Source organism: Cupressus sempervirens, chromosome 4 (genome assembly GCF_028749045.1).
Source record: "Cupressus sempervirens isolate cs-2001-9-10 chromosome 4, ASM2874904v1, whole genome shotgun sequence".
NCBI classification, from domain to species: domain Eukaryota; kingdom Viridiplantae; phylum Streptophyta; class Pinopsida; order Cupressales; family Cupressaceae; genus Cupressus; species Cupressus sempervirens.
The window spans coordinates 706,941,135-707,085,313 of NC_143121.1; the positions used below are offsets into that span (position 1 = coordinate 706,941,135).

Sequence of the window (144,179 nt, forward strand, 5' to 3'; positions counted from 1 at the left end):
TCTCAATTTTTTTCTATCACCAATCATGTGATTAGAACAACCACTATCAATTATCCATCTATCACTTTTATTCACATAAGAGATTAATGTAGTTTTCTCATCTTCATCAGAATCTTCTTTCATAGCAATATAGACTACTTCTTCATCATTACTTTCAAATTTAGTATCAATTTCTTCTTCAGCAATATAACAAGATTTCTTACCTTTGTCTTTATAGTCCTTATTCGTCTTGTTGTCTTGGTCATCTCTTGTTCCTTTGTACTTGATTTTCCTTATCTCATCCTTGTCTTCTCTATCAAGACATCTTGCAACAATATGACCAACTTTGTTGCATGAAAAACATATTATAGGAAGTTTAACTTTTTATTTTCCTTTGCCTCTTGCAAGTCTTCTAGCCATCAGTGCTTCAAGTTCATCAAGTTCATCATTAGAAGTATCACTGTCACTTTTAACATGTTTGCCTTTTCCTTTCTTGCTAAGAACTAGATGTGATTTAAAAGAAGATTCAATATTAGCAGAAGTGTAAATATCAAAGTCAAACATCTCAATAGTAGTAAGCCTACCAATTACACCTTCTAAATTTAGGCCATTACCTGGTGTACATCTTGGTTCTTGTATTGCAAAAACCCTAATAGCATAAATAGGAAGTAGGGTTCTCAATACCTTACTTATTATTGTTTCATCCTCAATCTTTTCATTGGCACCTCAAATAGCATTGGCAACCTTTTTTATTCTTGCATATTACTGAACTATATTCTCACCTTCTGTCATTCTCATTTCGTCAAACTTTCCTCTCAAGCTTTTTGATTTGGTTGTCAAGACATTATCATCTCCTTCATATATGGCCTTCAGTTTAACCCTCATCTCCTTTGTATTCTTGCATTCTTTTATGTCATCGAACTCAACATAGCTTAGGGTTGATGTAATCTCCAACATTTCTTGATTGTGTTCTTACTTTTGTTTCAATTTTTAATAAGTTAGAGAGACTGTTGTAATATTCACATATGCATTATCCAAGAACTCTAGTGTAGCATCTCCAATACCAGCTATGTGTAGCCTCATTAACATTTGTGATGCAAGAAAATTTTCTTTGTTCAACTTTGGCACCTTCTTTTTGTACATCATGATATTTAGCTTTGAGTACATTCAAACTTCTCTCTATAAGCACCAATGCTCTGATACCAATTGTTAGAATATTTAGAATAACTGGAGGGGGCTGAATTAGTTATCTAAGGTCCAAATATACCAATTGAACAAACAAACACTTAAACAACTTTAGATCTCATCATTTTGTAACTTGGTCAATGACTTCTTGTTCGACACATACAATGGCACTCAGTTGATACTAATGCTCAGTCAACACTATTTTTTCTCAACTAATTTTGTGTTTGATCGACACTAGCATCACTTGGTAAATACTTCAGAATTCTTATTCTTCTACTTTGTTTCTCAGTCAAGCCTATACATTTGATCTATCTTTGTTTAGACTTTCAAAACTTGAACATTACTGTCTTGTTTACTTGCAACATGATTTAAACAATCACTTTATCTTATCAAAGTCCAACTAATCAAATGTCCATTATAGTTTCCTTTTCATAACTCAACCTTTCCTTTAGATACTTTTGTTATGAACAACTTCTCAAATCCTCTTCATCAATCAAATAGATATGACATATCATATAACAAACTTTCTCACCAATAGGTTTGACATCAGTGACAACATAACAATTGTCTCAATTGTAGTTTCCAAAAAATTAAATATTAGTCTTAAAATATGATATACAGTCAATATTAATCTCTTTTTATTTTAACAACACTTATGTAACTTTGAGATAAATGTGAATGACAATAAGCCTACGATATAGTTTATGACAATTATTGTATGGTCATAAATGTGAAACACAATATTCTTAGGGACCAATTCTACATAATCATAAATGTAAATGACAATTATCCTACAAGGTAGTTGTTGCATAAGTAAATTTGAAAGACAATGAAACTTACTAGATAATTTTCATGTAGTCATAAATGTGAATGAGAGTAAACCTAAGCAATAGTTTTCACATAATCATAAATGTGAATGACCATAATCCCACGTGATAGTTTCCACATAATCTTACATGTGAATGACAATAATCTTGCACAAAAATTTCCACATAATCATAAATGTGAATGACAAAGATCTCACATGACAATTGCCACATAATCACAAATATGAATGACAATAAACCTATGAGAGAGTTTCCAAATAATCATAAATGTGTATGCCAATAATCCAACAAGACAATTTCCACATAGTCATAAATATAAATTATAATAACCTTGTGGACAATTCACACATAATTATAAATGTGAATATTAATGAAGTCCACTAAATAATTTATAACAACTTTTGCATAATGATAACAAGAATGATAAAACCTTATGAAAAAACTATCTCTTAATTGTTAACATTTTTTAACAAAATCATAATATGAAAACAATTTTCTCATAGACCTAAATGTGAATGAGAGAAACCTTACTACAAAATAATGAGTAAAGCCTCCTCGATAATTTATGAATAAAGCCTCCTCGATAATTTAAGACAATTTTTACATAATCATACATGAGAATGATACTTTCACATAAAATTTGGATGATCTTGATCCGAGGAGGTAGTTTCCACATGGTCATAACTATGAATGAGAGTAAGGTATAGATAATTCCACATAGTGATATATATTCCACTATCAAAGGATCATTGGCCATAATTTATATGTTACGTGAGTTTCAAATATTGTCCACAACCCTTTTGAGTGGCCAAAAGGTTCAAGCACTCAAATAGAATGGTAACAAGTATCTTAGTTTCTATAGGAAAATGCTTGGAGAGGTAGGATTAGAGAAATTAAAGAATGACTTGAAGGAATCCTATGGATTTGAAGAAATTAAAACAAGCAAGGCAAGGAAGCTCTAATGAAATTTGTTGAAGGGTTTGACAAAAGAGAGAGGTATGGATTAGTCAAGTGTTATTGTGAAATAATAGAAGATTTATACAAGAAACTGAGAGAAGAAAAATGGTACATTGTAAATAAGCAAGGAAAAAGTACTTAAAGGAATAAATGGACACACATATTGGGAATATTTTTCAGCAAAATGCTTATTCAATCAAGATTGGGACCATGAAATATATGATGGGAAACCAAAAGGGAAGGAAAAATCAAGGGAAACAAGCACATGAAAGAAAGAGCACAAGAAGGATCTACCAACTCTAGGGTTAATATGATCATATGATAATATTTAAAATATTATTGTCAAAATTAATTCTTGTCATTCTCCAAAGGAAGTAGAAGTAATGTAATAAAGACACATAAGAATCATAATAAGAGTCTTTTTGGGTGGCATCATGGAGATTGAAAGGAATATGGAACTAATATTTTTCATCATCCCAAGTAGATAACACAAAGGAACACTTATCAATAATGGCACATGTAAACCACAACATGTATAGAAGAAGTACAACTTTTGTGAATCTTTTATCATCTTGCTCCAATAGAGCAACAAGGGTTGTTTGAAGAAATCTAAACATGACATAACACAAGAAGCACATCATAGGGGAAGCACATTACAATGAGAAAACACACACACAAAAAAAAACCATCATGCAAGAGGAGATAATCAAGCATGTTTCTTGGCCCCCTTCCCCCAATCTTGGTCTATAATGTTTGGGAAGATGGGAAAATTAAAAGAGGAGAAACATCAAGTAGTGAAGATGGAATAGTAACTAGTTTCAAAAATGGAACATGTTGTGAATATAGGTCACTATATTCGTTACAAGGATGAGATAACTATTGTGAAAGTTACATATATATTTTGAGAAGCATGTTCCTAGGCTTAATCTCGATGCTTGTGACAATGATCATGAGAATGATGGTTACATTTAGTTTTGTTAGATATTGGGTTGGGATATGATCAATAGATACCATGTCCTTTTATTTTTTAGGAGGAAGAATAGAAGGAAACACACTAGGTTGAGAGATAGCAAGAGGATTGGGTGTATAAGAAATAAGAGGTGGAAAAAAAGCATATAAAGGAAGAATATGTGGTCTAAGAAGTCCACATCTAGGATCATCTTTAGGTTTACTAATTTCACATATCTTTCATATCTGGAAAGACTTATGTGATCAAAATAGATAATTAGGACATGTTTGAGATTATTGAGGTATATAATTCTAAAAGTGGCTGTGTAATTAAGTATTTACTTATTACACTATACTTAAGTTTACTTAGGTTAATGCATTATTTTATTATTTATTTGTTAGTCACCTATGAGTATGTGTACTCTTGTGAGTTGTCATGTTGACAACATAGGAGTTCGCACCTCTTTTATGCACATGGTGTCTACATCTCCACTTGAGATACACCTTGTCATGCTTATCTGCTCATCTACAATGAAGGATAAGACATGTGCTTATTTGTCATGCTTATCTTATCTCCTAGCTCTTTCTAGAACCATTCTAGATGCATCTTAGAGGCCTTTGTCTACAAGCACTCCTAGTGTGTATGGACAAAGAACATTGAATAGCAATAAATCAATTTTGGATATTGTTATTATGATCATACCTTGTTGGTCTGTTGTTGTGCTTGTGCTTGAGTTCCTTGATTTTGGGTGATTTTTCCCTAAGGAAAATTCTTATTTGGTATCATAGCTATACCAAATTCTTACTTGGTATCATAGCTATACCAAATTCTTACATAGTATTAGAGCTTGGAGAATTCCTCTTCATATAGTCATTCAAGATCATCTTGTTGCTTCAACACCTCGACCTAGATCCAAAGCATCATAGTCATTGGGAGCATCTAGAGCCAAAGTGGACCTCACCATTGCATCTAGATGTCAATTCGATGAAAATTGACTATAAATTCACTTATGCTAGGCCAAAGTCAATTTTGAGGCTGATTTTTTTTGCAAACCAACACCTGAAGGCCCCATTTGCAAGTTAGGTATGATCATTATTTAGATCTACAATTTTATTTTCAAATCGAATTTATTTTTCTTTGCATTTTTTGTCTACTCTTTCATGGAAATTTTAAGAATTTTTTCTTCCCTTCAGGCCTACAAAGAAACTTTTTTTTGCATAGGCATTGAACAGTGACACCCTGACCCTACACAAAATATTTCCTACTGTCATCTGCAAAATATTCCAATTCAATGGCAGCATTTTACAAATTTTAGCATATTCCAACTACGAACTGCACATATACTGGCACCAGAATATTCCACATACGACCATGTCAACAACCACAATGGTCTTGCCCATATCGATGGTCTGTTTTTTATTGAATACTCATGTGGCTTTCATTTTAAACAATTTTGAAAATTAACATGGGGTCAATGTGGGATAATTCTTATCCCCCTTGGCACTGATTTTTTTAAACTTCCCACTGCCTTATAATCCTGACACTGTAGATTAGTCACTCTGGCAATGTTAAAGTTTTTGTCCACCATTGTTTTGAACTTTTGGGCCCCACCAAATGTCCACGTGTTGGCCTCTATAGTTGCAACCCCTATACACATGGACCAATCTGCATTTAACAACTTGACTGCATTATGTAAGCCGCAAAGCTGACTCAGCACCCAATCAAAAAGTCAAATTAGTGTCCACACAAGCAGCTACGTTAGCATTTTTGTACCATCCTTACAGTACCTTGCTGACATCATTAGTACATCTTGGCTACGTCATCTAGGGAGGCTGAATTTTTGCTGGTGTCAGCATCTTACTATCTTAAATTTGACGATTGTTTGACTATCAATTTTAACCTCACATTTTGCTACCCAGACCCCTCCCCATATTCAATTTTGATTTGATAGTCTGGCTTTGGGAGGTCATATCTCAGTCATCCAAACTCCAAATCAGGTGCAATTTTTTTGATTTTGGGTATAATTTCCTAAACTCTTCAGTGATGCTATTATTTTCTAGATTTGGTGTACATAATTATAAAAAATTATATCTTTGGCGACTGAACCTTTCTGATCCTACATTTTGCAACTCGAAATGCTCCGTACAGGCTCATTTGTACTCAAAAACAAGTTCCATTTTTTTTTAAAGTGCTTAATTTTTCATCTACTTTCTAGATCTACAATCAGATTATAGGGTTGTGTGGATAGCAATGTCACTTTCAGACTTAGGGCCTTTTCTACATCATATTGCTTTGATTACTTTTCAAAATTGTTGTACATCTAAGCTATAGTGCTTAGTGCTAGATTTAGGCCTCATAGGCAGTTGTAACTAGCAAAATTAGAAGTCCACCTTGTACATTTTGACAAGTGGTCTACCTATAAAGCACCAAATCATACACTAGGGGGGGTGGTTGATTTCTTTTATTGCATTTTGGGGGGTACATTGATTAGTACATCATGGAAGAGGAAGATTTAATTACCTTGACACCAAAAAACTATCAACAGTGGAGTCAATTGATTCTCACTTGTCTTAGTCAGCATAATGCATTGTCATATGCGAGAGGACTTACATACAATGAGGACACAAGTTCCATCATTTTTCGTACCCTCTTTCTCTATATGGATATGGAGGTTATGGATTCACTTGATGACATGATGTCAAATGATTTATATGATATTTGGATCTATCTTTGGGAGCTTTATGGAGACCCACACATTCCTCCATTCCCAAAAGATCTTTTACCTCTAGTTGCAGTTTCATCCTTTCCAAATGAGATCACACCTCCTAATGCTCCTGTTGCTTCTATTGATCTAGTTCTAGCCATAGATGCTTTGGATTCAGTGCATCAAGAAACACTATTTCTTCCTACTTTAGCTTCATGAGATGACTTCCTTCCAAACATTTTAGTTTTGTTTGTGGAGTCTCACCTTGAAGATGTGGGAGACATCATCAATGGTATTTATCTTCTCTTTTTTGAGGTGAATACTTCATCCATTTCCATAGTGATAGATTCGTGTACTTTAGCACAACAAGGTACACCTTGTCTTCTAGTTCCAACATTGGATGACTTCTTGACATATGTTGGAAGTTTGTTCGTGAGTCCCACATAACAGATTTGGGAGACATTCTTGATGATAAACATATTCTCTTTGATGAAGAAGATCATTCTCCAGTTGTTGTGAGGGCTCACTCTAACCCTCATGTCCATTCTCTACATGATTGGTCTTCACAAGTTGATGTGATTGTGGATCCTTATGTACAATAGTTGCAGGAGGTCTCTTTATTATTTGAGGAGATAGATGATTCTTTGGGACATGTTCTACATGCATCCTTGCTAGATCTATACTGCTTCTCGATAGTATTGGAAGGGGCAACCATTAGTATCAACATAGGGATAGTTGAGCAATTTTTAGAGATTCCTTTTATCATTGAGATTCTTTCTACACACAGGGAAAGAATCTCACATGTACCTCTGCCATTGTTTCTTCCAAAGGGGAGAAACATTATTTAGCAGTCATGGATCAACTTCTACATTGGAGTATTTCTCACTGATAGGCACACTACATTTAGGGTGGGGGGGGGGGGAGGGGAGGGGGGACTACCTTGTCTCCTTCTTCTTCTCTTTTATGGAGGGAATTTTTCCTCTTAAGGGGTTTTGTCCTTCTACTTCTCTTTTGCATATACTTGATGTATGTTGTAATGGGGGGGTCTTGATTACTCCATCCATCCATACATCTTTTCATCTCTCTTTTTGGGGGAGGTTTTTTCCCATGAGGGTTTTCCTCTTTCTCCACTTTATGAGAGATTGCATTGCTTTTGTACATGGGTACCTAACATGGCCTTGTAACTGGGACCCATTATGCATTTCATCCTAGTTTTTTTGTGAGCTTAAGTGCATTCCCCTAAGTTGCACTTAAGGGGGGGTGTTGGCATAATTAAGCATTTACTTATTACACTTTACTTAATTTTACTTAGGTTAATGCATTATTTTATTATTTATTTGTTAGTCACCTAGGAGTATGCGTACTCTTGTGAGTTGTCATGTTGACAACACAAGAGTTCACACCTCTTTTATGCACCTGGTGTCTACAACATCTCCACTTGAGATACACCTTGTCATGCTTATCCTCTCATCTACAATGAAGGATAAGACATGTGCTTAGTTTTCATGCTTATCTTATCTCCTGGCTCTTTCTAGAACCATTCTAGATGCATCTTATGACCTTTATATATAAGCACTCCTAGTGTGTATGGAAAAAGAACATTGAATAGAAATAAATCAATTTTAGATATTGTTATTCTGATCATACCTTGTTGATCTATTGTTGTGCTTGTGCTTGAGTTCCTTGATATTGGGTAATTTTGCCATAAGGAAAATTCTTATTTGGTATCATAGCCATACCAAATTCTTACTTGGTATCATAGCTATACCAAATTCTTACAAAAAGAAATTAAGGTCAATAGAGTCTCTAGGTACAAAATGTTGATAAATACTATGGTTAACACGTTTGACCTCTCGATCATGAGAAAAGTTAAATTATTTATAAATGGAAGAACTATGGATTTCATGGAGGTAACACAAGGAAGATAAATTTTGACTTTAAATTGCTGATTGGAAGTAGGAATGATAGTGAAAGTAGTTTCCAAAAGTTTACCACTAACTTCCATGGGAGATTTAATGAAACCATGGGAAGGATGAACTAAACCATTACAAGTTTGGATCAAAACATTAGATGTACATCGTAGAAATATTTTTGTAATTTTTTACTAAAAATATGTTCTTATGTTATCACTTTGATCATGCAAGAGGGATTGACAAGAGTACCATGTGAAGGAATGACATTAACCCTAGCGAAAACATAAAGAGGACCATCAAGAGCCTTAATTTTTTCAATAGATTCAAGGTAATAGAAGTTTGAGAGGGAACTTTAGGTTTAAGATGCTTGAATTGAATAACAATATGGATGGATTTATCAACTTATCATTATAATTAATGTTTATAGGAGATGAAGCTTTCATAGTATTTGAAAAGTATAATGGAAAAAGACTAGTATATATTTTCAAATTTTGATTAGGAGGTAAAAGTGATTTTTTTTCATGATTGATATTAGCATCGACATATATAGGATTAGAATTAATAAGGCCTTTAACCACATTTTTTAAAGAAAGGCATTTTTTCATATCATGACTAGTTTGATGATGAAATTGATAGAAAACTTTAGGACCAAGAAATATAGATGGTAGTTTATATGAGTCAATAGGTTTAGTAGGGAAAATTTTAACCACTTTTGCATTCATTAAATTCAATATCACATATTATTATTTTAAATGTACAAATAAAGGAGAAAAATGAGAGCTCAAAGTGTAAACAAATTGGTAACAAAGTGTAGAACTACTATCAAGTTGAAATGGAGGTAAAATAAATAGTTGTCTCTCAAATGAGTCTTTTTCAAGTCAACTAGAGTTAAATTTGGAGATCTCTTAAAAGCACTTACATGCACAAGAAAAAGAGATATTTATCATATGTTTCTAAAATAGGACTATTTTAGCTTTGAAGGGAATGCTCATTGTAGCAAGTTAGACATTTTAGAATCTTCAAGTTAGAAATTAGATAGGGATAGATTAGGCTTTGGGTTCCATGAAGTAGGGCTTACCTAAAAAAAGAGCTAGGGTTGCTGAGATTTTATAGGAATATTTAAAGCTTAAGGTCCCATGAATTTTATAAAGCATTCCAAACTTTTTTTTAAAAGTTTAAATCTTTTGGATGGAATCGTCTATTTTTATGGAAACTAGAGAAAAATGATGTACACATGGCAAAAAAATCCTAATCTAGTAGGGAAATTTATGGCCCCACCTCTTTTTTACCTACTTTAATTCAAAAAACTAAAAAGTAGAAACTCCTATTTTTTAGCAAAAATTTTTAAAAAGAAATTTAGTTAAAAAAATTGTTTCTAAAAGATAGAGCTCAAACCCCCTCCATAGGACCCTTAAAGGTAGCTTAAGAGTTGGAAAAACTTTGAAATTTATTGATGGTCATTTTAGACTTGATTTGTTTGCCCTTTCATGTCAAATATAGCTAGAATAACATCTCTTTGAGTAATTTTTCTCCATATGTTTAATGTTTGATATTTGTGTGTCCTTATTTAACTTCCTAGATCTAGAAGAATCATGTTTTCCTCTAGTTGATTTAAGCATTTGAAAAGTAGTTAGTATTGATGTCATATTTCATTTCATAGTAAATTTCCTTTGAACATATCTTCAATAATGTGTGGGATTGTTGATTCACATATTACTGAGGGATTTTTCACTTACTGATTTGTGTTGATATGATGGAATGCAATGAATACTAAATGTGTGTCATCCTCTTTCATTCCTTCTTTATTTTCTCTCTCTCTTTCTCATCACTTAATTTAGTTATAATTTTCTAACTTTTGTAAATAGGAAAAAATAGCTATGTAATCCTTTCATCTACCCAACACCATCGTGACTTGACTACAAAGACCATGCACTTATTCATCTCTTGAGATTGATTTCTTTTTGAGAGTGGTGGTATGTTCTTTTGTGGCCCACCTATCTACTGATGACCGTATCAAAAAACTTAGTCAACAATATCTTTTGATTGTGCCTTAGTGAAAATATCTAAAATCTAAATTTTCTTTTTATCCTCAAGATGTTTATGTGCTTAAGAAATTGTCTATTGTTGTATGATCCTAAATATGTTAACACTGAAATTTTGATTGCCCATTAATCTTAAACTAGGGAATCTTGTGTTGCTCAATTTTATTCTTAAAGCTGACATCATTGGCTATAAGTACCTTGTCGGATAATCCTTAACTTTCAATAAGAACTTTTTAAAAAGTCCTAAATGATATTTTTCTCTGATGTTGGGTAAATATGAGAAGTAAAGGATAAGAATTTAAAAATATATAGAGATACATAATATAAAATGAATATCTCACTTTTTATATAGGAAGACTAAGCTATGTCATATGCATTTATTGATGGTAACATAGCACAAATATTGCTTCCCAAGCCTTCTTTTTTTCACATTACCAAAAACATTGATCTATTTTGTTGTAGTAGAAACAATACTTTTACTTTGTTCTTCACACATTGTATTAAAAACTACCCCCAATTCTTATGTACATGCTCATTAGAGAAGAGAATAAACAACAGTATAAGTTGCATTTAATCCAAAGTTTCTACATCTAACATATGAAAATCCCAAGGGTACATTTTTATTCAAATATGTCATTTTAAAATTTGAAATAGAGGGAGACAAAATGAGAGCAACCAAAGAAACTAAGTGGGAAGTGGGAATGAGTAGACGGTGAAAGAAGGAAGAAGTCAATAAAGGATTAATTCAATCAGAAAAAAAGCCCACAAACTTAGTGACTATCAAATATTGTAGGAATATTTAAAAATCATTGTCTATGCATGCCCATAACTGTAAATCTTCACAATAGGGCAATTTTTAAAATAAATATATTCTCATCTTCAACTAATGTCTATCTTTTCTTGAAATCATGGCAAACCTTTATTGAATTTTAGAAAGTTCTTTAAATTATCATTCATATATCTTACTTGATTTGAGAATAAACTATTTCTAAAAGATAGGCTATTAATATTTCTAGAGACTGAACTTATGTAAAAATGTCTTTTCAAAATTAATTTCTTAAAATGAATTTTTATTAAGAGAATAGTTTATAAATTTATCTGTGTATGATTATATCAAAAAAATTTAATTATCAATATTTTAGAACATAATCTATGTTCTAGAATAAAAGAATACTAAGATAAAAATGAGTCAAATGTTGATAATTAAAATAGTTTGACACAATAAAAGTCTGATAAATTTATATACAATTATTAGAAGAACTAAATGTCAAAGATAAATAAATGGACAACTCACACCCATGCCCAACAAGAACTCTCTAAATCTATATTGATTGCTTTGGTGAAAGAAAATCCAAATAGACTTATATTTATTTTGAAATACATTCACATCAACATAAGATTCTAAAATATCTACAAAATAAAAATAAATTATCCCATCAAATTATAATTTGCAACTAGAAAAATACAGTTTGATTTTATATACAAAGCAAGAGTCCTTTTATTAATTCAAAATAGTTGCATCATATTTAAATATAACATACATATTACCATTAATTCAAAAAAGTTACACCATATTTATTAGATACAGAAGTCTTATCTTCTACACAAGACACAAAACAAACTTTCATGAGACTTGAGAACAACACTACTTAGAGATTCAAATTTTGAATCAAACTTTGAGACTCGACAAAAGTAGATATCTACCAATAAGATTTATTTTAATATTACTTCACACATTGTTGGTATGTGAATGATCACATGACTATTCATTTCTCTTGACTCTTCATATTCAAATTCAAAGACCTCTCTATAAATAACCATGTACAATCTATTACTAAACCATTGTGTGTGTGTGTGTTATGATTCATCTTTTATATTTCATTTATCTATTTATTTTAATTTGTACACATAAAGCTTATTTAACTAATACTCCACACTAGAACTTGTACATTAAGTGATGACCTATTTCTTGCTCCTTCCCCAAACACAGTCAAAACCTTTATAATCAAGGACATACTTCTCTATAGTTCCTTGTTTTTTAAGAGAACCCACCACTTCCTTATAAAAATTAAAGACAATGGTTAGTTATTTCCATTTTTTTGCCCCAAACAATGTTCCCCCATGTAGGTTAAAGAACTAAAATTTATGAGGAAAACTATATGCAAAATACATATTCCAAATATGTTCATAGCCATAGTCTCTTGAGATGGTTAGTATTTCACCCCAATGTTCTTCAATGACCCTTTCTATATACTCGAGGTCACAATATCCAACAACATCTAGCAAGATATGTAGGTGGACTATAAGCAACATTTATTGGGGGCATTTCACAATGGAATATACTTTGTTAAAGAAATTTGGTGCAGGAGCACCCACATAAAGTATTTAGGTCAAGTTTTATGCACATGCCGACTGGAGAAATTTATTTCAATTTTGTCATTAGGATAAGATCTTTTCTTGGAATTTTTTCAAATCATTGTGGGGTCATTCTTCCCCATTCTATATCAATCTAGAGTATTATATAGACTATTTTTCCTATTTTGTAATAATCTAGAATTTTTTGTAGACCATCTTAGCAAGTATAAAATAGAGTTTTAGGTTTAGGTTTAGGTGTAGGGCAAGTCTTTGGAATATGAAATTACGGGAGAAGAAATCTGCACAAAAGCAAATGTATTTACTATTCATTTGAGAATTAACTAAGAAGAAATTTCAATATATATTTCTTGCTGGTGCTGGTTCCTTTTTTATATTACTTTCATTGAATTTATCTCTGCATTATTTTTGGTATCAAAGTTTGGGGAAACCTCCTGAGGCAATTAGATTTTATGTCTGGACTGGAGTCAGAAGCCGAAACATCAAACATGGTCACCAATGCTGAACTGGCAAAGAAGATGCAAGAATAGGAGAAAATCAATAAGTGGTTATTAGATGAATTTGAGAAGATGAAGGGCTGGATGGAAAAGAAAGCAAAGGTTTCCCCAGAGCAAGAGGAAGAAGGGGAAGAAGAGGATACCCCTGAGCAAGAGGTGTTTAACTTACTTGCAGACCAAAGATACTTTATAGAAGCCCTTGAAAGAGTTGGTAAGAAGGATGCCAAAGGTGACCTACCCATCTTCTCAGGAAAGATGGATGTTGATGCTATTGTGGATTAGATAGAAGCTTTGAACAACCATTTTGAATGTGAAAATATAACAAATAAGGATAAGGTAAAAATTGCTAAGTCAAAGTTGAAGGGACCAACCCTCACTTGGTGGAATTTCATTCAAGGAGAAAGGGTCAAAGAAGGTAAGAACATGATAACTTCATTGGAAAGGATGTGTGCCAAGGTGAGAGAAACATACTTACTTGAGGATTATGAAATCCAACTTCATCAAAGGAGACAAAGTTTAAGACAAAAGAAGCTAGATGTCACTACCTATACTGAAGAATTCTAAAAACTAAGTCTGAGGGCAAAGCAGAGTGAATGTGAAAGTGTAAAAGTTGCTAGATATCTCAATGGATTGAGGTTGAATATTCAAGAACTTAATTTTTTATGTCCAGATACAGTACAGAAATGTTATCAACTAGCATTGAAGGTGGAAGCCAAATTGAAAAGAAGGCAAGAACAAAATAGCAGAGGAAGAGGACAAAATCAAAGGGGAAGAGGAAATTTACAAGGAAGAGGACAAAACCAAGAAGATCATAAGGAGATAAAGCAAGAAACTAGTCAAAGCGAAGGAAATTTTAGAGGTAACTTCAGAGGTAAAAGAGGCAATTCAAGAGGTGGATTTGGTGGCTGAAGGGCGAGTCCAATTGTTTGTTTTAATTGCAATAAAGAGGGACATTATGCATCTAGGTGTCCACATAGAGCTAGTTCAAGTTCACAAGGTGAAAGAAGAACACATTTGGTACAAGATGATGAATACCAAGAGAAGGAGATGGATGACTCGGATAGTGTACCTGAAAGAGGAGAAAGTTTCATGATGAGAAGAACACTTTTGAAAGTGCCTACTACCATGGAACCACCACAAAGGAAAACTATCTTTAGGACTGCTTGCAAATCTAGAGGTAAGGTATGTAAAGTCATTATTGATTTAGGATTTACTGAGAATTTAGTTTCTCTTGAGATGGTTGAGAAGTTAAAACTTAGGAGAATACCTCATCCTTTTCCTTATAAGGTTTCATGGCTAACAAAGGGTCAACAAACTCTCATAAATGAGCAAGCATGGGTTGATTTTTAGATTGGAATAATTTTGTGTGATATACTTGACATGGATGCATGCCACCTATTATTTGGTAGGCCCTGGCAGTATGATTTGCAGGCACAACATGATGGAAAACTCAATATATACACCATCAAGAAGGATGGAAAGGTGATTAGATTGATTCCATTTGTCGATCATGAGGAAGTGGAAGAAAATAAAGAGAGGGAAGCCAAAATTATGATGGTTAATAAAAAGGAATTGTTACAAGACATGAAGGATGAACCTAATCCTTGTCTTCTTTTGATGCCTAACCCACAACCACAAGAACCCATTGGAATGACAGAAAGGAGGCTGAAACAAAGAAGGAAATTCCTAACTAAGTGAAAGAACTTTTGGATAATTATGAAGGTTTGATTTCAGAAGGTATGCCCAAATCTTTACCACCTATATGAGACATTAGTCATTGTATTGATTTCATTCCTGGAGCTACTTTACCCAATAAGGATGCATACAAAATGAAGAGATTTCTAGACAAGTAAAGGAGTTACTCAATTCTGGCTTAATTATGAAAAGCTTAAGCCCATGTGTTGTACCTACTATTTTGACACCCAAGAAGGAAGGAACCTGGAGGTTGTGAATTTATTCGAGAGCCATTAATAAGATTACAATCAGATATAGGTTTCCAATGCCAAGAAGTGAAGATTTTCTTGATTGTTTGGGAGGTGAAAAGTATTTCTCCAAGATTGACTTAAAAAGTGGGTACCATCAAATAAGGATAAGAGTTGGAGATGAGTGGAAGACAACATTCAAAACCATTGATGGATTATATGAATGGAAGGTAATGCCATTTGGACTCTCTAATGCTCCTAGTACCTTCATGAGACTTATGAATGAAATGCTTAAAGACTTCAATGGAAAGTTCGTCATAGTATATTTAGATGACATATTAATTTTCAGCAAGACAAAGGAAGAACACCTAGAGCACATTGACATGGTTTTGAGAAGACTTCATGAGGAGATATTTGTAATAAATTTGGAAAAGTGTTTGTTTATGCAAGAGAAGCTGACATGTCTAGGTTTTCTGATCTCCCAAGGTAGCTTGAAGATGGATAAAGAAAAGGCAAGTTCTATACTATCTTGGCCACCCCCGAGAACAATTGGAGATGTTAGAAGCTTTCATGGTCTTGCTAAATTTTATAGAAAATTCATAAGAAATTTTAGTCATATATGTGCTCCTATATTAGAAACTATTAAAGGAGGAAGGAAATGTAAGTTTGCATGGAGTCAATCAGCAAATGAAGCTTTTGAATTACTTAAGAAAAAGGTTAGTGAGTAGCCAATTCTTTCTTTACCTAATTTTAACAAAGTTTTCCAAGTAGAATGTGATGCTAGCAAGGTTGCTATTGTTGGAGTTGATGAAATCCAACTTTGAAGATGCCCAAGATCACCTACAGGCAAAAACCTATCAAAGGGAAGCCAAGGAGAGAAGAGTGTGGAGCTAGGGAAAACCCCTAAATGGACATGAGAGAGAGAATATGCAAACATAAGAAAATATGTATTTACAATAAGAATTCCATGTGAAATACAATGAGGGGGCTTGAATATAAAGAGCTCAAGGAATCTCCTAGAACAAGCTAGAAGACACTAGGAGATAAGTGTGACAACTAAGCACACATCCACATGAGATGGAAAGTCCTCGAACAAAGTGAGAGGATAAGTATTACTTAGGAGAGAACAAACTCCCGTATTGTCAACAACTTATAACAAACTCCTAGACTACAATTAATAAATAAAATGCATTAACCTAAGTAAGCTTAAGTAAATAGAATAAATAATTAATTATTTACTCTAACACCCCCCCTAATGTGCAACTTAGGGGAATTCCTTAAGCTCCTAAAACTAAGATAAAATGCAGAATGGATCCTGGCAATGAGGCCATGTTAGGTACCCATGTACGATGCAAAGAGAAAAAAACATGAAGTAAAGGAAGGAAGGCCTCAACCAATCCCCCCAAGGACAACTTCCATTGAAAAAGAGTCAAGAGACCCACTCAAAACCATAAGTACAACCAGCGCCCCCTCCCCCCCCCCCCCAATGAGAGATACTAAAGCCTCCCCATAATAAAGGAGCCCCTAAAGGAGGGATCAAACCAATGCAACTCCAATGTGGAAGAAACAAGGGTACATAACAAGGGAATCCCTAAATGAGAGGCAAAACTAGAAAGCCTAGTTGATGCCCAGAGGAGAATGTATGAGGAACTGGAAAGGGAATCCCAAAGGCAGGTGTGATGACATTGTCATGAATTTCCACTGTAGTATCTACAATAAGTGCACCTGGAGTCTCAATGAATGAAGCTGGGGAATTAGGAAGAGTAGAAGAAGAATCCTGTGGAAGAGAAAAGCCCTCAACTGGATATGGTGTGGAAGTCAAAATAGGGATCTCAAGAACAATACAAAGGTTCAAGTATCCTGACTGCACCACATGATGCTCCTGCGAAAGAGAAGTAGTGTGCTCCAATAATGGAGATGGTGGACCAAAGTGCGAGAAGGTGTAGAGACAAGTGGAAGGATCAACTACCCCTGTAGCAATAAGACCTCTTGTTACATGATCCCAAATGAAGACTGGATCAACAATGAACTCCACTATCTTCCCTAATCCACTGCGTGTAATATGAGAAATTGAGAGAAGGTTGGAAAATAAAGATGGAACATATAATACATCATTGAATATACCATCTTGGATGTGAACTGAACCTTTCTTGTAGACTGGTAGTGTAGTGTTATTCCCCATGAGAATGTGAGGAATAGGAGAAGCCTCAAGAGTAGAGAAGACACCTTGAGAAGATGTCATATGGCGAGAAGCACCTGAATCCAGTATCCAAGGAACTTGTGAAGGAGATGTAATGGTAGCTTGTAATGCATGAACCTTTCCAAGATCCAATGTAGATGGCGAATATGTGGAAGAAGACTGAAAGGCAGACCCCTATGAGGTAGAAGAGGATGGAGAAGAGGCAATGTTCTTCTAAAGAAGAGCTTGCAAATCCATAATTTGTTTCTCATAGCCATCAAATCTCTTCTAAAAACAATGTTCCTCATCATGAGATCCTTTCCCACAATAGGAATAGGTAGGAGTCTCAGTCTTCTTTTTCTCCTTCTTCTTAGAAGATGATGAACCAATAGAAGAGGGATCTGATATTTTCTTCAACTTCTGCTCATGTGTAAGCAATGCCTATGACTGTGAACCTGAAAGTGAATCCATCTGATTGATCTTGGATTTTTCATGAGTTAACCAATCAAAAAATGTCTCAAAAGAAGGCATCCTACGTCTATCACCCAAGGCATCCACCGCTGGCAGGCCACTCTAGCTTTGCCCACAGCAGCGGTGCTTCCATCAATCTCCACCTCCACCAGCATTTTTAATTGGCGTGCCACCTCAGCTAGGGTACAGCTCCTCTGCCACTCTGATACCATGTTGGAGTTGATGAAATCCAACTCTGAAGACACCCAAGATCACCTGCATGCAAAAACCTGTCAAGGGGAAGCCAAGGAGAGAAGAGTGTGGAGCTAGGGAAAAACCCTAAACAGACATGAGAGAGAGAGAGAATATGCAAACATAAGAAAATATGTATTTACAATGAGAATTCCATGTGAAATGTAATGAGGGAGCTCAAATATAAAGAGCTTGAGGAATCTCCTAGAACAAGCTAGAAGACGCTAGGAGATAAGTGTGACAACTAAGCATACATCCACATGAGGTGGAAAGTCCTCAAACAAAGTGAGAGGATAAGTATGACTTAGGAGAGAACAAACTCTCGTATTGTCAACAACTTATAACAAACTCCTAGACTAAAACTAATAAATAGAATGCATTAACCTAAGTAAGCTTAAGTAAATAGAATAATTAATTAATTATTTACTCTAACAGCTATAGGAGCAGTTCTTAGTCAAGAAGGAAAACCAGTGGCCTTCTCAAGTGAAAAACTCAACGAAGCTAGGCAAAAATATTCTTCCTATGACCTAGAAATGTATGCATTTGTTCAAGCTCTCAAAAGGTGGAGACACTACTTGTTCCAAAGGTGTTTGTTATGTATACTGATAACCAAGCACTTAGTTTTCTGAATAGCCAAGACAAATTAAGTCATAGGCACATGAAATGGATGGAGTATTTACAGGCATATACCTTCACCATCAAGCATAAGAAGGGCATATCAAACAAGGTTGTTGATGCTCTTAGTAGAAGGAATCTGACTGTCTCCCAGATACAGCTAGAAAGTGTGGGAATTGAAGCACTCAAGGACATGTATGTAGCAGATCCAGATTTTGGCGACATCTACAAGGAATGTATGGAGTTTGGTGAAAGGTACCATTCTAATTTTCCTAATTTTTTGATACAAGATAGACTTATTTTCAAAGGAGGAAAACTATGTGTACCCAGGTGCTCTATGAGAATAAACATTATCAAAGAGAAGCATAGTGGAACAATGGGTGGACATTTTGGTATGGATAAGACCTTAGAATTGGTTAGAAGGTACTACTATTGGCCTAAACTTCAGACTGATGTTAGAAACTTTGTGTAAACATGTATGATTTATTAAACGGCCAAAGGAAGGACTACAAATACATGGCTTTATCAACCTTTGCCAATACCATCTAGACCCTCGAAAAGCATAACGATGGATTTTGTAATGGGGCTGCCATGAACACAAAAGGGGCATGATAGTGTATTTGTTATAGTAGATAGGTTCAATAAAATGGCTCACTTCTTACCATGTAAGTCGACCAATGATGCTTCTCGTATAACAGATCTCTTTTTCAAGGAAGTCATAAGGGTTCACGGGCTACCTCTCAACATAGTTTCAAACAGGGATGTGAAGTTTATAGGACACTTTTGGAGAAATTTATGGAGGAAACTTGGAACCAATTTATCATTCTCATCAGCCTACCACCCTCAAACTGATGGCCAAATAGAGGTAGTTAATAGAACTTTGGGAAATTTGTTAAGAACACTCATAAGACAACATGCAGCAAAATGGGATGTAATCCTTCCCCAAGCTGAATTTGCATATAATGACTCCATCAATAGAAGTACAAGAAAGTCACCATTTTAAGTGGTATATGAAATTCATCCTAGAGGGATTTTTGAGTTAAGAGATATGAGTTCATAGCAACAAGTTGGTGCCCAAGGAGAAGAATTTGTTATTGCCATAAAAGAAATCCATGATGAAGTCAAAGCACAACTCCAACAAACCTCTAACAAGTATAAGAAGCATGCAGATAAAAAATGGAGACACTTAGAATTTGAAGTGGGAGATTTAATATGGGAAAATCTCAAGAAGGAGAGGCTACCAAAAGGTAAATCTACCAAACTTATGTTGAGAAAACTAAGTCCTTGTCAAATATTAAAGAAGTTTGGACCAAATGCTTATGAGATTCAATTGCCACTTGAGGTTGGCATTTCTCCCATCTTCAACATAGTAGACCTCACACCATTTAAAGCACCCATTGAAGAAATTGATACAGGATAGATTGTTGATACAGAAGACATTCAACATCTACCATTTAAGCAAACACCACAACTAGAAAGGATACTTGACACCAAAGTCAATAAGCAGAGAAGAGGAAAGGAGTCCAAGCAATATTTGGTAAAACTCAAAAGTTATTTGGATGTAGATGTTTTGTGGATGACCGAACAAGATATCAAGAAGCAAGGTACCACTCTGTAAGAGCTCATCTCAAGTGAGCTTGAGATCAAATTTCTTGTGAAGTATGGTGCAGGAGCACCCACATAAAGTATTTAGGTCAACTTTTATGCACATGCCGACTTAAGAAATTTATTCTGATTTTGTCATTAGGATAAGATTTTTTTTTGGAATTTGTTCAGATCATTGTGGGGTCATTCTTCCCCATTCTATATCAATCTAGAGTATTCTATAGACTGTCTTTCCTATTTTGTAATCATCTAGAATTTTTTGTAGACCGTCTTAGCAAGTATAAATAGAGTTTTAGGTTTAGGTTTAGGTTTAGGTGTAGGTAAAGTCTTTGGAATATGAAATTATGGGAGAATTAATTAAGAAGAAATTTCAATATATATTTCTTGCTAGTGTTGGTTCCTTTTTTATATTGCTTCCATTGAATTTATCTCTGCATCAAAATTTCTTCTATTAGGGTGCTTGCAATAGCTTTAACGTGGAGGCATACACTATGCTCAAATTTTGAAAACATACTATTTTTTATGATGCTTTACACTTGGGTCCTTTCTGGAAACACAATCCTTAAGGACTAATTGCCACATTTTCTCTTTTGATCCCTTATGGATACACAATCCTTACTTGGACATATCACTCTTTTCCAAATCATTTTTTGGATACATAATCTTTTAGGATAGATCCTCAATGGATTGACTATGATTCTATAATGTTTTGATTTAGGACATTAGGTTTTAAAACCATACTCTACATATTTTTCTTATTCTTCTATCTGATGCCCTTTCTATCAAAGTTTTTTAATTCCCTCTTTACACATTTCAATGGTAAGAGTTGTGTCCTTTTATAATATAATAGTTATATTAATTATTAAATTAACAATAATATATATTATATCAATATATAGATTATATTATATAAGTTTAATTATACATCACATATATTATATCTATAATAATATCGATAATATTATCATTCTTAATAGTATTAACGATATAAATATTATTCATTTACTTTATTACTTAAATACAATATAGTATAAAAATTACATATATTTAGTTATTTATCATTTATATTTATTATCATATGTATTATGAGACTTATATAGGATAGTATATATTAATTGTCTATAATTAATTATAATTATATTTGTATTTATATTTAATATTCTAATTTAATATTTAGTTTTGTTATTGATATTACTTAGTAATATTTCTTATAATATTTATTAAGGTCTTGTTAGAATGGGGACATGACACATTCCACACAAAACATGCTAGAACTTTTTATTATAGATAGCCCCTTTCAATTAATTAAATATAAAAGTTACTATTGAAAAAAAATTAATTGTGTATCATCTTTGACATTACACAAAATCTCATATCATTGCTAGTTAGTGTATGCCAAGCTCACTTAGGTGATGAAGAAAATTTCCTCTATCTATTGAACATTCTAGAGTTTTCCAAGTTCAGATGATAGTGTCTACTAAGTTCACTCGGGCAACAAAGGAAAGATCAAAGAAGTTGAGTGTTAATCTCACTTGGTTAATGAAGGAAAAGTTGGATGGAACTAGTGTTAATTGAGCTCACTTGGTTACCAAAGGAACTTTTTGAATATACAGTGTTAATTGATTTCACTTGGTTAACATAGGAAAATCATTTATGAGTCAATGTCTACCAAGCAGGGTCGGCTAATGAAGGATTTTATTGTTTTATCATATTGAGTTCAATTGATTTGTTTGTTGGTTCTAGCTGACTAAGGAGATGAATATTAAGTATTCTAAGTTGTATTCAAGACAACTTGACAATGTGTAAGATATAAATATAAGATCAAGTTGATCATTGAATGTGTACAAGTAATAGAAGATTTGAAGATGCTTAGAGGAAGAGAATTTGAAGGATAAGCAGAATATCCTTGTGGAGCTACAAAGATACATTCAATTAGGAAGGATCATGTATTAAAGCCAGAATTGAGATCTATAATAAACAATTCACTTGCATAAAAAATTAGGTCATCTCATTGTTACTTTCTAATCATTGTAGCAGTGATATAATTCTCTTAACAAAGTTGGCTTAACAACTGTTTGTAAATCCTCTAACAAGGTGGTGTTTCTAGACTGAAGTGTCTAAAGACCTCTAACAAGTCCACTCCTAACATGATGATTAAATCCTCTAACAAGGTCACACCTAATAGTGTGTTTTGTAACCTTAATCAGGTTTGGCTCCTAATAGGGCTCACTTCAGAAGAGTGATTGGTGGTTTTTCTCAAATTGGGTTTCCACATTAAGTCTTGGTGTCACTTGTGTGCATGCTATTTATTTTATGTGTATACAACTAAGTTAAATTTAAGGTTAATCGTAGTTAATCACAATTAAGGATAAGCAGAATATCCTTGTGGAGCTGCAAAGATACATTCAATTAGGAAGGATCAAGTATTAAAGCCACAATTGAGATCTATAATCAACAATTCACTTGCATAAAAAATTAGGTCATCTCATTGTTACTTTCTAATCATTGTAGTAGTTATATAATTCTCTTAACAGAGTTGGCTTAACAACTATTTGTAAATCCTCTAACAAGGTGGCATTTCTAGACTGAGGTGTCTAAAGACCTCTAACAAGTCCATTCCTAACATGGTGATTAAATCCTCTAACAAGGTCACACCTAATAGTGTGTTTTGTAACCTTAATAAAGTTTGGCTCCTAACAGGGCTCACTTCAGAAGAGTGATTGGTGGTTTTTCCCAAGTTGGGTTTCCACATTAAACCTTGGTGTCACTGGTGTGCATGCTATTTCTTTTATATGTATACAACTAAGTTAAATTTAAGGTTAATCATAGTTAATCACAATTAAGATCAGTATATTCAGTTATTGCCAAGTTATAGTTGATTCTTAGTGCTTGTTGAGTTGCAGTATTTGCTAGTGTTAACTGAGTGTCTGTGTGTTTGCCAAGTAACAACATAATACAATTTAATCATAGTTTATATTTTGATTTGTATTGACATCTAAGGGATCTAGGATTTATTTTTGTAAAAACTAATTGACCCCTCCCCTCTTAGTTACTCCTCTTATATTTCTAACAATTGTTATCTGATCTTTTGGTGCTTGTAGAGAAGGTTTCAAGGACCTAAGCTAAAGATTAGGATGTCTTACAGAAGAGAGATTCTCAAGTTGAACAAAGACAACTTTGCAACATGGAAAGAACTTATGAGGTTACACTTAGAAACTATCAGTGATTCAAATTGTAAATTTCTTAATAATCAATACAAGGCTCCTACTAGATCATTGACAGTTGAAGAGATTGCTAAAAGAAAAATCATAACATCATGGTGATTGACATTGTATCAGCTCTTAATTATGTTGAATTTGATGAGGTCAAAAGTTCCACTACTGCTTATGAAATGTGGACCAAACTGAAAGACATATATGGAGGTGATGACAATGTAAGGAGAGACAAATCATAAATTCTTAGAAGCCAGTTTGATCAAATGAAGATGAGAGAGGATGAAAACATTGAAAAATATGTTGAGTTAATTAAAGCAAGTGTGAGTGCAATCGAAGCATCTAGAGGAGACATTGGTGACAAAACAATTGTAACCAAGGTAATCAAAACTATTCTTCCTATCTATGAAATTAGAGTGTTTGTTACTCAAGAAATGAGATGTGATCCAAATAATAAGATAAATATAGATTCTCTAGTGGGAAGATTGATAGCTTTTGAGTTGGATAACTATGTCCCTAGTTCCAAAGGCATTGAGTCTGCATTTGAAGCCAAGCTTTCACTCAAGAAAATAAGTGGAAAACTAAAAGCCAAACAATTAGAAAGTGAAGAAGAGGAAGAAAGTTCAAACAATGATCTTGAAGTTGTTGAAGCCCTACTTGCAAGGAAATATTCCAAGGCAAAGGAAAATACAAAGGTAAGATTCCTCTAATATGTTTTTCATGTGAAGAAGTTGGTCACATCACTGCAAAATGATCCAACAAAGAAGGAAAAGATGAAAAGAAAAGTAGTCAATTCAAAGGCAAGAAGGAATTAAAGAGCTACAAGCACTAAAAGAACAAAGGTAAGAAGTCTTTTTTTATGGCTAAAGATTTTGATAGTAGTGATAATGATGAAATGGTCTATATAGCTGTAAAAGATGAATGAGATGATGAGTTGGATAAAATGGAACTTATTTCTCATGTTAGTAAGAATGATACATGGATTATTGATAGCATTTTCTCTCATCATATGATTAGTGACAAATCAAAGTTTGAACATATGTAGCACTATGATGGTGGAAGTGTTAGCTTTGGAAATAATGAACCTTGTTGAATAATAGGAAAAGGTTGTATTTCACTAACAAATGAACTGAAATGTGACAATGCCTACTAGGTGGAAGGACTAAAGAATAATCCACTAAGTGTGGCACACTTGAATAACATTGGATTCAAGGTAGAATTCATGAATGGGAAGGCCAAGCTGCTAGATGGAAAAGAAAATCTAGTTGGGTATAGTAATCAAACTAAAGGTAATCTATTCTACCTAGATCTCAGTGAAAGTTCATGTTTTATTATTCAAGTAGAAGAAAGTTGGTTATGGCATAAAAGGTTATGTCATGTGAACTTTGACAATTTGGTCAAGATAAGAAAATTTAGAAGAGTGAGAGGTATTCTTAGTTTGACGAAACTTGACATGGGTCTATGCAAAAATTGTCAAATTGGAAAGATGGGAAATACTAGTTTCAAAAGCAAGAACTATCATTTAGAAGAAGTCTTGGAGTTGGTTCATATAGACGTTTGTGGAGCTATTGGAATAGAGATCTATAGTGGAGATAAGTATTTTATTTTATTTGTTGATGACTATTCTAGAATGATGACTGTAATGTATCTATAAGAAAAATCTGAAGCTTTTCAAAGGTTTAAATTGTATCTGGCTAGAATTGAGAAAGAAACTCGAAAGAAGCTGAAGTGTTTGAGATCAAATAGAGGAGGTGAATTCATCTCTAATGAATTAAATGAATTCTATATTGAGAGAGGAATCAAAAGACAAGTATCAACCCCTAGTACACCTCAACAGAATAGTATAGCTGAAAGAAGGAATAGATCTATTATCAACTGTGCAAGAATCTTGATGATAGAAAAGAGTTTTGCAATCAAATATTGGAAGGAATCAATCAGTACTACAATACATACCTTGAATAGAGTATAGTTGAAGAAATACTTAAATCAAACTCTTTATGAAATATGGTATGGCTAAACGCCCATTGTAAGTTACTTGAAAATATTTGGTAGTAAATGTTATATCCTGAAGGAATCTAGGAAAGGTAAATTTGATGTCAAAGGTGTTGAAGGCATATTCCTAGGATACTCTTGTAGAAGTAAAGCATACAATTGTTTGAATCTAACTACTCATAAAATTATAGAAAGTGCACATGTGAGAATTGATGAGTTTGCAGAAAAGAGTGAAGAATAAAGCAACAAAGAACCTAAGGATTACAAAAGATTTGTGAATCATGAACCTAATACATTGTCAAATCTAATTGGAAGACATGAAGCTTCATCTTCTCAGTACCCAAAATCTCTAGAAGTACTCGAGTTGCAACTAGTGCAACCCAATTCATAGTCTAAAGGACCCAAATCATAGTCAAAAGCTACCAAGTTGCAGTTAGTGCAACTCCAGTCATCAAAAGGACCTGAGTCATAAATAGTGGGACCCAAACATGAAGATCATGCTGAGCTATGTGAAACAAGTTCCAAATCCAACATACTTGTATTAGCAAGATATTTCAAAAGGCACATTGGAGACAAGTTTGATGGTATAATGACAACAAATAAATCGAAAGGTACATGTTTGCTTGCTAAATTTGAACCTAGAAATGTTAAAGATGCTTTGGATAATGAAAGTTGGATTGAAGCAATGAATGAAGAAATATAACAGATAAAAAGGAATAAAACTTGGACTCTCATTCCTAGAGCCAAGGATAAGAATGTGATTGGCACAAAGTGGGTTTTTAGAAATAAGCTAAATGAAGATGGAAAAGTTTCAAGAAACAAAGCAAGGTTTTTTTGAAAGATTATTCTCAAGAAGAAAGTATTGACTATGGTGAAACTTTTTCTCCTATTGTAAGATTAGAAGGTGTTAGGACTTTACTAGCATATGCAACACATAAAGGTTTCAAAGTTTATCAAATGGACGTGAAATCTGCATTCTTGAAAGGAATTCTTGAAGAAGAAGTTCACATAAAACAACCAGAAGGTTTTGTAGATCCTTAAAAAAAGGATATGGTTTGTAAATTGCACAAAGCATTATATGGTCTCAAGCAAGCTCCCAGAGCTTGGTATCTTTGAAAGACTTCATAAATACTTGATAAAGATTGGTTTTCAAAGAAAAAATGATAACAACCACCTATATATCAAAGGACTAGACAAAAAGATTGTATTGGTAGAAATCTTTGTGGATGATAAGTTGTTTACTAGAAATGATGACTTGTGCAAAACATTTCAGAAGAGATGAGTGCAGAATTTGAGATGTCCATGTTTGGAGATATAAAATTCTTTGTTGGATTGCAGATTCAATAGAAGAAAGATGGTATCTACATTACTCAGTCTAAATATATCAAGGAGATACTAAAGAAATTTGGAATGGAAGATTCAAAGCCAGTTGGAACACCTATGTCTACTAGACATAAGCTCTCCAAAAATGATTATTCCAAGGAGGTAGATCAAACCACATATAGATCAATGATTGGAAAATTACAATATGTTGTACATACTAGGCTTGACATTGCTCTTGTAGTTCGTTTGGTGGCAAGATTCTCAACAAATCCTAAAGAAAATCATATGATGGCAATCAAGAGAATCATGAGGTCTCTAAAGGGTACTGAAGATTATGGCTTATGGTACTAGAAAGGATGAAACTTAGAGTTGCAAGCCTTTACTAATGTTGTTTGGGCATGAAGCATTGATGAAAAAAAGAGCATCGGTGGTGGGGCATTCTTTCTTGCTAAAAGATTAGTGTCTTAGACAAGAAAAAAGTAGAATTGCATTTCTTAGTCCATAGAAGAGGCAAAATATGTGGCAGCAACAATTAATTGTTCCAATGTTGTTTGGTTCAAGCAACTATTGGCAAGTATGAAGATAGAAATCAAGAATCCACTGGTTATATTCTATGATAATACTAGTGCAATTAATATAACAAAGAATCCAATGATGCATACCAAAACCAAGCAAATTGCTAAAAAATATCACTTTTTGAGAGAATTGGTAAAAGATAAAGAGGTCAAATTGGAATATTAGAATACTAAAGAACAAATTACAAACATATTCACTAAGCCATTACCTAAGGATGCATTTTTGTATCTAAGAGGTAAGTTAGGGGTCATTCCCCTATATGAAGTTCACTAAATGAAGTTTAGTGATGCATAAACTAGAGCATGTTGAAGATTATTCAATTGATGCAGCATTGAAAAGGGCCCATTCCATATGAATCAGTACATAAGGAAAGTTTGATGTCATATAATAGAAAATTTTATATAGAGGGAGAGTATACATTTCATAGAAATTTTTGTTTAAAAATGTTTGAGAAAGAAGATGAACTTGGTCTAATATCAAAAAGAGAGAGTTTGATATTAGAAGAAGATCTTGAAGATAGAGTTTTGCTAACAGAGGATGAAATTGAAGGCAAAGGGAGTTCTCATGGATGAGAATCAAAATGAAACTAAGAATATGTTCCTTACTTAATTCTTTCTCTAAAAAATTCATTGTATTATGACATGTTGTGTTGCCATCAATATCAAAGAGGGAGATTATTGAAAATAATTGGTTAACTGTGTACTATCTTTGGTGTTACACAAAATATCATATCATTGTTAGTTAGTGTATGTCAAGCTCACTCAGATGATGAAGACAGTTTCCTATGTTTTTCAAGCATTCTAGAGTATGCCAAGTTTAGAAGACAATATCTATTGAGTTCACTCAGGTGACAAAGGAAAGATTGCAAAAGTTGAGTGTTAATTGAGCTCACTCAGTTAATGAAGGAAAAGTTGGACGGAACCAGTGTTAACTGAGATCACTCAGTTACCAAAGGAACTTTTCAAAAATACAATGTTAATCGAGCTCACTTGGTTAACATAGGAAAATCATTTCTAAGTTAGTGTTTACCGAGTAGGGTCGATTAATGAAGGATTTTCTTATTTTGTCACATTGAGTTCAATTGATTTTTTTGTTGGTTCTTGTTGACTAAGGAGATGAATATTAAGTACTCTATGTTGTATTCAAATTGACTTGAAAATGTGTAAGATATAAACATAAGGTCAAGTTGAGGATTGAATGTGTGCAAGTAATAGAAGATTTGAAGATGCTTAGAGGAAGTGAATTTGAAGGATAAGAAGAACATCCTTGTGGAGTTACAAAGATACATTCAATCAGGAATGATCAAGTATTAAAGCCAGAATTGTGATCTGTAATCAGCAATTCAATTGCATCAGAAATCAAGTCATCTTGCTATTACTTTCTAACCATTGTAGCAGTGGTCTAAATCTCTTAACAAAGTTGACTTAACAACTATTTGTAAATCCTCTAACAAGGTGGCATTTCTAGATTGAAGTGTCTAAAGACCTCTAACAAGACCAATCCTAATAGGGTGATTAAATTCTTTAATAGGGTCACACCTAACAGTGTGTTTTGTAACCTTTAACAGGGTTGGCTCCTAATAGGGCTCACTTCAGAAGAGTGAAAATAATAACTAATTGCAATTGGTGGTTTGTACCAAATTGGGTTTCCACGTTAAATCTTGGTGTCACTTGTGTTCATGCTATTTCTTTTATGTGTATGCAATAAGTTAAATTTAAGGTTAATCATATCTTATCACATTAAGATCAGTATATTCAATTATTGCCAAGTTACTCTTGATTCTCAATGCTTGTCGAGTTGTAGTATTTGTTAGTGTTAATCGAGTGCCTGAGTGTTTTCCAAGTAATAATAGAATACAGTTTAATCAAAGTTTATGTTTTGATTTGTATTGAAATCTAAGGGATTTGAGCTTTATTTTTTCGATAATTGATTCACCCCTCCCTCTTAGTTACTCCTCTTTTATTTCCAACAATTACATATTCGCAAAAAAAGGGGTCAGGGAATACAAGATGACCCTGTGTAAGTTCAAACGGCCTAGAGTTAGAAACTTAGCTACTCATCAAAAAAATATAAAGCCCAGAGGTTGAAGTCCAAATAGAAGAGCACAACTCAAAAATAAATAACATAAAAATCCCTCAAGTTGTGAGGGAAGTGCCCCCAAAGTGGGGAGGATCTCTGCTACTAGAACCCTGTACATCAATGAAGTTATGGGGTGGCTCAGGGGGAGCCCACCCATCTTTAGTAATAGTAGCATTAGGAGCATCTTTATCATCCTCTAGCCAAGGAGGGGAAGTGGCTAAATCTAGCCAAGGAAAAGACCACTTAAGGACTCAACCAGAGGAAGGCCACCTAGAGTAAGGAGAAACTCGAGGAGTCAGTAGCGGAACACCCTAGAGGCTATAATATCAGGGTGTGTGAGCAGTGAGGATAGCTTATTTGACCCCACCAATAGCCACACAATGACATAGAGTCCCAGTAAGTGGTGTTAGGCAACACCTCAGCCACCGTGCAAGGAGCATTTCCCCTATAAGCAAGAATCTCCTAGAGGTGGGCCACCTCCAATGCCACCTTGTCAATTTGTACTTGAATCTTCATCATTACATTGTTAAAACTAGGCTCTAGTGTACATAGAGACATTTATATCAAGAGAATTCTAAGAGAATAAAACAACATTTCAATCTTTCTAGAGAGTGAACAAAATTTCCATACGAAAAACATGCCAAATTTGGCAATACTTAAAAAGGGAGTCTGGGTGTATCTCCAAGAACAACCATGTACCAAGAGAAAGCCTCTGGGAAAAATGGTTTGAAAAAATCATGAATCTAGTGCTAGTAATGTTGAGCAGGCCTACAAAACCAAAAAATATGCAACAAGCTTTCTGGCTACCGACAAAAAGGACATTTAGGATCAACAACATCTAAATGCCAAAGCCGAGGGCCTAAAGGCAACCCTTTAAAAAGGATGCACCGAGTAAAGTGAGTAATCTTTGGCTTAGTTGTAGATGTCCATATAGTAGCAAACCTATGACTCTAGGTCTTTTGAGAGGACTGCAAATTCCAACACTGGTTGAGGACATTGACTCAACAGATGAGGGACCAATCACCTATAACCCAACTTGGGTTTGTAGTTGGTCTCCCAATGCTTCCACCATAGTCGAGATGACTAAATACCAAGCTTGTGCAACATATGAGGAGGCATCACTGAAACCAAAAGATCAAATGTTTGACGATCTAGACAGATGAGCTTGAACTGCACCTACATGTCCTCCCATGAGAGAAGGCTCATAGTGACTCTAGAATAAAAAATATTTGGATGTCTTGATGGCACATTTGAAAAAATGTAGAGCATTAGCTCCATGAACCTTGGCCAAAGGCACACCTTGAATGGAAAACAAGGGTGACCACCATAGGTTGTGTTGGTTCATTGAGAGATCATCTATGAACCCATCACCAACCCAAACAACTTCATATGATTTCCAAATGATTTTAGCAACATAAGTACCTTGAATTTACATAGGTTCAAAGGTGATAAGAAGGGTTGGAAAGCCTGTCTCCTTCTAGGAAGGCCAATTAAGTAAATAGCTTGAAGAAATGCAATGTCTCGAAAGAATTTTCCAAGCCTCATTGCTAGTGAGGGCCCATATGAGCCACATATCATAAAGGGAAGTGCCTTGCTTTTGGGTAGAAAGCAACCCAAGGCCACTAGAGTCTTTGGGAAGACAAAAAAACTTCCACTCCACTCTATGGAAGACATGTTGAGAGCATCCAAGGCCTAGAGAAAACCCCTCAATAGTCACTCAAGCTTGAGGTATGAAGCTTTAGAAAGCACCCAACAAGAAGAGTAGTAAACATGTGTGGAGGCAACACTTTAGAACAAATCTAAAACTTGTTGGCTAAAGATAGGGGCTTGATGATCTAGTACTCCATTTTTTTTGTAATCTAGGCCAAAAAAACATTCCAAAGATTCATATAAGAAGCTTTAAATGCAAAGGGGATGCCAAGAAAGTGAAATATTTCATCATTTTGCACCCATTTCCATTGGTAGCGGTCAAGCTATGGCGGGCCAGGTAGAAAAGATTTCCTCTAGCAAAGGGTTTTGTGCCATTGAATATCAGAGATAAAGGCAAGACAAAAGGTGTCCAAGTAGAGTAAGGCATTGGCAACATTTTCCTCATCCTCAATAAGCATGAGGAAGGAGTCATCTGCAAAGTGGCCATTGACTAGATGGGATGCTAAATTGAGGAGAAAGATTCCAACACTAGGCCCACAAAAATGGCATTGGCAAGCAGGTAGCCAACCCCTTCACAGCTAGAACATAAAGATATGGTGCAAGAGGGAACTCTTGGTGAATAGACCCGAAAAGTTCAAAGGCATCAAATTGTTGCCCATTAGTAGTAATACATGCAGAGGCATCCCCAAAAAGCATCTATACAGATAGAAGGAAAACAAGACCAAACCCCAGAGCTAGCAACATGGCCAAAATCAAGGGCTGCTAAATCCAATCACAAGCTTTAGCAAAATCAATCTTGAGAAACAAAGTCTGCTATTTGAATTGGAGTGCCCATTTCATACCTTCCCAGATAAAAATGATATTATCCAAGATATACTTGGATTTGATAAAGCCAATTTGTTTAGGGTGCACAATTTGAGGCAAGAGATGCCAAATCTCAAGGGAAAAAGCCTTAGTAAATGATCTTGTAAGAGACATTCAAAAGCGTGATCGGCCTCCAATTGCAAATGTCCTTAGTTTCATCAGCTTTAGGTATAAATTTGATGTTACCCTTATTAATTAGGCTCCCTAAGGTTTGAGAATTGAAGGCTTCCAGAGAAACTTTGTAGATATCATAGTCAATGTCATCCCAAAAGGCTTTATAAAATTCACAAGGGAAGCCATCACAACTAGAGGCTTTATCATTTTCCATGAAAAATACAACCTCTTTAAGATTAGCAAGTGTAAGCTTTTGCTCATAAAAGGCATATTATTCTAGGGCAAGCTTGTTGAGGGTGGCAATGATGCAAGCTTGCAAAGCCTGATCCCGTGCCACATAGGTATCCTGCGCAGTGAGCACTTTCTCATAGTGACGTACAAAAGCCTGGAGAACATCAAGAAGATCACACAAAATTTGACAACCTTTCTTGATAGATTTGATTCCCACAACTGGGTGACAAGCCCTGAGAGCTTGAAAAAACTCTTTGGAAGATTGGTTTCCAACCTCCAATCAGTGGAGGTGATCTTTGACCTGAGCTCCCTGAGTGACATAGCTTTCTGTAACTTTCTTCTAGTGATGAAGGTTGGCTAGTCTGCTATGCAATTCTACATCAAATAGATTCATGACGAGGACTTCAAAGTTTGTATGGAGATATTTAGTAGTGACTTCATAAGATCTTCTACGGTACTTGGCTGATTTTCTTCCATAAATGTGAAGAAATCTTGTAGTATGAATGATGGCATCATTCCACCATTAAATCCACCCAATTTGGGAGTAGGTTCATGGCTCAAGGTTCCAGATGCAAAGGATACGAGTGAAAATAGGCACATGAGACGATAGAGAGGTATTAAGATAAAATTATGTTTTACATGTATGGGGTTGAGCTATGTGCTAGATAATAGAAAAGAGAATGGGAAAGTGGTCAGACAAGGTCACATCCACCAAGGGAGTGACAGGTAGGTCATACTCTTGAGAGAAAGAAGAAAAGGATTGAGTTGTAAGCATAGCACGGTCAAGTCTCTTGCAGACCTTGTCAGTACCAGCTCAAAAATTAGACCAAGTGTGCTAAACTCCATTAGACCAACGACAATGAATTTTGGGATTAAAAAGGCCCAGTTTATTGCGCATGTAAAACCATGCTTCTCTTTCACCAACTAACCATCAAAAAGACATAATCCCATCTTTATCAATAGCCAAATCAAGCATATTGAAGTCCCCACAAAGCACCCTGGTGGTAGGTGGAAAATGATCTGCCATCCAATGCCACAAGTGTCAATGATCCAAAACATCATTGGGAGCATAAACATTAGCAATACAAAAAGAATGATTTTGAAAAGACAACAAAATCCACACAATTCTTTGCATGAGATCAGAGTCGTGTGAGATAACAAAAGAAAGTAAATGAGGTGAGAGAAGAGTAACAACACCACCTCTACTAGCCTCATGTTGGAAATAAATGGCACTATCTGGCCATATAATGTAGTAGGCTAAATTGAGAAGAAAGCCAACAACTTTGACTTCTTCAAGGCAAAGAACATCAAGAGTACCAAGCCTACACTTGGTATCACAAACATAATATTTTCTAAGGAATTTTGTTAGGCCCCACACATTCCATGAGAGAAAATTCATCATAAACTAGCTTGCATACCATCCTCATTCCCAAAGAGAGGAAATATTGTTATGTAGGAATGCAAAAGCATCAAATGTGAGATCTCCAAGGGAGATGGTCCTCCTTTTCTCCCCATTATTAGAGAGTGCTTCTCAGCCTTTTGGGTTTCAAGAGTGGCAAAGAGATTGGGTAGAGATCATGGAGGCTTCTTGTGGCGCTTGAACCCAAGTGGGTCGAGGCTCTGTATGCATAGTATTTGCCATCCCTAGAGAGCCAAGGTTTGAAGGAGGCGAGTGCATGCGAAAAGGAACCAAAGAAGTGGGTGATGCCAGACTTGAGCAAGGTTATCCAATATCTTGGGATGAGGACCCTGCCTTAGTAGCAACATTACCTTTGCCCTTTTTCATAATAGTGGTCCATTCTTTTTTTTAGTGGTCAACATTGCCTTAGTTTTCGAGGTCAGCTGATGATTACTCTCCAATAAGGGACAATCCCCAATCTTGTGATCGACAAACTGGCACCAACAATAGGTATTTAGAAGATTGAGGTAAAACACCTTCTGGGTAAAGATGGTACCACCAATCTGAATGTCCATAGTTTCGTTGAGGTTCTTGGAAAGGTCAACCTCAACACAAAACCTACATTGCGACCGAGCATTATAAAAAATTTCAAGCTCAAGGAAAATCACCTTGCTGATAGTTTGTGCAATAGGTTGTAAGAATGACCAACACAGGATGGGAAGCCCAAGAAACTCTACCCAAACCAGGACCTTAAGCTTTCAATCATTAAAGACCTCAAAGTCTTGAGACTATCACTGAAATTCTAACAAGGACAACATAAACAGACCAAGAACCACAAGTGAACACATGTTTATCCTGGCTAAGGTTACAAAAATGAAAAAGGAAAGATCCCTTAGTGAGGCTTTGAACACCTTTAAGGCAAAAATTGTTAGTTTGTGGTGACTGATAAGAAACTATTAGTTTGTGGTGACTGATCGGAGAAAGCAAGATATATCATATAAGATAGCTTAGGGTTAGGTATCAAGATAATGTGATGTATAATGAGATAGGTTGTTCTTGCGACGATATTGAGCTGTAAGGGTTTGTATTATAATCACTAGATAATAAGAAAGGTTGGATGACTATGTAGGTCGACGTAGCCCAGGTTTTGGGTGAACCACGTTAAATCTATGTGTTATCTATGTTCTTATGGTTTTCTTCTTTTGTTTATGCATTTAACTATTTATTCTTATATTGTTATGGATCTATCAATTCTTATCAGAAACCCTGTGGTGTCCAAACCTTGGAAACCCACTCTTTAAGCATGCTTTCTGATGGAGTGTGTCCAACAAAATAACATATTAAGGTTTGTTTCTCTAGCCATGTACATGCATTGTAGGGGTAACTTTAATGGTAAATATTCGCCAATTGGCAAATCTCACTCATTGACGACCCCAAATTTGGTGAAAAAAATTGCACTTTTGAGGTGATTGTATCACCCACACTTAATAAAAATTAGGTCCCATGATTTAATCAATCGTCAATAATGATTGATAATTATTTTAATTTTAGTGATGACTTCCTAAATAAAATTTAATATTTTCACATGATACATTGCATATTTTCACCTATAATTTCCAAGGCTTGCCTTTATTGACAATCATATTTTCCATTGTGTGGTATAAATTTAAATTAGGTGAGAGTTTGAGTACATATATGTGTGTGTGTGTGTGTGTGTGTGTGTGTGTGTGTGTGTGTGTGTGTGTGTGTGTGTGTGTGACATATCTCTCTATTTTGGATAGTTTCCTTGGAACTTTATATCCTTTCTCACTTTGTCCCGAAATAGATATTATTGTATGCATGTGTCTTTATTTTGGGAACTTTCTCTAAAACATGGTGTCTTCCAAACATTTTTCCTGAAATAGGTTTTGGGAAATTGATTAAGGACTGTCCAATGGTTATATAAATATGGTTTCTATATGTTATATGATATAATATTAAATTAGGCTTATTTAACCTTCAAGTTTGATAATTAATTATGCTTCATATAATAATAGAATACTAGTTTCTAGGTATGTGTATTTATGAACCTATGACTTATTAGCTTAGGTTTTTTTCAATAATGAAAGATTCACCAATATTTTATAGAAAATAATTCACCAATATTTTCTCCTTCTTCATTTGAGTTATCAAGCATACATACATCCATGATCGATGATTTGGTGATTGTAGATCTATTGTATTTGTGAAGATACCCTACATTCTACATTCTACATACACATACAAGGATGCATACATCTTTGTAGATATAAAAGACCTGGATCCATTCATGATGGTTTGTCAAGCAAGGTGGATACTAACATTAATCATGTTTTATAAACTTTTCTTATTTTATTTTGAAGTTAATTCCTAAATAAGGACCAAGGCAAACCCCTTCCCATCGATAATTTCCTTTTTTCTTCTATGTAGGTATAGATTTATGAACTTTTGAATTTGGATTTTATAGATTTGGAGTTGCAATTTATGTTACAAGTTTGACATTCTTAATTTATAACTTATTATGTATAGATCAAAGTCAACCTATACCCCAAGTCAACATATACCCAAAAGTTTGACATGGTCCTTGGACTCTTCGATTTTTATAGTTTGTAGCTTCAACCTCCTAGGTTCCAAATCCATATCTATTGCAGGTTTCAGTATAGTTTGACAATCATTTTTTGAGATTTGAACTTGCATACTCTACTAGCCCTTAAGGTGAGTACATTTCCCACATTTTCATTTCATAGCACTTACTTTGGTATACTAGATTAGATCTCTTTCTATTTATCATTGTATGTGTGTTTACTTTACTTTTATATCATCATTCACCTTATCACACTCAAAGAAGAAAAAGGGACCTTAGAAATAAAATCCCTAAAAAGTACTTAGATCTTGTATTGATGCTCTTACATCCATTTGGGTTGTGTTAATGATCTAGTTTAAGTCTTTCAAGGGGGCATACACTTTTCTCACAACATTTTGCACGTGCACACTATTTTTAATGCTACTTTATGCTTGGATCCCTTATGTGCACATAATCCTTAAGGACTGATCCCCATATTTTGTCTTTCGATCCCTTATGGAAACACAATCCTTCAAGACATATCACTCTTTTCTGGATCACTTTTTGGATACAAAATCCTTAAGGACAAATCCTCGATGGATTGACTAGCATGGCACACAAAACTTGCTAGAAAATAAAATAGACAATCTTATTGGGGCTAAGTAATCACACCCCTTCTCTCCCTTATTTATCTCCCTCTCTCTATTTAACTTAGAGATGTCTCTGATGAAGATTTTAAGTCATTTGTGGGATTGACATTTTCTTGTTTCCTTTACTTTGATAAGATCATCTTATGCATTTGATCTATTGTACTATGAGCACAATTTTTTTATACTCCTACTAAAGTGAGGGCTAAATGTATCATCCTAAAAAGTTAGCACACATTAATTTGGAAGCTTAAGGACTTATTGGACCTCATTTTAGCGATCTCCTAGAATATGGATGCATTTATGTTTGATTTCCTCACATTTCCTTTCAATTTCTCTCTAAAGAACTTATATACCTAAGATAATTGAGGTTCCCTCTTTAATTATACCCTGTCAGGTATAGGTCCCACATGTGCAACTTATAGTCAAGGATTTAATTTTGTGGAATTTTATGGCCTTTTTTGCAATATTTCATTTTTCCCCCACTTAGTGTGGTTGACTTTCAATTTTGTAGCCCAAAATACCTATAAAAGGAGGCCTTGTCCCTTCACTTTCACATTCATCTCATTTGTGAACATCCAAGCAACCCATAATTCTACAAGCTATCTCAAGAGAGAACAATCAAGTCCAAGGTGCATTCAAGAGCTTTCTGGTAATTTCTAGCAAACAAGCAAGGATTTTGCTCCAAGATTTAAAGGCTACCATTCATTCAAGATCTCCAAGTCCATCCATCCAATCAAGGAAAATATTCTATTTATTGAGTGAATTCCATTTTCCATGATAGCTTAGCAGAGGAATTCATAATTGGGAAACAAGACTTGCACATTCTTATTTTTTCTCTTTCCCCATCCAAGTTATCAAGCATATATATATCCATGATCTATAATTTGGTAGATTGTAGATCTATTGCATTTGTGAAGACATCCTACATTATACATACAAATATACATACAATGATGCATACATCTTTGTAGATATAGTGGACCTGGATCCATCCATGATGGTTTGCCAAACAAGGTGGATATTAACATTAATCATGTTTTACATACTTTACTTATTTCACTTCAAGGTTAATTCCTAAATGGGGGCTTGACCAATGCAAGACCTCAATGATTTTTCCTTATTCTCGTGTATAGGTGCACTTTTGAACTTTTGATTTTGGATTTTATAGATTTGGAGTTGTAGTTTCTGTCACAAATCCAACATTCTCAATTTTTAACCTATTAGGTATAGGTACACCCAAAAATTTGACATGTTCCTAGGACTCTCATATTTTTACAATTTGCAACTTCAAACTCCTAGATTCCAAATCTATATATGTTTTAGGTTTTAGTATAGTCTAATAGCCTTTTTAAAATATGAACTTGCATTCACTATTAGTCCTTAAGATGAGTACATTTCCGTCTATAATTTCATAGCACTTGCTTTAATAAACTAGATTAGATCTCTTTCTATCTATCATTGTATGTGTTTACTTCACTTGCATATCATTCATTCATTCACATCATCACACTCCAAAAAAAAATAAAGAACCTATCCCTTACAAGAATTAGACTTGTATTGACAATCTTACATCCATTTGAGTTATACTAATCTGGTATTAGTCTTCGAAAGGGTCACATATACTCTACAACATCAAATTGAGAGAGAAATTTCTGTGTAAATGAAAGTTTTTATTAAAATATAGCATGAACTACTATTGGCTGCAAAGACATTTCCACATGCACCTAGGTAGTGATACCTATCATTCTTCTTGTTTTCTTACACGTAAATTATAATTTTGTGAATACATGCGTCCCTCTCTACGTTCCTGCAGCCACGTCTTTGTCATGGGGCAAGCTTTTTAAAATTTCGATGAACTTTCCTAGATCTGCACTCCTTTACTCGTTCTCCTCTCCCATAATGTCCCTGATGTCTAGATATTCGAGTTTCATATAATTATGCTAGACGACTTCCCACTTCTGGTTTGGGAGGCAAAGTAAGTTTTGTGTAAGCAAATCTAAATTAGCAATTTACGTCATCATGTTACGATTTCATGGTTTCCGGAATAACTTGGAAGAATTTCGATCGTGGTATGTGTTTCTCGCCAAGTTTCTAATTTTACACATTTTCACGTTTCCCGTGTATTCAATGGTGGAAATTGAAAGATTCTGCACATTTTGATGTATTTAATGGTAAAGATGGGAAAATCTGAGGAAATTTTTACATTTTCATGTTTCCTGTTCGAGAAATGGAGAAATTCTGATAAGCGCCACTAATAGTTAGGACCTACTCGAAATTCTGCACTTGCCGGGATTTTTGTTGACTGTGCTAATTTGAGTTTATTTTACAGACTAGTTCCAAAGCCTGCCATAGTTCTCCTGTCTTGATTTCGAATTCGCGGGAAGTGAGAAGACTTTAATGCTTTGGGGCAATTATAACTTTTACTTGCAACGGCGACAATATCGCCGCTGCGATTATAAAATTCTCGGTCAAATTTGACACCTTTGGCCTATTGCTTGGTAGAGAAGGATAAATTCAATGTTCTTTTGCATCTTATATTTTGGACATAGTTTAGCATATTGGCGGGCATATTTTTTGGTTAATATTGAGGCTAGATTTTAACCAATATTTATGCTATTTCGTAGGGTAATTTTATTCATCGTTTGACTTGACCGGGAAATTTGTTCAACGTTGCGTGTAGATCCGGGTGGCTGCATATTTTGCAAATAAGCTTGTTATTTGCTCGACAAATAAGAGAGAAGAGTGAAAAACAACGCAAATATGAGTTCTTTCGGCGATTTTAATCAGAAAATAGACTATGTATTAAAGGTTGTTCTGATCGGAGATTCGGCAGTAGGCAAGTCTCAGCTACTTTCCAGATTTGCGAGAAACGAATTCAATTTGGATTCGAAAGCCACCATTGGAGTGGAGTTTCAGACGAGGACGCTCGTAATCGATCATAAAACTGTCAAGGCACAGATATGGGATACTGCTGGACAAGAGAGGTTTGTTTGTATTTTCCATTGCATTTTTTGTTTTACGTTGATTTTTTTTGCTCTTATTTATGACAAAAAACCCTAGGAAATGGACTGGATCAAATCGCATGACAAGTGCATTTTGGTTGTTCTGTATAACACGGCCAAATCTACTTATATTATATCGCTCAATTAAAACAATTGATCATGTTTTGGCGGGGTTTTCCAATTACATGAATGGTAAATGGTATCCTTTTTTATCAGGGTAAGTATACCTTCAATTTCAATGTTGCAACTTTTCCTTAGAATTCACCCAGGACTTGCACCTGCCAGCCCTGTCTGCTGAGACACACCGCATCCACAGTTATGTGTTATAAACTTAAAAAATTATCACCTTTTTTAGGAATTTGAACGTGGGGCTCTGCTATAAGCCTATAATGGCTTTATTAATATATCACTTGAGCTCATTTCAATTGATAAGATTCCAGATTGTTGTTGCATGCCTGGCATGTGATTAGTAATCTTGTAGGAATGTGGAAATTTTCAATAAAGACAGTGCTAATTGTATAGAGAATTCTTTAATTAGCGAGTCTACCGATGTTGCCAGGCTTCTGTGGAAAAAGCAGACAGAGGCCTAAAAACCAAAGAAAACCTATGCATTTAAAACATGCCTATAAATTAGAAACAGAAATTATATTTTAGAAGGGAGCTGGCAATTTATTTATAAGAAAGAAATGTGGAAAAATAAATTAGAAGCATATATAAACGAAACTGACCAGCTGAGTAAAACATCAACTTTACATAGTGTTGTAAATTTATCCAGTTATCTATCGAGTCAATCTGTTGAGTTCCATGAATGCATCTTTGCTGTTATGCAATATAAAATCTAATTTTTACATTCCAAATTGCGTACATGAGACCTCTTTTTTCTGTTGGCGCTTCCTCATCCCATTTCTTTAGTTTTATAGTGCTGCAATCGATTTGTTTTAATCCATGGACCCTTGCATTGACTTCTGGGGTTGTTATTGTATTGACTTCGATTTGTTTATGTGAACTAGTGTGTGATGCTTTTTCTATATTTTATTGTAGAGAATGCACTATTGATTAAAATAAATGGTTTAATAAGAATTGGGCACTGATATTTTTGTTGGCGGGGACTGAAAACATTATAAGGTCCTTGTTTTTCAATGGTTGAAAAGTTAAATGGCCCATATAGTGTTAAGATTCCAGTTCATAGCTGCATCCTGAACAGATTAGTTTTACGAGGGTTAGGGAAACATGGTAACTAAAATGCTGATAGTTTAAAGTCTTTTGAATAGGAGTTGTGTCTTTTCATGGTTCTGCCAATATGAATCATAGATCAAACAGAGAAACTAAATAAGCCATGTAGTTTCTCTCTCCTTTTAATTTTCCATGAATTTTCTTCCTTCTGACAGAAACATGGCAAGAAAAACATGCAATTGCTAGCTATAAAACTTGATACTATTAGAACTGTGTTTATCATGTGGCCACATATATTCTGGAGTGGGTGTGTGGAGTAGGGCGGCGAATCAAGAAATTACAAAAGTTTATATATTTGAATTGCTTGGGTATCAATGCATACCAATCCATTAAGTTTATGAATATGCTATATGAACATGTTTCAGGGAAATGACAGATAAAAGTAGAAAACTTGTCATTGCAAAAATAGTATAGAATAGGGAAAAGGATACATGCCCATGTATAGAAAGCTGGAAACAAGACTATAGACTTTCCCCTTCAAACGAAATCCCTGGATGCTTGGCGCTGGATGCATATTTAGGAATTGTAATGATATTTTCTTGGGGCTTACTCTGGTCTTCACCCACTGGGTAGTGAATATTGAAGCTGATGCATTTGCAGTTGCCCTGATTTATAGGCTCAAACTAGCCCTTGCCCAATGTCATGCCCAAAATATAAGGGCAAAAACACACAATTTTTTTTTTTTTGAACTATGATTCAATAAGATAATACAGTTGACAAGGTTTAGATGTTTAACTACAATGGAGTCAATTGTCCGAGGGGTTTAAGATTCAGATAGCCATAGGTACTGTGAAGCTAAATGCAAGATCACCATAGATAATTAACAGGGTTATGACTCAGTTTGATCATTTCGTAAAAGAGATTATTTGGGTGAACTGAAAGTCTCTTAGTAAATCCATTAATGAAATTAAATGACTAATCTATTTAACTAAAGTCATAATCCATCAATTTGTTTTAATGATACAATTTAATTACGAGTAATATACCACTAACCCTAAAGATGATCTAATTGGCTAGTCCCTCTTATTAATTTAAGAACTTGATCGACATTACAATTTAAACCATTAAACATATAAGGGAATCCGAAACTCTAGAAGATCAAATAAAATTTTACTATTCAACCAAGCTAACTACGTGTATAACTTTAATCAAAACCTAAACTAACTGATTAACTTATCATTTACAATTGAAATTGATGTCTACAATAAATTCAAATATCTATAATTTAATCTAAACTTCATTTGAAACTATCATAAATTTAAATCCACATTAATAAAGTCTATAGTAAACTCAATCTAACAATGCTCACAATAGTATAACACTAATTAATAAAACATTAAAATTATTTTAATTAAAACATTCAAATTTCAAGTAAAATTTTTTGAATTAGAACTAAAAAAAAAACCTAATAACTAAGTCACCAATCTAACAACAATTTAAAACTAATCTTATTCAACGCTTATTAATAAAATTATCTAAAATTAATAAAAGAACAATTAATAATTAAGATACTATCATTGTTAAATTAACTTATAATCAAGTTCCTAAAATACTAACACTATGTAAAAGCCACGTTTAAAATATTAACAAATCCTTTTCTAACTTAAAAATATTATTCTACTTTCTAATAACATGAAACATCTACAAATCTAACTAAAGTCTTAATGTTACTCTTATTCCAATTTTAAATATAAATTTAAATCCTATCTTAACATTTAATAAGCTATCCTAAATCTTCATATTAACTAATACTTAACAATAAATCTAAACTAACTAAATACCCCTACAATTAACCTAGACTACAACCTACTCAACATCCCTACAACTAACCTACATACCTACCTAGCCAAGTGGCCTAGCCACCACTTGGCTTCCCTTCATGATGACTTGCGCTTCCTAGGGTCTGCGCGCTGATTGAGGCCTGTCAACTCGCAATCCAATCCCACTAAAACCCAAGACTTAACTCCTCAACTGCATGCAAAGAAAATCCTCCAAGAAAGATGTGCGATGGGAAAGAAAGGTGGAGAAGGCAAAAAGTAAATTAATCTCCAAACTCCGATAAATGTTAGCAACAAAAGTCTTTGCCAATGTCAAATCTACTGACATGGTAGGCCACTTGATCTCCCCACGCAGTCCAAGCATCCACTAGAACCGTGTGCTTGACATGAATGCAAAAAGGGGAGAACAAAAGGAAGGCAACATTGCAAACTCAGACTTAAATACACACTGCGTGCTTCCCATTGGTCCTGGCACCAATTACCAAGTCAAGGTTGAGGGTACATAGGTGGATGTTTGCATAAATGAAGCTCTTTTCCACGCCAGGCAAGGGAGAATTAGATAGGAGCTTATGGGATTGGCGCCTCAAGGTGGGTGAGGGAAGACATGGTAGTTAAGATTAAAAGTAAGGTAGGTTAGAGATGCTTAGGATATCTTAGGATAATGAGTTACATAAGCTTATTAACCTATGCAATTGTCTTTGTTATTATTATTATTATATTTTTTTTTCCTAATTTAATATTTAAGAAGATTCTCAAGGATATTCTCTGTTGCACAATGAATTAAAATGGTATGCTCATACAAATTCCAAAGAGCAAAATGCTCTTGTAGGTGTACATTTTTTTTTTGTTCCCCTTCTTTTTAAGTGTAGTTTCTCTTTATTTATTTATTTTGAATAAAATGAGGCATATAACATTCTAGTGTCTAATTGGTTTTGCCATTTTCATAATTTATCAAGGAAGGTGGCAAGTTTGTTTTCTTCAATTTAGGATTATTTATTTTCTCCTAGTGCATATAACATCGAATTGGAAACTTCAACATATCAAATTTACTATTCATTACATAATAGAAAACTTGAGAATTCATAATTCTGAAGACAATCTATTAACCTATTTCTTCACATACATATGCATAATTTGAATTCACATAAAAGCAATGCAAGGGGAATTTCATAATTTTTTTTTTTCTCTATTATTCATCTTGGTTCAAGGCTCCATCGGGAAAGAACTAGTAAGAAAACCCGATGTCTTTGCCAATACATCAAAATTCAAATACATTTTACATAATATTACAATTCAAATGAAATCTCTTCTAAATCCTTCGCAATTGCTTTCTTCCAATATCTTCAATTCTTCAAGGGAAACAAGGAGAAGACAAGAGCTGACCTGGGGTAAAACATCACAACATCAAGAGCAATTCAAGCATACACCCCAACCCGGTTTTACACAATAGTTCCAAACATAGAACTTGACTAGGGGGGAGGTGGATTTTCCCAATGGGAGACGCCAATCACCATACCATAACATAACCCCTTCGGGGCTAAAACTTCAAGAACTTTCGTTCTTCTACAAGGCCCTTTCGAGGCTATTTCCACAAAGATTTTCACTCCTTTCCATATTCAAGAATTCACAATATCAAACAAGGTATGTGATGACAAGTAGGGGCCCATACACTCTACCCTCTTTCCCTCCTCTCACCATGAAAGAAGACTCTTCACCATTGAGGTCCAACTAAGGCCCTACCCCCATATATGGCCACTTCTTCCCTATCCAAGGGTGAGTAATGTCAAAACAATCCCCATGAAATCCCCTCAAAATAAATCATCAAGACAAGCATAAGAATGCACCAAGAACAAGTTAAAATCCCTCCAAATCAATCCCAACACACAAGCAAGCAAAAACAAGGAACAACACAATGTTTTATGCAAGATTCAAGCATGAACAACATGAAGAACAAATCCAAAAGAGTGAAGAACTCCTACCTTCACAAAATGTTATGGTAAAATGGTAAGTTGAGAAGAGCTTTTCCCTTTTTTCCTTCAATCTTCCAACTTTCTCTAAAACTAGAGATTGGGTAACAAACCCAAAACTACTCCAAAATGCCTCTAAGTATGATCCTTAACTCAATTAGACTTCAAGAAAACTCAAGATGGAGTTTCAGTCACCAACACATGGAGGAGACAATCAATTTTCGCAATCAACAAAAAATAGGGTTTTTGAGTGACCCTAAAAGTCAACCCAAGAGACTAAGGGGTTGGAAAGTGCTTCCCACCCACATCCTTACCCCTAGGATACTTAAATTTAATGTTTTTAGGCCTTAAAGACTTAATAGGAACAAGTAAAAGTTAGAAAAAAAATAGTAAGACCAAATGACAACCTTTAAAGAATTACAATACAAAGATAGCACAATTTAACAAGGGGTTTAGCTTCGTCTTTCCTTTGAGTTTTTTCGGCTAAATTTCCTGCACACTCATTGCACACATCAGTAGTTCAAGAAACACATGTATATATGTAAAAATACTTATCAAGAAATTCATGTAAATTAAAACATTCATTTTCTACAATTCAATTGTTCATCTCATTCTACTCATTAAAATTGGAAAAATCAAAGTGTTAGTTTTGCATTCATTCACTTCATCATCATACATGTTTATAAAGCATTAAATGACGAAAACAAATATCTGAAAGTAAAGCATCACACATCATAAATAGCATAATAATGTTCAGTGCATCAAATAATGTTCTGACATATCGAGTCATGAGTATAAAAAATAATAATATATCATCGATGCTAGGATGGGTTAGGGTGAGGCCTCACATCCTCCCCCGCTAGGCATGAACTTCCTCTTGGAGTTCATAAAAAATATATGGGTACTGAGATCGCATCTGTGCTACATCCTCCCATGAAGCCGTAACCTCATCATAGCAATCCCACTGGACTTTAACCTAGTCCAGCTCTCGACCTCGAAGTGCTAGGGTCCGTTGGGCAATAATACGGATAGGCTCCAGCGCTAACTGGCCATCCAAATCCACTTGCAAGGCATCCCAATCTATAATATGAGACTCATCATAAATGTATCCTCTAAGTACTGAAATGTAAAACACATCGTGGATGCGTGACAGTCTAGGTGGCAAGGCTAAACGGTAGGCAACTGGTCCTATCCTCTCTAGGATCTCGAACGGTCCAACGAATTGGGGTGCCAACTTAGAGCCATTTCTGAATCGAATTAGACTCTTGTGTGGTCTCACCCTCAAGAAAACTCTATCACCAACCTGATACTCTCAATCTATCCTCTTCGCATCAGTGTACTTCTTTTGCTGATCTTGTGCCTCTCTCAGGCGCTGCCTAATCAGGGTCACCTGCTGCTCCATCTCCTTAACTAACTAAGGACCAATAGATACTCGATCCTTGATTCTGTCCCAACTCAAAGGCATCTTGCAAGGTCTTCCATACAAGGCCTCATAAGGCGGCATACCTATGGAGGAATGGTGCCCATTGTTATAGGCAAACTTAACAAGGTGTAGGTATTCCTCCCACTTGACCTGATGGTCCATCACGTACATACGCAACATTTTCTCCAAAACTTGATTCACTTGCTCGGTCTGCCCGTCGGTTTGAGAATGGTACGCCGTACTGAAATTGAGCCTAGTGCCCAATGCTGCTTGCAACTCTCTTCAAAAGGATGAAGTGAACAAGGAGTCCCTATCATAGATGATCTTACGGGGAACGCCATGAAGTCTGACAATATTTCGTAAAAACACTTGATGTAGTGCCTACCCTCGTTCACATCTTTTTTGGACATATTGTTGCTATTATTATCAGACTATGGTGGACTAGTTTTATGTTGATGGATTAGTGGTATTGTTTTGAGACTATTAGACAATATGCTATGGATTCAAAGGTTATGTGATGAGATTATTTAGAGTTTACGTTTCATGCATACATGATGATCATTATATTGTTTTCAGCTATTGTTGATGATTAGTTGGATGGTTTATTATCTTATGTGCTTTATTATGGATACTTACCCTATACTTGCATGTGTATGGTGTGCGTGTTTTCATATTGTATGGCGTTTCTGATGTGGTTAAGGAAGGGAGTCGTAGTCCCCTACTTAGTTGGGATCTACACGATGCACCACTTCCTGCCATTGTCTGTTTAGCATAGCAGTATATATTGTATGTACATGTATGGTTTTTCTGCAGGTTGCAGGTACCGGGTATCGACTTCCCTGAATTGCCAGGATGAGCGTACCCTATTATACTATCTCAATGATAAGAGAAGGGAGATAAATTCTCAAGTCCAAATCCCAAACCCTTAAACCAATTGTCCTAGTGAGGTAGGACAAGTATCTGGATATTTTACCCACCGAATGTGTCGGATGACATAATTCGTGATTTTTAACCCTTTAGACTGATTTTGAGTGATTTGCTCTATGATGGGTTTTCATATTTTATCTTGGAGGTCTATGGTGAATTTTCTATTAATTAAGTTTTAATAAATAGATTTAATTAATAAATTAATTATTTAAGAAAATTAATATAAAATATCATGTTATTTGATATTTTGATTGTAAATTAATTAAATGTGAATTATTGAGGAAAAATGAATTAAATAAAAGAAAATTAGAAATTAAAATTAATAATAATTATAAAATAATAATAAAGTAATAAATAAATAATAATAATAAAAGTTTTTAAAATTAAAATAAAAGTTATAAATATTTAAATAGAAATTATATAAAAAGTAAATTGGAGTTATAAGCTTGCATGGGAATTAACACACTTTTCTATTTCTCATGTGTCAACAACACGGGGATTAGTGCATCAATTAAGAACATGGTGTTTACAACCCTATGGCTCATCTTGAAGGTTGGAAAAAGACCCATGCTTAGTTGGTGACACCTTCCAACTGTTTCTAGAAGCAGTCTAGATGTTTCCTGAAAGCTCTTTATATTCAGGCATTCTTAGAAGCGTAGACATAGCGGTTGGAGTGCAAATTGGAGCATTGGAGGACTCGAGAACTCTGAAGAAGGGAGGAGCTTGCTCTGCGGGTTTCTGAGGAAGGCGAATTAGCATCAGAATCCGGGTAGATTCTTGTGATTTTACTTACGCTATTTCCGCATCATGCATTCCCTGTCTTCTTCGTGTCTTCCATATGTTTTCTGAGGAATTTGATAATTATTGTGCATTCTCAATATGGGTAGTTAAAATTTATTTGAGAATCTTTATATGCATAAATCTGAAAAGAATACGGGGGCTAGGGTTGAATTGTAGCCAAAATTCATTTGGAAATTATTGAGAAAATTTAGAAAGTAAATATTTATAGGAAACTCATAAAATTATATATATACATTCTTTGTGAATATATATATATATATATAATTCAGATCTGCATTTTCGCATATAAATATATACTGTATAAAATTCCGCGTATATTTATATATATACACACACATATATATACTCATATATATTTATATACATACATATGTATATATATATATAATTAATTGGAAAGCCGAGCGAATTATCGCAGTAAAAACTCATTAAAACGCATTGTGATTGCGTTTGGGAAATGTTATTAAAAAACGTTTCTTTTAAAAATATACATATGCATATGAGGGCGACGGAGTATCCCAACCCCGACCACCGTACGCTGCAGGTTTGCGGACGCAGAGTACCTGCACGACCGCAGGGTACCTGCGGCTCGTAGGTTGCCCGCGTTACGACGGCGCGTTTTTTTATATAGCCCGCATTGTATTTGTATAATGTGCGGTTTGATTATACATTGTTTTATAAATTCATTTTAATGAATTTCGTTTATGTTATGTAATTCGTTTTTTTATAAATATTGTTATGATAATTATATATGTATATGTATTTATATATATATATATATATATATATGTGTATATATATATATATTATTATTAATAAATAATTGATATATTATTTGATGTTTGGAATTTAAAGAGGAATTCTTTAATACAAGATATTTTACAATGGTGAGCAATATAGATTCAATATAATCTTTAATTTGGAAAGATGAATATGGAAAGAATTTCAATTAGTATTTTTAAAAAATGATGGGGGTCTAAATGGAAATATAAGAGACATTTAGAACATCTAGAAAACTGAGTTTAACGGTAGAAACTTTTACGAAAACACTTGGGCTAGGTTAAACGTGAAGTTTCTCCACTTGATAATTGAATTGGGAACGTAAACCGAGACTTTTGCATTTAAATTCAAGTTGTAAATTTAGCAAAACCAAAACATGTGTTTGCATTATGTATTCTTTATGCTATTGTTTTGGGTTGTGGGTTGACTAGTGTTGACCAGTTATAGGACGTCTATCAGAGGCTTGGGAGTTATGTGATTGTGATGTCATGATAATGTTTTAATCTCGATCTTTATAAACCCAATCATGGTTATGTGATGGAATGCTCTATGTATTGTTTGTAATTATTGATTGTTATAGTTGAGATTCTTATGTATGAGATACTTGACTCAACCATTATTTTTGGTCATCGATCAGTTATCCTTGGTTATTTTCTAGTCGCTATGATGGTACTGTGATGTAAATTTATTCTTGATGATGTCATGATGTGACATGCTTGACTCAACCATTTTTGGAGTCTTCGATCAGTATGATTGAGATATATATATATATTTTGGTTATTGAGATCCTTTGGATACTTTGATTATCAGTGATACTTCAGTTGCCAATAGAGAGCTATTGTGTTCATGATTTTCTATGGATGTTTGCTCATGGGGAAATTGATGCTTTTATGCATATTTGATGATTTTATTATGGATTATCTTTTGTGATTTTGAGATTTATGATTCCATGAGCATTAGGGTAGGATATCTGCATGTAGTGACGGGAAGTGGCTTGCAATGGGGGCCGGGGCCCTAAGAGGCTGCCAGGGTAACTCATTGTAAGTTGGATTAATAAGTGATAACATTCACACCTAATACTAACTGAATGAACCTAAAAAGATAAGAGTTTTGTTCTCACCCATGCCTTGAGTGCTTGTACAGGCTAGGATGGGAGTAGTGAGACGCATGGTTGAGAACTTGCATTCCGTAGTATGCCTCGTCAGTATGAGAGGATACTAGTGGCCGCATGAAATCAGTATGGACCCGTGGAGTTTAGCTAACTGCCAGGGTAACTTGTACGTGATAATTGCGATGACACTTTCCCGCTTGCATAGTAGGTTCCTACATGTCATTGTGTGCCTCTGGGAATTAGATCTCAGATTTTGTGTTTGGAACCTTTGAGTTAGTATACTTTTAGGATTTCTGGACTTATAGAGATTTGTGCTATGTGAATTTGATAGCCTGTTTGGGACTTGAGATTATCTCCTCAGCACAGTGGGAGTGGACCACTTAGGTACCACGTGGTCGGGTGGTAGTGTATTTTTCACTCTTATCATTTTGAGTTTCATTGAGACATTGTGGCTGATGCGTCCTTCATGATGGTGGATATGTATCTTTTTCATTGATGATTAGCATATGTTAGATGATGTTATCTTATGCTTTTATTTGCATGTTAGATTACTTTCTACATATGATGTTGTATATATTAGGAGTGACATTCCTACTATGTAATATCGATGATCTCTTCGGTAATTTGGAATGTTACGCACGGAGGGATGGCTAGGATCCACGATGGTCTAATGATGTTATTAACGGTCGGGAGGAACCGTGCACTTAGTTTATTATGTTTAATCTTTATGATGGATGTTTATGTTTTCTATGATGATGTATCATGTATATCATGTGATTAACTCTACTTTGATGTATCATGGATTAGAATAGGAGGATGTACCTTATTCTATGTATGTATATTCTTTTGAGCTTGTCATACCCTGTGACATGTATAGTGGATGATTGAGTATTTGAAATGTAATGTATAAACATTGGACTTATCATTATTGTTTCATGTGGATGTTGTTCTAGATGGATTCATGTATGTAATTCAACGTTGAGGGATCTTAAAGAATGTAATCTGTTATGTATGTTATGTTTACTTTCAGATGGACATTACTATTGCTTCCGTTATTGTGCATAAGTTATACGTGGTGTTTACTTTCATGAAAAAAAAAAGAAGCTACTAAACTTAGTGAAATTCTAGGTTAATTCTTTGGATCCCTTGGCGGGGCATTACACTTGAGCTATGTTCCGTGCCATATATGTAGTATGCATGGGAGAGAAGTGGACAACCTTGGTCAACGTGTCAACTGTCACTAAAATGGCATCATAGCGATGAGACGACAAGGGGAGACCAACAATAAAGTCCATAGATATAACATCCCACTTCCACTCTGCAATCTCATGAGGCTGAAGGAGCCCACCGAGATGACGATGCTCTGCATTCACCCTCTGACACTCGAGGCATCTCGCAACTATGTTAACAATCTGCACTCTCATGCCTGGCCAATGATATAACTGTCTCAAATCTGCATGCAACTTTTTAACACCTCTGTGAGTCTCAAGTATAATGAGCTCGCGCAAACCCCCAATGGAAGGTACATTTATACGTCCTCTATGACGCAAGAGCCCATCAGACTCCAAAGAATACTCTGAATACTTCCCTTCTAAGGGTCTCTGAGCATGCACCACCTGACTAACCTCTGCATAAAGCTCATCTGCTGGGAAGTGCTGAAGAATCCACTCTCTCAAATTGGTACTAGTAGTCATAGATGACAACTCATGGCGCCTTCTACTTAAGGCATCTGCAACTACATTCTCCTTCCCCTTGATGTAATGAACATCAAAATCGTACTTACAAAGGAACTCCATCCACCTTCTCTGCCTAGCATTAAGGTTCAGCTGTGTGAATATGTACTGCAAGCTCTAGCGATCGGAATGAAGCTCAAATCTATGACCTAGTAGGAATCTATGACCTAGTAGGAAGTGTCGCCACCTCACTAAAGCATGAACCACTGCTGCAAGCTCTAGGTCATGAGTAGGATAATTGAGTTCATGAGTCTTCAATTTCCTAAACTTGAAGGAAATAGGTCGGCCATCCTGCATAAGAACTGCCCCTATACCATCCAAGGATGCATCAATGCACACCACAAAATCCACAGATGGATCTGGTACTACAAGAATCGGTGCACTCGTGAGGGCTCTCTTGAGCTCTTGAAAAGCTCTATCACACTTCTCTGTCCACTCATACTTCTTTCCCTTCCTCTGAAGAGACGTGATGGGGTGTGCCAATCTAGAGAATCTTGCAATGAAGCGTCGATAATAGCTTGCTAGTCCCATAAAGCTCCTCACCTTAGTGACACTGGTGGGTGCTGGCCAATCCATGATGGCCCTAATCTTCGATGGGTCTACTGAGACACCATCGCCTGATATGACATGACCCAAATAATGTATCTCAGGTCTAAAGAATGCACACTTCGACAAGCTACCAAACAACTGGTTCTCCCTCAACTTCTGCAATACTTGTCTCAAGTGCTCTTTGTGCTCCTTTTCATCACGAGAATATGTCAAGATGTCATCCAAAAAAACAACCACAAACCTATCCAAAAAGGTTCAAAATACTCCATTCATGAGGCTCATGAATACAGCGGGAGCATTCGTGAGGCCAAATGGTACCACGGTGAACTTGTAGTGGCCATACCTAGTATGAAATGCAATCTTAGGGATGTCACTATCCACAATCCTCAACTGATGATAAGTCGACTTGAGATCAATCTTTGAAAATACTCAAGCACCCTGCAACTGATCGAAGAGGTCATCAATCCTAGGAAGAGGGTATCCGTTCTTGATGGTTACTTTGTTCAATTGCCGATAATCAATACAAAACCTAAGTGATCCGTCCTTCTTCTTTACGAAGATCACCGGTGCGCCCCAATTCGACACACTAGGTTGAATATGCCCCTTCTCTAAGAGTTCCTCCAACTGAATCTTTAGTTCACTGAGCTTATGAGTAGTCATCCTGTATGGTGCTCTCGATACTGGCTCAGATCCTGGCACAAGATCAATATGAAAATCCACTGCTCTAGGTGGAGGTCTACCAGGGAGCTCTGAAGGAAAAACATCTGCAAACTCCTGCAATATAGGAAAGTCATCGAGGGATGGCTCCCCCTCTGAATCTTCCTCCCTGTCGCTGATGGTGATAGCGAACAACTGACATCCCTTTCTCATGCATCGCCTAAGTTGCATAGTGGAAATCATATGAAGGGATATGGGTCTCTTAACCCCAAGGATCACTCTACAGATACCATCCACATCCACACATTTCACCCTCTTCTATCGACAATCCATCTTGGTGCTGTGGGCATAAAGCCAATCCATGCCAAGAACAACATCATAAGACCCTAGAGGGGTAATGCGTAGATTTGACATCATGGACATGTCTCCAATTTGAATTGGGCAATTATGCACCATGGAACTAACTGACACTCTAGCTCCTGAGGCTAACTCTACCTCCCAACTGACATCCTGACTAACTGCCACTAGCCCGCAACGCTCCACAACAAAAGGAGATATAAATGAATTAGTAGCTTCAGAATCAAATAAAACAGTAACCATGCTACCCTGTATACTACCTGTAGCCTCAATAACTGTAGCCTGATGCTCAATCTGGCGGTTGTCAACTGTTGCAAAAACTCTGTGGGACCTGCCTACGTTGCCAACTGTTAGCTCTGAATACGCCCCTCTCTGACCACTGGAGGACTGTCCCTGAGGAGACTCTCTAACAATATGCCCCATGCCACCACAAGTGTAACATGGTCCTTGTGTATAAGATCATGCACCCTAAGATCCAGACTGCTGCGAGCCTCCTGACCTGCTAGATCCATTGAAATCATCCCTAGAAGACTGCTGAGTCTTCACTGGCTGTGACTGTGGGGTCTGTACTTTTTGATCCTGCCTTGGACCTTGTGAATGCCACTGCTTGGGCTTGGAGCCCTGATAACCCTGGGAGGGTTTTTGCTGTTGCTGCTGAGGTTTCTGCTGCTGAGACTGTTGGCCCTTAGAGGACCCTGCTGTGAAGTTTTGATTCCCTTTCCAAGGGGGTTTCTGTTGGGTAGAGTTTCGGTTCTGAGACCGTTCCCATGACTCCTGTCTACCCCGAGTATCCTCTGCAACCAGTGCAACCTCAACTACCTATCTGAAGGTAGTAGGAAAGGCCATACGAACTGGACCCTAAAGGGAGAAATTCAGGCCCATGATGAATCGATGCACTCGCAGTTTCTCGTCCTTCATGTACTCGACATATGGAAGGAGCTCGAGAAACCTGCTCTCATACTGAGCTACGGTGAGACCCCTCTGATGTAGAGAGTGAAACTCCTCAATCTGCTTCTGTCTGAAGTGCTTAGACAGGTACCTCTCCTTGAATCTCTCCAAGAATGACTCCCATGTGAGGGTATCCATGCTCACTTCTCCTATAGTTTCCTCCTGATGCCACCAATTGGAGGCATCTCCCCTCAACTGATGAACTGTAAGACGTGCCTTTAGATTACTCCCATAAGGATGTAATTCAAAGCATCGTTGAAGACTCTGTAACCAAGCCTCTACTACTATCCCCTCTGTGGAACTGGTAAAGAGTGGTGGTCCGAGTCGTATCAACTCCTTGATATCATCTCCTATATGTCTAGGAGGTCTGTCAAGTGGTGGTCCTCTCTGATGTATTGACTCACCCTCATGCTCACCTTGTCCCTCTACCTGCCTCGGTGGGGGACTCCTACTCCTCTCTCTATCTCCGGCCCCGCCTCCTCTGGGAACTTGTGCTTCCCTTTCGAGAATCTGCTGCCCTGGTTGAACTATAGGTGCTACCCTCTGTTGGACTACACCAATCAATGCTTAGAGGGCATCCAAAATATCCTGATTCGGATTTGGTGGTGGAGGTGGTGGTGGTGGTCTATCTTCTTGTCCTGCTCTACCACCTCTCGCCCTACGACCTTTGCCTCGTCGGTTGCTCCGAGTAATAGGAGGCATCCTACACAATTAAAGCTTTAGTTAAGTTCAGAAGCATAATGGTTTAAGGTTCCTAGTGTTGATACCTGGCTTTGATACTAAAATGTCATGCCCAAAATATAAGGGCAAAAACACACACAAAATTTTTAAAGTGATTGAAGGGGATTTGTTGATCATAACAAGTGCAGTGTGAAATGGAGCTACTCCCAATTGGAAAATAAAGGAACTCTTAAGGAGGCTTTGGACATCCTTTCAAAAGTCACAAAGATAACTATCAAAATTCCTTTAGAGAGATCAGCAGATCATTAGAATTACTCACCAAAGCGAGAGTGGGTCAATCTATGGTATTAACTTTAACTAGTTTCAATTGAGATGAATTGGAGGGGTTCCAAATCTCATGAATGCACGATATGGCTTAGAGATCTAATAAATAAATCATCAATCTAGTAAGGAGACCCACCGTTACCTGGGTGTTCTTACTGTTATACAGTATAGACTTTTAGGATTTAAATTGAAAAGTTCAAAAGGTGGTATGCAATTAATACATCTATTCTGTTCTTAGTTTCACTCATTATGGATCATTTGTTTGATGACTTTGTAAACTGCTGGCTGTACTATCAAATAATTGAGGTACACTTTGACATAGTGATATTACCAGGAAATTGAGGGGCAATGTAATCATTATTTCTTGCTGGAACTTGTATCGCTCTAGTTATCTGTAACCTGTGGAGCTTTGTTAATGTGTTGCTATATTTCTATTTCTTGTTGAGAGTGAAGAATTTGGCTAGAATTCTGAAGCAGGGGATAACAAAATTGAGAGTGCTTTGCATTTTAGTGGAGAACGGCTTTTAAGATACCTCCTATGTGGGTGATGTATCCGACATACATGTGAAGAGAACATTTTGGGTGATGCCCATGCCACATTGGCTAAGTCCAAATCCATTTTGGGTGCAGAGGTAATTGAGAATTAAGGTGCAAGAAGAACGTGGACCTTCATTGAGGGAATTTACTTTTGGATCTTTGACAGAATTTCAAGGTCCGGGGAGTAGCCTTCATGGACAGAGCTGCTATCGAACGTAGTTGATGGTCCAGAGACAAAAGCTGAGATTTCTTTAGGGAAATTTAGTAGGTGTGTGAGGGGTTTGAGGCACTAAAGAGATAGCTTTCTGAATTTATACATCATGTTAAGGATTTGAGGGTGGGTTAACCTTATCAAACCCATTGCCTATTCCATACACAAGCAACTGTAGACTGTGTAGCCTATACTGCCGAGTGGCCAACACGTGCTGTAGCAGCCAGGGTTGCATATTGGGGAAATGGTAAGAATGTGAGCAAGTTGAGTTATGCTGGGGGATGATGGGTAATCACATTCACACAGCAGACAACTCCTGGGACAGTGTTGCATAGACATAGAGGAGGGGGCACTGGTAAAATAAAGGCACCAGCTGTAACTAATTTCAAGTAATTCAGTGCGACCAAATAGGCAAGCAAGGAGGCATTCAGGTATAGGTATTACTTGGCCAGGTATATTATGGTGTGACTGGTAGAATTATCTTCAACTATTTTGTCTACACGATGGTGTTTAATAGGAAGATATATGTCAGTCTGTTGATTTTTTAACCACCCATTTGATAATAAGGAGTTTAAAATATTGGTATTAAGGAGTTTAAAAGACTGGTAATAAGGAGTTTAAAAGACTGGCAATTGGAAAGCTTTGCAGAATATATTGCAAGGAGACTCTCCCTGTCTTTATGGTTTGATGGTGGTTCTCAATTGGCCTGGAGGTAAATGGTATTCTCACTATAAGTTTATCTCGTTAAATATTGGAAATGCAAACAGTTTGAAAGGCTTCAATAATGGAAATTTTGAATATAAGGCCTTTTTTGGATAATCTCTTCTACCAAATTCCTTAGTTTGTATAATCTTAATCCAATCTAAGCTTGGGGAACCTCTTGCGACCCAGAATTCATCAACTGATAAAATGCACATACATAATCATTTTCATTTCAAACCTTTTTATCATTGATGACATTCTTATCTTCCTTTAAGTTGATGATGAGGTCCCAAATATTACCAATCTTGAATTAATCTTCCTTCTTGATCTTTGATGGGTACTTTCCAATTTCAATTGATATTCTTAAAATTCTTCTTCTGATGCAAATCATAGCCAGTGCTCTTATTTGTATTTCTTTCTGACAAATATAGTGTTTGAAATGGAGAGAGCATTATGGAACAAATTGGATTTGTTTACAAGTCTACTTTGTTTTGAAAATTGGTCAAATTGTTGTCAAATGACAGAAGGTTGAAGTGGATGGATGTACCTTACTAGAGTTTATTGTAGTCCACAGTATGGTTGTTTGGGATCATAAGTGGATGTCTGATTGGCTTGGTTATCTTGTTGAATGGCAGGAAAACAAAGAGTGTAAAAGATTCTGATAATGAATTTCTAGCACAAAGGCCTTGCTTTAATATTTTTGTTGTATTTCTATCTTACGAATTCAATTTAGGGTTGGTGAGCTCAATGCAATGACCCATATCATCAATAATTAAATATTTCTTACATTATCTTTCTCTGTTCAGGCTCTATCATTGTTGACATTTTTATTGATGTTCATATTCTTCACTATGTTGATAACAAGATCTTAAATTCTCTAAGCTAAACTTTATCTTCCCTGTTGATGCTTGGTGAGTGCTTTTTAATATCAAGCAGCTGTCCTAAAAATTCTATGAAGTGCTCTTGTTCCTTTTTATGAAAAATATGGTGCTTGAAATGGGAAAAGAGAATTATGGAGTTTGGATTTCTTTGCAAGTCTATTTACTTTGAAAATTAGCAAATCAAATTGAAATGACCAAAAATAGATTTAGATGAATGTGCCACAATAATATGTCTGATATGTTCAGGGACATTCAAGGTCACCGGGAGACGGGGAGACTTTGAGGTCTCTGGTATTGGTACTGGTACCGGTATGACAATTTTTCAAATAGGAGACGGGGGTACTTGGAGACGGCAAATTTTTTTTTTTTATAATTTTTTTTAATAGTTTAAAGAGTCTAATACTAAAAGTAAATACAAAATTTGAAAATAGTAATACTGTAAGACTAAAGTAAATAATAATAGTAATGTCACATTAAAAATTAAAATAGACTCACAGAGTCAAAGATTTCAAAACTCACGTGATCACAATATTGTATCTCATAGACATATTTGTTTTTTGAATATTGCATATTATCACCATCATATCAAATTGATAATTGCTGAGATTATCATTACATATTCAAATTTTAAATTCAAAAAAGTATAGTTTGATGCTGAATTGTTGATATGCAAACAAAAATGAACACTTTGTACAATAAACAAAAAACAGAAATATATCTAGTATTAGTATGTTGATGGTACTATCATCTACTCCACAAGGTTGTGATCATCCATCTGAAGGTCTTCAGCTATCATACTCTCCAAAAATATTTTAAATGATTTAATCATTTAAATTGTTGAATAAAATTAATTTTTAAAAAGTGTTTCTAATGTTTTTAAAGTTATTAATTTATTAAATAAAATATTTTAAATGATTTAATCATTTAAATTGTCAGTGGTCTTAATTTTTGTATTAAAAACATTAAAATGTGGGCTAAAATATATAAAATTATTTAATATTATATTTTACATTTATATTTTACCAGGAGACTTCGGGGAGACTTCATTTTTTGGATTAGGAGACGGGGAGACTTCAGGAGACTTCGTCATGAAGTCTCCAACCTTTTTTGAGGTCTCCGGAGACGCGTCTCGGTCTCCGAGACGCGACTTTTAGGGGGGAGACGGGTCTCCCGGTAACCATGGGGACATTGAAAGACAAGATGCCTGGCAAGCCTATTTTTCATGTTGGATAGATGAAAACATTGAAAAGTAAAGTGTAAAAGATTTTGCTAGTGAAAATCTGGCACAAATGGTCCTCTCGAATTTTTGTCAAAAATTTTCTCTTGGAGTTCAACTGGGTTTGGGACCTGTTGCAACCCCCAGTTTCATCAATTATGAAAAATCTTATACATAATTCTTTTCAGTTCAGCCTTCGTCATTGTGGACATTACAGTTGATATTCTTGCTCTCTGTTGTTAATGAGCTCCCAAATGTAACTAATCTTATCTATCCTCTTGATGTTGAGGGGTTCTTTTCAATTTGAATTGCGTTTCTATTAATTCTTCTTGTTTTGCAAATCATAGAAAGTGCACTTGTCTTGTTATGAAAAATGTGATGTTTGAAGTCTGAGTGTTGTTGAGAAATTCTGATTTATTTACAGGTCTATTTGTTATGTTAAATTGATCAAACATAACCAAATGTAAAATGTAGAAGTGGATAGATGTGCATTAGCAGATACTTTTCCAGTCAGCAAGATGGACATTCGGGAATATTGCACAAATTGCATAATAGAAACCCATTCTTGTCTTATGAGATACTATTTCTCCATCATTTACCACAAAACTAGAAGAGTATTTGTTATATGAAACAGTTTGTAAAAACTGAACAGCTTAGGGCCATTACAAACAGTTCAATGAAACGTAAAAAAACTATTTTATCTTGATATCACTGTGTAGAGTGTTATTTTTAGGATCGCTGCAAATGTACTAACAACTTCCATTGTATTGATTGTGTTCCAAATGCAAATGAAGGCTTATAAATATGAGAGGAGACATGTATCATGCAGAGACATGTCTCCACGGTTAATCATCACTAGTTAACATATTAATAGAATAGTAATATAAATAACCATATATGAATATATTATTATATTATTATATTATTATATAATAATATAATATATAATATATATTATTATGTTAGTATATAATAGTATATATATATAAGATATTTATCTTAAAGATGATTTACCATCAACAAGGTATCTCAAGTTAAAATCAATCCGACAAAAGCTACAACCTTAACACTCCCTCTTCGCTAGGGAGGATTTATAGAACACATTATGCTCTCAAGAATATGAAGAGATATCATCTCAGTATGATATTCAATTCACTATGAGGCTAAATTTCTCACCTTTTATAACACACAATTGAAGCAATTTCCATAACTTTAACATAACCTTAAACACCACCTTAAGTGTGGTCTTCAATAGTAACTATGTCATGGTGTCCAGCAAGATCCGGCCCAAAAAACTATAACAAGTTGATTATCGTAGCGTTTGGCAAAATCTGGCCCAAAGAACCATGATAACAGATCTACCATTTATAAGATTGCCACCTTACAACAATACCTTTTGTTTGTATTCTAGAGTTTACTGTTCTACTCTCCAGCTGTTCATCCTGATGATGGATCACTGTGTGTGATCCGAAACGTTGATGCTATAAAATGCTACACAATCAAATTCCAGAAAAACTCCAGAATATTATCAATGGATTGTGGAAATCTAATGTCAATTACCTTCTGTTTGTTTGTTATCATGATTTCCAACACTCTAGGACAACAATTTAATGAAGTCTATCATGATAATAGGTCTACCATTTATAAGATTGTCATCTTATAATGGTTACGTTCTGTTTATATATGTCAATGAAAGATTGTCACCCTTCATTACATATCATATGTGAAATAGGAACCACCATGAACCTAGTCAAAGGGTGGTACAAAGGTTTTCACCTTAATTTTCTCTCACAGAGAAGAATGCATTACAAGCAGTTTCACTTAAGACTTCTCCTCATAGAGAAGATATCATTCACAAAAGATTGCACCTCAATAAATTCTCCCTTTGAACAATGATCCTGAGAAGTCAGGTCTAGTAGTTATTACCTTAGAGGCTCTCTTCCTCCAAGGATTCTTGTCATACTCACTCTGAGTTTGATATCAATCTTCTGATTTTCTAGTGATAAGGCAATACTTCCTCATGATGCACTCAAGAGTAGGCCCATCAAACATGTAGTCACACACATGTATTTCTAGACTCCCTCTGAGTATTAATCTTCTAAGCTCCCACTTTGCCTTTGAAGAATTGTCATACTCCCTCTTAATGTAGAAGGATACTCATAATCTCAATCATCATTGGCTTCGAAGAAGTGTCATACTCCCTCTTAATGTAGAAGGATACTCATAATCTCAATCATCAAAGATGTTTGTTTCAAGAGCCTCACTTTATCCATCTTGATCATCAAGGTCTTTGGAGCTACTATCATTATATTGAGTTTGCAAAATATTTGGTAGTAGATCTAAAGTACCAACCTTCTTTTCCTGTAAGAATATCCTCAAACATAAAGGAAAAGATCAAAGCAAATAACTCTTATAGTATGTATAGAATTACAAATAAGAGAGAGACTACAAAGAGTAGATAAATGTAAAAGATAAAAATACTTATCTGCACATGAAGATTCATACTATTAGAGAATGGAACATCTTTCCTCTAAATAAGGTTCAAGTGGGAATGAAACATTGACTATTATTTCCCCCACAATGTAAAATTTTCAGTCATTCTTATATTGTTTGAACAATTTTGTATTAAATATGACAACTCCTTTCTAAGTTCCAACTTGCTCTTTTCGTCCAAACATTTATTTAGTTTAACATTAAAAGTGAACATGTCCTTCCATTTTATCAAACTCGTCCACAATACACCAATATCTTGATTAAGTATGATTGTGCCACATGAATGACTCTACAACTCATACATCAAGTTTCATTCATCAAGGAGAGACTTGTAGATGGTTTAGATGAATTCTTAAAAACTTCATTAATGTCTCATAACAACTCAAATTTCCTTACAACAACTTATGCAAATACAAGTGACATCATTTAGAAGTCATCGCTTCCTCATGATGTACACAGGGGGTAGGCCCATTAAAATCACATGGTCACGATGTATGAATCACAGTCCTCTTGATAGTGGCAATTTCTTGATTACTAGAGAAATCCATCTCAACATTGTTTACTCCCTCTTAATCAATAAGACCGAGATTACTAAAGATCAACTAAATAACATCCTCAGTCTTCTCCCTCTCTTTCAAGGTTACTTGAAATATAAACCTCCCTCTGATTCTCAATCTCCCTCTTTTTCTTATAATAACATTCTCAGAGGGAAAGATCAAGACACATAGCTCTTATAAAAGAATATTGAAATACAAATAAGAGAGAGATTTATGCAATTCTCAAAATAAGATCTTTCCAATAAAACATAGATAAAATCTATATATTTTAACATATATACATATATTCCATTTAAATTGATTAAAATTTTCTTTTCAATAATAATAATTTATAAATTTTCCTTTGATTACACCAATTATGCTAAAAAATGTAACCATAATAAGAAATAATCTTAATAATTATTAATTATAAATGACTTTATGTTAATCCTTGTGTCAAATATATACATAGATATACATTTATATATATGCAACTTACCACAACATCTTCAAATAATTAATAATAATGGAAACAAGAATTTGAGATATATATATCATACCTTGTTTAATAAAATATTTAAAATAAAAAATAAAAATGACATTCATATATTACCTTATTTCACAAAGTATAATTCATACCTTTCTTAGTACCTGTAGTGTGCTTGGATTCGATCAGACTCGGATACTCCTATCCCTTTTGGTGGTCTTATCAATGTTTGTCTCCCCAAGATATGAACTATTTATGTTTCCTTTCCATGTTGGATGGAGTATGTCACTATACTTTCTTTCTTACGTGACATGTACCCTTTGTTTTTAACTTTCTATGTGGACAATGTCTTTGTTTGCTATGTAATGTTGGGATAAGTAACTTGCATATTTGCCCCAAGATTTGCATTCGATGTGTGTGAAGGTAGTGGACTTATTTTCACACTTTTCCAATCATTTTCCTTACTCAAGCATAGATATCCTTGAGTCGTTGATATCTGTGGAGTAGGTTTTGATGGTGAATGCCAGTCGCATAGTTCTTGGTCTATCTTCCCCAACAATACCAAAGAATCAAATTTAACGGGTGTCAAGTTCTCCATCAATGCTGATGAGAAATGTTCATTATCATTTCAGCAATTCTGAATTTCTGACTCTATGCACATATGTGGCGGGGTCATTATTTTATCACCAGTATCTTCCCATTCATGCATACTCCTTCCCTTTATTTTGGCCATTATCTCATTCACATCTAGCTATTTATACAAAGTTACTCATCTCTCGCACTGCAATGATAGCCATTTATACAAGGATCTCAATTCCTGCATTGGCACTTCTTAGATTCCATTTATTACTCATCTAGCCATTTATATGTTGAGTGACCTCTCTCACTGGCACTATAAGTCATTTATACAAGGGAACAAACCTCTGTACTAGCACTACAAGATTTCACCAATCCATCTTAACCATTTTTATAAAGACGACTTCCAACTCTAGATTGGCACGAAACCATTTATATAGAGACGAGCAATGTCCTTATACTGGCACTATAGGTTCTTAATCATTTTGTAAGAAATATCTAGACCAAATAAATAATTAACAAATAATTTTAAAATACCCTTCTAAAATTAATACATATTATTATATAATCATCTACTTAATATCATGATATAAAAGGCATTAATCATCTACTTAATATCATGATATAAAAGGCAATGATAATGTAAAGAAATACACATTATATTAGTCATGTAATACCATAGTATTTATAAAGAAAATATGCTTTACCTTTTTGTATATGCAACCTGCTGTCCTTTATTGTTATTAGTTATCGTGGCACAATTATTTAGCTTATGTGTGGAGGGGTTCAATGCTCATGGCCTTTGTTAGACCTGCACTAATATATTGGTGCATCATCTACGATGTTCGAAGACTTCTCCATCCATGTCACCTCTTCACATGAATTCTCTTAGTTTTGACTCTCCATGATGAATCCCGCTACTTCTTAATTATGTATCCTTTGACCTATGGTTGGCAGGTTATGCAACACCAAGTATGCTCAATGTGTGTTTGGTTTACCCGCTTATGAAGGGAACATATTCTCCACTTGGACAGTAAAAGATGATGATATTCCTCCATGAGAAAACTTTTCTTGCTCCACATCCACATATTGAACATCTAGATGTACTTGAACCTCCTAATGTTTTGATAGCTTCCTAAATGCCTTTGTACTCCTCCCCTTTTGTATCTAGAGACTGTTGACTCTCTTCCTCAGTCCTCTATATCTCAGTATTTTTTGTACCTCCTTATCCTATATAGGCGGCATAGTACTCAGTCAGATCCTCCTTATATATCCGGTGATTAGGTTTTGTTACTGCTTCTTGTCGCGAGCCTTTCCTTTCCACATGGTAGGTTCCACTTGAATCGTGGGTCACCCTTGTCATCTTTTCTTGGTCTGTCTATATTTGAAGATTGACTTTGTCCCTCCATCTTCATTCCACAAACAATGCCGTGTGAAATTCGGCAACTCTTTCCTCATTCTCACTATGTTGCAATTATCATCAAACTACAACATTGCAAGATCCGCATCCAAACCATGTAGAATCGACATAAAATTCAAAGTCTCATTTGTAGAGAATTTCTTATTGTGGGCTTTAACAGAGTTGAGAATAATGCCAACATAAAACTTATTCTTTCAAATAACAATGGCGCACTCGCACCTCGTCTTTAGTCTCGATATCAATTCCACTTAATAAACTCCATGCATTTTGTCCACTGATTTTATAATTTTCCTCTACCATAAATAATTGAATCATTTCCCTTCAACACTTTAATCATACATCTGCACCAACAGTTCACTTGATACACACAGATGTAATGTGTGGAACACGTAGTTCTCAGCTTTTATACATTTCATACATCTTATCCACTATAGGCCAAACTTAGAACTAATGCTGCTTTGATACCATATTATTTTTAGGATCGCTGCAAATGTACTAACAATTTCCATTGTATTGATCGTGTTCCAAATGCAAATGAAGGCTTATAAATATGAGACGAGACATGTCTCTACAGTTAATCATCACTAGTTAACATATTAATAGAATAGTAATATAAACAACCATACATGAATATATTATTATATAATAAAATATAATATATAATATATATTATTATATAATAATATATAATATATATTATTATATAATAATATATAATAGTATATATAATATATAATATATAATATATATTATTATATAATAATATATAATAGTATATATAATATATAATATATAATATATAATATATATATATAAGATATTTATCTTAAAGATGATTTACCATCAACAAGGTATCTCAAGTTAAAATCAATCTGACAGAAGCCACAACCTTAACACAGAGGACTCTAGTAGTGAATTAAATTATTTTCAATAGCAACCACATAATTTATCTCCCTTTTGGACTTGTTATCAGTGTACACCAGAAAACATGTCTTATAGTTTTGTCATGTCCCTTCTCTAACCGCAGTTCCTAATTCTATTTACAGGTCTATTTGTTATGTTAAATTGATAAAACATAACCAAATGGAAAATGTAGAATTGGATATATGTGCATTATCAGAGACTTTTCCAGTCAGCAACATGGGCGTTTTGGAATATTGCACAATTGCATAATAGAAACCCATTCTTGTCTTATGAGATACTATTTCTGCATCATTTACCACAAAACTAGAAGAAATAATTGTTATATGAAGCAGTTTGTAAAAGCTGAACAGCTTAGGGCCATTACAAACAGTTCAATGAAACGTAACAAATTTATTTTATCCTGATATCACTGTGTAGAGGACTTCAGTAGTGAGTTTTATTATTTTCAATAGCAACCACATAATTTGACTCCCTTTTGGATTTGTTATCAGTGTACAACAAAAAACATATCTTTTACTTTTGTCATGTCCCTTCTCTAAACACAGTTCCTAATTATCCTAATAAGGCTGTAGTATGTTTCTTCTCCATACCTAGCCATTTTTCTAAGTTTGAGAAGTCTTTTGTTTCAGTAAGTGGTGTGACCAAATTCACTTAAGTCGCTTCCTGTTTTTCAGTCATGGCTTGAGGCCAAGTCGAATTAGATATTTTCAGAATTTTCCTTACTTTGTGGATTAATGCTGACGGATATTCTTTTCCCTATTATTATTGCCAAGTTAGGTTTTGGAGAACCAAGGTTAGGGTTCAAGGGTTGAGAGCTATGTTACTACAATAGAAGGAAATGTTTGGGGACATTTCATTATGATTTTATATTATCTTTGGTCTGCTGTTCGAACTCTATGCTAAGGACACAAACCCTGAGCATCAAGCCGTGGATGCTACCCCAAGCAAACAGTTTAGTTGCTGCATGCATGCTACAGCTGTGTAGGTATGGATATGGAAGCCGGTTTCAATTTCAGAATCACAGTCTGCCGTTGTTGAGGGTTTCAGAAGTATTTGCAAGGATTTCAGAGGTATTCGTTCATGCATAGCTGCTATGAACAATGAAGGGTTTGAAGCCAGATTTTGGTATTCCTCAACTGCCCAATAACAAACAAATAAAAAATGTTGTCAATACCTTACTTCTGCAATTGACAGTTTATGCATATCTGATTTAATTTGTAAGGTTCTGATTTATTTGTGAAAAGAAAGTAGTCCCACACTTGTTTGATCTATTTTTGATTGGTATGTTTCAAGTTGACAGTAGTTTCAGTATAATGCCCTAACTGGGTTGTTTCAGTGATATCAGAGCTCATAAACCCTGCCAGCCGGTGGGGTTTCTTCTGCTTTTTCTTTGCATGTCTGTGTAACAGGGTTCTATGCACTCCAAAGGGGCTGAAACTCATAGATATAAAACAAGGAGCAGTTCTGGGAAACAGGAAGAAGCAGAAATCACTTCATCTAAAGCAAGAATGGAAGAGAGAAGGGATGGAGGCCCTACCCGTGGGATGAACAATCAGCTAAATGATTTTATGACAGTATTTGCTCAACAACAACAACAGGCGATGCAACAATTTCAAGCACAAATGATTACAACCATTGGGCAGTTAAGAGATTATCATGCATGATGATGGAGTTCAAGTAGCTGTCACATCAAAGAAGTAGGACACGGAAATCATGACAGAGCTGCCTCTAATGTGGTCAGAATAGCAGATACAAAATCTGATCGACCGTTACGTCCTCAATTTATACCACGACATAATGATAGAGAAACCTCTCCAGAAGTAGAGGAAGAAGAAACCCACATCATAGTTGATGTTATGACTGCACATGATGAGTATATGCAGTTGCTAGCTGATGTAAGACAGTTAGTTAACTTGAATGAATTCATAAATACAAGGTGAGAAATTGTTTGGAGAGACAAGGCATGAGGCCTAGGGTTCTAGTAAGGCAGGCTTCCAGCCTCTGGAATACAGGGATGCCATGAATAAAATTATTATCCCAAGTTTTGGCGGAACGAGAGATTTAACAGCTAGATCATGGGTACATAAGTTGGATACATTCCTAGCACTCAAGCCCATGGAAAAGGAGAAAGCAATACAGTTTTCTACTATGCATTTAGAAGGGGTAGCTTATGATTGGTGGAATCATGACTTGGTTTCTCAGGATCATGCCATGATCCAAACTTATGAAGAATTTGTTACTAGGTTGATCACCTGCTTTGACAGGAAAGATATGACTCAGTTGAAGCAAACCAAGCAACTGGAATCATACATCAACGAATTCCAGAGTTTTGCAGTCATGGTGCTTGAAATGCCTTAGAGAAGGATCACCATGCTCTTTGTTGAAGGTCTTAATGATAGATTGAAAGGTTTGGTGAAAGTCCATAGACTAAACTTCCTTGATGATGCCATTGGACTAGTGATGGATTTAGAAGTTTCAGCACCCTACCAGCCTCACAAAAAAGAATACAGCCCATGGAAAACTGAGTTTTAACCAGCCAAGTAGTGTTCCATCAAAGGCTGAACAAGAGTCTCGAAACAAGCTTAGGAGAAGGAAGTTATGTTTCTCCTGTAAAGAGCTTTGGGAACCAGGACAGTGCTGCCTTGGTAAGGGCAAACTTCATTTAATTGAAGTTCATATCAGAAGATGAGGATGAGTCAAAAGAAGTTGTTGAGGAAGATAACACACAAGGGTTTCAAAATCCACAGATAGAATTAGAAGATACCACTGCTGAAAAGAATCCACAAGTTGCTACTCTCTCAGGAATTCTGAGAGATAGACCTTTCAGACTTAAAAAAGTCATCAAGGGACAACGAACAATATGTTTAGTTGATGGCAGTGCTACTCACAGTTTCATTGATGAGAGTCTTGTTAGTAGACGTGGATTGCAAGCAGAGGAGTTCCTTGAATTAAATATGATTGTGCTGGATGGTTTTCCTTTGAGTTGTTCCAAGTCTTACCTCAACTTGATATTCAAATGGGAGACTACACCTTGATAGGAGATTTCTATGCTCTAAATCTCAGTATTGTGGATTTAGTCTTGGGTCTCCATGGCTTGAATCCTTAGGCAGATATCTTCAAGACTTCAAACAAAGGCAATTGGAGTTTATGGTTGAAGCTTAGAAAACAGTGTTGAAAGCCATGGAGGATGGAGAACCTAGAGTAGTCTTTGCCAAAAGAATGGAGTTTTTTTTCCGTCATGATGACATTGATTGGGAAGCCCATTGTTTTGTTTCTAATAATATTGTTAGAGAAAATGAACCAGCCTACCATGTTGATGTACAATCTTTGTTAGACAAACATTGTATTGTGTTTAGAGATATTCTACTTGGATGTCCTCCTGATAGAGGAATTGAGCATGCAATTAAGCTGGAAAAAGTCTTGAAACCAGTGATAACCATCCCTTATAGGCATACTCGACACTTCAAAGAGGAAAGTGAAAAGACAATTAAGGAGTTGCTGAAAATGGGTCATATCCGAACAAGCTCTAGTCCATTTGCTTCTTTAGTAATGTTGGTCAAGAAGAAGGATGACACATTATGGATGTGTACAAACTATAGAGCATTGAATAAAAGAACCATTAAGAACATGTACCCTATTTCTAGAATAGACGAGTTGTTGGATGAACTACATGGCTCAATTTTCTTCTCCAAAATTGATCGACGGTTTGGCTACCATTAGATAAGTGTAAGAGAAGAAGATACATAGAAAAAAACATTCTATTGTCATTGTAGGCACTTCAAATGTCTTGTCATGCCTTTTGGTTTGACCAATGCTCTTGCAACTTCTCAGTCTTGCATGAATCATGTTTTCCACGAACAGTTGAGGAAGTATGTATTAGTTTTTTTTGATGACATACTAATATACAATAGAACATGGGAAGAACATTTGCAGCACTTAGATGCTGTCTCAAGCATCATGGAACAACAATCTTTATTTGCTAAAGCTTCCAAGTGTGAGTTTGGAATGTTACAAATTCTCTACTTGGGACGTGATAGGTATTGACTGTTGAGTAACATGGATCGTTTTCTACAAATGTACTAACATGGCCATTGTAATTGATGTGTTCCAAATGCACATTTGAATCTCATATAAATATGAGAGGAGGAGACATGTCTCAAAGGTTTAATCATCATTTAATTAATATATTAAAAATAATAATTTGTATAATATATATATATATATATATATATATATATATATATATATATATATGTATGTATGTATGTATGTATGTATGTATGTATATGTATTATATATAATATAGTGTATATATATTATAGTATATAATACATATATATACATATTATATTATATATTATACATATATATATATATATATATATATATATATATATATTATATAACATGAATAAGTGTATATAGGAAATTTTGATTTACAATAACAACAATGTATCTTAGATCGAATTAATCCAATTGAAGCTACAACTTTAACACTCCCTCTTAGCCTGGGAGAATTTATAGAAGACATTATGCTATGAAGCATATAGAGAGATATCATCTCAATATGATATATTTTTTTGGAATGGCATATCAACATATATCCATCAACTTAGATGTTATCTTTCAATATAATCTAAAGTATGATTCAACAAGAAATGTCAATCATATGATGTTTGTCATACTTATATTCTTTTGGGATGTCATGCACTGGCACCAAATCCTTGATACCTACCAAAAAAATATGTTATATCCTAGTAGGATATGAGTTAATTGATTACCGGCATGCCGGGACAATAACTTAATGAAGTCAATTAGATAACTAGAAATCACTATGTCATGAACTCTATCATGACAAGTATCATGATATCCAACACTCCAGGACAACAACTTAATGAAGTCTTATCGTGATACATTCGTTATCATGACTTCCAGCATTCTGGGACAACAACTTAATGAAGTCTGTCGTGATAACAGGTCTACCATTTATAAGATCATCATCTTACAATGGTTACCTTCTGTTTATATATGTCAATGAAAGATTGTCATCTTTCATTACATATCATAGTAACCACCATGAACCAAGTCAGAGGGTGGTACAAGGGCTTTCACCTCAACTCTCTCTCACAGAGAAGAATGCATTACAAGGAATTTCACTTTGAACTTCCCCCTCATAGAAAATATATCATTCACAAAGTATTGCACCTCAAAATTATCCCTCTAAACAATGATCCTGGGAAGTTAGGTCCAACAGTTACTCCCTTAGAGGCTCTCTTCCCTCAAGGATGCCTATCGGACTCACTTTGAATCTGATATCAAACTTCCAACTTTCTGGTGATAAGTCAATACTTCCTTATGATGCACACGAGTAAGCTCATCAAAATCATGCAGTCACACACATGTATTTATAGAATCCCTCCAAGCTCCCGTGTTGCCTTCAAAGCAGTGTCATACTCCCTCTTAATGTAGAATGATACTCATAATCTCCATCATCAAAGATATTTGCTTCAGGAGCCTCACATGGATCGTTTTCTGTAAATGTACTAACATGGCTATTGTAATTGATGTGTTCCAAATGCAATTTTGAATCTTATATAAATATGAGAGGAAACATGTCTCTATGGTTTAATCATCATTTAATTATTATTAAAAAAATTTGTATAATATATAAATATATATATATGTATTATACATAATATAATATATATATATATATATATGTATTATACATAATATAATATATATATAATAGTATATATATATATATCAAAGTAACGTGACTCGAACCTAGCTAGGACTTGGCAAAGTGGAAAAAACCTCAAAATTTTGAGATTTTTTAGGATTCAAAGGACATTCCATGCACCCATTATTGAATAAAGCTTAAATATACAATAACATCATGAAATAGAAGGTAATCTGATCACAATGCACATACTTAAAAGTTAAACATGCATCGATTACATAAGTACAAAGGCAAATTGCTAAATACTAAAATTTAAATGGTAGCTGAAGGAAGTAGAAAAGTAAAACATAGAATCATAGATATATAAAATGATAAATCCATGAAACCCATCTAAATGTATATCAAATCCATGAAATCCAACACATTAATAGTTATCATCAAATGTTACAAATTTCAATCATATGTTAAGTTAAACAAAAAGTTAAAACAAGACTATAGCTATGGCTCCTCATTGTCATCCTCATCCTCATCCCCAACCTCATCCTCAAGCTAAGTATAATCTATAAAATGCCTCTTAGTAAGGTGTCTAAGGTAGGTCCTGGATGACTAATTAGCCATAGCATCAGCCTGTGAGGTGCTTCTAGGATCAACTATAGTCTCTACCAGTGCCTGTGAGGTGCCACTAGGAGCAACTATAGCTCTTTGGTCCTTTGCTGCCATAGCCACGGCCTCAACCTCTCTGTCGACCTTGTCAACCCACTCTAGGTCCTCATCATCAAAGACATGATCAGTAGCCTCAGCGACCTACTCAGACTTTTGATCAACCTCCTCTAGAGTAATCGAAGAGGTGTCATTATCCAAAATCTCCCTGATCCTAATGCGCAGGTTGTAATGCACAAAGACTAGCTTATTCATTTTCTCCATAGACAACCTGTGACACGTCTTTGAGTGGATGTGCTTGAACATGCTCCGATTGCGCTCACATCCAAAAGTGCTACTTGGCTGGCTCATTATGTGAATGGTGATTTGCTGAAGGTTTTTGGTTGAAGGCCCAAACATTTGCCACCATCTATTTGAATTTTGAAAAAAGGAAAAGAAAAAAAAAATTTCTCATTTCAAAATTTGAACTTTAAATCTAGAAATTTAGAAACTAGATTGTATAAGGCTTAAGCTGCAATTTTGTGTGACCTTTGCAAATTTGACTTGAAAAAATGGGCCCTGTTGCATTATTATAGGCATCCATCTCAAGCAATATATCTGTGGCATTAGTGGCCATCTTCGATATCACAGTGTATAGGCCACAAATAACCTCCTCATCTGTCTTGAAATCTTCACGGAAACGGTATGCCAGATCGAGGTAATAGGCTGCTGCGTGGATGGGTTTATGAAGCTAATTTTGCCATCTCCTATTAATTATGTCCCAAATAAGGCCATACTTGTCCTCAACTCCTACATATTTGGCCTTAAGCGCCTCCTTGGCCCTATCCATGCCCTCATATATGTAGTCCATAGTGGGCTTCTCCCCACCATCTACTCTTCGGAGGGCTACAAGGGGCTCAGTGATCTACAAAAAAATTAAACAAAAAACAATTTAGTGAATGATGAAACCTTGCAAAGTTGCACAATGAAAATAAAACAAAAATATGTATGAGATAAATTAATTTATAAAATTTTAAGACTAAAGCTTTTAAAATTTAAATTACCTCCACAATCTCCTTACATGGCTCCCAAAAACCTTATTCATCATAAATGCATTTTGTTGCATCTATCCCTATAGGGGTGGTGGCAAAGGAGGAGGAACTCCATTGTGGACCAACAAACATGCACCTCAAAGCTAACCTTGAACTCAACAATGATTTTAGTGTGATAAAATTAGAGGCAAATCTTGTGATACCGGGATGAGCCAACTCCTTTCCCTTCGTGTATTCCCTCATAATGCTGAGGACCAAGTCATGATTATAAATGAACTTGCAAAGATTTTTGGCCTTAGCAACACATGATTTCACCCATTCAAGCTTGCCAATATCCTTTAACATAAGGTCGAGGCAATGGCTCGCACATGGAGTCCAAAAGATTCTTGGGTGTCTCTTCATCAAAAGTTTTCCTGCAGCAATTTTAGATAATTTTAAATTAGTTAATAAACAATTAAAAATTTAGATGTGTTAAAAAAACTTTTAATTTTCAAAATTTAATGAAAAACTAAAATAAATTTTTTAGCACTAAGAAGTTAAAATTTTACCTGCAGCAACATAAATAGCTGCATTATCAGTCACCACTTGGACAACATTCTCTTCCTCCACCTCCCTTATCACCTCCTAAATAGCCTCACATAAGAACTTTGCATTTTTGACATGTGAGGAAGCATCTATAGAGTTCAAAAACATGGTGGATCTTGAAAGTGAAAATTAAACAAAATAATTATCATTGAATAGTCAATAAAACAAAATTTTAATTATTCAATCATACATTAAATTTTAGACTTTGAGAAGTAGAGGATGATGAATTACCTCTGCCAGAAACAATAAAATTGAGGAGAGTCCTACACCTTATTTGCCCATCCATCCGTCATAATGGTACACCCCCTTTGGCTCCAAATCTTCCTATGGTCCTCCAACTCAAGTTTCATCTCCTCAACTATTTCTAGTAAGAGGGGGCCACTCAACTCATCTTCAGTGGGGGCTTTAAACCCCGCACCACAGATGGAAACTGCATCAATCATCCCCTGCCAATAAGGATTCCTGTAACAGTTATAAAAATATTTTAATTAGCATATTTCAACATCAAGTTAAAATTATAAAATTTTATTTAAAAATTTTTATTTAAAACTTTAAACGTAAAACAATCAAATATAAATGAAGTTGAAGTACCTGGCTTCTATAAATGGAATGTTGCAGAAATACCAAAATTTGCAAATTGCTCTTCTTCCAGCTTCATGGATCTCCCTATTCCAGACCAAGCTCTCAAGTGAGGGTTGTGCACCAGGAGTGAAACGTGGTACAAAAAAATTGTCCAACCTAGGTTTTCTAACTCTAGGACCAAAGGTAACGCCAGTATTACTAGCAGGGGCAGCGCCACTAGCAGTGCAAGGAAGATGTAGAAGAAGTACAACTAGTAGAAACACTAGGACAATAGGGGGAAGGGAAGCACCTTCTCCAACACAACCTATTGAACCTAGGGGTGTAAAACTAGATACAGAAGCAGTGCCAGATAAGCGTGGAAGGGAATTAGAACGAAATTGAGCTAACTCTGCTAATTGTTTTTATGTTAATTCCTTTTCTTGTTCATATTTTTCTAAGGCAACATAACAAAAACGTTTAGCCTTAGGAGTTGCAACTTTACAAGGCCAACATCATGACCATGTATGCCAACAATATGGTATTTCAATCTATTTATCCCCCAACTATTAACGACCTTACAAAATAAGCATTTTGTTTGAGTTCTACCTCTACCCGGAAATTCTATGGTGTACTTCCAACACTTATCTTTTTTATTGCCTTTAGAGAGCTCGGGTTTTTTAGTTGGAGGAGCCATTATGAGTAAGGAAAAATGTCAAGGTTGCTGCAATAATACATTTTAGACCAAATATTACCATTTAAGCATTGTATTTATGAAGATCTAAAGTAAAACAAAATCTATAAACATACAAAAAAATTCATCAAAAAAACCCATAAGTATAGAGCAAAAAACCATCAAAATCCAAAAAATCAACTCTTACCTCTTTGAAATGAGTTGAGAAGTGTTGAGAAGAGCTCCTGTAAACTCCTTAATGATCTAAATGCAAGCGTATAGTTGCTCCAATGCCACAAATACAAGCTTTTCTCCTTTTCCTTTCAGCTGGTTGCAAAACAATGACACTCTATTTCTCTTCTTCCTCTCTCTCTCTCTTTCTTTTTCTCACAATAGACTGTTATGAATGCTCTTTTAGGGTCTTAAGGATAAAAAAAAACCAAATAAAATATTCAAAAAACAAACATTTTTTGTTGTTTTGACTTACCTGGATTTTGACTGCTGCAGCCAGGTCAAGCCAGTCATGACCTACGAGTCATGCCTTTACCCACGAGTCACGTGAGTCACCCTCCCTGACACGTCGAGCTCAAGTCACGGGTCATTTTGACCTGGCAAGCCTTCCCTAACTTGCTGACTTGGGAGACTCGCCTAACTCGTAGTGAGTCTCCTTACTTTGATATATATATGTATTATATTATGTATAATACGTATATATATTATATAACATGAATAAGTATATATAGGAAATGATGATTTAACAATAACAACAATGTATCTTAGATCGAATCAATCCAACTGAAGCTACAATTTTTAAAATTGACGGGGTAAAGATACATCAGGGGAAGATTCAAGCAATCCAAGAGTGGCCAATTCCTAAAAATATTTCTGATCTTGGAGGGTGTTTGGGTTATGTTGCTATTACAAGACGTTTGTACAAGGTTTTTCCCAAGTAGCTTCACCATTGACTGATCTTACAAAGAAAGGCACTTTTCATTGGTCCATAGAACCACAAGTTACCTTTGAGAAACTCAAAGGTATTATGAGTACATGTCCGGTGTTAGCATTACCGGACTTTACATATCCTTTCATTGTGGACTATGATGCTTCAGAACAAGGAATTGGAGCAATATTGATGCAGGATAAACATCCTATTGTGTTTGAGACTAGGAAGCTTAGAGATCTAGAAAAACTATACTTCACCTATGACAAAGAAATGTTAGCCATCATGCATGCTTTAGCTAAATTTAGATAGTACTTTGTAGGAGCAAAATTTATTGTTAAAATCAATCATAATAGTTTGAAATATTTTTTGGAACAAAAGGAATTTAATGAGAGGCAAAAAAAAATGGGTGAACCAGATTTAGGAGTATTATTTGAGGTGGAGTACATCAAAGGAAAGAAAATGTGGTGGTTGATGCACTCTCTAGGAGACCTATTCTTTGTTCACTTACAAAAGTTTTAGCTGATTTGGAATCACAGCTATTGGCCAAATATGCTAAGAATTCTTTAGCTTGTGATATACTAGACGGGAAGATGCATGATACCAGATATACTATGCTAGAAGATATAATATACTATAAGGCTAGAATAAATCTTGTATAAGGGTCAAAGTTGAAGCAAAATAGTTTGAAAGCTTTATATGAGACTCCTATGGTAGAGCATTCGGGTTTCTTTAAAACTTACAAGCGGATTAGAGAAGATTTTCTTGGAAAGGTCTTAAGGATGAGATGCTGAAATATGTTTGTGAGTCCTTAGTTTGTCAATAGAATAAGGCAAAACATACCTTTCCAACAAGCCTTCTACAATGCCTGCCCATTCCTGAACAAAAGTGGGAGGGTATTTCAATGGATTTCATCACGGGTCTCCCAAGGGTACAAGGGAAGGATTGCATATTCGTAGTGGTGGATAGACTGACCAAATATTATCATTTTGATTTTTTTTCCATTGCCATTGATCACTCAGCCTCATAGGTTGCTGAATTGTTTTTCAAAGAGGTTTTCAGATTGCATGGTCTTTCAAATCAGTTGTTTTGGCAGGAGTTGTTTTGGTTGGTAGGGATAGAGCTGATGCCAGGCACCAGCTATCACCCTCATACCGATGGACAAATGGAAATAGTAAACAAATGGGTTGAAGGCTATCTCTGAAACTATGTTTCAGGACAAAAACGTACATGGATTAGATGGCTATAGTTGGCGAGTACTACCGCAATACAACATATCATATGACTTTTGGGATGTTCCCATTTGAAGCTTTATATGGATACTAAGTCACAGAGCGCTGAACTTCAACCATGAAGTTCGATATTCAGCGAACTTTGAAACATGACTGAAAATTCGTTGAAATTCGTCTTATATTCGAATAGGCATAGGACATAATTTTTTCCTCAAATGAATGCATTGACAAAGGGCTTTTTGAAACTTTGATTTAGATTTTCCTATTCCGGCATTTATAGGCACAGACTTACAAATCGTATGTCCCTCCATAGCAAACAAATTATTGTTTGCCGTCACTTCTCTTAGTCAGACGAAGAGGCCCAAGTCAAGACACAAATGGTAAAAGAATAATATTATCGTGCGTTGAAGAGAGTGAACTAATTTTCTCCCTGTTGAAGGGGCATTAGACTCCATGTTAACTCATATGCTAAAATGTCTTATCTAAATTAAAAAATATTAGAGTCGCATGTAAATTTACATGTGTCTAATAACATATGCTAAGATATGTCTTCCTAGTTATTCAAATAAATATTTTCCAGCCGTATGCTTGATAATTATGATTTATATAGTAATTTTATTTAAAATAAAATTATAAACTTGCATATATTATAAAGTTTTAAATTTTATAATATATTCAAATTTAATATAATATAATATTATTTTTAATTTATTATTTATATTTAAAAAATTAAATTTATATAAGAGGAATTTCATCCTATTTTTTTTGTTTGAATTTTTTCCCTGTCGAATTTCATCTGAACTTTATTATAGGCTAATTCGAATTCGAAGTCGAACCTTGTGACATAGTATGGATATGAAGCTTTGTCATTTGTGCACTTGGCTTTTGGTGATAGCAACGTGCCCTGGGCAAGGGAGACTTTATAAGAATACCAGGATATACTCAAAACATTGAAGGATAATATTCTCCATGGACAAAACCAGCAAAAATGAGTGCAGATAGGCATAGGGTGGAAATAGAATTTGAGGTTGGTGATTTAGTATTCATTTGCTTACAACCTTATAGGCAATCTTCCCTAAAGAGCAGTGGAGCGGAAAAATTGAAACCAAGATTTTATGGACCTTATAAAGTGATTAGGAGGATTGGAGAGGTTGCTTATGAACTCAAGCTTCCCTTAGGTAGTAATATTCATAATATTTTTCATTCATCTTGTTTGAAGAAGGCTTTGGGAAACCAGACAGTTGCATCTCCTGAGCTACACCATTGGATGAATCTAGGAATTCGGCGCTTGTACTTGAAGGCACTGCTGATTAGCAAGAGAGAAAACTGAGAAGCAAAGTAATCCGGGAATATCTAATCAAATAAGGATTTACCTCTAGAAGATGCTTCCTGAGAGGGAAAAGAAATTTTACAATATCCAAACTTGCGATTGCTTGTGGACCAGCAATCTTGAGAAGGGAGGACTGTTACACCCCTTCTCTAACCACAGTTCCTTATTCTCCTAATAAGGCTGCAGTATGTTTCTTCTCCATGCTTAGCCATTTTTTCTAAGTTTGAGAAGTCTTTTATTTCAATAAGTTGTGGGACTGAATTCACTTAAGTAGCTTCTTGTTTTTTAGTCATGGCTTGGGGCCAATTTGAATTAGATATTTTCAGATTTTTCCTTACTCTGTGGATTAAAGCTGATGGAAATTCTTTTCCCTATTATTATTGCCGAGTTAGGTTTTGGAGAACCAAGGTTAGGGTTGAAGGGTTGAGAGCTATATTACTACAATAGAAGGAAATGTTGGGGGACTTTTCATTATGATTTTATATTATCTTTGGTCCACTGTCAAAACTCTATGCTAAGGATGCATATCCTGAGCATCAAGCCTTGGATCTTGGATGCTACCCCAAGCAAACAGTATAGTTGCTGCATACACGCTACAACAGTGTAGGTATGCATATGGAAGTGGGTTTCAGTTTCAGAATCACAGTCTGCCATTGTTGAGGGTTTCAGAAGTATCTGCAAGGATTCCAGGGGTATTTGTTAATGCATAGCTGCTATGAACAATGAAGGGTTTGAGACCAGATTTTGGTATTCCTCAACTGTCCAATAAGAATCAAATAAAAAATGTTTTCAATACCTTACTTCTGTAACTGACAGTTTATGCATATCTGATTTAATTTGTAAGGTTCTGATTTATTTGTGAAAAGAAAGTAGTTCCAGGCTTGTTTGATCTTTTTTTGATTGGTATGTTTCAAGTTGACAATATTTTGAATATAATACCCTAGCTGGGCTATTTCAAATTTACCCAAATCTTTATTTGTAAGGTTCTTTCATTATTCAAACATACCCTAATATTGTATTTGAAATGTTGTTTTTATTCTTAGCCAGGCGGGATTTCAGTCAAATGACATTATCCTCTTTTTGTAAAGGGTACAAATTCAAATTCCTCAACCTAATTTCCATACAACCTGATAGATATTTAACATTCATGCATGGAAGGGCCTGATATCACTTTTCTCGCCAGTCTCCTTGTTAATGTTATAATTCTGTCCGATAAATTATATTATATATATGAGATATATAAATAATATATGACAAACATTATATATGGAATAATTAACTTATATTAACAGAGTGTATGTGTGTGTATATCTTGTTATATAATCACTATAATATATTGAGGGTATATTACTTGTGTTATAACCATAACTAATGTAAGTTAATATATTAAAGAGACATGTCTCTTCAAGATACATGCCTCTTTATATAACATATATATTCATTCGTATAGTAACTTGGAAGACACATAAATTATCCACAAGTGCTATTACAAGTTACAAAATAGATTAATCGATCCTATTACTTTAACATGGTATCAGAGCAGGTTCCTTACCAAACCTGCAAGACTCATAACAATATTACTAAAACATTGATTGACTCGTGACACCTCTATTTGCAAGATATTGATAAATGTTATATTTGAACTTAATGTGGCTTTTGGAGATTGATAATTCATACAAGCGTGTAATAACAACAACAATAGTGAACTGGAAAATACTCTGCAAGTTATGCATCTAAGACTCTCTGGAATTTTCATCAATGTTAGAGACACACATATATGAAGTTTATCTTTAAACATGACCATTAGGAGTTTCATAACTGCAGTGTGATGCACTTACCGGGGTTTATAAGATTGGTTATCACCGGTGTGTATGTGGGTGCAATAATTCTAAACCATAAGTTTACCATGCTTATCTTATACCATCCGTCAATTATAAAGAAGGAAGGTTGAGAAATATGGTTGTCATCTGTCCATCTTGACAACAAGGATATTTGTGTAGTAAAATTAACAACTGTAAACTTTGCAAGCATTTTCCTATCCTATGATAAAATGGAATATTTGGTATTAAATTTTATTAATGAACTTATGATTGTAGAAAATCCATGCCAGCCGCAGTATAAGAAAATGGATATTTCGTTATCTTCTCTAGCTTTAACAACCTGTAATTATAGAATAAAATCAAAGCATACATCATATAAAATAAAGAGAGGATTGGACACGGGTCCAAAGGGTACCAATGTCAACCAAAGGCATGGTATAGACCCGATCAATAATCGCAAGGAAGATAAAAAAACATTGCCACGTTAAAGCGTATGGAAGGCATACATTAATGGAAGAATATTGAACAAGTCACGTAGCACACATATCTCCCCTGTCAATGTGATTGTTACCTGGTGCACACCACATGGTCGAATCAGAGATTGGTAATAGCACTATCTAGTATATTGATTTCCTAATGCATTATCCGACGATATTCAAAGTCTCTGCACTATTCGAGGGAATGTAATGTCGGCACAAGAGACAAATTAAGGAGATCCGGATGATAACTCGCAAAGAATTTCGGCATAAACTCCTCAGTAATTGCATTCTTCATGAAATTGGCGTGGAAATCTTCAAATCTTATCGTAGACTACAAGACCAACTCTCTCACTTCATATTTATTCTTCTAGACGAATATGTGATGTACATACTTTCAAAGCATATTAAATTTGGAGACTATAGTGATCACCGTTAATGATTTGTATTTGTTGGACTTGTGTGTAGCCTTTGGGAGCTGTATATAGAGACCTTGGAGTTTGATATCATGTGCGAGGGTGTGGAAAGTGGCGGAGTGCTTAAAAGGCGTTGCTTTCCATGGTTATAAAAGAAGCGAGCATCTTAGGCTTTCTAAGGATGAGAAGCAACATATCTTAAAATTATATGCCATAGAGTTTAAATTCAAATATCTCAAGGGACAGTTCCATTGAATTAGATGGTAACAAATGAGTTATGCCATTTTTTTGGTTCGCAAAGGGATTAAACATTGCAGATTCTAAGAAATGTCAAGTCCATTGTGGTTAGACGTGAGTAGTTGGGGTTTCATTATTTGGTGTGGGTGTCTATTCATTGGGTTGTGACTTTCTCTTGTTAGTGTGGTTATCATATGCTGTATTTGAAGACAAGATACTATATTTGAATTGAAGAAGTCACGAGAGTAATAAGCTTGGTCTATTGTAATCTTTCTTGAGGATAAGAATACCTTAGGAATGTGAGTAATATGAAATAGACCTATCAACCTACATGAAATATTTCATTCGTTAAAATAAGACATGTCATGAGTACAAACTAAAGCATTGAAGTATGTTGGTCAAGATGGAAGTCCAAATTGTCACAACGCCAACGCCAACATTTCTGGCATAAACACTTTAACATGGTTTTGACCTCCTTGACTCCCCATTGTAGAGATATGGAACTTAGACATCTTGTAGTAATGAAAAGTTGATTGTATATGAGGATGACAGACTACACCTGTGATATAGAGATAGTTAAACAACAATCTGGAAATCATCATCATAATGAGTCTAAATGCAAGTACAGTCCTTGAGCAAGGATCTGGAATCAACTAAGGAGAAAGGAGATCTTATGGTTAGATTAACGAGCCTCGTGAGTCTATGAATAATTTTCGGGAGATTACAAGTGGATAGAGTTGCTGGTTTTGTGAGTGAAGAGCTTTATCTCATTTGCTGATGGAATGGCATTGTGTTCTATTGAATATGTCAAGATCATGTTTATATTGCAACATATGTATTATTTTTCATAAGTACCACCACCAATTCAAGGATAAGAAACATGGATAATTGAGTTGGGCTTCACCAATGCTATCATGTTTTCCATATTTGGCTCTTGCAATTTGTCAAGTAGTCTATCTTTCGAAAATGTGGATCAAGAAAGAGGCTAAGTGACATTTTTAAGAATATCCTTTGGAAAAAAATCATCATAATGGTGAGATAGATATATTAAGTTAAAAATAATGAAGATGGACACGCATTTGAACTATGTTCCACTGTAACATTTTCCCAAGCATACTAAAATGTCAAATATTTGAAAGGATTTAAGATGAAATCAAAACATGAAGGAACATAATGTTGTTAAGCCATGCATTATGATGGCCCTATGTTGATGTAATGATCTAGGACATAGATTCTAACATAAAGTTTTAGAGAACTAGGAGCTCTTGTTCACTACCTCACACTACCATTATGAAATATATTTGATGTTTGAAGACACATGATGGTCACTTCAAATTTAAAGGGATGACTAACAGAATTAGAGGTTGATATCATTAGACCTGATAGTGACTGAAAACTCTATAAAATAGAGTAAGTGGGAATTTTACATTGTGGGGGCGAATGATAACCCCCCATTGTTTGAGAAAATATTCATGTGGAGGCATTTTCAGATTTGATGCATATGGTCTTTCATTGGAGCAACTCGTATCAAGGATGTGCAAATAAGTACTCGTTATGTTTCAGTATATTTTAGTATTAAATTTACTAATCTCTATGTTTTCTCTCTTAAAATTATTTCCATAATTACTATAAGAGTTGTTTGCTTTGATCTTTTCCTCCACGAATGTTCTTGTAGGAAAAGGATGATTAATATCATGTTCAGAGGGAGCTTTGGTTTAACACTTCATTAGAAGCATTATTGGATGAGGAGCTCAGGAGATTGAGATTGAAAGGGAGTCTTACAATTCATTATAGGCAACCTTGGACAAAGAGAGGGAGCAAATAGAATATATGATTTAGTCAGAAGACCTTATGCTATCAAGATACCTCTTGAACTAAGGAAGCATGAGATGACATGTTGCCAGGCGATTAAAAGGACGATAATATATTCAATAGGGAGTCTGAAAAGTTGGTATCAGAGGTCATAAGGTTAATATTTCTTCGTGAAGAAGAGGTTCCAAGTGCAATCTCTTGTAATACATTCTTATCTATGAGAGATAAGTTTGAGGTGAAAACCTTACTCTCTGATATGTTTCATGGTGGATGTCATAACACCACATGACAGTATGCGTGGTGACTTCATGTGAACTTTTCTTGTCATGCGTGCACGGGTTTGCCCCTGTGTACATCATGAGGAAGTGACGATTTTCAAATTATGTCACTTGTATTTGGAGAAGTTATTGAAAGGTGACGACCTTACAATAATTTGTATCATGATATACATTTTGTGTAAATTTTGAAATAAATCATGAAAGACTTTATCTTATAAATCAACAACTAGGTGTTAGATGTCATTAATTTGACTATCTACAAGTTGTTTGTATAGATATATTTTAGCTACTTGGTGAATATCTTGCCTTGATATTCTGATAGGCCATTACCGCATTGAGTACTTGGTGAATATCATTTAGTTGATGTTTTGATAGGCTATTACTTAGAGCACTTGGTGAATATCATTTGATTGATGTTCTGATAGGCCAATGCTCGTGTTACCTAATATGATATCAAATAGAAATTGGTGAATATCATGTGTTGATATTTTGATAGGCCAATACTTATATGATATCATATACTGGAAATCTTCTGATTAAAGATTTCCTATATGTATTATTTTTTAAATATTACCTATGGTGTAATACCTATGTTTTTTATCCTTCTTTATTAAGAGGGAGTGTTAATGTTATAATTTTGTTGGATAAATTATATTATATAAATGAGATATATAAATAATATATGACAAATATTATATATGGAATAATTAACTTATATTAACAGAGTGTGTGTGTGTGTATATATATGTATATATCTTGTTATATAATCATTATAATATATTGAGGGTATATTACTTGTGTTATAACTATAACTAATGCAAGTTAATATATTAAAGAGACATGTCTCTTCAAGAGACATGCCTTTTTATATCACGTATATATTCATTCATATAGTAACTTGGAAAACACATAAATTATCCACAAGTGCTATTACAAGTTACAAAACAGATTAATCAATCCTATTATTTTAACACTCCTCATTTGTATTTCATCTATCCTGTGGATAATGTTTTAGCTAAGTGACAGTTGAAACTAGCAACCTTTTTCTGTGTTTGTTGAAGTATTCTCCTATTGATTAAGATGGGCTATAAATTTGAACACTATGGATGTATGTTATCCATCCGTATATTTTCTTCAATTATGGACAAAACATATTGAATGTGTGTGAGCTTTAGATTAACCATTTAATGCAGATGAGAAAGCTGGGAAAGAAGAAAGTAAAACCCTCACTAGAATTTTGATAACAGAAAGATCTGCCAATAATATTTATTCATGTATAATTATGATGTAACCTTAAATCGGTTAAGTTATTTTATTCATCATGTGTGCGAGCTTTAGATTAGCCATTTAATTTAGATGAGAAAGCTGGGAAAGAAGAAAGTAAAACCCTCACCAGAATTTTGATAACAGAAAGATCTGCGAATAATATTCATTTCAAGTATAATTATGATATAACATTAAATCGGTTAAGTTCTTTTATTCATCATAGTTGATCTATGCATTCATGTGATAGATAAATCTTGACAAAGTTATTTAGCATTTCGATTTTCAGGAACTATGGTGAATGTTTTTATTTTGTAATATAGAAAGCACAAATTTCTAACTTTGTCAGAACTTCAAAATGTTTCTAAATTCCTAAAGGATTTCTTATGTTCTACACAGAATATTAGCAAAAATCCCCAAGGAATAAAATGTTGCTCCATAAAATTGAAGAGAATCTTGATTTTTATTGACTATGTTTAGAAAATAACTGAAATAATAATTGATTGATGAATCTTAGCTGCTAAAAATTTCACTGCCCCAAATTTGTTTGGAAAGCTATTTCTCATCAATCATAGTTTCAGTTCCTGGATAATCAGCAGTAGGAAATGGCTTGACTGTACTCTGCAATGAATAGAGACAAAAACGCACAAATCTCACTAGATAGTTTTTGGAGTGTGTTGATGTTAGTTTTTATACCACATAACATAACATATTAGTAACTAAATATCTGATACAGAGTATCAAACACACAATTCCTCTCTTGAAAAGTTAATACTCATGGGGACATGAGAATAAATCCAATGTTCCTTATACCTGTGGATACTAACTCAGTTATCGATGTGATTTGCTGGTAATCACGTAGGCGGCCTTACGTTGTTCATTCAAGGATGACTTGGGTTTTTGGTGAGATGGTGATGATTTTGTATGAGTGCTAGGTGATGTTGATGGTGATAGTAATGGTGGAGGATGTAGCGCTAGATAATGTTGATTGCGCGAGGAGGAGGCAATAATGCTTTTAATGATTTCTACCTTCCTAACTTTCTTAGAGTGAAATTCGACTACTCAACTACTTGCTATTCCACTCCTACTCCTATGAATGGAAAGATTAGCAAATGGACGGGGATCGAATCTAATGAAAGCTTACCAGCAGCTTCACCTCCATAGATGCAATGATTCAAAGGAAAAGAGAACTAGTTTACCACACAAGACTCCTTAACCAGCGGCTAAGATGCTAGTGGCCTAGTTGTAGATCCCTATTAAACATTCACTAACATCATCATACAATTAGCCATCTACTTCTACTCTAACAACATGAAATGAAATCCTACTTTAATTTGAGAGGTGAGAAGAACCATGCAATACACCAAAATGATCATGTATATCCACCATGCAAGCCACAACAATGAATAGAGAACAATTTTGATAGTATTTTGACAACAATTCTCCAACATAACTCTCTCACAAATGAGAGCAAAATGGCCTTATATAGAGGGAAAAATTACAACCGACGGTAGAGATCAAAAGTGAAATTAACGATCCAGATTGGATCCTAGAAACCCTAATTAGGGTTGCCACCCTATCGGCCAATAAGAAGATGCCACCTCGTCGATGAACCAATGGAAAAAAAAGAAAAGTGGCAAGCAATGAGAAGGCATCAAAATGGTAGCCAATCAGAATTAGACAGTTGTCCTACCCTAGAAGAAAGAGAAATTGCCACTTGGGCTTACATCAAATGATCTTATAATATAGTTCTACCCCTTTCTTTCATCTTTTTAGCCAAAGCAATGAACTTGGCTAGCTTGTCGTTGACTTCCTTCATGTGTGCTTCATCTTGAGCTTAGCTGAATTTATCATGTTGCTTGCTATTTGCAGTGTCTTCTCATGATCCTTCTCATATTCTTTTGCATATCCGATAAAGGCATTGAGGGAGGCAAGGGCACCCAAATATTTCTTCTTAATGGCAACCTTCCCCAACTCATCCAATCTTGACCCAAATTCTGCCTCATTGACGATCTCCTCTTGTCCACTTGAATTAATCTCTTTGGCCTCTAGCCCCAAATATTTTCAAATCACTTCCTCCAAATTTGCTCTTCTTGAAATTCACACTTCCTTGAGATTCACTTTTCAATTTTCACCACCTCTAAATCAAATAAAAGAGGTAGAACCCCATGTAGAATTGCTTTTGATTTTGTACGGTCCTAAGTTGCAATTCTAGATTCTTGCTTATGATCCTAGCCCAATCAAATCTTCTTTTCCCTTTTCAATTGCATCAATAAAGAAATAAATCCAGTTTTTGAATTGCATACCTTGAGCTAAGCCCATAATCTGGCCGAGAAGCGGAATGAGATCTCCATACTCTGATTTGAAATCTGTCACGGTGAGCATTGATGACTTGGTGACTCCTCTCTTACCTTCGTGTAGCCAATCCTGCCTTTGTAGATCTTTGCCATGGGGAATTTTCCTTCCTTTAGTCTATCCTTTACTTGTATCATATTTACTGTAGCGACATTGGTATCGGTTATTCGCCTCATTTTTTAGAAGAAAGTTGTTTAAGGCATATATCCTCTTTGTTTTTCTTAGTATTTGTTCCCTTAGGGTTCTTGCTTGCACTAACATCTACCATCCTAAGCACTTATTCTGCCCTTTCATTCTAAGTGATATGGACTACCCTTATCGATCTCCAACCTTCTTTCTATCGATGGATTCTACACTTATTTCTACCTTGCCAAGTCCTATCACTACACTTATCAATCTCCAATCTTCAACATAGGGATGGGACTACCACTTATTTCTACCTCTTCGTTACCTTAGGATGGACTACACTTATATCTCCCAACTTCATTCCTAGGGCGGTCTAGCTTATTTTTGCCTCTTCAAATGTCCTATTAGGATTCTACACTTATCAATTTTCAATCTTCAGCCTATGATGGGATGATGAAGTGGCGGATGATGAATGCAAGAAGAACCAAGGAAAACAAAACTAGACAAGAACAAAAGAGCGAAAGTCTGCTTAAGGACCCCTTTCAACTCTAAATGAATTGAAGTCACCTTTACCAATGGCAGGGTTTTCTTTTGGAATGTAGGATTAGATTTAAGAATTTCAAATCCCTTGCAAATCTTGATACCCTAGCTGGAAAAATCAGAATTTGGTGCTCTTGAAATTGCCCATTTATGTGAAAATTTAGTCCTCCAAGCGAGAATGTGAAGTCATGGCAAGTGAAATAAGACCTTGGAATTCTGTCCACCTTATGCAAATACTGAAAATGCTTATTAAAACTCCTTGTCCAGGGCACCAAAATGTGTGAAAATCTGGCCTTATATTGTCCAAATCAGACTTGATCAAATTCTGGAAATTGTCATTGAAATACTTGATCTAGGGCAGAAAACAATGTCCTCATATCTGCCTTCAATATCTTTCAAAAAAGTTGCCAATGGTAGAAGATGTCAATGAAAATTGCTGGAGTTTGGTTATGACCCAGCTAGGGCATGAAGTGCTGCAATAAAACTTATCAAATCAGGCCCTCAAATTTGTCATAAATGATATAAATCAGACCTCTAAAACACTATCCAAATTCTGTCCAAAATGCCCTAGAAGTTGCCACCAATAAAACCCTAACATGCACATGCAAATTGCCCAAAATGCAGGTGCTCAAATGTGATGGATTTTGCTGCCTTATGAAGATTGGAACTGACGTCAAAGGATCAGATCTGGAAATGAAACAAATGCTGCCTAGAATAGTCCACAATTGAGGCACCAAAACCCTAGATGCTTGCCCAAAAATTGCCAAAATGGAGTGCTGAAGAAAAAGTGCCAAAATTGTCCTCCCTATCACCAAAAATGGATTCTAACACGTCTCAAAACCCTAGCTTGCTGCCCATGAACAGATCTGATATAAAATAGCAGCCCTTTTGCAAAAAAAAAAAATCAATCCTCCACTCAATTCGCCCAAAAATCAGGCCTCCACAAAATTGGCCCAAGCAAAAAAAATCTGAATTTGCCTGAAAATCACCTAGGCTGAAAATTCACAGCCCTAGTTGGAAGAAAAAAAATGATGCCAAGCCACAAGAAGTCTGCTCCAAAAGAAATTGCTAAGTCTGAAATTATCCTCCAAGAGAAAAATTGCCAAGCTAGAGAAGAAAGCTGCTTCAAAAAATCGCCAAGCAAGAGAAGGCTTGTGATGGAATGAGAAGATGGGAGAGGGAGGAGCCCTCTTATACCACTTTCCCTCCTTGAATAGGGCCTACCTACATTGGAGAGAAATAAAATTAAATAAGGGGGATTAAATTAGCCAAATCCGAAATTACCATAAGCCCTAAAATTGAAAATTGAAAAAAAAGTCATGTAGGCCTCTAATATAGCTTTAAATCTTCCCCATTGTGGACCCAATAATTTACCTTGAATTTCACACCTCTTAGGCCTTATAAAATACATTGAATTTAACACACAAAGGGGGCCAAATTAAATTTTCAAATTATAAACACTTAGCCCAAAAATATGATTTTAATTTCAATTTCACTTCCTTTTAAAATTTCGAAATCCCCCCAATTAATGTCCTAGATTTAAATGCAACATTAAATTAATTTGCCTATAGTGAAATTTGCACATTTAATTGCCAGTTAGGACAAAAAATTGCAAAATTAAATTAGGAAATCCTAGGAGATGCCAACATTATCATTTAAAAGCATTTTAGCAATTAAAATATTATTAAAATCAACTCTAGCAAGCCAAAATTGATTTTCAATTTTAATTTACCAATTTCTTTTGACATTTAAAAATCTTCTAGGCAATATTTCAACCAATTTAATGCAAATTTTGCAATTAAGTCCACTTCCAATTTTTAATTTTTAACCCAAAATAAATCATTTTCTAGCATCCAAAATCGATTTTCCAATTTTAATTTCACTATCACGAAATTTCCCTCTTCACCAAAAATTCAAGATTTTCCAAAACAATTAAATCTGAAATTTTCATTTGAAAATGTTCAAGTCTATAGAATTACATCCAATTTCCAAAATCCGTCTAAGTCCAAAAATTTGCAATTTTATCCTGCCAAGTATTTGTTTTAACCATGAAAAAAAATTTGTTTTTGAAATTTGTTTGTTCTAAGGATAAAATTACATGCTCTGGAAAATCAAGCTTAAAACTGGGTGAAAAATAAATTTTACCTCCTCCCTCTTGACCCAAAGACGTCCAAGAAGTAAAATTTTCTAAGGTTGGCAATTTTTGGACAACTTGAAGAAATTTTGCCAAGGCAATCCAGAAAAAAGGGGATCCCCAAAGTTTTTGGGGCGATGGTGTGAAAACCTCACAACATCTAGCATCAACCCAAAGAAATGTTCCTGAACATTTCAAGAAATAAGTAACTTGGAACAAAAATCTCAGGATGGCCTATCCGCAAATCTACTTAAGGACGAGCACTCAACAAAGGAAAGAACTCTCAAGCTGATCCTAAGCACCTTGACCATAAGTTACCCACGTGTGTGCAAATGATTTATTCCCCGCTTGACAAGAACTTGATAGTCTCTTAGATCCATTAAACTTAGTTATTATAATATCCTTACTTCAAAAGCAACCTAGATAGAGCCCCGCTGCCAATCAGGCATCTATAGCCCCGACGGAGTTATTGCTGTGGCACCACAATCATGGTTCTACCTTTAGTGATTCTTTTTATAACACTGGTAGAGATGATTGCACACCCTTGAACCAAATTTCATCTTTATTTTCACTTTGATTCTGCTTTTTCTCTTTTCTCATGATATTTTCTCTTTTTTCTTTTCTTTTCAATCTTTTGTTTGGTTTGCAGGCAATGAAGCTTGCGGAGGGTTTGAAAGACCACAGTGGCACTAAAGCAGGTGTATGATTTTTACTAAGTCCAATTTCACTTCAAAACATGAAGAACTTAGAGCAATTAAGTGTGAGTAGAATGTTGTAACCATGCCAGAGATAACTCAAGAACCTCTATAGATTCTAACCCAAATTTAGTACAAGTCCTACCATAGACCAACAACTAAACACATCCTTTAATCTCTGAATCTTGTTAAATGTATCCGAGAAATGAACAAGACAGACTCCGTTTTGTCACCAAAAATGTAAACTCTACACACCTCGCCCACAAGTGATAACATGGACCCCCTTTGCTCTTGCAAAGTCCCAAAACCAAAACTGCCTTCCAACTGAGGGAAGCTAAAAAAATTTCAGGTCAAATGACTTGATGCAAATCAAGCTCAAGCTCCCTCACAACACCTAAACTAAGCAACTGAAAGAAAACTATTCTAACCAACTCTACACTAAACAACTAAAAGAAAACTATTCTAACCAATTGAAAGGGAAACTTTAATCTACCCAACTAAAAGGAAACCAAACTACTCTCCTGAACCAAATGGTTCAAGACAAACCTACCCTAACTATGTACAAGACCCCAAAGGGACAACACTAACCGATCTAATATATACACTGAATCTAACATGGTTTCTCAGGATGTTCAAAAGTAACAAGGTTTGGGTTATAGTTCTCAATCTCTCAAACTCATCCTTATACTCTGAAAAAAATTTGCTCACCCTAAACTCAACCTCAAGAAAATTATCATGCAAGATCAACAATTGAGGAAATTCACGAGGACCATGATTAATCGAAATACAAGTTGTTTCTCTAGAATTTCCATAATAAAAAAAAAAACTTTCAAACCTTACATCTTTAAGAGCAGGGAAAGAAACAACCCAGTGTGCTTCAGGTGGTAACTCTTGCTTAAACCTCAATTGATCATCCACAGCTTCAAGAGGTCGCAATTGGTGATGAATCTTCCCTAACATCTACATCAAACTCATTGGTAGTCCAGGCAGAATCAATCTTGGAATCAAGCTCATGAAATATCATCTTTGGGGGCTTGTCCCTGTGAACAGTGAACCATGAATCCTTGTGAATCTCCTCAAGTGTATCCTCAAAAATTGAGGATTTTTTGATATTCTCCCCATCAAACACCTCTCCAAGTTGCTTGAACACAATATCCAATTGTAGCGTCAACCCAAATTGTTCTTTATTTTCCTTTTCCATGGGAGCAACTTGATCACCACTCAACAATCCTTGCATATCCTCGTCAATAGAAGCTTCATCATCTAGCATGTAATTTGTAATGTCCCCTTTTTGGACATTTTCAGTTTTTCTCCATTTTGTATAGATTCCATTAGATTTTCATCTGATTTGCTTCTTTATTCCCAAAAGATTTCATGATCATTCCTATCTCATTCCCCTTTAACGATTGAAATTCTCACATATATATATCAACACTTCATAGGGTTGCGTCTTTTCATTAATATATTTAATAAGGTAGTTATTATATTATTATAATAGTTATATATAATTATATATTAATAATATATGTTAATATTAATAATATATGTTAATATTAATAATATATATTAATATTAATAATATATGATTATATATTACCATAATAATATATGACTATATATTATATATTATTGTATTATATATGATTATATGTTATATATGAATCATAATTAAATATTACTTTAATATATAACAAAGATATAATATCATATATTATTGTCGTACCTGATATGTACTAATTATCTATGGCATATAAATATCTAATATATAATCATATTCATAGATATATTTATATATATAATTATAAATTATATAATATAATATATGATTAATATTATAAATTATATCTTATTATAATATTATCGATTATTAATATTATATACTCTTTATGTATAATTAATTTATATACTAAAATGGGGATATCATAGCCATCCCCTCTCGAATTTGCTTGTCCTCAAGCAAAATCATTCACACGCAAGCTTTGTCATAGACATAAAACATACTTGCATTTAAAATACCAAAAAGATTTATGAAATATACATTGAATGAAAACACGAAGCATACACGATGTAGATAGATCATGAAAACGCGAAGTAGACACGATGCAGACAGATGAAGACACGGAGCAAACACGATGCAAACACATAAGACACACATTATGCATTTCCTTAATTGTGAACTTGCAACCGAAAAAAATCATTAGTACACATTATATATAAATCAATCCCCTAATAGGGTGTTTATAGTCTCAATTCATTTATTAACTCATCATTTTCTAAATATGGGAAGAGGAACCATAATAGGGTGCCCCGTTACCCAACCAGTGGGCCTCACCGTTCTCCCTCATTATCGTTACCTTCCTTCGATCATCATTTCCAAGAAGGCGCCTTTGTATGATGTACCCTGAGATGTCCCATCACCAAGGCCTTACCCGGTACCCGTAGGCTTTATCCGGTACCTTGCGTGATGTCCCTCAGTCCATTCCACCGTAGGCCTTATCTTGACTTGGAGAATCATGATCTTAAGGTGATTCTATTAACTATTTTCCAATAAGAAGTCTTTTAAAGCATAATCTTTGAAATATCAGATACATAATCTTATCATTCAATTATAGGAGGAGAAACCATAATGGGGTGCCCTGTTACCCAATCAGTGGGCCTCACCGTTCTCTCTCATTATTGTTATCTCTCTCCCACCATCATCTCCAAGATAGTGCCCTTGTATGATGTACCCTGAGATATCTCGTCACCGAGGCCTTACTCGGTACCCATAGGCTTTATCTGGTACCTTGCGTGATGTCACCCAGCCCATTCCACCGCAGGCCTTATCTTATCTTGGAAGATGATGACCTTTTAACAACATTCTTTGGTTATTGCCAACCTAAAAATCAATGTCATTTCCTTGTAATTATTTGATTACAACCATTGATAGTAAGTATTTAAACTATCACAATAACAAAATGTGTCAATAATAACAAACACACTAACAATTATTTCATAATATATGAAGAAAATTTACCTCATTACTTTTCTTGACCTTGTTTTCTTGTGTTAACTTCGTCCTTATCAATGTGAAGTGGTCTTCAAGAGACATCAACAATATATCTTTCTTCTTTGTTTTATGTATTCCCATATGGGGATCATCACTTGAGATGTCCCCTTTTCAAAAGAGAGATTGTAAGAAGTTGTTTCTCAACATAATTCCTTTTTTTCCCTTACTTTAGGAATGACTCAATTTAAATATTTATTCCTTTTAATCTTTTGCAGTTGATGTGACTTTTCAATGTGCAAATATAGTTTCTCATTATCATTAGCAAATATATTGAATAATCATATACTCATAATGGAAATAGACAAAAGACAAATAGTACTCACCTCAATATTACCTTTAACTACTCTATGCATGTGGTCCATGGAGAATATTCACAAATACATATTAGTACCTTTCATTATTTCCTTGTATTATATAAACTCCACATTTTAATTTCAATATATCCTTTGAACTCTCTTTAGGAAAATCTTGCAATTCTTTATATAGACTCTCACTAAACATAGTACCTTCAAGACTGATAGGAGAACCGTCATACATCTTTGTGAGTGGCCCATGAACTTTTCAAGTGGCAAAATTTTTGGAGGTCGGAATTGATGGTGAATCATGCCACTTGCAACAACTTGATCACCTTGAAATGCTTTGGGCAATGACTCCTTTTGTATTTCTTCTATAGGATCTTCAAGCATCCCCCCAAAGAATGTGGTGGAGATAGCATCTTGTATTGGTTTATCAAAATTTTCCTCATATCTTGATTGTCTTGTGATATCTTGTAATTCATTGTTTAGCTCACCCACTTGATTATCTTCCTTTTTAAGGATATTTGAAACTTCTTGCAATCCATCCTCAAGAGTCACCACTTGAATTATGCATGAAGGATCACCAAAAATTTCCTTTTTGTCCTCCTTTCGAGGTTCCATTTGTAGTTCTTCGTGTGCCCTCACATGTTGACTTTTGCCTACTATCCTTTCTCTCTCTTGGATAAATTCAATTGTTTCCTCGATTTTCTTGTCAACCTCTCCACCTCATGATATAATGTGTGAAGGTTCATCCACTAGTTTATCTTGAACATTAGAATCAACCATATCATCTTTATAAATCTTGGCCTCTTCATTCTTTGGTGTCCCACTTAAAAGCTGAAAGAAATCTTTACCAGCCTCCACTGATATTTCCTCATACCAACCCAATTGAAATTTGACCAAGTTAATGGTGTCTTGGCAAGATGGGCAAGTAGACTCTGAATGTGAGAGACCGTGTACACTACACCAAGAACTTCTTCCATATATGTTTTTTGGTTCCCTATTGATATCTTCTTTGAAAACAAGAAAATCTTTCTCCAAATTGACAAGGACCGCAGGCTCATGTATTTGTGAAAAAGAAAATTTTCCTCTTAATGCCAAGTCCACTCTCAAGAGAAAGAGCAAACGATCCAGCTCCTCATGATCTGTAGTACCATGTATCCTACATTTCCCTGATGCTGCAAGTTGAGACAAATCCAATCGAGATAACCTTTTGTTCAAATCAAACCAAATGGGAAGAACGTCCACTCGCCTACCCATTGAGAAACCTTTCTTTCTCGCTCTCTTTTATTTTTTTTTGGTTTTCGATTTTTTGATTTTTACTTTAAAAGTGATCTCTCATCTCAAATCTAACTTTGAAAGCTCATTCCTCATTAATCTCTGCTCTAAATTTCCAAGTTTATCCAAGAATGAAAATCATTCAGCCCTCCTTCTAGTGCTAGATAATGTTGATGGCGCGACGATGGAGGATGTGTGCCTCACCAATGCTCCAATTTTCTCAAGAATGAATTTAAATCAGCCCTCCTTCTAGTGCGAGATAATGTTGATGTCAGTTTTTATATCACATAACATAACATATTAGTAATTGAATATTTGATACGGAGTATCAAATGCACAATTCCTCCCTTGAAAAGTTAATACTCATGGGGACATGAGAATAACTCCAATATTCCTTACACCTGTGGATACTAACTCAGTTTTTGATGTGATTTGCTGGTAATCACATAGGTGGCCTTATGTTGTTTATTCAAGGATGACTTGGGTTTTTGGTGAGATGGTGATGATTTTGTATGAGTGTTAGGTGATGTTGATGGTGACAGTGATGGTGGAGGATGTAGCACTAGGTAATGTTGATTGTGCGAGGAGGAGGCAATAATGCTTCTAATGACTTCTACCTTCCTAACTTTCTTACAGTGAAATTCAACTACTTCACTACTCGCTATTCTACTCGTACTCCTATGAATGGAAAGATTAGCAACTGGATGGGAATCGAATCTAATGAAAGCTTACTAGCGGCTCCACCTCCATAGATGCAATGATCCAAGGGAAAAGAGAACTAGTTTACCACACAAGGCTCCTTAACCAACGACTAAGATGCTAGTGGCCTAGTTGTAGATCCCTATCAAACGTTCACTAACATCACCATACAATTAGCCATCTACTTCTACTCTAACAACATGAAATGAAATCCTACTTTAATTTGAGAGATGAGAAGAACCATGCAATACACCAAAATGATCATGTATATCCACCATGCAAGCCACAACAATGAATAGAGAACAATTTTGATAGTATTTTGACAACAATTCTCCAACATAACTCTCTCACAAATGAGAGCAAAATGGCCTTATATAGAGGCCAAAATTACAACCGACGGTAGAGATCAAAAGCAAAATCAACGATCCAGATTGGATCCTAGAAACCCTAATTAGGGTTGCCATCTCATCGGCCAATGAGAAGATGCCACCTCGTCGATGGACCAATGAAAAAAAAGGAAAAGTGGCAACCAATGAGAAGGCACCAAAATGGTAGCCAATGAAAATTAGACACTTGTCCTACCCTAGAAGAAAGAGAAACTGCCACTTGGGCTTACATTAAATGATCTTATAATATAGTTCTACCCCTTTCTTTCATCTTTTTAGCCGAAGCAATGAACTTGGCTAGCTTGTCGTTGACTTCCTTCATGGGAGGGCAAAGCGTGTGCTTCATCTTGAGCTCAGCTGAATCCATCATGTGAAGTCATAGCAAGTGAAATAAGACCTTGGAATTCTGTCCACCTTATGCAAATACTGGAAATGCTTATTAAAACTCCGTGTCGAGGGCACCAAAATGTGTGAAAATCTGCCCTTATGTTGTCCAAATCAGACTTGATCAAATTCTAGAAATTGTCATTGATATACTTGATCTAGGGCACAAAACAATGTCCTCAAATTTGCCTTCAGTATCCTTCAAAAAAGTTGCCGATAGTAGAAGATGTCAATGAAAATTGCTAGAGTTTGGTTATGACCCAGCTAGGGCATGAAGTGTTGCAATAAAACTTATTAAATCAGGTCCTCAAATTTGTCATAAATGATATAAATCAGACCTCCAAAACACTATCCAAATTTTGTCCAAAATGCCCTAGAAGTTGCCGCCAATAAAACCCTAACATGCACATGCAAATTGCCCAAAATGAAGGTGCTCAAATGTGATAGATTTTGCTGCCTTATGAAGACTGGAATTGACGCCAAAGGATCAGATCTGGAAATGAAACAAATGCTGCTCAGAACAGTCCACAATGGAGGCGCCAAAACCCTAGATGCTTGCCCAAAAATGGCCAAAATGGAGTGTTGAAGAAGAAGTGCCAAAATTGTCCTCTCTATCGCCAAAAATGGATGCTAACACCTGCCTCAAAACCCTAGCTTGCTGCCCATGAACAAATATGATATAAAATCACAGCCCCTTTCAAAAAAATAAAAAATCAGGCCTTCACAAAATTCTCCTAAGCAAGAAAAATCTGAATTTGCCTCAAAATCGCCTAGGTTGGAAATTCGCAGCCCTAGTTGGAAGAAAAAAAATGGTGCCAAACCACCAGGAGTCTGCTCCAATAGATATTGCCATTTGAAATTATCCTCCAAGAGAAAAATTGCCAAGCTAGAGAAGAAAGCTGCTCCAAAAAATTGCCAAGCAAGAGAAGGCTTGTGATGGAATGAGAAAATGGGAGAGGGAGGAGCCCTCTTATACCACTTTCCCTCCTTGAATAGGGCCTACCTGCATTGGAGGGAAATAAAATTAAATAAGGGGGATTAAATTAGCCAAATCCGAAATTACCATAAGCCCTAAAATTGAAAATTCAAAAAAAAGTCATCTAGGCCTCTAATATAGCTTTAAACCTTCTCCATTGTGGACCCAATAATTTACCTTGAATTTCACACCTCTTAGGCCTTAAAATACATTGAATTTAACAGACAAAGGGGCCAAATTAAATTTCCAAATTACAAACACTTAGCCCAAAAATATGATTTTAATTTCAATTTCACTTCCTTTTAATATTTCGAAATCCCCCCAATTAATGGCCTAGATTTAAATGCAACATTAAATTAATTTGCCTATAGGGAAATTTGCACATTTAATTGCCAGTTAGGACAAAAAATTGCAAAATTAAATTAGGAAGGCCTAGGAGATGTGAACATTATCATTTGAAAGCGTTTTAGCAATTAAAATATCATTAAAATCAACCCTAGCAAGCCAAAATCGATTTTCAATTTTAATTTACCAATTTCTTTTGACATTTAAAAATCTTCTAGGCAATATTTCAACCAATTTAATGCAAATTTTGCAATTAAGTCCACTTCCAATTTTGCAAAGCAATTTTAATTTTTAACCCAAAATAAATCATTTTCTAGCATTCAAAATCGATTTTCAATTTTTATTTCACTATTGCGAAATTTCCCTCTTCACAAAAAATTCAAGATTTTCCAAAATAGTTAAATCTAAAATTTTCATTTGAAAATGTTCAAGTCTACACAATTACCTCCAATTTCCAAAATCCGTCCAAGTCCAAAAATCTGCAATTTTATCCTGCCAAGTATTCGTTTTAACCATAGTTGGAAAACTCGCCAAGCCCCCCAAAAGTTTAATTGGGAAAAACTCGGCGATTTAAAAAAAAAACTCGGAAAAAACTCTTGAACCTAAAAAACCGCTGAAATTTAATTAAAAACTACATTTATTTTGCAAAATTTAATGAGAAGATGCATCTAATAAGTTAATTAAAGACAATACAAAAGAAAGAAACGAAGTTTAGATATATATAAATGGATAATGCTTACAAAATTGCATTCTCATGCAGAATGCTCATGATAGGAAGCAAAATAGTAAATTACTAAATAGTTTCAATCTGTCAAACTAGAAGTAAATACTAAAAGTCTAAATACATCAATACAATTTGACAATGTCAATCACATCTTCCTCTTTCCACTTGCACTAGCAGGAAAGCGAGGGGGTCTAGTCCTAGAAGAAGTGCCCCGCACTGGGATAGGGCGTGAGCTGCGTTACTGTGAACTCTGTGGCTGTGCCCCCTCGCTCGACGTCCCTACTGACTGGCTCGGCGTCCTAGAAGAGGATGCATCTCTTCCTAATGGTAATGCCTGATCCTCGCCTGAATCATCATCATCCTCGTCCTCATCCTCAATGTCATCCATAGTGAACTGAAAATCAGCGTTAGCCTCCCCCTCCATGGCCTGCCTCTCCAAATCAGCGATCTCATCTGGTGTAAACAATGGACTTGGCTCCTGTGTTGTCCAATCAGAATAAGGATCTATCTCATCTAGATCAAGCGGACCAGGTAGTTCTAAGAGTTGTGCCTTTTTTATGCGCAACTTAAGATTATAGTGCACATAAACAAGGTCATTAAGCCGTTTTTGAGTCAATCTGTTTCTTTTCTTTGTATGGATGGACTCAAATAAGCTCCAATTGCGCTCACAATGAGATGAGCTACAAGGTTGGGATAGGACTCTAAGAGCAAATTTCCTTAAATTGGGGGTATTGCCACCCCAACTTGCCCACCAAGCCTTTGCAAAACAAAATTAAAAAAGTTATAAAGCAATAAAAAAAAATCAGAAGCACAACTTATCAATTAGCAAAAATTTTAAAGTTTGACGCTTTACTTGGTGCTTGAGTAGATCTTGCTCTCTTTGCTAGCATAGAAGAGAACAAAGGACCCCTTGATTCCACATAGATTTGTTGTTCGGTCACAATAAGGTCTCTCTCCTCTTCACTTGATATCATTCTCTCAATGCATTTAGAGAGACCTTCCATGACCTCTCCATTAGGATAGGAATCATCAGCCCTAAAACAAATAGAAAATGATATCAAGTCTTACTACACAACCTTAAAAAGTAAAGTAAAATAAAGACTTATTAAAATCCCAACTTCAAGGACAATCAATTATCATAGTACCTGAATTTGGGATTGAGGAAGTAGCCTGCTGCATGAATAGGTTGGTGGAGCATATTGTTCCACCTCCTATCAATTATTTCCCAAATGGGGTCAAATTTGAGACTATCCCTGTGATAGTAACTTCTAACAGCCTCTTTTGCCCTATCCATGGCCTCATAAAGACCTCCCATTGGGGATTGCTGCCCATCACATGTGCGCAAGACTAGAACCAGGGGCAGAGACATCTACATTTGAAATTTGAAAAATACAAATTAGTTAATAACATAGTAAGTTATGAATTGATAATGAAACTTGAATATACTAAAAAAATAATGAAGTTACCTCCACAATCTCCTTAGCCTTTGCAAAAAAGCTATCATCAAACACTATTCGTGCCATAGCCTCTCCTTCGGGCTTCTTTGAGTAAGGTGAAGCAACCCAATCAGCACACACAAACATTTGCTTCAAAGCCAATATGTGGTCAAGAATACTTTGCAACGTCAAGAAGACCGTTGCAAACCTTGTCATAGCAGGTCTCATCAAATCTTTTCCTTTAGTGTCTTTTCTCATCAAACTGAGAACCCACGGGTGATTATAGATATATTTCATGACTCGCCTAGCATCTTCCACAATTGGACTCACCCAATCAAGTTTTCCTATGTCCTCCAAAAGAAGGTCAAGGACGTGTGCTGCACAAGGTGACCAAAAAAGTGTGGGATGCCTCTCTTGGAGGATTCTACTTAAAAGATTAGCAAAAAATCAATAATCAATAACAAACTTTCCATATTTAGTATTTACAAATTACATCAAATCTAAATTAAATAATACCATTATCCATAGCATTACATTCATGATTCATATTGATTCAAATATAAAAAATTAAATCTACCTGCTGCCACATATGCTGCTGCATTAGCTGTGATTATTTGCACCACATTCTCTATTCCCACCTCCATGACAACATTCTCCAACATTAAAGCCAATTTGGCTGCATTTTTCACTTTGTTGGAGGCATCGACAGATTTCCAAAACACCACATCATCTTTGCAAGCAATCAAGAAGTTAATAATGGTTCTACTTCTTCCATCTGTCCACCCATCAGATAAAATGGTGCAGCCATACTTCTTCCACTCTTTCTTTTGGTCTTCTATCAACAATGTTGCCCTACCAACCGCTTTGTTAAGCAACCTACAAAATTTAGGTGTAATATTAAATAAAGTGTAAGTGTTAGTAAAAAATTAGGAAATAAGTTATAACAATTAAGATTTAAAATATAACAATGAACTAAAGTGAATCACACTTATTTACAATTACTAAATAGTAAAATACTAACCTTCCACTCATATCCTTGCGATTAGGCGGCTTGTACCCTTTGCCTGATATTGTCATTGCATTCACCATATTGACCCAATAGGGACTATCAGCGGCATTCATTGAGATATTGTTGAAAAACCAAAAATCAGCTGCTGCAATATCAGTTTGCTCATGCACCTCCTTAAACCATGCAGTGCCCTTTAATGATGGCTGTGCTCTAGGTGTGTTCCTGGGCACAAAATAACCACCTATCCCTGATGGGGATCCGGATGGTGATGATGAAGAAGTAGGAGATGTAGAAGAAGTGGAACCGGTAAATGAGAAATTTTGTTTGCGGATCCGTGGGCCACGAAGAGATCCTTGTATGTTCTCAAGTGCTTCTTCTTCCTCTTGCATATCAAAAGGAGCTCCTTCTGATTCAGCTATGGCTGCCCTCATAGCTAATTTTGCCCTCTCCCTATTCAATTTTTTCTCTTCAGCAGCTGCAAGTAGGGCATGGATGAATCTTTTTTCTTCATCAGTTACCTTGAGACAAGGATTTGAGTCATGTTTCTTTATGCCTGCAAGGTGGTATTTGAGGCGGTTTATGCCTCCAGAAATAATTCTCTCACAGGGAATGCATATCACCTTCCCAATATCATTTGGATTTGGAGCTTCATAGGCATATCGCCATGCCTTATCTCTTGCATTTTTAGGCCGAGTGCCTATATATCCAGATGGGCATGGTGTTTGTGGCCACTCTTCTTGCGGGTTTGTCATTTTTTTAATGGTTGACCGCTGCCCTACACATAAATATATAGAAAAATGAATAAACAAAGTTAGAACTTAGAAGCTAGGGTTTCAAATGATTCAAAGTTTCAAACTTCAAACTTCAACCATATCCTTAGCAAACAACAAACTTCAACCATATCCTTAGAAGCTAGGGTTTCAAATCAAAATGATTCAAAATGATTTTAAATGATTTGAAAACATTTACAAACAAGTTAACAACAACAAAAACAAAAGAACATTTGTTATAAAACTATAAAAAGTTTTCAAACTATGATAAGATGAACATACTTGGAAAGAAATTTGTCTTCTAAAATCGGTTAGAATCCTCTACAATCCACTCAAATCCGCCTTGAATCACTTGCAATCAGCCAAGAATGCCTCCAAACCTTCTTCTCTTCACTCCTCAAGGCTTTAAACAATCCAAATACAAGAAAAAATGAGAAAAAAACACATTCACTGCTGCTTTAATCCGTCACAGGCCGAGGGCGAAAATCTCACCAGTAAATCGTGAGTTTTTTTGAAAAACTCGTCGAGTTTTTTTGAAAAACTTGTCGAGTTTTTCGCGATTACTCGCCGAGTATTCGGCGAGTTTTTACCAGTTTGCCGAGTTTTTAAATCGGCGAGTTAACTGGTGAAAAACTCGCCGAGCTAGGAAACTCGGCGAGTTTTCCAACTATGGTTTTAACCATAAAAAAAAATGTTGTTTTTGAAATTTGTTTGTCCTAAGGATAAAATTACACACTTCAGAAAATCAAGCTTAAAACCAAGTGAAAAATAAATTTTACCTCCTCCCTCTTGACTTGAAAGCGTCCAAGAAATAAAATTTTCTAAGATTAGAAATTTTTGGACAACTTGAAGAAATTTTGCCAAGGCAATCCAGAAAAAAGGGGGTCCCCAAAGTTTTTGGGTTGATGGTGTGAAAACCTCACAACAAAGTGTTGCCAATGATTTACAAAAAACTAAGCAGAGTTTTCCAGTGCAGCCAAATTGAGACATCAAATTTAAAGGAAACTAGATACACATGAATTACTTTCGGTGATTTAAAATTTAAATTAAAGCTGGTAACATATTATAATCTATTTAAATTTTTTTTTTAAAGAACTGAGAAATTTCTTTCTTTGTTTCCAAGTAGACACATCTAGATTTTTAATAAGCAAAGTACCAGTAACTGTTAGAATATTTAAAGACTGTTTGACCGGGCTGAAACCTCTTAATTAAATTTCTAAGTAGAGTGAATCCATGGTTATCTTGAAATTTGGGACTTAGAAAGCATGCTAGTAATTTTTTTGACATTTACTCTTATTGAACAGACAAGGAACAGTCACTAATGATTAAGATTTATATTATCCTATTTTAGATGTCCTCAGTGAGAAGCACAACAGGTTTGTAATTATCTGTTAAAGAGTAAGCACAATGAAATATTTTAAGGATTCTAACTTGAAGAGGACGTCTTTCTTTCTGAAGTTGCTCGTGGCTTTGCAGGCATCATAAGTGCCCCTTGGTTCATTGCTTCTTTTGATCATTTCTCACAATGCATTGTTTGATTTTATGAGTTTCATTAAAATAAAATCTACCAGATTAAGTGAAGAATATTAGCTGAAGGTGTAAGGTCATGTAACAAGAACTCATAATGAATTGCTCCCCAAATGCAATTCCAAAATGAATCACTTTCTGTATGCATGCCGAGGCCATCTATGTAAAACGTAACTTTAGATTTTCAAGATGGCTCACAAGATGTAAGTTTGAACCAAATAAAATATGGATATATAAAATATAACTAGAAGTTTTGATAATAATTTTCCCCTTGACTAATCTTCTCAATCCTTTTCTTTGTCAAGATTCTGTCATCTTCAGGTGTACACTTAACATCTGGAGGAGCAACATCCTTAATGGAGAAAACAGTTTAATGAAGGAGAGAATTTGATTAGGGGAGAAGAAAGTCCTCAAAGGTCCTACACTCAGCAGTTTTAGAATTTGTAATTTCATTTGTTTTGTCTACTAGTTTACCAACAAGATTAGAGGAAGTTGATTGCCTTCACATCTGAATCTTTTCCACTAGTGCCCAAATTATAGCTGCAGGACGGAGATCTATTTTCCTTTTTCTTTCGACTTATAATCACAACTAATTTCATCTGGCTCCCTTATCAAATTTCATAGAAGCTGGAAAAATGTGCCTTTTATGATAATTTTTAGGCTTCCAAATAGTGACAAGAATCTTTTGTTTCAGTGGGAAGGATGCTGTAATTGATTAATGTAAAACACAAATAGCAACGGAATCCCATGTTCAATAGTCCAACTTTTTTTGCCTTCTATTCTCTTGAATTTCCATAAGTGTTTTTTTTGAAAGTCAATTAGGCACATCCATATTGACACACATTAAAACACACATGATAATAGTTTTTTCTTTTCTTTATTTTTTTCTGTAAGGATCTTTTAATGAAGTTACTATAATCTATAAAGCTTACTTTCTTGAAAGAAAAAGGAAGTCTAGAAAACTTTACCAATATAGGGTTGGAACCATAAAACATAGATTGAGAGGTGGAATCCTTGTAACTGTGATTGCATGTTAAGTCAGGAGTCGACCCAAAGTTTGGATCCTCCTTTCAAGGCTTTCAACTTATCCTCTTCAATTGAATGTTCAAACTTCGACTGCATAATAGTCTTTGGAGAGTAAGTTCTGATGATACTTTCTCAGATGGTACCATTGATGTGAGTTTTATTCCACTACAACATGCAGAATCAAATACTCAAATGTTTCGAGATGAAATGTCAACTACTCAATCCTCTCTTGATATAGGGCCATCTTTCATGCAAAGCTTACAAAGTAAGATCATGAGATGACTTCAAGGCTCATTTCAATTGTGGAAACACTCTCAGTGAAATAATGTGATTTTCTGGTATTCACTTAGGGGAATTACGCTATTCATTCAATAGATATCAACTAGTTGCACTTCTTAGGTTAGGCTTCACAATGTGCAATGAAAATATAGTTTTGATTTTCAAATGTCCACTTAAGTAGCTTAGTCTAACTGAGAATGAAAGGAAGCATGGATGCACTTGGACTCTACGAGATGTAGCTTAATTAGTGACTCAACCCACCTAGTGCAAGCTTCTAAAGGACACTCAAAATGGTTTTCAAATCAACATCTCGTCTCTAGTCCCATCAAAAGGATTCGAACTCAAGATTTAATATCAATCGGAGTTGAGTTCTTTTGATAATTGACTTACCACACAAGGCACTCTTACCATTCACAAAAGGCTAGTAGCCTGGATTTGTTCGAGTCAAGCAAGTAAACCTCCAAAATTCTTCCATTCAACTTAACTACTTCAACATGAAAAGAAATCTTATACAAGTGAAAGATTGAGGAAACTATGCAACTCTTTAAAGCAATATCAAGTAACTCACCATAAAGAACGAACAATGAATTATCCATTACTTTAAAAGCATCACAGCAACAAATTGATCACGTCTCTTCCTTAGCTAGCCTACTCTACTTCTACTACTAGCTCTTCTAGCTTCTACTTCCTTTCTAAAAATCTACAAATGAAAAGGCCTTAACCTTTTATGGATATTCAAATACAATGAAGGGCCAAGATCAAGGGCCTAGATTAAACCCTACAAACCCTAATCAGGGTGTTAAATCTTAAGCCCAGAAATCAACGGAGATAAACAACAGTAAGAAGAAGACAAAACTGAACGAATAAACACCAAAAATATCTTGGGATAACCCTTCGAGAATGAAGGGAAAAACCCAGCCACACAACAAAAATATATCTTTATTGATAATGAAATGTTCAAGTGTACAATACCTATCGCTTGACGCGATATATATATAACTTTAGGAGAGACTCTTCACATTATAACCGAAGGTCTCTTGAGATTCTCATAACTCCTATAATTAATTATAACTCTTCGAATATTCATGCCTCAATGCATGTGAATGACACATGTCATTACATTTAATATTACAAATTAAATTAAGTGTCATTTTCAATTGAAGATGACAATAATGGTAATAACGTCCAGATTTCAAGGGATAAATATCTCTATCACAGCTACAAACTTTAACACTCCCTCTTAGCAAGAGAGAGATCTTTAGCTGAATAGTCACATAAAGTTGCAACAAAAAAAAATGTTAATCATAAATTCTGATCATACGAATTCAAAACATAATTCATGGAGTTACTCAACATGAACACCCATAACAATGAATCATATTCATGGAATCACTCAACATGAAAACTTGTAACAATGAATCATATTCATGGAATCACTCAACATGAAAACCTATAACAATGAATCATATTCATGGAATCACTCAACATGAAAAGATTTGTAAGACTCAGCTAAGCCTTTTATCATGGACTCTCTCAACATGAACTGTCATGGAATCTCTCAACATGACATCTAACTCCCATCACGGAATCTCTCAACGTGATGACATCATGGATTCTCTCAACATGATGTTCACTATCGCATAGTGAAAGAGTTATCATAGCTGATCTTACAATGTTATTTATTCACACAAGAATATGCATAACGAAATAAGACTTAGTGCCATTTAAGTCAAATTTTACAAATCCTATAAGCATCCTAAGCATATATGAGAGCGGTGGGGATTCCACAAGTACTCCCTCTTAATTATGAAGCCTCCCTCTGAAGCTTAAATTTCCCTCTAAAGCTCAACATCTCTCTCTGGAGCTATAATCTATGTTTTGTTTCATCCTGCAACCAAGGGAGGGTAATAAAAATCAATCCATCATAAATATTAATGCTAGGAGCATATTAGAAATATACATAAATAATTATAGAATTCTTATGAAGCTCATGAACTCATCTCTAATGAGCCACTAATAAGGATTTTTCATCTTAATATGATCTTCTACGTTATGTTTCCTACTGAATTGGCTTGCTCTATAATTAAGACTCTTAAAAATTCATTCGCAATCCTAAGAGCATCAAGGATTTTCAACATCCCCTACCAAATAAATGTTAAGGAAATAGGAGGAAACTGAGCACTATCTAAAAAAAAAAAAAAAAAAACACTTAACTAACAATCTTTTGAGATCCTTTGGTGAATTCACCCCATTGTCTTATAGAATTGCAAAAGATGATCTTTCCTGCCCACACAGACTCGGATAATCTCACACAGTCATGAAATCCTCATAATAATGAAACTCTAGATCGATCTGAGAACTTCGCAGGAAAACCCAAAGCCAAAATTGTTGGTGTCAAGACTATTTGCAGGAAGTGTAGACATCCCTCAAGCTCCAAAAAAAATAATGATAATCTCGAGCAAATAACTGCAATAGCAAGTTTCTTCTTCCATGTTCTTTATTCACTTTCTTTCCTTCCCCATATGGACTCTCACTCGCCAACGTCCATGCTCATGTTAATATTGGCGGTGACCATTAAGTGTCATTTGATGGGACTACCGTTACCAAAACAAAAGATGCAACATTTTATTTGGCCATAATATTTCTAATTGACTCCCTTGCCCTTCACGTGAGAGTTCAAATTGCCCAATCAAAGAGCCGTCAGATACAAGATTAGATTAAAAAACTGCAAACCATCATAAATAAAATACAACTAGCAAGGTTAGAACCACAATCGTAAATATGCTCCTCATAATTTCCAACGATTGTTTTCAGCTCTATTATTCATGATTGTCTCATGCAAAATCTCCTTAGCTTTGAAGTGACTGAGAAAGGAAGGTCCATTTGCAAAAATATACTACCTTACGATAAATAAACGAAAAACTCAAAAAAAGATTAACGCGGCAGAGGAAAGATCTTGCCAAGAATTTTAATCTTGCTATGAACCCAAACAAAAAACCTAATGAAAGAGAGTTCAACCGATTGATGCCAAATCTATAAGGCAACTATTTACTTCCTCTTCAGAGGAGAATTCGAGTCTAGAAACAAGAATATCGACAACAACAAATCACACATATGAAAATGGAAATCCATTAGTCAGGCCTAGGAAAAAATTATTATTGCAGACAATTCAAACAATAAGCATGCAAACTTCATGCGAAAGCATAAGGATAAGAAATAAATTTGAATTCACGACAATGAGAGAGACGACTCATGATTCCAGATTTAATGAAAATATGCTGTTATGAATAAAGTGAAGAGATCAAGCAAGACACAAAAAAGAAAGAAAAAAGAAGAAGGTGAAACACCATGATGCCAACTCAACGCACATGAATAGTTTGATTTCAGTGAGTGCAAACCATTTAACACTATGTCAGCAACATATAGATAGAGACAGGTCTGGATATACTCCAATGATCTTTAAAATAAAACAACATAACTAGCCACGTCAAATATTAAGAATATAGAACATTGAGAAGACATACACAATGTTGTTGAGTGAAGGTACTCAACCTTGAGCATTTTCCAACCTTATGATAATTACAGAAGAGAATGAAATTCACACACAGCTATCAACCCAATAAAAGGTTTATACAAATTCCTTCATTGTTATAATAAAAAACCTGGCTCTGATACCATGTTTAAATCTTAAGTTTTGAAATCAATGGAGATAAACAGTAGTAAGAAGAAGACAAAACTGAACCAATAAACACCAGAAATATCCTGGGAAAACCCTTCGAGAATGAAGGGAAAAACCCAACAACACAACAAAAATATATCTTTATTGATCATGAAAATGTTAAAGTGTACAATACCCATTGCTTGATGCGATATATATATAACTTTAGGAGAGACTCTTCACATTATAACAGAAGGTCTCTTCAGATTCTCATAACTCCTATAATTAATTATAACTTTTCAAATATTCATGCCTCAATGCATGTGAATGACACGTCATTTACATTTAATATTACAAATTAAACTTAAGTGTCATTTTCAGTTGAAGATGATGATAATGGTAATAACATGCAGATTTTGAGAGATAAATATCTCTATCCCAGCTACAAACTTTAACATAGGGTTGCCAAATTTACAACCAATTACATGAGGCCACCAATTCATAGGCCAATAAGAACATTACATAGCTTTTTCCAACCAACAAGAAAATAGGATACTTGATCATAATTTGATTGCTTGTGCTTGAACCTGTAATTTTTTAATTGGAGGAGACAGCCAATTGCCACCTCATCAATCTTTATCTTAGAAATCTAGTTAAGAACATGCACTTTGGATCTTGGCTTGTGGAAAATGCTCTTAAAACTGCACATATTTCTTGGTTGATTGTTAGAAAGTAACCATGATTGAATCTTCAACTCCTTGAGGATAATAGTGATGGCTCATATTCCTGAATTGTTTCAAGTCTTTTCCATCCCTTTGAAATTTTCCTAATGGCCTTGATTTGGATCTGCAAACCTGAACCTTGTAATCATCATTTTCAAACTTGGACTTGCATTTTGGAATTGTAGCCTTGATTGAATTTCATGAAGTCTCTTTTAGCTTTCCCCTTCAGCAGCTCCCCTTGCAAAACAAAAGAGAGAAGAGGGCATTAAGTTATGGAATTGATGAACAAACAAATAAAATGAAAGAAAGCTCAGGATTGTTTTTAACGAATTAAAACTTCTTTCAGATTGTTCTTTTCTTTTAATGGCCCTTATCAAACCTTTTAATTTCATTATGAAACTTTTCTAACTTGAGACCAAACTCTCTTTCCAAACAAAATCTCCTAGATTTGAATCCTATTGCGATTTTGAAATGAGTTAGCTAAATTCTGAACTTTTAGATGGATCTTGGGCTGAAAGGACATGCCGAGGTTTAGCTTTCTATAACCCCTTAAGCTCCAACTCATGGAAAGAATCACAGGAGATGATCAAATAGCTGCCCCAGAAATGTAACTTGCTGCCACTCAAGGGAGATAATTCACTGTTAATGGAGGAAGAAAATTGCTGCCGACTTTCAAAGAAAGTCACCGCCCAGAAAATGATAAAATTTCGCTGCCAATTCCTTCCTAATTCTCTGGTTGCAGAGCAGAGAACAAATTTGTTTTGTGGTGTGATTAAAATAAATTGTATCTGCCCCCTTTACATAGGCGTTTGTGAATGGGGCGAGCAGGCATGACCTCTAAGAAGGACGACCTAAATAAATTGCCTTTAATTTTAATTGTAATTTTTTAAAAAAAATTGAAAATTGAAAATCCGAAACCTTAAAGTCGAATCCCCAACTTTGCAACAAAATTACTATTAAAAAAGGAATCAGGCCAGATTTTTAGAGGTTGGAAATTACAATATTTTGGGCAAAAATGCCCAAGGAGGGTCAGATTCCGACCCTTCTTGGGAAATGCTTCCAGGTCAAGCTTCAATCTGCCTTGCACTATCCTCATTGATCAATTTTTTGCATGAATCCTCACTCATTTACATCAGTTTGATCCATGCCCCCAATTGAAGCCAAAATGGGAAGTCGAAAATTTAGGGATCCTGGGCACTAATGCCCGAGAAGGGTCGGACTACGGCCCTTTTTGGCAATCTTCATAAAACATGATCAATCTCCCCCAAAGTTTGTTGCCTTCCAAATCATTTTTCAAACACGTGTTAAATACTCAATGTTTCCTAGCCTTACTCAAAGAATTGCTCAAAATGGGAGGTCAGAAATCTTGGCTTTTTGGGCATTTATGCTCAGAAAAGGTTAGATTCCAACTTGTTTTAAGCAAATCCAGCCATCAGCAAAAAGTCTTTTAAGTCCACAAACCCACCAAATTTTCACTCGTTCAAGTGACTTATCCATCAAGTTGGCTAAGTTTACATGAGTCTAAGCTACCGTGAGTGAATTTGAGCAAGAGGTATGTAACATACTAATTTTTTTCCCAATCAAGTTTCAATCTAGAAATAAACTGATTTTCCTAATTCACATGACTAAGATTTTCCAATGGCTGTTAAAACTATTTACATTGCTGAACTTACCATGAATACATAATGAAAAGATAACAATTACTAACTTATTCAGCTAAAAATAAATATTAGAGGTAATCGTTTAACTACTTCTAATTATTCAACTGAAATTAAGTAACAGATGTTCTTGAAAAGAAATATCTAATTTAAGTCAAGTTATTCGTAAAAGCTAATAAAAAATAAATAACTTTCATCTTGAAATGAAATAACTAAACATTCAGAGGTGAAATGAACATACAGTGAATATTGTGAAGCTCCTTTTATTGGTTCCCCAAGCCCTGACTTTGGTGAGAGGAGAAGCATTGACATAGGCTTAACCTCCCAACCGTAGACCATTACGTATCCCTACTTATTCTAATTTAATAGAATGGCCCACCCTACCCCAAGGTCGGCTTGGGATGTTCATTAGTCCAGCCATCAGAGTATCCACGTGGGTTGAGGTCCCTACAGTTATTCGACAAAATAATTGAAGTGTCTGGACAACAACATAGATCACTTGTTTCGGCAAATCTGCCTAATTCCACGTTGGCCAAGGATTTCAAATGTGGGTTTACAACTTGATCTCCACCACTCGGCTTGACAACTTACTACATGAGTGGAAACACGCATGAGCTATTGCATTATTTACTTTTATTAATTATTTAGTTTTGATATCATTCTTGTTTTGCAGATATCTCTACACCTCCTCACCATTTTTAGGCCATCAAGCCGGTGATTCCTTGGTGCCTTCAGATAAACTTCACTTAGATTCTTTACACTTTCTTCACCATTTTCTGGCATTATGCCTGGTGAATTTCCTGGTGTTCGGGTTCAAATTATTATATCCGATTGTAATTGTTTGTATCTGAGATGATAGCTTTTAAAGGAAAAAGTTCAAAGAAATTACATATTTGGATATCTAAAAGAAAACATCAGACTTGTATACAATTCATTATAGTGTTAACACATAAGGCAGTCATCAGAGCAAATCTTTGAATGGGAAATGTTAGACTTTATCACTATCAAATACCACAAAAGGGAATCAGCTATCTCTAAGAAATACGATAGGCTTCAAGCATATATTGTTGTCTTATATTACCAAAGGAAAACGATGCATTTTGGCAATGAAAAACAGTAGACTAAGTACTGTTCGGGTCTTATGGCTAGCTTAAGATTGAACTCTGCAATCAATAATATCAAATGAAAAATTTAAGGACTACATAAGTTTAACTAGATTTCCTTACGTGACTCTCTATCACCAATATCGAAGAAGAGCCTTCACTTGATTAATTTCGCCTATCTTGCTTAGACACCCGCGGTGGAAGATAATGGTTTGATTCACGGCAGAAATATTATTAGAACATGGTTCATTCACCACAATATAAGCTAACAGGGAACTCGATTGTTCAGGGATTAAAGACACCAATCGTGAGTGCATGAAGAATGCCGATAGTCTATAAAAGAATCCATAATATAGGAATGAGCTAGACCTTATGGCTACCTTCAGTTACAAGATTATATATGAAAGTTATTCAAATCGGCTTAAAAGAAAAGAAAGAAAGGTGGGAAAAATGAGAAAGAAAAGAAGATGAAAGGTTTTAATATTATTTTATTATTGTTTTATTTTCTCAACTATGCTTATATGTACGTAATGGTAAGGTGGCATCGTTGGATTAATATTTTTTATGTAATGGTGTCACTTTATTATTATTTATATATGATCATATCTGAGAATATAAAATAATAATTAAATGATATTAATATTTGATAATTCTTAAAGGTAAGAACTTATGTTTATTTTACATTGTTTTATTATAACGTTTCACTTTATAGCTCATGCGGTTCCACCATGAAATATGTTGCCAAGTCCTAATAACCTTGCCAGGATAGTTTTAGGTCAAACTTGTCGATTTTGATGACTGAACCATTCGACCATCCCCTTCCGATGACCTCGTTTTGCAATGCTTCCCCTCTCTCTTCAGTCTTCATCCTGTAATCATTCAAAACAACATTCTCGCTAAGACATCAATTCAAGATTTATAAATTGCTAATTTAGAATCATCATGTGACCGTTAGGGTTTTAATCAATGTCAAAATAACTAACTTTACATGCTCATCATAAATGTTCAACGGCTATAATTAACTGACTCAATTTCACATGATCCTTAATAGATCGATACTATAGTTATAATTAACTGTCTTACTTTCATATGATAATTAAATCGATACAATAGCTAAAATTAACTAACTCAATTTCACATGATCATGAAGATATAAACAACAGCTATAATTAACTAACTCAATTTCACATTGTTATGAAGAAATAAACGACGACTATTTTAACTAACTTATTTTCACATGATCATGAAGAAATAATTGATTCAACGGCTATAATCAGTTTAAAACTTGAGGGCAAAATTTAGGATGTAACAAGGTAGGTCAAAGTTCAAGATCTTTGGCAAAAATGCCCAGCCAAACTCAAAAATTTCAAAATAAATGTCAAGCTGTAATGCCTTGCCCAGAGATCCTTTGGAACAAGGATTCAATATAAGCCAAGATATTCTTTTTTAAAAAACAAGTATGGATGCACACATCAATCAACATACGAGGATCACAAAGATCGCAACGGAAGACTTAACCACAATCACACTGTCAAGCATAAGACAAAAACCAAAGACGACAACAGAACACAAAAACTTAGATCTGTTGAAGCAAGCAAAATCAAGCAATCCCAAAGGGTACTCAAAACCAAAAAGCGTTCTCTGAAAAATAGCGGAGATGCCCCTTGTTTTGCGCGTGAGAGATCACAATAGACAGTTTCGTGCAAGAAAGTACAACATGCCACATGAGAAACTACCCTTCCACGCAAAGAACTACCTAGCCCAACAACCAAAACCACAACGCTGATGCCGAGGTTTGTGCAAGGAAGTACCAGGAGCCACGCAAAGAAATGCAACAAGCCACGCGAAGAATTGCCCAAGTCTCACACAGGAGAGTGTACAATCTCGTGCGAGGACTTGCAACAACAAACAAGAAATACACGAGATGAGAAGATAGGGAAAAACAATTCCTCCACATTGGGAGTACCGGATCCACAAATCAAGGCTTAGACACTCGAACACATTAACTACAAGACGGAAATTGCATCTAACCATCCAAAACATAGCAGTAAAGAAACGTACTGAAAGCAATATCGCAATGTACAAAAACAACAAAACTCATGCGCGGTTCCTCCCAACCATAATAGCATCATGGGACCTTGAAGGCCCCAGCCATCCCCCGTGCATAACATCCAAAACTGCCAATTGGATAGTTGGAGCTATCTTATGAGGACGTCACTATAAAGTGTAATAACATCATAAGAACAAGGAAATCTAACATGCTAAACCAATAATCAATAGATACTCCAACTAAGAAAATCGCATCATCTAATCATATGCTAATTATCATAATACAAGAATGCATCAAATAAACTAACATCATCTAAGCATGATATCCAAGCATTCCAACTAAGTAAATTACATCATCTTATCATATGCTAAACATCATAATACAGGAATGCGTCAAATAAACTAACATCATCTAAATATGATATCCAAGCATTCCAATGAAAGCATAAATCACAAGGAAGCACACTCTGGATAAACTGAAATACCAAGTAAACATCAAGCACCGGTCACACTAGAATAATAGACCGTCTTTGTACACTGGTCCTCAACAGTGGTATAGGTAGCTACGCCTTCCAACCACATGAAACTTGTAGGTCCACTCTTGCCGTGCTAATGGAGATAATGATCCAACGACAAACACACATAAGGAAAACGTCCATGGCTAACACTCACGCTAGATAGTAAAGATGACTGAGACCAACATCATGAGACAATGCAAGTACTTCAGGTCTTGGTCAGACACTCAATGGATAACTATGTAGGGGTTGACAACATGGAGAGTCACTTGGCAACGGATAGCCCAAGCTAATATCGTGTGGCTCAACTTCCCAACGGAAGGCTCTCATATTGTGTCCTCAAACTTAATCGGGTGCTCACACATTTTATTATCTTAAGTTTTATTACCACATAGTATTTTATTTAGTTATTACTTGATTTACACTTCAGCACGCCAACTCTCAGGAAATAGTCACCACGTTGCAGAGATAGAAGTCCCCTCCATGGATGCTACCTTACCCTACCCATGCTCATTCAACGATGAGTACCCGTAGGCATGCATATTCCCAACTCAACCCCAAATGATCATAACTCAACCAAAATACAAACGGGAGATTGGGCCTCGCAAGTCACCCGACAAATGCATGCACATGTGCTCGTGTGTGGTGCACCACCATCACGAAGATCATAACACAAGGACTGGATGAGAACACAATACAAAATAAAACTCAACCGAATACAAGCTCGGGAGGACAGATTCTACATGAATCCCAAAGAACAATAAAACCGTACATCATGAACTCACTCAATCAGCCTCAATCAGGGATTATGGATTCTTCACGAATCCTAATGATGTAACAAGACCAAGCATTATGAATTCACTCTATTGGCCTCAATCTGGGAGTATGGTTTCCACATGAATCTTAGTATCCATGAAATAATAAAGTTCTAAAAGAAACAATAATACTAGGTATAAAATCACTCAACTGAACACAACACCGAGAGTACGGATGCGTCATGCATCCCAATGCAAACATAAAAGATGCAACAATAGTTTAACTAACATCCTACGGATGATCCAGGTCCACGCTCAACATCATGCCAAGAAAACTCAAGAAAACTGGGCGACATGTAAATCGAGGTAAAAACTGCAAAACTTGAAAACTTCAAAAATAAAACCCATTTGGTCTTAGGGCACAAAAGCCACTAAAATCCAAAAAAATTCAGGTTTGGACACCACATGCAAAAACGGCCAGCATAACGGTGCGAAACCCCAAACCCTCATCTCGAAAACAGGAAAACGTTCATACTCGACCAACCGGGCAGAACTAGCAATCAGAAATGGAGGGGAACACTAGTTCTCAACATCCTAACACACGGCTACCAAAAACAAAAGTAGAAACGGAGCTGAAACAATAAAACGGGAGAGCCCTACCTCGCAACCAAAAGGGTTAAAACGGAAAACAACTAGATAAAATAAATATCCTGCGGAAGCTGTCGAAGGTCACAGAAAACCAAGGTCTCCCTGAGTTGGATCCAACGAGACCGATTTCGCGACGATCCCACGCCTGTAGCTCCCACAACGAACATAATAGTAATTCCTCATGAAGAGGATTTTGGGTTTTACTCTCAAACTTTCTAATTCAAAAGTGAGAAGTGAGGAATAAAACTCCTTTTTGGATACTTATTCATTTTTCGAGTGAATAATCGATTAGGATAAATAAACAGCCAACCTAGTTAAACCCCGAATCAACTGAAACGAAAACAGAATATTCCAAGTAATTGGAATTCATCTATGGCAAAGGTGCCAGAAATTAAAATAAATTAAAATAAAACTTGAAAATCCAAAAACCAAAATCAAAGAATTCCTTAACAATTTTGCTGCAATGCGAACCTCTAAGTGCACAGACACCTTCATAGGTCTAATCACGTAATGCAAATGAGTCTGGATATAATAATCATCGAAAGGTTTAATTTAACATTTAAAATAAGATACGTCGACCATACAGGGATGACATTGGTAAATATGAATAGCTAAATCACTAACTCTAGGGATATAAATCCTGCACACTAAAACACATGATCAAGTGCAATGCATATAATAACATAGCCGAAGCAATAAATGCATTAAATACCTAATTTAACCATTAATTCAAATATATTGAAATAATCCATTTACATCACTCACATTCGTATAAAGCATATCAAGGCAAAAATGGAGTAAATCACCATAGCATTAAATCCACATCTAACATAATCAGAGATATGTCCAAATACCGGATAACCAGATATCATCATAAAATATACTATCATCTCAAAAGAAAGCATTATCATGCAGATATGACCAATTGAACAACATAATAATCTAACATGGACAATTCATTTCTAATATTTAAGCATTTAATAATGGTTGTTTAAACAACACGAAAAAACACTTAAAACACATAAGCGAACACAGTCATATACATGCTACCACTGCTACATGAACCTAGTCCAGTTTAGCAGGATAATAATACACAGTGTAATATCTGCACACATCTCACGGTAATCACGAGACATCATGATACCACACCAATCCTGATAACCACTGGCACAAACCTCAGTAAAACCATCTAACACATCATAATCTCGTATATCAGCCATAAACCTAATCAAAGCAACTGATACAGTAACATAAATTCAATCACCTCAAAGATGTAGACCACTCATGGTCCCAATCATGATCACTCACGAAGCAAGATCATCAAGATTACATCCATCAGGATGACTTACAGAAATCAAATGGGAGAGGCACTACACAAGCTGCCAAAATTTTCATTCTCCAAGCTGTTTTCTCACCAAATTCACCAAGATTAAGGCAGTTTTCAAAAGATATTAATGTTTAGAGATAGAAAGGGAGGTTGTAAATCATAGGTTCTTGGGCGTGAATGCCCAAATCAGGTCGGATTCTGACCTTGGGCATTCTCAGTCCTACATCAGGAAAAACGAAGCCCACAAACCCACTTAATTGTCACTCTTTCAAGCCATCCTATCACCAAATTTGTTAAGTTTTCACAATCTGAAGCATGACATCAAAGGTTGGATTCCGGCCTGTTTTGGGCATTGCCATCCATAAAAAGAAATCAAGTGTTGGAGCTTTTCAACTTGCCCTTTCTTCTGCTCTTCACACAAATCTTGCAAGTTCTCATCATTTTACGCCTAGTGGACTTGATTGAAGGGGGCATAACTTTTCCTATCTTGGGAAATAAAGCCAAAGGTGGTCATTTTCCAACGTGTTTTGGGCAATGTGCTTGCAAATTAACTCTGCAATTCGACACAGTCATTTTCAGGTCAAGAGATGGGAGGATTTATACAAAATTACAAATATGACATTTAAGTATAAGTTACATTTAAGTTATATTTGTATAAATACTATCAGGATGCTTAAGATAGGTTTCAACTTCATAGGAGTTATAATAAAGAATCTAGATTTTGGAGAATTTCAAAAAATTCCAGGATTCAGCATGCCTTGAGCAATGTTACATCCTTCAACTTTTCTCAACTTTCTAGGGTCGAATTGAAATCAGAACAATGATTTTCTAAAGGTTTCAATTCATTTCTTTCCAAATTCCTTGGTTCCAACTCCATCTCCATGCCTAGTTTAACCCAACTTTTGCTTACATCTCAGACACAAATGACTTCCTAGCAGGTCAAAATTGCCCAAATACACTTCCTTGACTATACTTGAAAATGTTGCCAACTAAAGCCACCTAAGACTGCTACTGCTGCTAAAGCAAAAAGAAGGGGGTCCCGATATGCAATGGGGTGATGGTGTGAAAACCTCACGACAAGTACCAAGAATTGTGGATCCAATCTCCCAAGGCCAAAAATCAACTTAATTTGTAAGGGATGAAATTGTCTGAAAATTATTAAAATTTGAAAATATTGTGTCTAAGTTTGCAGATATGGCTGAAGCAGACTTTGCTTGTGTTCACTTGCTAGAAGCAGATGAGGATGGGGAAGACTAGAGCCCTGAGATTGAGATTGAGGTCATTTATCTCTGTTGTAAGAAATGCGTCTCCTGAAAACATATATTTTATATTATTAATTGATTCATCAGCTACTGTTGCATGGTGTTTGCAGTGATTACTAATTTGATTTCCGGATAGGGGATGCATCTAGATCCGTGTAATTTGAAGTGTGGAGAATCTATCCAATTGAAATTACAAATGAGATAACTATCTGAAAAATGATTAAAAAAACTAGTTTCCTTAATTTTGCCAAGTTTCTGAAGCAGACTTAATACAAACTTCCTTGTTAGAGGCAGATGAAGATGAGGAAAGACTATAGATCTATGACCTTAGCACCTCGCCTTTCACAAGGGTGATAAAATATACATTTCATGTCATTAAGCTATTAATCACCTACCATCAGGGTATTTTATGTCTATTTGATTTAGCTTGCATAGATTCATTTAGAAAGCACTACTTTAGAGCCTGAAGAATCTATTCAATTTGTTGATAAGTTGTGGATTCCCAAGACCATAGAATTAAATTCCTTTTAGTTTACAAATGAGAGAATCATGTTGAAATGTTTTAAAATTTCCAATTACCTAATATGTCTTACTTTGCCGAAGTCGTGAAGTAGACTTCACAAAATGTTTGTAGAGGCAGATGAAGAGCGGGAAGATTAGAGCCACAAGCTTGAGCTTAAGTGTTTTTTTTTTGTGGGTTTCATAAGTATCTTGCCTTCCACAAGGGTGAGAAATTATACGTTTTATGTTATTACGGATTTATTTATAGCTACAGTTACAAGATGTTTAAAGAGGTCTGTTTGATTTAGTCTGTCTGGAGAATGCATCTAGAGGACTCCACTTTATAGACTGGAGAATCTAGCCAGTTTTTTGCTGAGTTTCAGATACAGTTGCAATAGAATTATAATCCATTGAATTTAGAAAAGATATGATCATCTTAAAATGATTAAAATTTGCAATTACCTTATGCATTTTAACTTTTCTGAAGTGGATGAAGCCAGCTTCATACAAACTTCCATTTAGAGATAAGGATCTGGAAGACTAGAGCCCTAAGATTTAGATGAGGACATTTATCTGTATTCTCATAAGCACCTTGCCTTCCACAAGGGAGAGTAAACATGTGTTTTGTAAGTCATTAAATCATTCATCGGCTACCAGTGCAGGGTGTTTATAGAAGTCTTATTTATTTAGTCTGGGTAGAGGATGAATCTAGTCAACTACATATATGAGCTTGGAGAATCTATTCAACTTGTTGAGAATTATGAATATTCTGTATATACCAAACAAGAAATTGAAGTACTATTAGGAATGTTTGCAGTGGTCAGTTTGATTTAGTGTGGGTAGAGGACACACTTAGAGCCTCGGGGATCTAATCCAATTTTTTTGTTTAGAATTTCCATGCAATAATAGGATTACTTTCTGTTCACTCTTTTGATTGTGGGGTCTCCATGCTATTTCCTAAGAAAAAACTGGTAGTACTAGATGGTTCCAGATTAGCTAGTCTTTGTTCAGCCTTGGAGCCAGAAAGTTGCTCCAAAAGTCATCACCCTGAAGGCTTGTGGTTTTATTTTGCAGTTCAAATGCCTATATGGTAGGTTTGTCAACCCTGTCCCATTTTAAATTTAAAACCCATTTTCTGTATTATTGTAATAATTTTCATTATGGTTTCCTGGATCCATTGTTTAATTTTTATTGCTGGCATTTCTTTTAATCTTAGTTTTATATTTCTATTTTTCACAATTATCTAAATTTTTATATTGACAGGTCATATCTAAACTGAATCATTAGTCATGACCGAGATATATTTTGATCTCAAATCTAAGTTATAACTTATTGCTTGGATCACATAATATGTGAATGGTAATTTGCTTAGTTATTGAGATAGATTATATTGAAACTAGGTGGTGGGTTATTTAAAATTTCTTATGGATCACCATGCACACACATTAAGCAATTCAAGAAATGGAACGGTAACAAATGTAATCCAACAACTAAGAGGCAGAACTGAAATTGAAAGATAAACTGTGATGCAATGGATCTCTCAAGTCTCTAAGATTTGTCTCAGTATCTGATAATTGTTTTCCTCAATTGTTGTCTTCTTTCACGATCAACAGATACAGAGCAGTTACAAGTGCTTATTACCGAGGTGCTGTTGGAGCAATGTTGGTTTATGACATATCTAAGCGGCAGACATTTGATCATGTGGCTCGTTGGCTTGAGGAGCTTAGAGGCCACGCTGACAATAATATTGTTATCATGCTTGTAGGCAATAAATGTGACCTCGGTAATTTGCGAGAAGTCCCCACAGAGGATGCAAAAGAATTTGCTCAGAGAGAAGGTTTATTTTTCTTGGAAACTTCGGCACTTGAGTCAATTAATGTGGAGACTGCATTTATTACTGTTTTGACAGAAATATACAGGATAATCAGTAAGAAAGCACTCATTGCAAATGAAGATCAAGGGACTGGAAATGCAACTTTATTAACTGGTACAAAGCTTGTTGTTCCAGAGGCAGATCAAGATGTTACCATCAAGAAGAAAAGTTGTTGTTCTTCATCATAACTTTTCTGCATTTTGAATTTATACTTGTTTTATTAGTCCAGGGCATTCGTAATTTGTGAGTATATTATGGAATTGTATTTTCCATTATCCTGTAGCATAGGCGATCTACACTTTAGAGCCATTCTTTCTTGCACAATCAATGGCATGCCAGTTTGGTAACTACTGAACAGACTATTATTCTTCTGTTTGTCAGCTAATAAATATCTAATTAGCTTCAATGAGGTTTTAAAAAGCATAATGGGAAAAAGGTTTTGCAACAGTTGCTGGGTTTGCCGCTTCTATTTTGGAAATATTCTGTAACTTATCACTGTTAATATCCTTGTCACTCTTGGTTTTAATATTAATTTGTGTATTTTATTGAGGAATTTTGTTAAGTTTAAAGGAAATACATAATTGAGAAACCAATCAATTTAAAACTGCCAAGCTGTTGACATTTTTTCTGGTTATCGGAAGTGAATTGATGTGTCAAATTTTGTAATACCTTGAGAAATTTATGCATTGATTTGTTTTAATAACTTAAGCAACAGATAACCTCTTATGCGCTTGACTCTTTTTGAATACTTTTTATATTGATTGATGCTTCTCAGTTCGTCAATCTTTTGTAAGAAACAAATTTGCATATAGTCATAAATATTGTTTTATTTCAAGTCTATTTCTGAGGTCATATGTTTCGATTGAGTTATTATATTCATGGTAATCTAGATCTCTCTGTATGCTGGTGCTTTGAAAAGATGGAGATTAGAGGTTGTGATTATTTAATAGATTTCTTTCTTTGGATGAAATTTATGCTTTGTGTTTTTTACGTCTTTATTTAAATGATGTTCAGTTTTGGTGTATCTTAGACTTGTATACTTGCCTCGTGGTCTGTTTCAACAATTTGTCATTTTGAATTCATAATTTGGAATCTCATAGTTTTCCACTGAACTTATTTCGTCATCAATAGTTTCCACTAAGATCTGAAATCTTGATCATAGATGAACTTCATCAAAAGGATTGAGTGGCCACTGCATTAGACCCATTTAGTATCGGTAGGTTGTAGCAAGGAACTGCATTGTCTCTTTTTGTTTTATAGGAAAGAGGGCACTAGATGAAACAATGAAATAATTCCAACAAAATGATGAAGCCATGGTTGCTAACATGACTATGCATCCATTAGCAGAGGCAAAAAAAACTCAAGAGAAGGGTTTTGAAAATGATGATTTTCTTTGTTCATATACCTCATGGACTGTGCCAAATCAAAAAATGAGGGGACAAAATGTAATTGTTGCAATATTATAGAGAAATGCTGTTAAACTTTGGATCTATTACTAAGTTTAGCTAATGAAAGCATCAGATTCAAAGCTCAAGATTGTTTGAGACTGGGAAGTAGCTACTTTATGCACCACACGGGCCTTACTATGGATAGAGAAATAGACAAGCCACAAGCAACAAATATTGCAGGCTCAATCATGCCTGTAAATTGTACGATCATGCCTGTAAATTGTAGGGTTAAGTAGAAAATTCACATAATAGTTTTAAAGCTGAAGCTGTTTCAAAGTGCAAATGAGAGTACTTAACAAGATAAAGTTGGTGCAAAAAAATGATTCAAATTCTTCAAAATGAGGAAGTACAGAATTACAGAGGTAAACTACTACAGTTATATTATTTGAGTTTACATTTAATTGCTCGTTTTCAAAGCATTAATCTGTGTATTGCATTAAAGATATCACTCTTGGGCTTAGCAGATATATGCACACTAGTGGCATTTTATTTCTTGTTATAGAAATTCTCTCTAGCCTTATAGAATCGAGAAAAATGCTGGATGTTTTTGGTAGGTTATTGGACTCATAATTTTTCAGTAGAATTCCTTTGCTTGTCTTTTTTATGGGAGATCCATTAGAACTAGTACTTCCAGCTACTCATACTCAGAAAATTATTTCAGGGAGCTAGTGTATATTGCTCAAACCAGTGTGACTGTGATGTCCCCATCCTATCCCTAAAACCAAGCATAAGAAACATTTTGGTCCGGGTGTGACAGACATAGGACATCATCTAGTTAGTTAGCAACAGAAGCAATATTTGTACAAGTAGTTACGAACAGTTGGTCCTTGTTTGTCGCTATGAAGGATGATAGCATGCAATGGACAGACATTCTGCATTATGGACCATGCAAGTGATCAGCAACAAGTATGATGTCAAGAAAACTCCCATGAAAGCTGAAGTGATATCATATTTCAGAAAATCATCTTATCTATAAGACATCACGTCGATTTTCTATGGCATCTTCACAAGGGAGTGAAATTGAGAAGATTGTAATGTCCCCAGTTTTGGCAGGATTATGCAGTTGATGGAGTTAGCTCATCATAGTGACCCTCGTGAGCTGATAGGGTGTTTTGGGGGTCTCAGTTATGGACTTACTATTTTTAATAAGTCTATTTTTAGCTGTTGCTATTTTTGGCAGTGCAGTGGGTGGCGTCAGGTGTTGGTCATCCCCTGTAGTTAATAAAGTAATAAATTGTTTGAGCTCTTATTTTTTATTAATCATTGGGTATATTATTATAATAATGATTTTAAGAGATATTTCTTTAAAAAGTGAGTTGGAAAGTTTCTAGTGTTCAGTTCTTTTGAAAATTTTTTACAATTTCTGAAGTGGAGTTTTAAGGAAACTTTGGTCAATGAAAGCTTATAAATGAGAGCTCATTCTATTGGGAAGGGCGCACTTGAATATATATTTTCTTTTTGTGCCTTTGTGGCTTTTTTCTGAGTTTTGAATTGTGAGCCCTTGCTGAAGTATAAGGGTCTTTGAGTTTCTGAAGATTGTTTGAAGTCATTGTTGATGTATAGTGACTTCACTGGTTAGTCTTCTAACTGTGATTATCTGTGTCTGGGAGATTGGAATTATAATACTGAGGATTTTGAGTTGGTGTATAAAAATTATGCTGAGGTAAATAATTTGCCCTCTCCTCTTCTACTGTGATACCAGTGTCTAAGAAGAGCTGCAATCTGAAGTTAGCGTTTTCAATTGGGAGGATTGATTGTGACCCCTTTTCATTAATTCTGGTCTGTTACGGGGGGCTGCATTTCATAAGGAGTTATTGAGATTGGTGAAAGGTTATTTGCATAGATTTGGAACCATAGAATTTGCTTAAGGGTATGCATTGTGACTCCATTGGCTGCCGACTCCTATCCATCAACAAATACTCAGAATTGGAAATGCAACTGCAATCTTGGGGGGTCATGTGTGTTGCAAGTGGGTAGACATATCCTTAACACCTGCGAATATCATTCTGGAAAATCACTAAGTGCCATAGCCTGAATTGAGGTAACTGTGGCGTGGGTTGGAGGCATTCTGATAGCTGATCCTCCAGCTTGGATAGACGGCTTGCATTAGTAGTTGGGGAGCTTGCAGATACCATTAGCGGCTAGCCTTTCATGGCAATTTCGGCATTGGTATAAGGACGTCAGCCATAGGAAACGTGGACGGGCTTGGGTGTGATAACCAGCCTGCAAATTAAATCGAGTCTTCGAAATTCATCAATTGTTGGGACACGTCTATGCTTGGACAAACATTTATCAGATGGGTGGTACATTCATGTTAGTTGGGCAGCCATTTCAGAGTTGGAAGGGCAACGAATCTCTTCAAGTTGTGTCTCACGATTCTTGGAGTCCCACGTTTTCAGGTTAATTATATCAGCAACATCCCTAATCACAATCAGGTTCATTGTGGTTGGAAAATTGAGTTAATTTGTGAAGTTATAATTATTTGTTGTCTTCCCTTATTCATCAATTGTTGGGACACGTCTATGCTTGGACAAACATTTATCAGATGGGTGGTACATTCATGTTAGTTGGGCAGCCATTTCAGAGTTGGAAGGGCAACGAATCTCTTCAAGTTGTGTCTCACGATTCTTGGAGTCCCACGTTTTCAGGTTAATTATATCAGCAACATCCCTAATCACAATCAGGTTCATTGTTGTTGGAAAATTGAGTTAATTTGTGAAGTTATAATTATTTGTTGTCTTCCCTTAGTGAGTAAATTCTACAAAATTCTGGAAGTGTGTCATTTTGCAATATTGTTTCTTGTCTACTTGTTATTTCTGAAAAGGAATTCCAAAGTATATATTTAATTAAGAAATCAGAAAAAAACATCATACATACAGAATATCAATTCATGCATCAATATAACAGTTTGGGCCAGGTAGTGATATCATATATTTCAGAAAATCATCTTATCTATAAAGACATCATGTCGATTTTCTATGGCATCTTCATAAGGGAGTGAAATTGAGAAGACAATTCTCCATTACATCAAATATGAATTGCATCAATATACATAAAGCAGAAAACCATATCTTTAAATAACAATAATATATTACAAGGTTGCCAACAACATTTTGCATATAGCAATCCATATATCAACCTCTACATAGCAGCAACGATATAATATGGGATGATCAAGATCTATTTAGAACCATCAAACATGCATTATCACCGCCTCACCATATTCGCCACTCGAATGGAAATATATTAAATGCTGAAGTTAACTAATTTTAGTAATTACATGAAGCCATCACTTGAGTAGAAAAATGGGTCATCGAATACACAAAACTGACGAGGATCAGGAATATCTATACTCATATTGCAGATCGTTATAATACCAATTATATTTGTAATTCTTAGGATTCATATAAGACCACAAATATATCAAATCAGATCGGATGTTCTTACAAATCCAATATTGATCCATATGTTCAGATCGATATAAAATTCTCACATTTAGATCAATATAGTAGACACAATCTCTTTATGTTCTTAAATTGATCCTTATGCACTTAATAAACCCTAGTTTTATGTATGTGTCACCTCTTAGAAGGTTAGATAGGTTAAGTATGCGAGATGCAATGTTTTGATGACTTTCCTTGAGAATATTGTGGAGAATCACATACTATTCTCCATGTGAAAAATTAATGTATTACATTAAGAGGATTTCTAGGATTTTGATATGTCATTCCCTTCATTGATTGAAGGTGGTGAACCTTTTTGAAATGGATATAGCTTTTCATTTATTTCATGATTAGATCTCCTATTTGATAACACCAGATTGATAAGTTTAGACCTTAATGATCAAAAGCTTGATAGGTCCATGTATAAGTGTAGAACCCTTGTTGATGATTTTATGCTATATCGTATTTTTGTAAGGGACAATTGATTTAGATGATCATTATGGTAGAATTATTCAATTTTTTAACCTTCATAAGACTCATTAGGAATTATAGATGAAATTAGTATTAGACTAAGAAGTGTTCACATGGTAAGATTATTGTAAGACTTCAAATTACTATGTTGGTGTTTGTGATTTAGACTAAATTGGAAACATAGGATGTAGTACTTTTCTCTGGTAAGTGGTTATCAAACTTACATGGGCACCGTTATGCATACATCTTGACTAGTCAATTTAAGCATTTTTATGCACTATACACTCAATTCTATTATGTCTTGTCTCCTTATGATAGTTGAATATTTAAGTGATTTCATGATGGTTAATTGAGAGGATATTATTGTTGGAATACAAACATCGTAGGGAGGGGCGGGCACGGGTTTAAAATACTTTTCAAAACTTGAAACAATTACAAGTTATAAAATTTAACACATGAGCAAGATAGTTAATGAATAACAAAGTAACACAATATTTTAACGTGGAAAACCCCATAGGTTAAAAAACTGCTTTGAATCTAAAACTTTATTGGCCTCTTGGGAAAATCTTTTAGAGCTATGACTCTAGGAAGCACCAACACTTTGTTTTAGAAACACCAATATCAAGGAACACCAATCCCTTACACCTAAAGCACCAACTTTACGAATACAAGAAGCACCAACTTCCAAAATGAAAAAATGAGATATAAAATTAGAGGATCATCTCTATTACAACACAAATCATAAATCACTAGTTTCAACATCTTGTTGAAAACATAATGCAGGATATACTTCTATTCTCCTCAAAACATCCAATATCCACGTATATTTTCTTTTTCCATTAAAAGATTTGATCAAATATTGATATGAATAAATAAAGAAGCAATATATAACCCTTCTTCTATCTTTGATAAATTTCTGCAATGAAAATCAAATCACAAATATGAAAATAGAAACATAAAACATTACCTTCTTTGTTGTTAAAAACAAGGAATTCCACACAAATCCTGCAACTTCCGTCAAAGCCACTTATTGGATGTTTTAGAGGAATGTATCCTCTACTTATAAACCAAGAAAGTCAAAATTTTAGAGGTTGGTATATACCCCAAATTTCCATTAGACCAAAACCGCTCAAAACTATCATAACAATTTGGCAACTATTTATGATAAACAAACCTTTTCTCTTTCCATACATGTGGTATGCAAAAACTAACAAAGACCCATTTTAGATAACTCAAAGACCTTTCCAAAAAAGTATTATAGTTGGGGTCTAACTAATAAAAAACCCTGTTGAATTTCTAATAGACCAAAACTATGTTTTTATATTTGTTTTCTAAACCAATTTGAACATTAAGTGTTAATTTTATAACACTTAAGTTTTTTTCTTGAATATGTTTTGAACAATATTGAAAGACATCAAATAAGATAATTACATGATGTTAAGCATACCATATGCTCATTATAATTACATTATTGACATCAATGACAACAATCAAAGACCAAATACCAAGGGTTCAACATACTCCAACCAAATACTAAGGGTTCAACATACTCCCCCTTTGGCATTAATGTCAATACTAACTTCCACCTATATATCCATGTGCACCTGTATATCCTATATATGTACCTCTATATCCATGTGTACCTATACCTGTATATCCATCATGTAGACATCTTCATCTTCATTTTTCTCCCCCTTTGACACCAATGACAAAGGAGATATACCAAGGTTTTAGTGCAATAAAAAGATAAGAAAAATATGCTCCTCCTAAAACCTATCACTCATTTATGAACTTATGCAAGAGAAGAGAGAGATAAAACCCCCAATCTTGTTCTTAACCCTTCAAATATGACTCTTGAGAGATGTTTTGTAAATATGTTAGCCGACTGATCTCAAGGAGGAACAAATTCTAATTCAACACTACCATTGAAGACATGTTCTCTTATGAAATGATAACAAACATCAATGTGCTTGGTGCATGAATGCATAACTGGATTCTTAGAAATATTGATTGCACTTTGATTATCACAATAGATAGGAATTGGTTTAGACACTATTGCTTTCATATCTGATAAAGTTTGAAATATCTAAAGAACCTGTTGACAACAAGAACATGTGGCTATATATTCAATGTCTGTAGTAGAAAGTGTAGTAGATTCTTGCTTCTTACTATGCGAACACACTAGCTTGTTACCCAAGAAAAATGCTACTCCTGAAGTACTTTTTCTTTCATCTAGACAACCTGCCCAATTTGAGTCAATATAAGCAACAAATTTGAAATCATCATGTTTAGGATACCAAATCCCATAATCCAAAGTACCTTGAATATATCTAAAAATTCTTTTAATTGCCATAACATGAGATTCTTTAGGTGAAGATTGAAATCTTGCAACCAAACATACAACATGCATGATATCAGGCCTTGAAGTTGCGAGATATAGTAAACTACCAATCATGGATCTATAAGTAGTTTGTTCAACATTAGGAGAATCATCATTTTTAGTAAGTTTACATCTTGTTATCATTGGTGTTCTCATAGGCTTACAATCTTCCATATGAAATTTATATAACATTTCTTTTGCATACCTAGTTTGCGATAAGAATATACCATTTTCCAACTATGAAATTTGCAACTCAAGAAAATAGGATAGTTCCCTAAGCATGGATATTTCAAATTCAGATTGCATAAGCTTTGAAAAACCTTGACTTAAAGCATCATCATTGGATCCAAATACTATATCATCTACATATGCAAGAACAATGAGAATATCATTACATGTACCACATATGTACAAGTTACTATCAACACCACCCCTTCTGAAGCCATTTTTGATAATAGATTGATCCAACCTAGAATAACAAGCCCTCAGAGCTTGTTTCAAACCATAAAGAGCCTTTTTTAGCACGTAAACATGATTAGGATAATCTTTGTTTTCAAATCCTTCAAGTCGATCCATATAAACCTCTTCATAAAGATAACCATTAAGAAATGTCATTTTAACATCCATTTTGTACATTTTTAAAGCCCTTGAAAGCTAAATATGCAAGAAATATTCTAATTGCTTCAATTCTAGCAATTGGTGCAAAAGTTTCATCAAATTCGACACCTTGTATTTGTGCATAACCCTTACTAACCAATCTAGCCTCGTTCCTTGACATCTTTCCATTTTCATCAAGTTTATTTCTCAAGACCCATTTAACACCTATTACATTTTTATCTTCAGGTCTAGGCACTAATTCCCAAGTTTTATTCTTTTCAATTCAACTTAGTTCCTCTTTCATAACATTAACCCAAAACTCATCCACACTAGCTTCTTCATATGATTTAGGTTCAATTTGAGATAACAAACAAAGATTAGCACATTCACTAGATGTAGTTATTGTTCTTGTTTGAAAACATGCATGTTTATCCCCTATAATTTGTTCTTGAGGATGATATTTCTTCAATCTTGTTCCTCTAGCCTTTGTACCTATGGGTTATGGTGTTTCTATTTGATCTTTTATCTCTTCTTCACCTTCATCAACTTTATTATCTACTTCTTTCAACTCTTTATCATTGTCTTGTAGGAAAGTATTATCCATTCTTATTTCCTTTTTATCTTGCACAACTTCATCCACTTTCACATGTACACTTTCAACAAGTTTATTCAACCTTTTATTAAAACATTTGTAAGCTTTACTTTGAGAAGAATATTCTAAAAACATTCCTTTATCATATCTTAAATCAAAGCTTCTTTTTTATCATCAAAATTCTTAATGAAGCATCTACTTCCAAAATTTTTTAAATGCTTAACAGAAGCAGAATTTTCATACCATAACTCATAAGGAGTGTACTTAGTTTTTACCCTTAGTTGTGCCCTGTTTAAAATATATACTATTGTGCGAACTGCTTCTTTCCAATACCTGTTTGGTACTTTAGATTCATCTAACATAGTCCTTGCCATTTCTTTCACTGTTCGGTTCTTTCTCTCAACAACTCCATTTTGTTGAGGTGTCCTAGATGCTGCATATTGTCTTTTGATGCCACATTTTTCACAATAATCAACAAATTCATCTAAAGTAAACTCACCACCTTTATCTGATCGTAAGCATTTAATCTTCATGTCTAACTCATTTTCAACCATTATCCTGAAAATCTTAAACTTGTTAAATGCCTCTAATTTATGCTTTAAGAATGTTACCCATGTCATTCTTCTATAATCATCTATAAAAAGCATGAAGTACTTTTCACCATTTAACAACATTTCCCTTGTAGGACCACATAAATCAATATGTACTAATTGAAATGGTTTTCAAGCAAAATATTCTTTTGAAGGAAACGATGCCTTTGTTTGTATACCATGTTGACACCCTTCACAAATACCATTCTTGGGCTTACTTATACATGACATACCTCTTCCTTTCTGATGCTTACTAACTTTTACCAAGTTGTTAAAATTTAGGTGACCAAGCCTTTTGTGCCATAACTGACTTTCATTCACCTGTTCCATATGAAAAACATCTTCATGATTGTTAGTATTTGTGAGATCTTTTAAATTGTATACATTCCCTTTAGATCTTTTACCTGATGCAACCAATTGTCCAGATTTTAATTTGATTTGACAACCATGGTCATTAAAAACAACTTCATATCCATGATCACAAATTTGACTAACACTTAGAAGATTGTACTTTAATCCATCAACATAATACACATCATGAATGGACATTTTGTCACTAAGCATCAAAGAACCCAAACCTTTAATTTGCCTTGAAGAATCATCACCAAAACTAACATTGCCACCTTTGTAGTTAATCAATTTGTCAAACTTCATTTTATCTCCTGTCATGTGTCTAGAACAACCACTATCAATTATCCACAAGTCCTTTTCTTCAGAATGTAGAGCCATTTAGAAAAACACAAACTTATTAATCTTAGGCATTCGTATCTTAATCACTTTAGTATCAAATTCTTTATCAACTTGTAGACTAGCATAAGATTGATAATTCTGAATTGACTTAGTTTTGCAATTACACATAACATGACCAAAGTGATTGCATTTTGTAACATCTTAGACCATTCATCTTAGGAAAGGAATAACCAAAATGAAACTTTGAATACCTCCTTGACATGTATAATTAATTACTTATTATATGTCCATATTGATGACACATGAAGCAATACCCATCAAAGAAAGAAGTGAACATGTTTGAGTATCTTTTACCCATGAATGAAGTGCTTGAAATAACTTGATTTTTATTATTAGAAATCTGATTAAAATCTGCATTTTCACCTGTATTTGAAGTGGTAGCATTCTATTTTGTATCCTTACTTTCATATTTAAATATCTCTAATGAAGATTTATCTTTCTTGTCACTAGAATAGTGTCCAAGTTCAAAAAAAATTCATGTTAGATCATCAGTTCTTATTTGTTTCCTTAACATATAATCCAAAGTAGTTTTCTCATATTTTTATAACTTTCTTCTATATGATACTACTTCATTCATTAACCTTGAACATTCTTGATCTTTAAAACTTAACTCTTCCTTAGCACAAAGACAATTCTCTTTTGTTCCTAAACTTGTAATTTCAATTCTATAACTTGTTGATTTAATTCCTTAGTTTCTTTTTCAAAGTTCTCTTTTTCCTTTAAGAATTGATTTTCTTGAACACTTAAATTCCTTGATCTTTTTGAGTGCATAAAGAAATTCACATTCTAAATCAACTTCAACAAGTTCAACATCATCATCACTCTCTAATTCTTGATAAGTAGTTTATGTAGCCATGAATATAACTTCATTTTCATCACATTGAAAACTACTAGATTCACTATCTGATACACCAACAATCAAACTCTTCTTCTTCTTAAAGTACTTCTTTTTGTTATAGAATTTCTTTTTACTTGATTTCTCTTTCTCATCATCTACTTCATCATGACTATTATAAGGACATTTAGATGCAAAGTGTCTTATTTTACCACAATTAAAGAATTTGAAAGGAAGTTTACCTTTGTATTTACATGCTCCTTTCTTTAATTTCTTTGATAAATGCACTTCAAGAACATCAAGATCTTCTGACTCTGAAGAGGCTTCACTTTCTTCTCCACCTTAAATGTTGCTTCTTTGCTTGTGGATTCTTGCTTGCCAAAGTTTCTCATTTCATAAGCTACAAGTGCCCCATGAATATCTTCCATTGTATACTTGTTAATATATCTAGTTTCTTCTATAGAACATATCTTAGAATCAAATTTATCATGAAGATATCTCAAAAATTTCTTTACAACATCAATATCATCAATTTTTTCACCAAGTCCTCTTATGCCATTTACAGTTTCATCTATCTTAAGGAGATAATATTCTACCTTTTCATCATTACCCATCTTAAGGTCTTCAAATCTTGCTTTCAAATGTTGTATCTTGGCTTCTTTAACTCTATCATTACCATGATATGTGTTTTTCAATTTGTTTTGTACTTCTTTAGAAGAATTGCATTGCATTTCCTTAACAAAAACATCTTTAGATAAATTGTTAAGTATAGAAAATTTAGCTTTCATATCAACTTCATACTTCCTCTTTTCATTAGGATCTGTACATAAAGTATTAGGAACTTTATAACCATTAGCAATTGAAGCCCAAACATCAACATTAATTGATAATGAATATGTTTGCATCATTAATTCCCACAAAACATAATCCGATCCATCAAAAATAGGGACCTTTGAAGAACTATCTTGAGCCATAAAAGGTAAGTATTCCACTCAACCAAAATCTACCCAAAGTTGTTAAACTTGATGTAGGGAAACTTTCTCTAATACCACTTGTTGGAATAGAAACACCACTAAGAAGGGGGGTGAATCAGTGGTTTAAAATACTTTTCAAAACTTGAAACAATTACAAGTTATAACATTTAACACATGAGCAAGATAGCTAATGAATAACAAAGTGACACAATATTTTAACATGAAAAACCCCTTAGGGTAAAAAACCACTTTGAATCTAAAACTTTATTGGCCTCTTGGGAAAATCTTTTAGAGCTACAACTTTGGGAAGCACCAACACCCTGTTTTAAAAACACCAATTTCAAGGAACACCAATCCCTTACACCTGAAGCACCAACTTCATGAATACAAGAAGCACCAACTTCCAAAATGAAAAAATGAGATATAAAATCAGAGGATCATCTCTGTTACAACACAAGTCATGAATCACTAGCTTCAACTTCTTGTTGAAAACATAATGCAGGATATACTTCTATTCTCCTCAAAAGATTCAATATCCAAATATATTTTCTTTTTTCCATTAAAAGATCTAATCAAATACTAATATGAATGAATGAAGAAGCAATATATAACCCTTCTTCTACCTCTGATAAACTTTTTCAATGAAAATCAAATCACAAATATGAAAATAGAAACATAAAATATTACCCTCTTCTTTGCTATTAAAAATTTGCCTGCAAATTGTTCGGTCTACAAGGAATTCCACACAAATTTTTCAACTTCTGTCAAAACCACTTATTAGATGTTTTAGAGGAATGTATCCTCTACTTATAAGCCAAGAAAGTCAAAATTTTGGAGGTAGGTGTTAGAAATGCTTTATAATAACTGAGAGGAGGGAGGGGGGTGTTGAATCAGTTATTCAAGGTTCAAATATTCTAATAAAACTTTTTCACTAAGTGTAGTAAGCCCATTAAACTGTTTATGCATCCAAGCTTAAACTTTCCTACTTTGCAAGTTACTAAAAATCAACATGCAAGAATAACACATGAAAGATCAACACATAACACAATGATTAATGTAAAAACTCAATTTGGGAAAAACCACCAATAACATGCTACTCAATTCTCACTCTTCTGAAGTGATGCCTTGTGAAAGGCCTGCCTTGTTAAAGGCTACAACACACTGTTAAATGTGACCTGGTTAAAGGATTTAACCACCCTATTAGAAGTGGGCCTAGTTAGAGGATTTTAGAACATTCACTTGGAATGCCACTCTGTTAAAGGATTTACAAATGACTATTAAACCAACCTAAGTCCATAGGATTTTACCCTAACTGATACAATTGTTAGAGAATAACAACAAGGACTTTTGACCTGATACAATTCACAAATAATTTGCACATTTCATATCTCAGTTTAGCTCTCAAATTTTCTTGGTTTTCAATCTTTGCAGCTTTGACAGCTTGTCCTCCTTTTAAGCTTCATCTCCTCGAGTCTCCATGCTTGATGTACTGGTGCAATCTCTTATATGGCCACTTATTGAAGTAGAGTCTCTATGCTATGTTCTTCCCTCTCAATGCCTTCTCCTTGACACCCTTCAACACAACAACTTCGCAACTTGGCTCCTCAAAAACTCTTGCTTCTTGACCTGTAACTCCTTAAATAGAAGTCTGAAATACTTTTCCCACTCTTAATCTTACTGTTTTTAATTTTAGATTGAATGGATTAGGTAGGATTCAATGAATCTACCCCATATCTTGTTCCTTCTACAGACATCATGAAGAATCCTCCTGAATTCACCAAAAAATGGTTTACCTAAAATTCTGTACCTCCAGTTCATCATCCTTATCCTCCATGTGGTTCACAAAATTCAAGGTAACAAACTTTGGCAGCTCAGATCTAGCAAATCTTTGACTTTTCCAATAATGCAGCAAGGTGGCACTACTAAAATTTTGATGCTCAACAGATACTATGTTACTCAGCACCAAATACATTTTATTGATGCTCGACACCTACTGTGGGTTCACTCAACATCATCTAAGTTTTTCTGATGCTCGACACCTATCACTTTTCTTGGCACCTTAACTTGCTTGACTCTTTCTGTTTCACTTGGCACACACTAGATTTTTCATTTGCTCGACACTAACTAAAAATTTGCTTGGCATGAACTAGCTTACTTGGCACCCACTAATGAACTTAGTCAAGCTTTACAAACAACTTTGTTACAACTTTTCCTTCTAAATTTTCTAAGTGTAGCCAACATTTGTATCTTCAAGTATACTATCAATACATCATTTTATCATTGTCTTAATTGATCCTTGTACTTCATTACAAAACTATACCTCAACCTTTCCCTTAGGTGCTTTTGTTACATCTTATTGATTAAATTCTCTTCATCAATCAACTAAGTGATAGTACTTGGATCTTATAAGAAATTGTCATTCCAACAAATAGAAAGTTTGACATCAGTGACAAAACAATGATTGAAAACATTTTTTATCAACAATCTCCCTCTTTGCAAACAATCTCTTTTCTTTAGTAATGATCTTTTTAATCATATTTCCAACAATCTCTCTCTTTAGCATTGATGGAAAACCAAACTGATCAACCAACTTATCAAAATGCTAACTATGTTAAATAGTAAGTCAAATGCCAAAAAGAAATTTTGTTACCATTGCTATTTGTCATCAGATTTCATATCTCCTTCTTTGTTGATACATTGTCTTCTCATTTCATTCTACTCCCTCTCTGATCTGCTATCTTGATATCTTTGCTTCTGCTTCTCCCTCTACATGTCTAATCAGTTTATGTATGACTCCTTTTCTACAACTCAGTCTTACTCTTCCTCTTAGCTGCTATTTCTTCCTCTTACATTTTATTTCTCCCTTTGTAAGCATTGATCGATTTTTGCTATTCTGGTAACATCTCTTTCTTTTGATCAGTTTAACTACTTCTCCATTTGTCTATTTTCTCTAGTAGATTTGATCAGTTTATGTTACTTCTCCCTCTTTGACAACAATGCCAAAGATACGTTATTCCAACATCTTACCATGCAAGTATAGCATTTGCATGAACTCCTATTTCCTCCCTCTGTCACCTTGCTTGTGACTTGTTTGAAATTTTAGTACTTTGATTACTTTAGGAAAAAACCTAAAGTAAGTATCCTCTACATTAGTTTATAACATTTCAACAATCAACTCATTTGATGTAGGGAAATCTTGTTGTTTCTCAAACGGCCTTGGATAGGGGTACCACCCCTAACTTACTTCTAAGATATTCAAATGCATCTTTACGTAGTGCTTTTGTGAAGATGTTAGCAATTTGTTTCTTTGAACTAACATATTCCATTCTCACTTGCTTGTCTTCTACCAATTCTCTTACATAGTGATACTTAATTGCAATATGCTTTGTTTTAGCATGCATCACAAGATTCTTTGATATATTGATGGTACTTGTGTTATCACAATAAAGTATCATAGGTTTAGTCACCCCTTCCTTCATACTTTGCAACAAATGTTTGATCCACACAATATTGGTGCAGTTGATAGTAGTAGCAACATACTCAGCTTCTGCTATGGATTGTGAGGTACAACTTTGCTTTTTGTTAGTCCAAGTGACTAATCTTTTACCTAAGAAAGTGCTCCTCCACTGGTGCTTTTTCTATCATCAATATTACCTCCCTAGTTTGCATTAGTGTAGGCTTTCAACTCAAACTTTTCACTCTTTTTGTAATATAGGTCAAAGTCATTTTTTCCTTTTAGGTACCTTAATATTCTTTTTAGTGCCATAAGATGATTTTCTCTTGGGTTTGTAGAAAATCTAGCCACTATTCCAACAACTAATGCAATGTCTGGTCTACTATGCACAACATATTGCAACTTTCCAATCATTGATCTATACATTGTCTAATTTACTTCAGCTGACTCATCATTCTTAGATAACTTATGTCCTATTACCATTGGTGTACTTATTGGTTTTGAATCTTCTAGGCCAAAAGTTTTGAGTATCTCCTTGATGTATTTTGATTGGGTCACAAATATGCCATGTTTTAGTTGATGTACTTGTAATCCAACAAAGAATTTGATTCCTCCAAATATTTTCATCTCAAACTCATGTTTCATTCGATCGAAAAAATCCTTGCATAGGGTATCTTTTCCTCCAAATATTATGTCATCAACAAAGATCTCAAATATCGAAATGTCCTTACCTTTTTCTACCTTGATCTATAGGTTGTTGTTGTCATTTGTTCTCTCAAATCCAATCTTCATTAGATATTTGTGAAGTCTCTCATACCATGCTCCAGGTGCTTGCTTCAAACCATAGAGTGCTTTATGTAGTTTACAAACTATATCCTTATTGTTGTCATTAGCAAATCCCTCTGGTTGTTCTATGTAGACTTCCTCTTCCAGTATATCATTTAGAAAAACAAACTTTACATCCATTTAGTAGACTTTGAAACCTTTGTAGGCAGCATGTGCAAGTAGTGTTCTTACTCCTTCCATCCTCGCGATAGGGGAAAATGTTTCCCCATAGTCTAGTCCTTCTTGTGCATAACCTTTGTAGACTAGTCTGACTTTATTTCTTGTGATCTCACCATTCTCATGTAGCTTATTCCTAAAAACCCACTTGGTACCAATCAAATTCGTATTAGCTGGTCTTGGAACTAGGGTCCAGGGTTTGTTCTTCTCTATCTAATCTATCTCTTCTTCCATAGCTTTATGCCAGTTATCATCTTGCAGTGCATCTTTCACTATTTTGGGCTCAATCTTGCTCAGTAGACATGATTCATTTTTTAGTCTATTCCTTGTCATTAGTCTAGCTTCCTTGTCTCCAATGATTTATTCTACATGGTGATGTCTTCTCACATACTTAGATAGTCTTGGTTCTGTCCTTCTTTCCATGTTTGATCTTTCAGCTTTAGAGTCACTATGCACATCTCTTTCTAGTATTTCATCATCTCTCTCTTGTGAACTAATTTCAAAATCAAAATGTGCATTATCTTCATTCTGTAACTCAACTTCTAAATGCTGCTCGATATTCATTGGTTGTGACTCGACCGATACTGAAACTTGTTGCTGATTTCCAACTTGATTGGCAGCTTCTTATTCAATAGGTATTCCTTCATAGAAATATACAAAGGATATGTACTCCTCTAGTTTCTTGGATTCATCAACTTGAACTTCTGCATGCTCACTAAAATTTACATTTGCACTTTCCACAATCTTGTTAGGGTTAGTATTCAAACACTTATGTGCTTTGCTTCTAGTGGAGTATCCAAGGAATATGCCTTCATCACTCTTTGCATCACACTTTCCATTTCTAGTATCTTTAAGAATATAGCATTTACAACCAAATACTTTGAAATGTTTTACATTGGGTGAGTGACCATACTATAATTCAAAAGGTGTTGCATTTGTACCTTTCTTGACTTGTACTTGATTTAGGGTGTAGACAGTAGTACTTACAGCTTCTCTCTAGTACTCTAGTGCAACATTTTTCTCCATCATTAATGTTCTGGCATACTCTATCACTGATCTATTCCTTCTTTCTACAATGTCATTCCATGGGGGAGTTCTTGGTGCTGATGTTTGTCTTTTAATTCCTTTGTCATTGCAAAATGTCTCAAATTCTTTTGATGTGAACTCTCCTCCTCTGTCTGATTTTAGGCACTTCAGTCTCTTTCTAGTTTCTTTCTCAATCCTGACCAAATACCACTTAAACATTTGAAATGCATCAAATTTTTGTTTTAAGAATATGGCAGTCATCATCCTAGAGTAGTCATCAACAAACAACATTATGTATTTGTCTCCTTGGTAGCTTTGCACTTCTATTGGGCTACATAAATATGTATAGGGTAGCTCTAATACTTCTTTGGAAGTGTAGGTTTTGCTTTTGAAACTTGACTTGGTCATCTTCCCTAGCTGACATTGTTTGCACATTGTATTTTCAGGCTTTTTCAGTTTAGGCAAACCTCTGACTTTCTTCATTTTGTTGATACTAATCATATTATCAAGGTTGACATAACCTAGCCTTTTATGCCATAGCCACACATCATCATGTTTTACAATATGATAGGTTGCATCTTCCATATCTAGGTAAAACAGATTACTCCTAGTTTGGTCTCCTTTTTCTATCAGATTTTCATTAGTGTCATAGATTTTGGCAGTTTTGTTTTCAAACTCTACTTTGCAACCTATATTGCCTAATTGTGACACACTCAATAGATTGTAGTTTAAACCTTCAACATAGTATGCATTATCACATGAATTTTTTTTTGTAAGTTTAATAAAACCTTTTCTTTTTATTAGACATGGAGCATCATTTCCAAATCTAACACTATTTCCATCATATTGAGTAAAGGTAATAAGATTACTTTTGTTTCCTATCATGTGATGTGAGCATCCACTGCTTATGATCCACTTGTCATTTTTGTTCACACAGGTTACTAGTGTTGTTGGCTCATCTTCATCTAACTCATCCTTCATGGTTACATAGATTGCCTCATCATCATTTTCATCATAATCTTTTTCTTCAACAATGTAGCACTTTTTGCCTTTGTCTTTGTAATCTTTGTTGTCATCTTCTCTTATGTTCTTGTTCTTGTTGCCTTCTCTGTAGTTCTTCTTCTAAGTGCATCTTGCAATAATATGTCCTACTTCATTGCAATTAAAACATATGATAGGAAGCTTACTTTTAAATTTTCCCTTGCCTCTGTGAAATCTTCTAGCCAGTAGTGCTTCCAATTGTTCCACATCTTCTTCATCTGTGTTGCTATCAATAGATGCATATTTTGCCTTCTTCTTCTTCTTCTTCTTTGGTTTCACCTCCTCAATATCTTTCAATGATATCTTGGCCTTGAAAGTAGATTCAAGATTCTTAGGTCTATAGTTATCAAATTTGGACAACTCAAATGCAATGATTCTTCCTACTATTCCTTCAAAAGTTAGTGTGTTTCTTGGTATACATCTTAACTCTTGTATGGCAAAAACCCTAATAGCATAGATGGGGAGCAAGGTTCTTAAGAATTTTCTATTAACAATATCATCTTCTAAATGACCACCCAGACTTCTTATTGCACTTACTACTTTTTTCATTCTAGAGGCATATTGAGCAACATTCTCACCTTCCTCCATTTTTATGTCATCAAAATTTACTCTGAGGCTTTCTCTTTTTGCTCTTTGAACAATCTAATCTCCTTCATAAATATCAGTCAAGGCTTTCCACATTTTGAATGTAGAGTCACATCCATTGATATCATCAAATTAAACATAATTGAGGGTAGAGACAATCTCCAGCATTGTCTGATTGTGCTCCTTTTTCTTCATGTCTTCTACAATGGGTACATTTGGATTAACATGTTCTACTTCAATTGAGGTCTATGCATGATCAATTATTGATCCAAGGTGCAGCTTCATTAGACTTTGCCATGCAATGAAGTTATCTCTGTTGAGCTGGGAAACTTCTCTCTTGGACATCTTGATCTTCCTACTTCTAGTACCTTTAAACTAAATCAATAGATGGCTCTGATAGAAATTGTTAGAAATGCTTTAGAATAATTAAGAGGGGGGGTGAATCAGTTATTCAAGGTCCAAATATCCTGATAAAACTTTTTCACTTAGTATAGTGAGCCCATTAAACTGTTCATGCATCCAAGATTAAACTTTCTTACTTAGCAAGTTACTGAAAATCAGCATGCAATAATAACACATGAAATATCAACACATAACATAGTGATTTACGAGAAAATCCAATTTGGGAAAAACCACCAGTAACATGCTACTCAATTCTCACTCTTCTGAAGTGATGCCCTATGAAAGGCCTACCCTGTTAAAAGCTACAATACATTGCTAAATGTGACTTGGTTAAAGGATTTAACCACCCTATTAGAAGTGGGTCTGGTTAGAGGACTTTAGAACATTCACTTGGAATTCCACCTTGTGAAATGATTTACAAATGGTTGTTAAACCAACCTAAGTCCATAGGATTAAACCCTAACTGATACAATTGTTAGAGAGTAACAACAAGGGCTTTTGACATGATACAATTCACAACTTAACTTGTAGATTTCAGATCTCAGTTTAGCTCTCAAATTTACTTGACTTTTAGTCTTTGTAGCTTTGACAACTTGTCCTCCTTTTAAGCTTCGTCTCCTCGAGTTTCCATGTCGATATACCTGTTCAATCTCTTAAATGGCCACTTATCAAAGTAGAGTCTGTGTGCTCTATTCTTCCCTCTCAATGCCTTCTCCTTGACACCCTTCAACCCAACAACTTCACAACTTGGCTCCTCAACAACTCTTGCTTCTTGACATGTAACTCCTTAAATAGAAGTTTGGAATACTTTTCCCACTCTTAATCTTCTCGTTTTTAATTTCAAATCGAATGGATTAGGTAGGTTTTAATGAATCTACCCCATATCTTGTTCCTTCTAGAGACATCATGAAGAATCCTCCTGAATTTCCCAAAAAATGGTTTACCTAAAATTTTGTGCCTCGAGCTCATCATCCTTATCCTCCATCTAGTTCACAAAATTCAAGGTAACAAACTTTATCAACTCAAATCTGGAAAATATTTGACTTTTCCAATAATGTAGCAGCTTGGCACTATTGATATTCTGATGCTCGACACATACTGTGTTACTCAACACCAATTACGTTTTACTGATGCTTGGCACCTATTGTAGGTTCACTCGACATCAACTAAGTTTTTTTGATGTTCGGCACCTATCACTGTGCTTAGCACCTGAACTTGCTTGGCTCCTTCTATTTCACTTGGCACACGTTAGATTTTGCATTTGCTCGGTACTAATTGAAAATCTGCTTGACATGAACTAGCTTGCTCGGCACCCACTAATGAAATTAGTCAAGCTTTACAAAAAACTTTGTCACAACTTTTCCTTCTAAAGTTTCTAAGTGCAACCAACGTCTGTATCTTCAAGTATACTATCTATACATCATTTTGTCATTGTCTTAATTGATCCTTGTACTTCATTACAAAACCATAACTCAACCTTTCTCTTAGGTGCTTTTGTTACATCTTATTGATTAAATCCTCTTCATCAATCAACTAAGTGATAATACTTGGATCTTATAAGCAATTGTCATTCCAACAAATAGCAGGTTTGACATGAGTGACAAAACAATGATTGAAAACATTCTTTATCAACAATATCCCTCTTTGCAAACAATCTCTCTTCTTCAGTAATGATCTTTTCAATCATATTTCCAATAGTAGGTACATATCCCAATTTTCTATTAGACCAAAACCACTCAAAATTGTTAAAACTCTCATAACAATCTAGCAACTGTTTCTGATAAACAAACTTTTTCTCTTTCCATACATGTGTTATGCAAAAACTAACAAAGACCCATTTTAGATAACTCGAAGACTTTTCCAAAAGGATATGATAGTTGGGGTCTAACTAATAAAAAATTCTGTCAACTTTCTCATAGACCAAAACTATTTTTTAATATCCATTTTCTACACCAAAGTGAACATTAAGTGTTAATTGTATAACACTTAAGTGTTTTTCTTGAATATGTTTTGAACAATATTGAAGGACATCAAATAAGATAATTACATGATGTTAAACATACCATATGCTCATTATAATTACATTATTGACATCAATGACAATAATCAAAAATCAAATACCAAGGGTTCAACAATTATGTGGTGTGAGGCCCCACCTTGAGCCATCATAGCATCTGATACATATTCACTATAGACTTAGTACTTGATAGATTATATCTAGGTTTTATGAATTTAGACTATATTGATAGGGATTGATAGTTTAGGATGTGATGCTTTTACATTATGATTGGCTTATTCATTGATGATGACATTATTATCAATGCATCTTCATTTACTTATATATTTGATGATTATGGTTATTTACCTTACTTTTTATGATTATATCATGATGATAATGTTCATGATTTCATTAGACTTAATTGAATTGAAAATGCATAATGATGTGATAGAATATTTTCTAGGTGGGATGATTCTAGAGATGGTTGTAGTGCCTCTCGTGTTTGCAGTCTGTACCTTGTCTATTTTTGATTCGAGAGATACTTGATACTCTTTTGATATATGTACCTTGAGATGACCTGAGGGTTGAATGTTATACCTTGATTTTCGTACCATAGATGCTTTGTTACTATGTTGTTTAGTTTATCATATTTGCATGTTGATGTTATTTTGAGATGATAGTAGATCTATGATAACTGATTATCTGGTTATATGATGTATTAGACCTATTTGTTGACTATGTTATGAGATGGATTCTATGCTATGGTTATTTACTTCATTCTTGTATCTTCACGCTTTCTGTGAATGTGAGTGATGTAAATGGATTAAATAGGTATTTTAATACATGTTGCTTCGGCTATGATATTATTTGTCATTGCACTTGATCGTGTGTTTTAGTGTGCAGGAATTATATCCCTGGTAGTGGCTTATGGAGTTAGTGATCCAGTTGTTCATATTTTGCCAATGTCGCTCCTGTATGATCGACGTATCCTTATTTAGTTGTTTTATATTAAAACCTTTCGGTGATTAGCAAATCCGAACTCAGTTGCATTATGTGATTAGACCAGTGAACATGTCTGTGCATTTAGAAGTTCGCATTCATCGCGAAAGTGTTAAGTGTTTTTCTGTAATTTTGGGTTTTTGGGTTTTTAATCTTTTGGATTTAATTTCTGGCAGCTTTGCCTTAGGTGAATTTCCATTACGGATAATAACCTATTTTCGTTTGGGTTGTTTCGGAGTTTAACTACTCCAGCTAGCTATTTTCCATTATCAGCTATTCACTCAAAATGAATAAATATTAGAAAAGTGAATTCATTTTTCACTTCTCACATTTTGGAAAATTGAGTTTGGAGAGCAAATTTGGAAATCCTCTTTTGAAGGATTATTGTTTTGCTCGTTGCAGGAGCTGTGAGCGTGGGATCTTTAAGAGGTTGGTCTCGTTGGATTCGGCTCGAGGAGTTATCGCTTTGCTGACAGTTTCAGTAGTTTCAGCAGAGTATTTATTTTATTCTACGGGTTTCAGTTTTGGCCCTTTTTGCTGTCAGGTAGGGCCTTCCCGTTTTAATGTTTTTCCTCTGTTTCTACTTCCGTTTCTTGTAGCAATATGTTAGGAGGTTGTGAACTAGTGTTCCCCTCCGTTTTTGTTTGCTAGTTCTGCTCGGTTAGTCGGGCATGAACGTTTTACCTGTTTTTGAAATGGAGGTTTGGGTTTTTGGGCCGTTATGCTGGCCGTTTTTGCATACGGTGTTCGTTTTCAATTATTTTTGGATTTTTGGGGTTTTTGAACCCAAAGGCCAAATGGGTTTTAATTTTGGAATTTTTCCAAAATTTGGGTTTTTTTACCTCGTTTTGCGTGCCGCCTTGTTTTCTCGAGCTTTCTTGGCACATTGTGGTTCACAAACTTGGATGATCCATTTGGATACCAGTCGAAACACTTTTGCATCTTTTGTTGAATTGGGATGCGTGTAGCATCCGTCATCCCGATTTTGGTTCGGTTGATTGACTTATGTTTGCATTCTCATCCTGTCCTTGTGCATGATCTCTGTGATGGTGATGTGCCACACACATGTACATTGTCAGGTGACCTGTGGGGCCCGATCTTCCGTGGTATTTTCAAAA

At 34.9% G+C, this 144,179-nt stretch overlaps 1 protein-coding gene across 3 annotated transcripts; it reads left to right on the forward strand.

Moving 5' to 3' along the window:
* The first annotated feature begins 38,880 nt into the window (after nt 1-38,880).
* On the forward strand, nt 38,881-120,920 carry LOC149563220 (ras-related protein Rab11A-like). Of its 3 annotated transcripts, none has more exons than XM_089826592.1 (4): nt 38,881-39,189; nt 39,450-39,618; nt 39,745-40,104; nt 120,214-120,920. In XM_089826592.1, exons 3-4 carry the CDS (start codon nt 39,881-39,883, stop codon nt 120,659-120,661), a joined length of 672 nt encoding a protein of 223 aa, XP_089682718.1. In that variant the 5' UTR covers nt 38,881-39,189; nt 39,450-39,618; nt 39,745-39,880; the 3' UTR covers nt 120,662-120,920. The 3 variants fall into 3 exon arrangements, with proteins under 3 accessions (XP_089682718.1, XP_089682717.1, XP_089682719.1); XM_089826591.1 differs by having other exon boundaries at nt 39,801-40,104; XM_089826593.1 differs by having other exon boundaries at nt 39,050-39,189; nt 39,450-39,587; nt 39,801-40,104.
* Nucleotides 120,921-144,179: the final 23,259 nt, after the last annotated feature.

Excerpts from the sequence above, each read along its gene's own strand:
- LOC149563220 (XM_089826592.1), top strand. The coding sequence starts at position 39,881 with ATGAGTTCTTTCGGCGATTTTAATCAGAAAATAGACTATGTATTAAAG. Across the intron at positions 40,105-120,213 it reads GATACTGCTGGACAAGAGAG|ATACAGAGCAGTTACAAGTG; the intron begins GTTTGTTTGTAT and ends CACGATCAACAG.